The 144,179-nt window shown below is 47.3% G+C and overlaps 1 protein-coding gene and 2 long non-coding RNA genes across 3 annotated transcripts; all 3 read left to right on the top strand.

Moving 5' to 3' along the window:
- The first annotated feature begins 16,004 nt into the window (after window positions 1–16,004).
- On the top strand, window positions 16,005–107,254 carry LOC135966763 (uncharacterized). Its single transcript, XR_010580354.2, has 4 exons — window positions 16,005–16,256; window positions 17,619–17,767; window positions 105,625–105,683; window positions 106,963–107,254. It is a non-coding gene; the product is annotated as an uncharacterized lncRNA (long non-coding RNA).
- LOC135966935 (uncharacterized) lies at window positions 54,343–56,398 on the top strand. Its single transcript, XR_010580654.1, has 2 exons — window positions 54,343–54,503; window positions 54,723–56,398. It is a non-coding gene; the product is annotated as an uncharacterized lncRNA (long non-coding RNA).
- On the top strand, window positions 79,323–96,903 carry LOC135964423 (disco-interacting protein 2 homolog C-like). Its single transcript, XM_065526746.2, has 3 exons — window positions 79,323–81,504; window positions 92,321–92,557; window positions 94,978–96,903. The coding sequence occupies exons 1-3, from the start codon at window positions 81,444–81,446 to the stop codon at window positions 95,121–95,123; spliced, it is 444 nt and encodes a 147-aa protein (XP_065382818.1). The 5' UTR covers window positions 79,323–81,443; the 3' UTR covers window positions 95,124–96,903.
- Window positions 107,255–144,179: the final 36,925 nt, after the last annotated feature.

The raw sequence follows: 144,179 nt of genomic DNA on the forward strand, positions 1-144,179 counted from the left end.
TTATATGTTTGGTGCAAAGGGCGGGCGTCAGTTGATCTTATTTGTGGTGGTGCTTATGGTGGCTTTTCCGTAAGGAATTTAGACTTTATTAGCTTTGGCAAGGGAATCCTGAGTGATAAATTGGAAGAATGTTTCAGGAAATTCTGGAACCTGCAGTGAATCTGTATGAAATTGAGATTTGGATTCCCACGATTTCCTAATGCTACCCCGAAACCCAGTAGTAGACATAGTCGTAGAGCTTCAGTTGTGCTGCCCCACTTCCCCAATTTAAAAGGAACACGTTGCTTTCATCTAGAATGTTCTAAGCTCTGAGTGCTGCCGGCGGAGTGGCCAGCTCTCTGCGTCAGAGGGGAAGCCAGGGCTGCGTTTATGGCGTCGCGGCAGCTGGGAGCTGACCCTGGACCTCAGACACGTGTGATATTGACCATTTTCTGTAAACTCCAAGGGTGTAGTGGTCTCCTTGGTGCTTTACAGTCTTCGGAGGCTTTTGATGTGTCTGGACTTTATAGATTTTTCAGAAGTAGACGGCCTTTTCCCACACCCTTGGGCTGAGTTTTGTCAGAGGCTGGTGTGTGGGAAGCACCACACCCACATTCTGATAGGAAAGACTCTGGTGCCCAACTGAGGTCAGAGTGGAAATTCCTTTTTTCCTTCCCTCCAGTCTGGTCCAGCTGCTCCCTGCTTGGCCAGAAGAAAATCATGCTTATCCAAGTCATAGGCAAACCCCTAAATCAAACATTTCTCTTTTTTCTTTAATATGCCCATTTAGTTTTTATGGGACGATAGATAGAGAAATGTCTTTTAGGGAAAAATTAATTTCTTTAATTACAGAGAACTTTTTGGATAAAAACTGCAATCAGGAGGCTATTTTGTAATAAGATCTAGTTAAATACCACAGTGGAAAGCTCCTTATATTTGATCTTAAACTTGGGCCTGGTGTGTGTGGCCGCACGCTCGTACTCATGACGCCACGCTCAGCTGTGAACTACAGGCACGGTACATACTTTGTGGTTGCTTTTCTGAAAGTCTTATTGCTTGGCCTCTCCGACTCAAATGTTGAGTTACGTTGATTCTGTTCAGAATGTTCATCCCTCCATCTAGGGTCCAGTCGTCCATCTCAGAGGAGGAGACCTGAGGATGAGATAGAGGCCAGAGGGCTGTGGGGCTGAGGGCGGGTGTGGGGTGGGGGCCAGAGGGGCATGGGGCCAAGGGTGGGACAGGGGCCTGAGGGGTGCAGGGCTGAGGCCGGGGCAGTGGGAGAAGGGGTGTTGGGCTGTGAGCCAAGCTGCATGGTGGCCTCTATGAGTTGGGAGACTCCAGGCAGGAACACAACCTACTGACCCCTTGACTTCAGCCCTGGGACTCCTGACTTCCAGGGCTGAGAGGAGGTTTGCATTTGTGGTAATTTGTTGCAGCAGCAATAGGAAGTTAATGCATTGTATCTGTTCTTCACCTCCAAACCTTTGAAAAGTAACCCTGTTGTATCGGCCTTTTGTGTGCCCTAAATTCTAATGAGATGGTTTGTACGAAATAATGGACACAAACGACGGCAGAACACAAAGTTGGACAGAAGCAGTGTCTTCTGTGGTTCTGTAGTTTGGGTCTGTGAAGTTAGATTTCGGTCAGAGAGTGTGTGGTCTTGTTCAGTGTATACCTGGAGTACTTGTTCAGAGCTCCTGGGGGAGTGGTCTTTAACACTGTTAGCATTAAAACTCCAATCACATCAGGGCCAGAGTTCCTGAGTCAGTGTTAGGCGACCTTTGAATAAGAGTTGGCATGTAGAATCTGCCCACTTTACTAGTATGAAGCAGCAAAATCTTTTTTCTTTTTTTTTTTTTTTTTTTTGATGGTGTACACGGGAGACAAATGAGCTCCCTTTGCCCCACCCTGAGCAGAGACTGGGCAGGCGGTGGCAGCATTGTCCCCCATGGTGCATCCTTGGTGCATGGAGGAAAGTGTGTTCACCCTTAAAACACAGCCCATCCTCTCAAAGGCAGGGTGACAACCACATTTACATGTGGAATCTTAAAAAAGGGCCCGTCTCCCTGAGAGAAGAATGTGGATGTGTGTGTGTACCTCCTTTTTTTTTTTTTTTTTTTTTTTTTTGAGACAGTTTCCCTCTGTCACCCAGGCTGGAGTGCGGTGGTACGATCTCAGCTCACTGCAAGCTCTGCCTCCCGGGTTCATGCCATTCTCCAGCCTCAGCCTCCCGAGTAGCTGGGACTACAGGCACCCGCCACCACGCCTGGCTAATTGTATTTTTAGTAGAGATGGGGTTTCACCGTGTAAGCCAGGATAGTCTCGGTTTCCTGACCTCGTGATCTGCCCACCTCGGCCTCCCAAAGTGCTGGGATTATAGTTGTGAGCCACCGCACCGGGCCGTATGTGTGTACCTCTTTACAAGTCTTGCCTGACCTTTGCATATAAAAATTATTGAAAAACTTAAGGATGTAACTGACAAGTACTTTATAGGTTTCTCCAAGTAAAAATTTGGAAAAGTTAAGTGAACCCATAATGTGTTTTATTTCTATGAGTCCCACACTTGGATTTTTAAATGTGGGCAAAACATCTGTATGTTCTTCAGCCTGATTTCCATGGAATCGTGAATGAAACGTGCTGAAGTTGCCGTGTGGATTTTGTTATGTGGCGGTGACATGTGGGGGCTGGTCATTAAACAACTGGAGGGACCCCTGTCCTTTCTGTGCTCCTGTTGGACATTAGGCACGTGCTTGGGTGTTTTCTGTGTGTGAGGACAAGATGACAGAATTTCCAGATTCACACGGTGGTATCTTCTCCCTTTTCTGTTAAAACGTATCTTCTGCTGCTTCTACATAGACAAAATGTTTCTTTCTCTTGCCTGTCTACATAAACGCTGTTTAACAAAAACTGTATTGTAGACATGTGAAGCTGAATTCCACATGATCAAGCAGATAGAGATGACTGAGTATACTGTTTTGTGGAAGGAAGGTTTAAAATGATTTTTAGCTTTTTCCCTGAAACAGGGAATAATTTTAACTTTTTCCCTGAGATAGGAAATAATGAAATGGGAAAATAATTAAATTTCCCCATGTAATTGTTAGATTATATTTAATTATTAGATTATTCATTTATTGCAAGGGAAAAAGGAACTCGATCACCCCATGTACCCAAATGAAAATTTAAAGGGTATGGGCGAATTCATCTGAACTCCTTTAATTTGTTTTTGTTTGTTTGTTTTTGACAGTCTCACTCTGTTTCTCAGGTTGGGTGCAGTAGTACAATGACAGCTCACTGCACCCTCAACCTTCTAGGCTCAAGTGATTCTCTTGCCTCAGCCTCCCCAACTGCTGGGATCTACAGGCGTTAACCACCACACACAGCTTATCACCTCTTGGAGACTAGCTTTGAGTTTGGGCATTCACTGGAACTATATTTTGGTTAATTCTCAAAGTTTGTCACTGTTTATCTTTAATTTGCTAAAAATCTATAGGTATTGTGAAATGCATTACATTTCCTTAGCATTTATGGATTCCCTGTTAGTGGGGCAGAGATGCAGAAGGGCAGAAGGCGTTCGGGCATCATCAGGGTTGCAGTTGAGTGCTTGCCCCGAACACACTGGGGCTCTGGGCTCTGTGGCCCTACGGGGGTCCTCTGTCCACTGAGGGGCCGGGTTACCTGGAAGGTCCCTCCAGCCTCTGCCATTTTGCCCTTTTCAGGTTAATATCTCATCGTTGTCCTGGACAGCACTGCCATTCGTTCACTGACCCACGAGTGAACAGCTGGTCCATGGCCAGTGCTTCTTCCTGCAGCTTGGAGGTGGTGATGTGATAACACTTCCTTGGAACGTGGTTCTTGGTGTGTATTAATGGTTCAGTTGTATGTTTCTTTTTAATCTGCACCTCTGAATTGGTCTTTTGATTGCAAAGAGATTGCTCACTGGATTTGTTTCTGAATATTTCGTGGATAACAGGAGAACCTTGTTTATCTGTGTGTTCATTTAATGTGTTTTTGCCAGGCATTTGAATGGGTGTGTTAGCCCTTAGCCCACTTTCTGTGTGTGGTGGAGTCATTGAAATCATTTATGTGAAGTCTCTCTTCTATTAAGGCCGGAGGACGTGGGGTGGTGTCTCCCTAAACTAGGGGGAAATGACTTGTTCTGCCCTCCTCCCTGGGAATGCTGGTGTTTCCAGGTCTCTGAACTTGGCTCCCACACTGGGAGAGTGGCTGTGGCTTCTGGAGCCCGTTTTGTGCGGGACTGACTCCTTCACTTGCTTTATTCCCCACCGTCTTTGTTGCTTTATAATGCAGGGATGAGGAAGTTGGGCCCGGGGGCCTTGTCTGTGCCTGAAGGGCCCGATGCAGAAACTCCTCGCAGAAACTCCTCGTGGGAAGGATGTTCCTTGAGGGCAACTTTTGGAGTCTTTTCCTAATTTTAACTGAGAAGTAGCTATTCACATGGTTCTATTCTGCTAGGGTGTTTCAAAATAATTGGTGTAGAGTTACGAAGATGTCCGAGACACCCATGATCCACTCCGGGCCAGTGCCGGACATTGAGCTCAGATGCATTCAGACCACATTCAGATGCCAAAGATTCTTGCTTGGTTATTCTCAAACTTATGAGAATCTAAAACGCGAGCCACGGTATGGATTTTCTCTTGAGCCCCCATGACTTTGCCTTGTATTTTGGGCATGAATGACTTCATCAAGGGGAAAGAATTTGAGGAAGGAGCCTCTGAGGCTAGGAGAGGGTGGGAAGGGGCGGTGGGAAGAGAAGGGAAAAGGAGCTGTAGAGGGAAGAGCCAGGCTGGGGCTGCGGCATCTCCTCATGTTGCTCCCCCACCCCTGGCGCAAGGCCCCAGGGACTGACTGATTTTCCCACAGGAAATGTGTATGATTGCATGTCTGTTTTGTGGGCCGGCCATTTGGATTGAGGGAATGTCCGTGTTGTGATTCCTTATTGATTTGAAGGTTGAAAAGGTTTGTGCTCAATACACGGGTCTCTTGGTGCGATGAGAAATGTGACCGCAGCCGCCTTCAGGGTGGGGAGAGCCCTTGAGGCCCTCAGTGGTGGGCGGTGTCGGCCTTCGTTTCCCTGGGTGAGCTGCCCTCAGAGTAGGCAGGGAGGTCCTCGGTGGTGGCCGCTTTGGCCTTCGCCTCCGTGGGTGAGTATTGCTCCATCCCCGGCTCTCCGACTCCTTGCCTGGCATCTTCTTCGTTGGAGGCCGTGATCCATCAACCTTGTCCACGCGTGTCCTGTAGACTAGTGCTGACTGTAGGTTCAGGAGTGGTCAGAGGAGGCCCTCGTGATGCGAAGCTAAACGTTTAATGATGGCGCTGCTGAGTGCATGAGCCACGTCAGCCCAAGTGGCTGGGTAGGAGGGAACCGCGGGGTGGAGGGAAGACTGGACAGATGGGTGCTTTCCTCGGCCCCTGGGAGCATGGCCAGGTCCATGCTCAGACCTCCTGGTTTCTCCCATATTTCCATAAATAGCAAGGGAAGGACTCGGGGCACCCAGGGACCTCAGGGGGTATAAGCTGTGTCCTCGCGTGGCCCCAGCTGTGGCCAGTGATGATATTCTCTTTAACCTCAGGCTTATTTTGTATAAAAACACAAAGGGACAGAAGTAGTTCAAGGGCCTCTAAAGATTTACGTAATTGTTAATAGGCCTACTTTTATGCTTTCTTATGTATTAAGAGCAAATCATGAAACAAACTCATTTCTGTTTGAAGAAATCTTGACGATTCTCATTTTTGTGGCAAGCAACATTGATTTTTTGTTTAGTGAGCGTTAGTGCCCTCCTGCCCAGTGCTGCTGCCTGGCGTGTCCTCACACACAACTCTGTCCATTGGTCTCCGTTCACCTTTCCGCCTAGAATTGTAGGAGGGGCGCTAGGATCTTAGGGCTAGAAAGAAACTCTGAAGACCACTTTTAGGGGCGGCTTCTGGTCAGGGCTCTCCAGAGAGACAGCCAGCCAGGTGTGCATGTGTCTCCAGCGGGAGGGCTGTTGCAGGGGTACGGAGTCCAAGAAGCCCCAGGACCCACAGCCTGCAAGCTAGAGTCCTGGGAGGGTGTGGCTTGAAGACTTGAGAAGCGGAGGGTGCAGATCCCACCCGGGTCTGAGGAGCTGAGACCCAGGAGCACGGGCTGCAGAAGACAAATGTCACTGGCCCATCAGCCAGACAGGTGGAGTGAACCCAGTTTTCCCCGCCTTGCTGTTTTACTCGGGCCCTGGGTGGATGGGGTGGTGTCCCCCACATCAGCGAAGATGGGTGTCCACTCAGTCCAGAGGCAAACATGCATCTCACACAGAAATAATGCAGAACCAGCCATCTGGGCACCCCGGGCACGCTCAGGTTGATGCACAAAACCAACGCTGCGCGTGGCCCTGACGTCTGCGTGTTCGCATCACTCCACACACATTGCTCGGTCATCGTCTCGGTGAGTTTGTAAGCTCGTTGTGTGGTTCTGGGGCTCTTTGTCCGGGTGGTGGTGGTGGTGATGACAGGCTCCCCACTACCCCAGCTCAGGTATGGAAGGTGTTGGCATCAACGGCTCCTTGTTTCTCAGACACTTGAGCGGGTGCTCTGTGCAGCCAGTTCCACCTGCAGCAGCATCTGTTCCCTATGCCGATTCCATTCGGAGGGTGTGCCTCCCTTCTGTTGAGGGTGCAGCCTTCTTTCAGAGAAGAACTGTGTCCTGTTCGCCTGTATCTCCTGTGGTGTATCTCATGGTTGAATAAGTAGCTATAGTATACCTCGGTGGCTGAATGATAGGTTCATTAGAAGGAAAACTTTATACTTTTTCTTTTTCTTTTTGGGATGGAGTTTCACACTCAATGCCCAGGCTGAAGTGCAATGACATGATCTTGGCTGATTGCAAACTCTCCCTCCCGGGTTGAAGTGATTCTCCTCCCTCAGCCTCCCAAGTAACTGGGGCTATAGGCGTCTGCCACCATGCCTGGCTAATTTTCATATTTTCGTTAGAGACGGGGTTTCACCATGTTGGCCAGGTTGGTCTTAAACTCTTGACCTCAGGTGATGCACCCACCTCGGTCACCCAAACTGCTGGGATTACGGCCATGAGCCACCACACCCAAGAACTTAATACCTTTTTTTTTTTTAATCATAATGGGCTTGTTAAATGCTTACGTTAATGTTTATTTTTAAAAATGTTATCTGTGACCTTTCAGCTTTTCATAGCACTTCTCGTGTGAATATTTAAAAAAGGCCCTTTACTCGTGGGGGAGAAGCCGTTACCCCTTTCAGCAGAGGGAGATGGAGGAACACGCCCTGGTGCGTCTGAGCACAGGCAGTCACCCCAGCCTTGGTGCTTGCTTAGGTCTGTTCTCCATTCACCGTAGCACATCCACTCTCATTGTCAGCTTAAAAATAAGCTTTTTCCTCTTTCTAATCAGAACAGTTAGTTTGTTAACCATCACATTAAGCTATCGAGAATGATGGCTTTCAGGCCTCAGATATGACACAAGTAGTAAATGCAGCTGACCCTGAACAACATAGGTTTTGAGCTTCGAAGGATCACTTATGGTAATTATTTTCCAACCAACCCTTACTGAAAAAACCTGGCTTTGTGGAGGGCCGACGTTTCCTACATGCGGTTCCATAGGGTGGCCGCGGGTCCTGTGGATACATAGATTTGGGTAAACTCGGGGGGTGTTCTGGAATCCATGTCCCTGTGTATACAGAGGGACAACTGCAGCTTTTTAAAAGTTTGTGTCCTGCCTTGTCCTAAAATGGCTCCAAGGTAGATGCAAAATTATTTCATCCTTTTGGTTTTCTTGGTGGGATATTGATGTTTATTCTTCAGTGTCTAAAATCCTGAGTGAACAGAGTTAGTGCTTCAGGAACAAAGCCCGTCTGGAAACACATATTGAGATATCCACCTTTTCTTCATGGTTTCACTAAAGGCCATGATCATATTTTATTCGGTTGAACTGTAGGAAACTGCCAATATTTGCTGTTTTTGGGCTACAAAATGGCAACTTCGTACGATATTAAAAACAAAGGCTTCCTGGATGGGGAAAATAGGAATCGGTGAGAACCTGAAGTTGTGTGTCATGGCCTCTGAGTCACAGGTAAATAAACCTGTGTGAGGGGAAGTTGGCTGTACAGTATTTTCCTTCTGTTTTGAGACTGTCAGAAAAAGGACAGTTCCATTGCGTTGGGTCCCTTTTCCTCACCTTTGTTGCAGAGGGGACTTGCCATTATTCCTCTTGTTTCCAGTGCCCAGGATGCTGATGTCATATAGAAGACCTGCAGGTCGATGCATGTGAAACAGGCAACGGACACGCTGTGCACCTTGGGACGCATCTGAGAAGTACGTGCTTGCAGCAGGTCTGAGGTGAGGGCGTGTTCCATCTCCTCTCCCTTCTCTGGCTTTGCAGGCCTTTGAAGTTGGTCCTGGAAAGTGAAATTAGTTAATGCTGATTAGCTCCAGGTCAAAGCCGGGGGGCCGAAGGGACCCGCCCTTCACTCGGGGTGTGAAGCATTGGGCCCACCCATTAGGAGGCAGGAGGGACTCGAGAAAGCCGCACATGCCCTCCAGTTCCCTTATGTTGAAATTTTTTGTACTCGGCCATGCCAGGTCATTTGGGAGGTAAATGGGGGGTTCACATGGGGGTGTGCAGTATTCTTAGGTGTCAGGTGCGAGAGTTGAATTTGTAGAAGCTGTGCGGATAGGAAAGGGCCTGGCAGGGAGTGCTGTTTACATGGAGCCAATTTAACGCGAGATCTGTGCTCTGCCTGGGTCCGTGTCTGACCGGTGTCTCCCAGTCTGCAACAGGACGTTGACGTGACTCGGCGCCATCGGCCCACTCTGTGTAGACGTCTGAGGATCTGTGCGCGGCTGCTCTGTGAGAATGAGTTGTGATAATGAACTGAGAAACAGTGCACAAACCCTGAATTGGTTAGCACTGGTTCCACGGCCACTTCTGCCGTGGTTGGGGTCATTCATAATAAAGTGTGCTGGACTGCTATGCAGAACTCTGAATTTCAGAGGCCCTTTAACTCGGCAGCTAACCAGTGGCTTCCTTCAGAAGACATTTGAGTCCCCTTTACCTACCAGGGTGACCCTGGGAGTTTGAAGATGAGTGAGACAAGGCCTCCCTGTCTTGTGGATTTTACTGTCCAGAGGGGAGACAGATGTGGACGGTGAAGGGGACCCTATCAGAGGTCAGCGCACGTCAGTTTTATTTCTTCAGCACTTGTTGTGTTCAGGCGGTGCCCCGGGCCATGTGTAGAGCATCTGGGGACACTGCCCATGGCATCCCAGGCACAGCTAGCATCTGCGCCATCTTCATACTTGGCCTGAGTTTTGGGGAAGCACCGAGGATGGCTTCTACCTTTGCTGGAGAGAGTTGGAAGTCAGGGCAGCCCTCCACAAGGAGATGATCGCCAGCTGATTCCTCAAGAAAGAGAGGTGGTCCCCACATGGGCAGAGCAGGGCAGCATGCACAGACCTGGGTGTGGGGTCTGGGGCATGTGCATCTGAGTGGGGTCTGCTGGGAGACAGCAGGGGTGAGGTGTGAGGCAGTTGGAATTGACAGGATAAATTATCACTAAGGCGATGCTGGTAAAACATAAAATTGGGACACTCTGGGGTAAATGTGGACTTAGGGTGACCCTGAGCGTGGGTATTTTCAGGCTCTGAAGGCAAAGATTTAGGAAATTGGGGCAGAGCTGAGCCCCAGATGAGGATGAAGACCACCCTTGGGATGTTGAATGAGACAGGGGTGGAAACCCAGTGAATGTCGTGGGGTCAGTCCAGGAGGAAGGCAGCAGAGGAGACCGGTGTCCTCAAAGGCCCCGTGGGGCCTGCCTCTCAAAGTGCTGGGATTACAGGCATGAGCCACTGCTCCCTGCCAATACTTTTAAAATTTCTAAGCTACTCTCTCTCATACCCACTCCAGTATTTTTTTTTTTTAGACTAGGTTTATGGCTATATTTTTTCCAAGGGAACCAAACAGTTACCTGTTTGAAGTACAAATAACACCGTGTTTAAAAACCGAAAATGCCAATTTGCATAGAAGTTTCCAAATACCCAGTTGGTTTGAGCCTTGCATTGCAGTGTCACTACCTGCTCTTAAATTTCTACATGATGTATAGATAGCGAGGCAGGGACGGCTTGTGCATCTTCAGGTTTCGATTCTACTAACTTGGGCTATATTTTCATTTATTTTGGCACATCTGTGGATGTGGCAAGCAAGGCCAGGGTATTTATTTTGAAGCTTGTCCAATAACAGTTGGGAAGATTTTCACATTTTTAGAATTTTCATAGTAATAGTTATAATTTACAAAGAATTAAAAATTGTGTAGTCATTATTTTGCTTTTTTCTAGATATGCCCTGAAACAGGGTTGCTAACTATCATTCTACATCACAGGATTCAGAACAGGACCATTTTGGAGCAGACGCCTGTAATCGAGGAATTCCGCCTAGTCAGTTCACTTGAAACTTGTTTAAAATGTTTTCTTTATCCTAGTTGGCACCTGTGGCTATAGTTTGTTTTCACTGCTGAGGAATATTCCATGATGGAAACTGTAATTCATCTGTTTTTCATATCGGTGGACATTTGGATTATTTCGGGAGGGTGTGTATGTCTATTCAGCCTTCGTTTTTTCAGGATATTTTGTAGAAGATAATGTAACAGTGTAACATCCTCTGCTACGGAGCCAACACGAACCCTGATTACAGCCACACAGACTCTCACACAGACTCTCAGGCCTTGTTACAAACGCACAGAACCATTTTCTTAAGTTGAAACACAGTAGCAGAACCTGAATCCATGTGAACGGGTCCTCTGATCTTACACTTGGAATTCACTTTTTATTACTATGTCTGCTAATTAGGAAGCATATCAATTATACAGAAATCTGAGAATATAAAATTATATGTTTATGACAGAAAAAAAACTTATTTAATACTCAAGAACACATGGCTATGTTTTTCCCTCATGCCCCACCACTGTTTTCTTTGCTTGAAATGGGAAATGACATTTGAAGGCGGTTTTCTAGCCACTGTTAGCCTGGCATAGTTCTTCAGAGACAGAGGATGTAAAGCACATGGAAAATTTCTGTTTGTGGAATGTGATTTCCCGATCACCTCATTCAGGCTGCCGCCGCCTTCCCCTCTGGCCGCCTGCATCATGGGACGTCTGAGGAGGTCCCTGTTTCATCCTCTGGAAATTCGGAAAAGGAAGGAGAGGAGGGCGTACAGGGTGTGGTGCATTTGTGTTGGTCCTTCGAGGTTTTATTTGGAGTCTCGGCTGCCTTGTTGGTTCCTGCCTTTATGTCCCTAGCTCGTGGCTTTGTCCTTGTGTCTAACTCACAGGCAGACAGATGGAAAGGGAAGTTGTATTCAGCCAACAGCTTGATCTTATTCTCAAGGCTCAAATCGACTGGGTAATTGGAGACTTCTGTGCAAATGGGCATTTTTGGTTTTTAAACACGATGTCTTATTTGTACTTCAAATGGGTAACTGATTCTCTTGGAAAAAATATAGCCATAAAGCTGGTTCTTTAAAAAAAAAAAAAAAAAGGGAGTGGGTGTGAGAGAGTGGCTTAGAAATTACACCAGTAATGGTTGGGCGTGGTGGCTTACGCCTGTAATTCCAGCACTTTGAGAGGAGGAGGCAGGTGGATCCCCTGACGTTAGGAGCTTGAGACCAGCCTGGTCACCATGGTGAAACCCCGTCTGTACTGAAAATATGAAAATTAGCCGGGCATGGTGACAGGTACCTGTAATCCCAGCTACTTGGGAGGCTGAGGCAGGAGAATCACTTGTACCCGGGAGGCAGAGGTTGCAGTGAGCCGAGATCGCGCCACTGCCCTCGACCCTGGGCGACAGAGCAGAAACTCCATCTCAAAATAGAAAAAAAAAAAAAAAAACAAAAAAACCCGGTAATGGAAACCTGATTGCATCATCTGTGATGGAGATGGCAGATGGCTGTTGGACTGTTCTGTTTGTGTGATGATGATTATGGGAATATTTGTGCTGAAATTCACAGAACTGAACACTGTCCGCTCTACAGCCATTTTTAAAAAGCAGTAATATGCTCATTTTCAGTACTGTTTTTAATGGAAGATGGAGTTTGCAGATGATTCATTAGGGCAAGCCTGTCTCAGGAGTTGGTAGACGATTCGTTAGGGGCCTGTCTCAGGGCCCTTGGGTTGCGTTGGGTTGGATTGGGTTGGGTTGAGTTTTGTTGGGTTGGAAAAGCATTTCCTATTGTGGGCAGTAGCATGGGGCATGAAAAGGATATCGCCAAGGAAACATGTAGAATCCTTTGAAGAAACATGTGTTCTAACTTCCTATAAGATAGAATTGGAATTTATAACGGTTTTGTTTTCTAGAGTCTTGGTAGAATAGGGAAGACAGTGTAATAAAAGCTAATTTTGAAATGAAGAATTTGAAAGATTTTTAACAACAATAGCTCTAGAAAGTCACCCTGGAAATGTTTTTAAAGATGTTCAGTAGCAATAGCTGTAGGAAGAGTCACCCTAGAGTTACTTCTTGAGCATTGGTTTCCTGGCTGTATCTTCCGACTTTCATTTTGAAGTTTTGCTGTGAGTTGGGGATGTGTGGGAATAGCCATCCCCAGGTGTTGGGTAGGAGTGGCCCTGCAGGGGGGTGCATGTGCCCCGAGGCCTGAGGCACTGTTCCAACCTAGCTTGGAACATGGGGACTCTTGTCAGTGGCTGGAGTAAGAGTACCAGCCTGGCAGGCTGGTGAAGCCCCGGGGTGGTCTGGGCACTGTCCTCCCTGCCTGCCGGATGGCAGCTGGAGGAACTCGAAGGCTGCCTGCCTCGTGGCTGTCAGTGCAACAGCCCCTCCTGGCCCTGGAGCAAACTTTAGGTCCATGAGTCTCTGCGCGGGGACTTGCCTCCTGGGATCTCCGCCACTGTCCTGAGGGCCCTGATGCCACTTTCCTCGTGGGACCCAAGTCTCGGGCAGCTGCGACCCCAGATTCTGTTGCTTTCTCTGCCGTCTCATTCCAGCACGAGTGCTCACCTCACTCAATGCAGAGCCTCAGGTTCCCTCAAGATCCCCAGAGATGGAATCTCCCAATTTAACAAGATAGTTGGTGACAAGATTTGAGCGACACTGATTTAACTCAGCTTCCAGAGTTTAAGTTCCCAAGACACAGTCCTGCTCCTTCCCTGGCCTCATCCTGTGTGGCTGGTGTGGATGCGGGGTTTCCGGAGGGTGGGGCTGAGGCAGGTCAGCAGCAGGGGGATGGCTCATTATTGATAGCTCAATGCCTTGAGGATAACTAGGATTAATGAGCTTTATACGGTTGTAGGTTTGGGGTATATATATGTATATATATTTTTAAACGAATTGGATTTCACGTGGGGCAACCTACAGCAGTGTGGCCTCACCAGGTTCTCAGCAAGCCACCTGCTGACACTGTTACTGTGTGTGTTCCCGTCATCCCACGAGGTGGACACAGTTATCACCATATTTTTCTGTCATGAAACTTGGAGAGGAGAGGGTTTAGGAAACTCCTGAAGCCACACTGTCAGCGGGACCCAGGTGGTCTGGCCTTAGACCCTGCACTGTTTGCACTCGCCATGGATCTCGCCATGCTGTCAGCAGACCCGGGTGGTCTGGCCTTAGAACTCACGCTGGTCGCCCTTCCTTGCCACGTTGTGGCGTTTTTCCTGCTTCTGGGCAGCATTTGATACCTTGTGAAACAAGACAAAGACTTACTATGAGTGGATATGCCATTATCTGAGATCCAGAACGTTTCCTGGACCTGGCGTTGCCGATGTCATGTAAGGGGAGGTAAAAACATTTTCATTGTGGTCATTGGGGCTCCTGAAATGGTGTTTTTCCCAGTGAAAATTGACTCATAAAAATCTGTTAACTCAATACTATGTGAACAGAAGAAGTGTGTTGGGCTCCAGTTAAATGTCTGAGAGCCACAGAAGTAAATGAGGACACCTTCCGAACACAGCCTCCTGGAGGAGGCCAAGGACGTTTGCCTGGAGGGTTTGCCATGAAGCAGGACTCGGGCAGGGCTGGTCTGCCTGGAGAGGCCTCTGCCATGATGCACGTTAGTTGAAGTAGTTGAGGGGTAGTGGCGTGAGGTCAGTGGTCCCCGAGGAAGCCCCTAGCAAAGCCGGTTGCCGTGGGATGGAAAACTGCCATTCAGTGGCTGTAATCCTGGCTTCACGGGGCTGACGTACAATCCTGCACTTGGATACTTGGATTCCAGCCAGGTCAGATGGTTGTACCTTGGAGGGGCGTTTGTGTCAGTAGAGAGCAGAGTGGTGGTTCCCAGAGGCTGGGAAAGGACAGAGGTGAGGCCCCTGAAGGACGCTGGTCTTCCTGGTTTAGGGGTTTGGGGCTCAGCCACCTTCCTGTGTCTGTGTAAATTATACCCAGGATCATTTTCACTCGCCCCACTTTAGTTGAGCATTAGAGATTCAGGATGTGTGTGCCCACGTCACCTGGGCCGTGATCCTGGAGTTGGGTGAGACTGATTCCCGGGTTTATAGAATTACTCTGGGATTATTAAAAACAAAAGCACTTGAGGCATTCATAATGCTATTTCCTGAACATAATTTATGTTCAGTTCTTCAGAAACATTTGTCTGAGGAAGCATCTATAATTTTTGTTTTCTGCCACTCACTGCTAGAAAGCATTGTGCAACACTCAAGTGAGTGGCATTATTCCTCTCCTTCCACCATGCAAGTAAGATTAAAGGTACCTCTGGCTCCCCTCAGTCTTCTCACCTGCAGGACGCCTGGCGTGGCAGTGTGCTGCCTTCCATCTTGCTTCTGGGGAGAATTAGTCGTGTTTGTGTGTGCTGCTCAGCTCAGCCTGGTACGGTTGTGTGGGTGAGGAGCTTGGTTGCTAGGTGACCCTCCCAGGCCTGCCTCCCACCTCCCTAGGCCTTGTTCTAAACTGACAGATAAACAGTGTGTTTTGGAAGAGGACAGCAGCAGGGCAGGAGAGAGTTTGTTCAGACTTTCTCCTTGCACTGACATTTGAGCCCTCATCCAGCCTGGGCCCTTCTACAGAGCTGCCTTTGTGTGTTGCAAATCACTCCCTCCCAGTAACCGTGCTTTCAGAGGTTTGGAAATGTGACTTAACTCATCTTCAATTTAAAGCGTACTATTAAATTTTAATGTTGAAACTGATGTATTTTATGGCCTTTATTTGATTTCTCTTGATTTTTTTTCCCCATATGAGACATTGCATCTTAAGGGAGACAGCCTGGTGTTGGCCTCCTTTCCTAAGGATGGAGGTGAATTCTGAAAGCCCTTTATGTAGGTAGCAAAATAATCAGGGAACCATTATTATAGCTATGCCTGTCCATGTAAAGCGAGCACAAGTCATAAGCAGAAAAAAGTGCAGCCCAGGTACAAGGTGAGCCCTAATGTTGTCTGTGCCTCGCCTCCCCGCCTTGAGGAACGGAAGTGCAAGCACAGGTGGTTGAGTTAGCCTCCAAGCCCAGCCTGCGCCCCCCTCACATCTCTCTGCATCTGCAGGGGCACAGGCCGTGCTTCCATCCCTCGCTCAGTGCCAGGACTGATGCGTCAGGAACAGGGGGTGCTGTCTGCCCCTTGTTCGGTGCCAGGGATGATCTGTCAGGATCCCTCATGCTCAACTGGTCCTCACGTCTTCATCACCAGCCTCTTGCTGGTAACGGGCTTGTTATTACCTTGGTATGTGTTGTGGGGTGGTGCTCAGTCCTCCGAGGGAAGGAATCGGCCCGTAGACGATTCACATTCAACAGGACCAGGGAATGGGTTCTTGTTCCATGTCCTGGATCCCAGGAAGCCTTTGTCCTGGACCCTGTAACCCCTGGCGTCTTCCTGAGAAACGCTGGTGCCACTGGAGCACAGCCCGGCCCCCTCCAGTTTCTCCGCTTTGTAGCTGCACTTGTGTTTAGCAGGTCTTCCAGGACTTAGACGCTGCTTGGTGTGAGCCAGGTTTTGTGTAGAAAGAGGACAGGTCCGAGCTGGCAACCAACCAGCCCAGAACTATCTTTTATGCTTCCAGATTCTGTGGCCAAAAACTTACCCGTGGACATTGAGGGTGATGCACTTCTGCTCCAAGACATCTGTGGACTCAGCTAGAGGGATGGAAAGGATATGGAGCCTCTTCACTCTTGGCCTGGGCCTGGACCTGCTGTGTAGCCTCTCAGTGGCACCAGGGCCCCCTTGTGTCACAGCAGTCTCAGGTTGGTGGCACTGCCCCAGGATGTCCCAGGCTTCATGATGTCCAGGCTCCTCTGGCATGGCGGCCTCAGGTGGGTGGCACTGCCCTGATGGACGTCCCAGGCTTCATGATGGTAGGGGCTCCTTGTGCCATGGCGGCCTCCGGATGGGGGCACTGCCCCAGGGTGTCCCAGGCTCCAAGGCCAGTGTTCTGTCCAGCGATGGGAAGTTGTACTGTAAGGTCTAGTATCGGAAGATGCCTGGGGTGCTATCCTTCAGAGTGGTCCTACACTCACCACAAATCAAGCCAGGGGAGGCCCTGCCAGAATTTGCAGCTGTGTTTCAGGTCGTTCCACAAGGCCTCTTTTATTTTGGCCTAGTCAGGTATATAATTCTTTATCTCTTTGATGTTTTTGAGACAGGCAAAAAAACCCTTTTTGTTGCCCAGGCAGTGGTGTGAGCACAGCTTACTACAGCCTCAACCTCCCAGGCTCAAGCGATCCTCCTGCCTCAGTCTCCTGGGTAGCCAGGACCCACAGGCACATGTTCCACGTGTCCCCATGCCTGACTTATTTTTGTATTTTTTGTAGAGATGGAGTTTTGCAATGTTGCCCAGGCTGGACTCGAACTCCTGGACTTAAGCAGTCCAGCTGCCTCAGCCTCCCAAAGTACTGAGATCACAGGCATGAGCCACTGTGCCTGGCCAAGTGTGTTTCTAATTTCAAAATTAAGAGGACCCAGAGTCAGTTAATGGCGTCTCTACTGGAACATGCTACTTATAGTACATTAGGAAAAATCATCCAGAACTTGGAAAAGGACAGACACAGCCCTTCGAGGTTGTCTGATGAACCCCTGGGGTCTTTAACCATCTGGAGGGATGTACCGTGTCAGACTCACTGTTGTCGACAGGCTGAAGCCCAGGTTTCATGACGTTATGTGTCGGCTTGTAGTACTTTCTCTGGCAGAGATGCGAGTGACTTCGCTCAGTGAGAGGCTCATCTCAGGGACTTCATGGCCTGAGGGACGGCAGCCTGTTTGAGCTAATCGAGCAATCCCGCACTACCCATATTTTCTGAAACGCCTATGAGTGACTTCTCACACGGTCTTTGAAGCGGCTTCATGCCCGCGCTCCTTGGTAATGATCGAATGCTTTTTTTGACCCCTCGTCCCCTTTCTTTGGGGTGTTCCAGTCTCAGTTCTCATGTGTTCTGCTTCTACGGGAATTTCTGAAGCTGCTGAGTGTAGAAATCACTGAGGAGGCTGTGCTCCCACCCCTGTGAGTCTTCCAGGCATCATCCTCTCCGAGGCTTGGCGAGGTGGCGTCCATGGCACACCGAGGAGGCTGTGCTCCTGTCCCCCATGAGCTTTCCAGGCGTCCTCCTCTCCCCTCCGGGGGGACAGGAGGAACCTTTCAAACCCTTCTTAAACTTGTTTTCATGTCTTTATTTTAACAGATTTCTTTGCATCGTCTCCCTTATCCAGAAGTGAGGGTGAACGCTGAGTTATTCACGGGAGTCAAGAAACCACACGCAGCCCAAAGAGACGTTTGTTTCCCTGGAATGATTTGTGTGTGTTCACCTTAAAATGCAACTCAGTAAAACAGGTGTGTTTTGAGGAATGACTTTAAATTACCCAGGTAAAAATGTGACAGTTAAATTTCATCGTCTGTGCGGGTGTCCACAACCCCCTTCTGTGATTGCGTGTGAGTTTGTGACTTGTGGTTATTTTTGAAGAAAGAAAATCTGTTGCTGAGGACTTCAGAGGGTGTGCTGGGATTGTGTAGGGTGGACATCGGGGACTTCAGTGTGTGGCTTCCTTGAAGAGGTTCAAATTAAGGCTGAGAGTCCCTACTCCAAAATGCTCTGAAACCTGAAACATTCCGAGCTTTCCCATGACACTCGAAGGAAATACTCTTCAGAGCACTTTGGATTTCAGGCTGGGGATGCTCAACTGGAAAGTGAAATATTGCAAGACCCTTCTGCCCCAGGAGCTTGGATAAGGACATGGAGGGGGCCTGTGCCAGGTGTCCCTGGTGTGTGAGGCAGCCTGGGCTCGCTGGACTGGTTTTTGTAGGAGCCACAGAAGGGAAAGAGGGTCAAAGTGGCCACGCCTGACTCCTGAGAAGGCTGAACCAGAAGGAGGTGGGCACGGAGGGCAGCAGTTGAGTCCCCAGCGTCCGGGGCTCCTGTCCCTGGTGGAGTTGAGAGCCTCCTCTAGTTGTGGCCTCTCCCCTGTCAGCAGCCACTGAGGCCTGAAGGGAGAGGGGGCTGAGGAGAGGAGGGAAGGATAGGCCTGCTTCTGGAGAGGGCCGGCGTCGGCCTGTGCTAGCCTCATGTGCTACTCCGGCATCCAGGGTGCACGGCCGTGCCTCGTGGTGTAGTGGTTCCTGGGATGCACAGCACTCTTGTCTGCAGTAACGTCTTTGTCTCCAACCCTTGGAGGCAAGTTACCTTTTTCCCCAGTGAAAAGAGGTAGAAAATCTTATAGAAATGCATTTGCTCTAATGTCTGTTTTCCGATAAGAAGTGGTCGCTTAGGCTAAATCTTTGGGAGGTCAAGACAGGAGGATCACTTGAGGTGAAGGGGTTGAAGATCAGCCTGGACAACATAGCAAGACCCCATCTGTATAACAGAAAAATTAGCTGAGTGTGGTGGTGCGTGCCTGTGGTCCCTGCTACTCTGGAGGCTGAGGTGGGAAGATCACTTAAGGCTACAGTGAGCTGCGATTGCTCCGCTGTACTCCAATCTTGGCGACAGAGCCAAGACCCTGTCTCAGAAAGAAAAGTTTAAAAAAAAAAAATCCAGAAATGTCATTTTCTTTTTAAATCATCCCAAAAGAAAAACCTTTTTTTCTAAGAATGTGAAGGGTAACTGATACGATTCTTTCCTTGCAATGTTTCTCCTTTTCAAATACTTACAGTAGTCCGTCCACATCATCTCTCATATCTCATCTCATTACAGAGCAGCAGGTTTCTTTGAGGTTAGTGGTGTTTCTCTGTGTTGCACCTTGGAGAACAGCCAGCATGAAACCTCTTACCACGATCATGCGCATTGTTTGTAGTCTCAATTAAAATCCTCTCCAGAGACGCCTGTGCTACTTATTATAGCAGAACTTTGGTTGCGCTGACATGTGCATTCAGCTAACGGTTTTAAGTTCATATCTGAGATGATGCTGTATAATTCATGAAGCATATGGGATCAGTAATGATTGATGATAATTCTGGCTGATGTCATTTAGAGGATATTTTTCACTTCAAATTAAAACTTCCTTCGCGATAGTCATTTTGGGATTCATTTAACTATGTGCTTTATTTCATAGCTCAAATTTTCATTAGTCATTTCATAACACAGGATTTTGAAAGCAGACTTGGCAAAATCTTTCTAACAAAATGTTTGCTTCTGACGTCCCAAGGAACAGCATTCAGAATTGCTGGTAACTGTGGTACATTTTAAGGCTGATGATAGAAGTCACTTGAACGGGAAGGGCTGCTTTGTGAGGCAGATGGGGTTTGAACCCCGACCCTCCTGATACACCAGGCCTGATCCTGGCCTTCTCTCCTCTCCACTGGGAGATGAGAAGGGTGCCAGCATCCACCTCACAGGCCGTCCTGAGAACCTGGGACTAAGGGCTTGTGTTCCTCTTGCAGGTGGCGCAGATGTGGGAGCTTGACGATATACACACTGCAGGCTGCCAGTGTCGGGGTAATCCAGTTTTAGTCATAAAGGTGGGATTTGCTTTGCTCCCCTGCAGACCAGGTGCAGTGCTGCTGTTGTAGCAAGTGTGTGGATCCTCTTGGGTGGTCCTCAGGTGGACAAGGAGTCACCGATTCGGATTCCCAGTGTTAGATATGAGGGGACCAAGGACCTCATGTGTTCAGAGGGGAGGAGTAAAAAGCTTCCCTTGTAATTCCAGGACTGTCTATCCCAGGAATGCCAAACCACTGGCTTTCACCTGATGCTGTCGTAGGTGACACTGTATGGAAATGAGGACTCATATTTCGCATACCTGAGCACTCAGTGCCCATCTCCCTCCAGGGCCGTGGCCGAGCCCTCTTGATTTCTCTGGGTTTCCAGCCTGGGGATCTGTAAGCCCAGTGTCATCTCTGGTCTCGGCCCCCGCTCCCCACAGGGACAGGAGATGGCTTCAGGAGGCTGGTGATGAATGCCTGAATGAAGTCGACTTGTGACTGCAGTTCTGTCTAAGGGCCTCCCCGGGTGTTAGATGTCAGTAAATGACACCTGTGTGTGGATCTCATGTGATGAGAGAAACAGTGGGGGAAACCAAAGCTTGTGGAGTCTGCAGGTTCTGGACTTGGGGTTGTGTGCACCTGTGTACTTGGTGAGGGGTGTGATGTCTGGAATGAGTGTGCAGGTGTGTCACGTTTGTGCGTGTGTGGTGAGTGTATTTAGCAGGTGTGGGTGGAGTGAGCATGTTCATGTGTGTCGTATGTATTTGAGGGTGTGTGTGGAGTGTGTACATGCATCATATTTGGTGAGTGTATTTGAGGGTGTGTATGGAGTGCATACATGCGTTTCCACGTCTAGTATTGGGTGAAGGGGTGGCATGTGTGGAGTAAGCATGCATATGTGTGTGCTGTGTGTGGGGTTTCTACGTGGTCCTCCCCTGAGCCTGCTCCTGGGCCCTGCTGTCCTGGCAGCTTTACAGTTTGGTGTGTCTTTGATTCCGGAAGATTCTGGAACCAAATTCTGAAGCTGTGATCACAAACTTGCAGCCCTGGAGGATGCTGGTTCATGGAGCCGGCACGAGAGTCTCTGTGCTGGCCTCACCCTGGGCTCTGTCCACAGAAGAGCATGTCTGATGATTGAGCTGTGTGGGTCTGTGGCTCCCCAGCCTCAAGTCAGCCCTCAGTTCTGTCCCGCCTCTGTTTTTCTTGCTGAGGGGCTCCGGGAAGTGGTGCCTGGGATGCCGTTTTCACCCTGGGGTTGCTTCACCAGCTGCCCAGGTGCTGGCTGCCTGAGGCCTGCTGCCATCCTGGGTGGACGGGGCTGTCACGGGGCCATGCCTGAGCACCTGTGGGAAGGCAAGGTTAGGAAGTGCCAGAGGTGAGTGGCTTCATCCCACACTTGATTTTTTGGAAAGTTCTGGATCTCATATTTTTCCCTAAGGGAAGTTAGAAACTGAGTTTCTCTTTAGGGGAACGTCTTTGCAGCGTCTGTTTGAATGTTCTCCAGGTGTGGAATACTCGGGGCCGTGTGTGTTTGGGAACATCCGTGTCCTGAGCGAATTCAGTAGGGAATGGAGAGAGGCCTCCTGTCAGCTTGGCCTCTGTTTCCAGCTTGTTGAGAGTTGATGGCTGCTGGTATTCCGGGGAGAGTAAAACAGTGGGCGGTGTGGGGTGGGAACGTTCCCTCTGACAAGGTCAGTGGGAAAGCATCTAAACAAACGTCGCTGTTCTCCGGGCTCCTCGGGGTCGAGCTTGTTTTGTGGTGTTGAGGGAAAGCTACCCTTGTTCCTGTTCCTCACCATTTGAAAGGTGTCCAGGGCTCGTTCCTCTGGGGAGGTGATGTGCGTGAGTGGGGGTCAGGTCGCAGGCTCCGAGGTTATTTGGGACCTGTCAACTGATTTCCTGAACACACAGGTGCTTGGTAAAGATGTTCCTGATTAGCTAAAACATGTCAACAGGACGTGATAGCTGGTGGTGGTTTAAAGCCTATCACAATTTTCCTGATACTTTTTAAATGCCTGTTGAATAAGGGAGGATTCACGTATTTTTGTTTTCCTGTCTGCATACTTGATATTTTGTTTTTTGTTTTTTATGTGGATGTGCAGTTAACAGGATTTAGAAGCAGTCTCAGCCCTGGGGAGACTTCAGGGCCACCTCAGTCAGTGCTGAAGGGAAGCAGGGATTTGGGGGCTACCTCCTCCATAGGACAGACACCAAGGGCTAGAGGTCAGCAATCTCAGTGAGGTCACAAAGACGGGCACAACCAGCACCCTGGCCTATATGCCTCTCCTTCACATTTGTCTCTGCTCAAACTGCTCTCCTGGGTCATCACGGGTGATCTCTAGGCGCGTGCTTGCTTCTTGTAGAAGTGGTGTCTGGCTGTGGTCAGTGTGGGCCCTCAGGACTTCCATGTTTTTGACTCACATCAATATTGGACAGTGGTGTTTGTTTTGAAGTGGTAGATCCGGTGGATTTTGGCTTTACCAATTCATTTCATACCTGTTCTCCTAGATATAATACCTGTTCGTAAGACACATGTTTTCCTAGGTGCTGGGGCCCTATCATAATCCGCGTGTTCTCCTAGGCGCTGGGACCCTCTTGTAAGCCGCATGTTCTCCTAGGCGCTGGGACCCTATTGTAAACTGTATGTGAGGGATCTCGGAGGTGCTCCTTATGAGGATCCAATACCTGACCTGAGATGGAACAGTTGCAATTCAAAACCAGCCCCCAGAAAAATTGTCTTCCATGAAACCCATCCCTGGTGCCAAAAAGGCTGGGGGACAGCTGGTCTAACGCGGGCTAAGATTTCAGTAGATTTTTGGACTTGGGCCTCAGTTGAGGATTAGATTTTGAAAGGTGGGGATTGAAGGCTTCTACAGGGCAGGTTTTCATCTCCAGTGGGGCCTGGGCAGAACTGGGTAGAACTGACCCAGAACATGACTAGTCAGGCTGGCTCACTGCCTGCGTCCTGTGTGTGCAGCCTTGCTGTTTATTCAGTTGTCTCGTGGTGTGGATTCCATCCACAGCCTCAGAGTAGTGGAACCCATTACTTCAAGGCTGATCTTATTTAACTTTATCAAAAAGACATGAAAATCATTTAGTATAAATCTTCCAGATAGCTGTATCCTTTCTTTTCCCAGAGGCTTTTAACTATTGCAACTTAAAAATCTTCAAAAATAACTTTAAAGGAAAACCTCTAAGTACATTTTTGATGAGCACCCTTGACAGCTTTAATATGTGGAGTAAATTCCCTTGACTTTTGTATTCCTAGAAACTCGTTCATGTTTGCAGAAGACTTTGCATTTTGTCAACAGTGGCCACTGTTCGGTGACCATCATACCTGCCGTGTCTCATTTAGAAAGTTGGATGTGGATGTATTAACTTTTCAGACACAAAAACACATGGGCTGTTCGTTTCTGGTTTTGATTTTTTTGTTTTTTTTTTTCCCCTCAGCTGAATTCAAGAAAAGGAAACAAGCAGACAGAGTAAGTACCAGAAAGCGTCTAAGTTCTTGGGTGGGGGATCCTACTATGGTGTTGGATTGTGTTCTGCCAGACATCACTCCTCAAAAAGTTGACCCTGAAAGGGCTGGCATTGCTCTCACCCTGCGACATTCGTCTATCTCACCAGAAAATGAAGAATCTGCCAGAGTACTGTGAGTCAAAGTCAGTCAGAACTCGATTAAATAAGAGGCTTTGTCTCAAAGGCCAAAACATGAGGACACATTTTTAATTTTATTTATTTTTATTTTTACTTTTATTTATTTTTATTTTTATATTTATTTATTTATTTATTTATTTATTTTTGAGACAGAGTCTTGCTCTGTCGCCCAGGCTGGAGTGCAGTGGCATGATCTTGGCTCACTGCAAACTCTGCCTCCCAGCTTCACTCCTCTCTTCTGCCTCAGCCTCCCGAGTAGCTGGGACTACAGGTGCCCGCTACCACGCCTGGCTAATTTTTTGTATTTTTGGTAGAGACGGGGATTTCACCGTCTTAGCCGGGATGGTCTCGATCGCCTGACCTTGTGATCCGCCTGCCTCCTCCTCCCAAAGTGCTGGGATTACAAGCGTGAGCTGCCGCACCCGGCCGAAAACATATTTCTTTACTGCCTCAGTCCTCAGTTGGGTAGTATGTTCTTTGTCTTGAAAGGCATGCTCTGCGAGACGGGAATCTTCCGGTTGCTGACTTAGGGAATCCTGCCAGCTGTCATTGACTGGAGAGCGCAGTTTCCTGGCTGCCCTGGTCTTTGAGGGGAGGGAGACTGAAGGATCATTTTCCTACCTGGACCAACGTGTTTATTAAACCTGGCTTGGGGATCATTTGGATCTTTTTATGAAGGAAAAGCCACTTCTGTGACTTTCAGATGAGTGGAAGTCATGTTAACATAAATAAATAAATAAATAAATAAATAAATAAATAAATAAATAAATAAATGTATATATTTTGGCTACTATGGAGAAGTTTTGTCCTTGTGACCTTTGAATATAGTCACGGGAGAGCAGAATGTTCACGGTGTGGGTGCTTACAGTGTACATGTAGAGTCACATTCTTCACTAGTATTACGTTAAAAAGTGACAAATAAGAGAAAAATATTTTGCTCATCACAACCTCGGTAAGAAGCTGGCAGTACTCTTGTTTTTGGAAGGGTGTGAAGGGAATATTGAGAAAGTATCAACGTTAGACTCACCCACTCTGCAAATCCTGGGCCGGGTCGCGTGAAGACCCCGTGATGGAAAGATGCACCCCTCTGCCCGGAAGGAGGTGAATCTTTGTAGCACTCAGGATGCATGGTTCATCTCTATATAAAGGCAGAGTGTGAAACGCCATGGAGGCTGGGAGAAGAGATGTAGTTAGCAAGTATGAGTGAGAAGTTTGGGGCTTGTTAGCACCTGGCGTGTGTGCAGCAAGCTTTGCTATCTGCACACGTGTGATCCTTAGAACCCTGGCGTGTGGAGCCATGAGGCTATCGAGGGCCCCAGCTCCCAGCAGGCTGAGGAGTTCCCTGTTACCACCAGGAGAACCGTGATTGAAGGCTGTCACTCAATCCCAAGTCCCGGAAGGGGCTCCTTTCAGAGAGGAAAACACCCCTAGAGCCTCGGACAGAATTCAGTGATTTTTCTTATGATGTTGCTTAGATTTTGCAAACATGAAACCAAGAACATATTTCAGAATGCTTATGGTTCTTTTGTAACCATGGAAACAAAGTAATTTGCAGTCAATGGACAGTTTGCAGAAGCTGAACTGCCTACAGCATGAGCGCAGCGCTCTCCCTACCGCCCTGGGCCTTGCTCCGGTTTGCTGGGGAGGCTTTGCAGGGCCTCTTGGCTGGGATACGTCTCCCGTGTCCCATGTTGCTACCCCTGGTCACAGCCATACTACTGGGCACCTGTGCCGTGAGGACACTGAGTGGACACGGAGCCGCGGGGCAGCAGTTGGTCATGAGGTGGTATCCACATGGTCGGAAATAGGTTTCTGTTCATTTCTGTTCATTAAGAATGATCGTTGCAATAAAAACATAGAGTGAAAGAAAACCCTCTACTGACCTGAGAATGCGTCGGCTGAGTTGGATGGGGAAGTGCAGTGAGGAAGGTGAGGACTGAAAGGAAACGAAGGAGGGAGAGGAAAGGAGAGAAGGGAAGTGAAAGTGGGAGGGAGGATGGGAGTGAAGAGGGAGATGGAGGAGGATGAAGAAGAGAGAGGGCAGTGGGCAGGAGCCTGGGAAATGAGTCCCAGAGTCGGTTCCTGACCGTCGTGGGTGCGTCAGAACTGGTCTTCCAGGAGAGGTGGCCTGGGAGGGCTGACCCTTAGGAAGTTAGGGCTGGGGGGAGCTGATTTTTTGGCCCTCAGCGGGGCTGTTTGCTGACCTGAGATGCAGTCGATGGTTATCCCGAAGAGGTCCTCTGCACAGCCACCGTTTGCTGCCAGGTTGGAGAGAGAAGTGCTCCCCATGGGTTCTTTCTATTTTGTGGAGTTTTCCCAGTTTAGCTGAGCAGCCGGTCAGCGGAACTGTCAGTGATTACTAACATGTCTGCATTCTACAGAGCAGTCGGCCAGCTTCCGATCCTGTAGTTGTTGGGGGCACCACTCCCATCGTGTCAGTGCTGGCCTAGCATGGAAGCCACAGCCGGAGGCACTGGGAAACCTGCGTGGCTCTTGCTGCCGGGGTTCTGATGGGAGTCGTGCGCTGGAAGAATGATGTCCTTTAGGCAGAGCCTGGCGAGGAGGGGTGCTGCTGTTGCAGCAGTACATGGAATTTCAAACAACGAACGAAACAAGCTTTTAATTATGACCAGAGTTCTATGCCCTGCTTTTCTTCAAATGGAAATGTTGTGCTGAAATGAATTTGCTGTTAATCGGTTGCCTCATGCAAGACGGAATGCTGGGAGCAAAGTAGAATGTGGACTTCTCTACGAAGCTTCCTCCTCTCAGACTATAATCAGCTAGATGGTGCTACACAGGAATATGTGAGAATTCGTGTGAGAAAGGCGATGGGTGCAGACCTGTGTGACCGGCAGGTGTTGGGGGAGGTTTGAGAGAAGCTTTTGGCTGAAGTGGTGTCAGGTGCAGGTGCTGAAGCGTGATGTCTGGCTGGATGGAAGAGCACACGCCTCTGGGCTGGGGGAAACAGATAAAGGAGGAGGTGGGCAGACATGAGTCGTGTCTTAGGAATGGTAGCAATTCGGGCAGATTCAGGATCAGGCTCCCACGGGGGAGGAGTGGACATCAGGACCCAGGGAGCGTGGGGCGGGGGTCATGCCCAGGCCTCTGCGGAGCTTGCTGCTGTGTCAGCAGAGCCCTGTGCTTGCCCTCCTTAAAGCTTTCCCGATCCATAAAACGGGCACAACAAAATCCACCTTGTGACACTGAAGCTTAAATGAGATGATCTACATGGTGTCTTCCTTCCCTTCCTGACACATCCTAGACTCACAGCTATGGTAGCAGTGACAGACTGGATGGAATGCTGGAGCCGCTTTGCGCCTGGTGAAGCCACATGGATTTGTGCAGTGCTGGCGACTGTCTCTGAAAGCCTTTGGTCATGGCAGTGGCAGCCTCGAGTGGCTCTTGGCATACTTCAGTCTGTGGAGTGCAAGGTTGACTGGATCTCCGTGGCCATTGATACTATTCAGGGGTGAGCTGATGGGACCCTAAAACATGGGGGAAGGCCGAGAGGACTTGGCGGCCAAGAAGCATTGTAGATTTCTGGCTTCGAGAACTTGCTGACTTATGGACATAGGAAGGTAAACCCAGATGGCTCCAAAATTCTAAGTCCACAAGAAAGGTGGGAGGGTACAATTGCTGAGTAGGTCATGGTTGCCCTGTCCCTTTCTTTCTGGCCATCGTTTCTGCTCCCTCCCCCTGCCTTTGTGGGCTGGAGGGCCTGAGCCTGCACAGTGATCTATTTCATGGTGACGATGGCTGATTATTACCCTGCACTAAGAAGTCTCTCCACTTTATTTTGCAGCAGTAGGTAAATAAATTTAAGGAGTGATGGTTTAGTGGTATTTGTTTTGTTTTTGCTTTTTGTTTTTTAAAGTATCATTTAACTGAATGTTATTCCCAATTTCACTGATCACTTTGAGATGCCAAAACATGCTTTGATTTGTTATTTTTTGTTTCAGCTAGTTTATTGTGTCACGGGAATGCCAATTATTCTGTTGTCACACATCATTAAGTATCTCAAATTGTGTTACTATAATACTTAGCTGAATTACCTCCCTTATTTTGGCTTTTAAAAAACTAAAATCTGTGTGAAACACACAGGATGGTGCATGTCCATTGAGGGTTGTTGAGAAGTGTGACTTTTCCTGGCATGCTTGAGAATCAGTGACATTATTTTATAGAAACACTTTGTAACTGACACCAAAACTAGAAGTTCCTGTAAAGGGAAGGGTAGGCAACGTGTTACGTTTTGTGTGTCACAGAAGTCTCTGCATATATTTCTTTTGTTAAAACTTCAAAGTGTAAAAACCACTTCTGGTTCCCTGGCCAAGGCTCAGTTGGGGATCATGGTTTGCAGACCCTTGACAGCAGCTGAGCTGAAAGTTGGTCTCCCATGCGGTGAGCAGGAGCCCACCTCATTGCTTCAGCCAGGAAGATGCTGCCCTCATGCTGGAATTTACTTCAAACAAACTTGAAAGCTCTGGCACCGCTGCTCATTTCCATACTGTTGCAGGCTATCTAAAATATGGAGCATGCCTTGGCGTTTTGATTTTGTTACTCCTCTTGAACGGCTCTGAGATGGCTCATCACAAGTTAGACACTTGCAGAAATGATCAAGCAGAGCTGCAGTCATCTTGCAGATCAAGTGAAGTTTTTTCTGAAAGCTTGTTACAGGCTTAAATTTCTGATCCCTTTCCATCCACTGATCTTGTATGATTGGTTTCTTTTTGCACCCATTTGGGCTGTGAAGCGTCTCCCCACTGTGGTAGAACTTTAGCTCTGATTTCATGCATAAGCCTGTATCCTCACTCCTCTTCTGCGAGGAGAAAGCGCTGCAGGTCCTGCGTGGTTTCCGTCCCCTCCCTGCACGCAGATGGATTGGGAGGTATTTGTGGTGTGTGAACTTGCTACCCCTAGAGGCTCCTTGTTCACTCCCCTGGATCATACTCCTCCCTACTCCCATAGACTGTACTCCTCCCTCGTGGTTCATTTCCCGGACCTCATTCCTCCCTCCTCCTTCCTGGCTCACTCCCCTGGACCACACACCTCTCTCCTGGTTCACTCCTTAGACCACATTCCTCCCTCCTGGTTCAATCCCTGGGTCGAACTCCACCCTCCTCCCTCCTGATTCACTGCCCTGGGCCCCCATGCCTCCCTCCTGGTTCACTGCCCTGGGCCCCCACGCCTCCCTCCTGGTTCACTGCCCTGGCCCCCACGCCTCCCTACTCTCCTGAGCCGCATTCCTCCTTCCTGGTTCACTCCCCTGACTCCCCACTCCTCCCTCTTTTGGGGGCTTGGTAGTTTCTTCTGTGCTTGTGCCAGCACGATAAGGCTGAGTGGCAGCTCCAGGGCTGTGGCTGCTCACGCAACTGTGGCATTAGTGTAGAGAACTGCGGGGATGCAGCTGCCCTTGCTGTGATGCTTCGAGTGTCATAGTCGATATGGGAAACTGGGTGGGATGTGGATGTCCCAGGAAGGGACAGGAGCCTCCCCTCAGCCTCTGTCAAACACTTCTCAGCCAGGCGTGGTGGCTCATGCCTGTAATCCCAGCGCTTTGGGAGGCCGGGGCGGGCGGATCACCTGAGATCAGGAGTTGGAGACCAGCTTGGCCAATGTGGTAATTTTTGACGCATTAAGGATTAAGGAAAATGACTCACACTCGTTTGCCTTGCTTTATAATTGACGATTGGTGTAGCCCAGTAGAGTGAACTTGTTAAGCAACCATTCTTACCGCAAGACTAATCTTTAAAACTCTCTTCCTCTGGACACTTCTTTGGCTGCTGTAATCAAATGCAATATAATCAGCACTGGTTAATGGCTTTCCTTGCTGGGCTAACAAATGCTCCTCAGAAACATTGGTTTCTTGTTATTTTCATTTATAAGTATGTTTTAAGCCTTCTAATTTTTCTAGCTTTCCTGCGAGTTGGGAATAACTGTGATGGGTGCTTCGTTTGGGATGTTGACGTACACTCTATGCCCAGCTACTATGCCATTGTGTGAACACTGATTTGTCACTTTCTCATGAAGACTGATTTCACCTAGTTTGGTAAATTCTATTAATTTTAAGGAAGGGAGTGAAATGCAACTCCTGTTAGGAGGCTTTTTTAAGGATCAAGGAAATGTTACCATGATTATTACCATTACAGAAGGTACATAAAAACACGTGCTGCCTTCAGTCATGATGAATATGTAAGTCCGCATCTGTGACTGCAGAACACGGCAGCCCTAAATCTTAAAATCGTGTGGATGCACCAAGCCCATCTGCAGGGCACTGTGGAGCAGCCTGCGTTAGCCGAAGTTGGCCCACAAGCCCTGAGGGATGGTGTCTGAGTTATGATAAGGCTCTGACTTGGGATTAAACAGGCCTCCAAATACTGTGATATTCTAAACAAAGACACGATACTGCCCAGGGAGCTCAGTGGACACCTGTAGGCAGTGTAGGTGAGAAAAGGCTCCAAGGAAGATTCCTGCAGCTCAGCTAGGAGGATTCTGTAAGGCAGTAGACACATCAATGTTCACATAGGAGTGTTGAGCTATATTCATTCCTTTTAAGCAGCCAGGCTTGTGTGTGTTTTTAGGGGCACTCACATGGCGCCCCTTCCACCCTCACTGCTGGTCAGGTGAGGTGTTCAAGACTAGCCTGACCAACAAGGTGATATCCCATCTGTACTTAAAAATATAAAAAATTAGTTGGGCGTGGTGACAGGTGCCTTGTAATCCCAGGTACTTGGGAGGCCGAGGCAGAAGAATCACTTGAACTCGAGAGGCAGAGGTTGCAGCAAGCCGAGATCGAGCCACTGCACTTCAGCCTGGGTGACAAAGGGAGACTCTGTCTTAAGAAAAGATTTTACAAAACCCTACATGCCCCTAGTTGCTTCTGTAGGAGACGGCATGTTCCCGAAGGTAGACTTTGTGTTGAGGACTCTGCAGTGTCAGGCTGGAGACAGTCTCCCTTCCTAGCAGCGTGGGCCCCTGGGCTGCTCTTCTACCAGAAGGGATGGTGGCATCTCTGGGAGGTATCTGTGGACTCAGATCTGTGTGGATTAGTGACTTGTGTTACTCGCAGATACATAATTTTATGGGTAAATGAATACCTGGACTGGCTGCAACTTCAGGACGAGATTCGAAAGTAGGGAGTGAAAAGTGACGACGGAACCCTGGGCTTGTCTTGCCGCCCCCAGGACCCGATCGGGGCGCCTTCTCATCTGAAGTCCCAGCACGAGGTCACGGTGGCCCTCCCCTCTGAAGCCCCCAGCAAGTGATCGGGACATCACTCCCCTCTGATGCCCCAGAACCTGGTCGGGACGCCCCTCCCTTCTGAATCCCCCAGTACCTGGTCGGGGCGCCCCTCCCTTCTAAAGCCCCCAGACCCTCCTGGCCTGCGGTGCTGCTTCTCCAAATGCTGCCCTTGGCTGTTTTCCAGGAGTCACGTGCACCCGAGCAGGCTGCCTGTTTCACTTCTCGGATCTGTGGTGTCGGTGAAGCTCATTTATCTTGTCTTCCTCCTCATGTGCCATATCTCACCTATTGTCTGTCAGAGTTCGTGTGAGTACGTGTTGTGCGTTCTCAGGCTGTAATCGGTGCTTAGGTGACAAGAACGTCTTAGAGCAACGGACTGTCTGCTCTAAAGGATGCTGTGGATGAATCGAGACACGGTTTACTTGTGGGGTTTAAATTTCCTGGGTGTTGGAGGCAATTGGGGAAAAAAGGTCTAAAAAAGCCCCTGGGGATGAGGAAGGCAATAATGAAAAAGAATTACTCTATACACACTTAGCAGTTGATTTAATTTGTAGGTGAATTTTGCATTTTGGGAACTACTAAATCTACTGTTTGTAGGGATTCCTTGATGAGCTTCTTGTTTTCTGTCAAGTGGAAGGTAAATTGGATCGGTTTTGTCTTTAATTCTGACTGACTAGGATCTACTTTCTTTTTCCCCCCATTCACGTTAGGGTGGGGATTGGACTAGAAGAGCTGTAGGATCTCTTTATTTCTGATCTTAAATAATTTTTTTTTTACTCACCTTTTTTTTTTTTTTTTGGTGAGCTGCTATTTTTTCCTTTAATGCACTGTTCTTCGGTTTGGGAAATGTGGTCTATTTGTATCGTGCTTTAAATGTACACAATGGTTCTAAATTGCTATTTTTCGTTAAAGTTAGATATAACATCTTAATTAAAATGTCATCTAAAAATGAGGCACAATCTGAGGCATGGAGACCCCTCTTGTCACTTCCAGCTGTGTCTCCTTCCCTGGCCACGTTGCCTCTGGCCACATCTCCTCCCAACATCACACCGTGTTATCCCCACAGCACGTCACCTCTGGCGACATCAACTCCCTCCTGGCCACATCACTTCTGGCCTCACTGCCTGCCTCCCTCCCTCCTGGTGGCCTCCGTGGCTCCTGCTGTCTACCCTCCCGTGGGTGTGTTCGAGGCTCTTTCCCCATTTTCTGCTCCTGAGTGGGTCTCGGGGCCTGGATGTTTCACAGGATGCAAGTTTCTTCCCTTCCAGCCACGGGTCTCTGAGCGACAAGTCCAGAGAGGGCACTAAGTTCTCCTTACCCACCTGGGGGCCCCGAGCCCTGACCGCCGACCACCAGGGCTTTTCTGTAGGGTGTGGGGCAGACTCATGCGTGAATTGGGCTAAAAAGGTACTTCCAGGAATCCTTGTTTTAAGTGCACTGGAGCAGAGCTGGGGAGCGGGGACCACCTGGTTTGCTCAGAATTTGGTCCTGATCACAGCCGATGAGTCAACATAAGTACCTCCTGAATGAAGCATTCCACAGACTGATTTTACACATGACGGTTGTGATGGCTGGAAAAGGCTTCACACAATGAGAGAGTTTGAGCTGCCTTTGAAGGAAGAACAGGTCCCTGTAGGTGGAAATGAAAGATAAGGGTGATCCAAGCACTCAGCAGCAGCGGGGTTGGGGTGGTGCGGACTCCCCATGGATGGTGGGCATGGCTGAAATGCAGGAGAGGGCAGGGGTGCGAAGCAACAGCAGGGCGGCATTAAAATTCCCCTGCAGAGAGGGGACGTGACTGAGATACTATCACATGTATACAACTGAGAGATGATTTGAGAATGATTTCTGGGAGCCTGTGGGAAGAGCACGTGGTCATCATCAGTTCTCGGGATCTCTTTATGAAGTGAAAGAGCCGTGCCTCTGCCTATCTTGTGAGCTGTTAAGATCAAATCGGATAATCTTCAGTGAGCCTTGTAAATGCTAAAGCTTATGACAGGCTGTTCCATCCCCCTTGTCTTCACCCTCCTTTCCTCCTCGGAAACGTGAACCCTGCTGGGTACCTCATTATCTGCCTGGCTTCCTCATCCATAACGTGAGCCCTGAGTACTTGCTGGGTATCTCGCTGTTCACCTTCCTTCCTCAGTAACATGAACCCTGAGTATTTGCTGGGTACCTCGCTGCCTGCTGTACAGCTGGTTGTATCCGTCTCAAACGCACTTAGCTGGCACATAAGCAGAAGTGCTCGCCGGGCTTTGGGAGGGCTTTCTGACATGTGGGTGCCTGCTTTCCCCTGTTAGGCTGGAGCTGCAGGAGCCCTCCTAGACCAGACAGAGGACCAAGGCTGTGGCCTCAGGGTGGGGGCTGGGGGAGTTCGCTGGGTTTATTGTGTGGGTGAGAGCAAACTTCAGTCCCACTGCGGCATCGGGATTCAGGGTTCCTTCTGGAATGTTCTGAGTGAGAAACAGGAAGTGTGCACAGGTGCGTCTTCTGCGGATTTTATGGTTATCTTGAGAGAGCACTGGTGCCTCTGAGCTATGAACCTGCAGAACCACTTCTTCCACTAACGGTCGCCTTTATAGAAAGAATGACTTGCAAACGATGCCACTTCAGATGGAGGTATTTGCAGGTGTGGCCTGAAAAATGAACAAAATGACTTTCATCTCAAGGAAAGTACCTTACATTATTCCCAATGATAGACATTTGAGCTTTCCAATGAGTATTAAAATATAAAAATTTTGTGTCCACCACTTTCTCATGTGATCAATGGTGATATTGATGTGTTTTTGTTTGTTTTTTGATATAGAACGAAATGTGGAAGTTGCTCATAATTCTGAACCAGTGTTTTCTAACCAATGTGTGATTACAAAATCGTGTGCTGGTAAAAGCCATTCAAGTGCAGGACGGACCAGTTGACTCAGAAGGAATTGGGGCGGAAAGGCCCGTCGACCAGAGCGCAGTCTCTGCGTTGCAGACAGCCTGTACGGAAGTGCCACTTGTTACATTTGGCAACAGAGAATACCTAAAATGATCTGAAAACACAATGAAAATACTGCTTCCTACTTGTATATCAGCGTGGGGTCGGACTTCTTTCATAAACTTCAGCCACGGCTCTCTAGCCCACTGAACGCAGATGCAGGCATGAGAACCCTGCTGTCTGAGGTGCAGAGATGTTAGGTGTTTTCACAGCAGTACAAACTGTTGCCACGCTGCTACTTAGTTTGGAAAATGGTTTCTTCTTGAAGACTGTCTTAAGATGTAATGACTTTATCGTTGTAAAATAAACTAAACTAAATTGTTACCTTTTTTTTTTTTTTTTTTTTTTTTTTTTTTGAGACAGATTCTTACTCTGCCACCCAGGCTGGAGTGTAGTGGTGTGACCTTAGCTCACTTCAACCTCTGTCTCCTGAGTTCAAGTGATTCTTGTGCCTCAGCCTCCCTAGTAGCTGGTACTACAGGTGTTCGCCACCATGCCAGGCTAATTTTTGTATTTTAGTAGAGATGGGGTTTCGCCATGTTGGCCAGCCCAGTCTTGAACTCCTGACCTCAAGTGATCCACTTGCCTCTGCCTCCCAAAGTGCTGGGATTACAGGCGTGAGCAGCCACCACTCCCGGCCTGATGAGAAAGCTTTTTTGTGATCTTGAATAAAGTGCAAAGGGTTCCTGAGACCCAAAAATTTGAAAACTACTGGCTTAAACTGAGAAAATTGTCCACGATTTTTCAGTGTATCTTCTAATCTGTTGATGGAGAAAGGACGGTAAGGGTTGCTTTACTTTTTTCCTTTCACAACTCAATGGTGCTGGGACAACTAGGGTATCCACATGGAAAAGGATGGACTGGACCCTTCCTCACCCTACACGCAAAGCTCAAAATGGATCCAGCGTAAGGAGTCGACTGTGAGACCCATTCTGTCAGTCTGCTGGGTACCATAATGGACACCACAGACCGTGCGGCTTAAACAACAGCATCTTATTTCCTTTTATCTGGAGACTGGAAGCCTGGGATCAAGGTGCGGCCAGTGTTGGATTCTCTGGGGCCTCACCCCGTGCTGTGTAGACGGCATCCTCTCTGTGTCCTCACAGGTTTCTCTTATGTGCATGTAGCACTGAGGACTGTGTCTAAATTCTCTCAAAAGAATACCAGTCATACTGGATCAGGGCCTACTCTCAAGATCTTATGTGACCTAAATTTCCAAGTTAAAGGCCCTGTACACTTAGGTACAGTGACATTTTGAGTTTCCGGGGTTGTGACTTTAACATGGGAATCTTGAGAAGGGGGGACAGTTCAGCCCATGACACCTTTAGGGAAGAATCCTGGTGAAACTGCTAACGTTGGATTAGGCAATGTTTCCTTGGCTGAGACGTCTAAAGCTGTAACAAGCAACTGAAGGGAAAAAGACGGGATCAAAATTAAAAATGTTCATTTCAGAGGATACTCTTAAAGTAAAAAGACAACCCACAGAACAGGATACATTATCATGATAAGGACCTGATATCATGAATATATTTAAAAGCTCTTAGTAAAAATCCAATTTAAAAATGGACAAGGGATTTGAATAGACATTCTCCAAAGAAAGACATATAAATGCCTTAAAAAGCACATGAGATGTTTAGCAGAATTCATCATCTTAGAAATGGAAATCAAAACTACCGTGAGACACCACGATGGGTAAAACCCCAGTATTGGACAGTGACATGGTGGTGAATTTGGGAAAACTGAAATCTTGATATATTGCTAGTGGGAGGGGAAGTAAAATGGTACAGTTGATTTGGAAAAGTCTGGCAGTTTCTCAGAAAAGTGAAGCATGAAATCACCGTACAACCCAGCAATTTCACTCCTAGGCATACACCCAAGAAAATTGAAAATATTTTTGCCAAAAAAATCTTATGCAAGAGTCTTCATAGCTGCATTATTCGTAGTAGTAGAAAGAGTCCACGTATCTGTCAACAGGTCACTCACTGTGAGATTCCACTCTCCTTGGACGTGAAAGATGTCAGCACCGAAGGTCACGCACTGTACGATTCTCCTCACAACAGGTGTCCAGAATGGGCAAATCCAGAGAAACGGAAGTCGGCTGCCGATTGCCAGGGGCTGGTGGAAGGAAGGAGCAGGTGCTGACTCTTAATGGGTTCAAGGTTTCTTCGGCCCGTGGTGAAAAAGTCCCGAAATTACATACTAGTGGTTGATGTACAGCTTTGAGAATATGCTAAAAAGACTGAATTGTATCCTTTCATATTGGGGGCTTTTATGGTTTGTAAATTCCTTTCAATTTCAAAAGGAACTCAAGAACTTCTTTGGTGTTGATATTTGGATTGTGAAAGAGACAGTATCCAAAACAAGTTACTATGTAACTCACGTCCCCAGAGTTAAACTTCATTTTCTGAGGATCTTAAAGGAAGTGTGTGAGCCTAGGAGACACAACGATCCTATACTAGATGTTACACCCCATCTTACTGATTTCTATCTCACATAACCATGTTCAGGGAAAAACGACATGTAAACGTGAGCTGAAGGCTATGCAGAGACACATTCCTGTTACCCGGATGATCTTTAGTGGTGCAGTAAGAGATGAGGCCATAGAAACGTTAGTTTAGTTAGTTTAATTTCCATGGCAACAGGAATTTGGCACATCTGATGAGTTAGATGTCCCTGCACAGCTCCTAACGGGGTCGCCCATTTCTGTGTGGTGTCTGTGTATATTCTCGCTGTAGAAATAAGTGATAGCACCTGCACAAACACTTGCCCGGAAACGCGCATGAAGCTGGTGAAGGCAGAGGACAGGCGAGAGGGAAGCATGGCTCAGCCCTGGCAAAGAAGATCGTTATTCCGAACGCAGTCAGGTGGAGAGTCTTGCTGCTGGTATCTGGGAAATGTGTTGTGTTTGCTTCTATCTGAACAGCTGGACCTGAGCGTGTCTGTGCTTTGACATTTAATCTGTACAGTATCCTTGGCAGGGTGTGTATCTCTGTGGCAGAGGACACCCCAGCCACAGTGGATGTCAGCGGCGGTGGCTGGACTCAGGGTCCGTGAATGTTGCGTGATCGAACGTGTTTGGTTCATTCTCAGCTCCTGCCCAGGTGCCTCCCGAGCATCGGGTGCTCTGGCTCCCCAAACCCTTCCCATCTGTGTGTAGCATGACCACCACCTTCCTACCATGTGTTTGTCCTACCACGGCTGCCGTGTCTAACGGGCGCTTTGCTTTCCAGCTACTTTCCTATAATCAAAACCCTTGAACGACTTTGCCTGCGTTTCAGAGATGACAGGGTACTAGTTTTTCATGATTGCTCTGAGGATTTCCAAAAGCAAATGAAACTTACAGGATGTAAGATATTAGAAGTGACAGTAATTATAGATGGCTTTTCTCAGTTAGTCTTTTGATTGTGGTAAAATTACATAGCACTCTATTTTTAAGTGTATGGTTTGGTGGCATTAAGTGTGTTCACACTGTCGTGCCGCGATCACCGCCATCCATCTCCAGAACTTCCTGGTCTCCTCACGCTTGAAACTCTATCTACCAAACACTAGCTCTCCTTCCTCCCCAGCTCTGGTAAGCACTACAGATTGCTTACAAAATAAGCTTTTTCAGTAAGAGAAAGGGCAAGGAAAAGAGCTCTAAAGACTGTCTTGAGATTTGAGGAAGTGTTTTATTTTTTGCTGTCTGGTTCCCAGTGTGAAGGACGTATTGAAGACATGGGAGGGCGAAGGTCTGTGACCTCAGGAAGTGCTGGGCTGGGCAGCTTTCCTGCTGTGCCGGGGGCACTTGCTCTCAAACCCGCCTGAGATAATTGCATGAGGATGGTGCTGCCTTGTGACAGCTCTGAACTTGGTCTCCTTGAACGTTGTCAAGTACATAAGCTTTGGCGGTTACCGTCTAGTGTCTGCGGGAGACCTAGAATTTGAACATTGTTGACTTTAGAACACACTTATTTGTATAACACTCTACCTGTTCTCATCAATGTGTTCTCCTTTTTTGCCTTAATATTCTGTGTTGCGGTAGCAGTAGTTGCAGCGGACGCTACTTCTGGTTCATGGTCATTGCCAAACACAAGCTTCTGGAAACCGTGTGAAAAATGAAGGGGAAAGTGCTTTTCTGCAAAGGCCTTTTTTGAATATCTTGTTTTTTTCTGGAATATCTGTTGTGGTGTGAAACGTTTTCATATTGAGGGGTTTGTAACGTGTTTTATACTGGTTAGATTTGAAACCTTATGTTTTGGCATGTCATGGGGCTGCTTTGTCCTGTTATTCTATGATATAGCTGGTTTGCAAAACTATTGGTTATTTCCCTTTAAAAACCAAAGCAACTTACAGATTGAGTGTGATTCCTGTAAGAATTTAATTGTAAAATTGATTTGTGTTCAATAAGCTTACTGAAATGATCAGTGGACAAAAAGATAAGAACATGTCAAGTCTCTGGGCCATGAAGGACTTCCAAATAATACACACGATACATAGTAATTTCTTAACAAAAGATTAGATTTAGTGCATAACTATTTAAAACCTCCACATTTTCTATTATAGGCATTCCACAGTGCCCATGGGGGTGGACTGCAGGACTGCCTATGGAATCCGAGGTCTGTGGGTGTTGAGGTCCCTGCTCTAAAATGGCATCGTGTTTGCATATGACATACGCACATCCTCCTGCAGACAGTCAAGTCAGGGTTGCTCATAACAGCTATACCATGGACATGCCATGGGAGTAGTTGTTTAATGAATAATAAATTCTGAATGCTTAGTACAAACACATTAAAAAATATTCTTGATCTATGATTGGTTGAATCCACAGGCCTGGAACCCCGGGAGAGAGTACAAACTCTAGAAGCAAAACGAACAAAGAACTTGAGGTCAGCAGTGACGGGTGTGGGATCACACTGAATCTCATGTGTTTTGCTGTCTGTGTCACTGTGTCCCGTGTAAACGGGAATCATTTGTCGCTTAAGGTAAAATAGGTAACGGGAAACATTACAGAATGGGCACGAAGGCGCGCCACTCATTACCCCGTGTTACAGCCAAGTGTCTGCCTCCTGGGGAAGGATCTGTTCTGTGGGGAGACTAGACGTTGATGATTTCCGGATGTGTGAAGGGAAATGCCCTCCGAGAAGCGTGGCTTTGGCCGGAGCACGTCAAACGAGAGTTAGCGTGGCATGGAGTTTCCACAGTGCCCCTCAGGCCTGCTACTTCTCTCCTCTCCCCACCCCTGGCCCTGACTCTTACCAAGGGAGGAAAGTTCAGCTCCAGTTAAGCCCCGCGCAGGGCTGTGGATCTCTAGGGCAGGTGCCACCTTCGCCTGAATAGGCTGTGTCAGAGGAGGGTCTGGCCGTACTTGAGCTGTGAGAGATGCTCTCAGACATCCAGCATCCTGAAAACCCAGGTGCTGAAGGTTCCTCCTCCACCGTCCTGCGGGGAAGGGGGTCTTATCCTGCTTCCCCTCAACCCGAGCTGACTTTTGTCTGTTCTGTACACCTAGTTTTTAAAACCAATTATTGTTAATCATCTAGCAGACAAACACCATAAGGTGAGAGCCTGGGAGGGTAGATGGGGCTGTGGAGGATAGTTTCCTGAATAACACTGTTCAGATTCCTATTTTGCCGTCATTTGACCCAAGGCCTCCAGATAATTGAAATATTGTCAGGAAGACACCCATTTTGTATCTGAGGTTTTTTTCATGTTTGTTTTTGTTTTTGTTTTTGTTTTGTTTTAAAGGAATGGGTGCAAACTTCTAACCAGGGACCTGACAAAAGAGAAGGATTTCTTTTCAAAGTGAAGGTCGGGAATGGTTGGCATTTGCCATCTGTGACTAGCAGGGACCCAGGCTGCTTCCCTCCTGCCGCCCGACTCCTGCCCCTCCAGCTCCTGCCCCTCCAGCTCCTGCCCCTCCAGCTCCTGCTCCTCCAGCTCCTGCTCCTCCAGCTCTTGCCCCTGTTCCCACCAGCAGGAAGAGGAGCGGGAAGGTGCCTTTTCCCCTTTAAGGGGATGAGGTGAGAGTTGCACCTGCCATTTCGCTAGTCCCTGGGGGTGATTCTCCAGCATGGGTGGGAGTTGGGTTTGGAGGCCCGAGCCCCGTGAAGCTAGGTTTGCTTTTCCCTGAGCAGTGGGAACCTAGACTCTGAGAAGTGGGGTCAGAGGGTAGCCTTTGCTGCATCCGCAGGAGGGGCTTCTCGTCCCAGTTGACATCTTCACTGCAAAAGGGGGTGTGGCCGTCATGGTCCATTGACAGAACGTTACTTGTTTTTGTTTGTTTTTTAAGCACACTGAACCCTAATTCCTTTGGCCTTTACTAAAGTGGCACTTTGTAATTCCACATGATTTCATCGTTATACTCGCAGGAGAGAATGCTTCCTGTAAACCAGAAGGATCTCTGAGAGGGTTCTCGGCCCATAGAGAGTTCCTTTTCCCAAGGTTAAAGACACAGCCTCACGAGGGGTTGAGGACACACTGCGACAGCCTCAGGAGGTCCTGGACACGTGCCCAAGGTGTTTGGGGCACAACTTGGTCTTACACATTTTAGGGAGATGTGAGACAACAATATATGTGAGATGTACGTTGGTTTGGTCCAGGAAGGGAGGGACGGCTCGAAGCGGGGAGGGGTTTCCAGGTCACAGGTAGATCAGACAAAAGCGTTTCTGGTGAACCTTTCCAGAGGAAGCAGTCAGATCCGCATTTATCTCCGTGTGCAGATGGTGACTTTGGGTTCTCTCCTCTGTCATGAGGAATTTCCTTGTGGATCGGTTGTGAGGGAGGTACATGGCTTTTTTTCTTCTCCCCCAGTAGCTGTCTCTGTTCGGAAGAGCATGGGAGGTAGGTTTGCCCTAAGCTGTTCCTCACGTTGACGTCCCTTTAGCTTAGTGATTTTGGGGTCCTGAGATGTATTTTCAACCGCATGTTTCTGAACACACTGGCACTCTAAACAGTGTTGTAGGAGGCATCTAACTTACTTAGAAGAAGAATCTATTTGGAAGGACTTGAGCACCTTCATCCTTGAGAGAACCAAGCCTTTGTTTAGTTTGCTTTGCCCCGAGGCTGTTACTCTGCCCTGGGCTGTGCGGCCTTAGAAAGCTGTGCCCCTCTGAGCTCCTGCCTGTGGAATCTGGTGACATTGGAGTTAATCCAGCAACTACATGTTTTGGAAAGCAGATTACCTCTTAAAGTGTTGGTGATTATGATTCTAACACTAGAATTTCAGTGTGTATTTTCCACCCTTCTTACTTTGTCTCCTCATACACTGAGATGCTGCTGCATTTGCCCTTAGGCTTCACTGAGGGAGGGTCAGTTCTGACCCTATCTTAGATATTGACCTTTGAACGGACAGAATCAGGATTCAGAAAAACCCTCGAGCTGTGAGAGTGTGCTGATATCTATGTAAGTGGGGTTCATGTGTCAAACTCAGGTTTAAGAAAAACCAATTCTAGGCTGGGCATAGTGGCTCACACCTGTCATCCCAGCACCTTGGGAGGCTGAGGTGGGCAGTTCACTTTTGAGCCCAGGAATTCGAGACCAGCCTGAGCAACATAGCGAGACCCTGACTCTACAAAAAATTAAATAGGAGTGGTGATGTGCACCTGTGGTCCCAGCTACTCGGGAAGCTGAGGCTGGAGGATCACCCAAGCCTGGCAGGTTGAGGCTGCAGTGAACCCTGATAGCACCACTATACTTATGGTTCACTGTGCCTGAGTGACAGAACAAGAACCACCACCCCCCCCCAACACACACACACACACACACACACACACACACACAAAGTATCAATACATGCAGAGGCCAGTTCTGCTGGGACCACCTGTTAAGGCTCCTCTGGGCCTCACGGTTTTAGATGGGTCGGTCCGGGGGCGAGAGGGAGTGGCTTGAGGGCCTAGAAGCCAGTTCTTGTGGTTCAGCGTGACTGCGGATGTGGAGATGGGGGCAGGGCTCTCCAGGGCATGAGTGGGTAAACGGACGGGCTTCCAGGATGAGTCCCTGTGACTTGGCCTGGTTTACATCTGTCCAATACAAATCCACAGTTTCTTACTCTAGAAGCTTCTGCCGGGGCTGATGGACTGGCCTGGGGAGAGAGGGTGCCCTCAGAGTCTCAGGGTGCCATCTGGTCTAGGCAGAGCACTTAGTCACCTAGATCTAGGATTTATGGCACTACAGGGGACTCATCACACTCGGAGCAGCAGCCATCTGCATTCTAGACTTGGTTCTAGGCGAAGTACTTTGGAGTCTGTTGGTACCCTGTGTTCTGTTTATCTGTAAAACAAGTTAGAGTTATAACTACTTACAACCTATGATTAAAATTTTGCTACAGAATATGGCAGTTGTGGTGGAGCCTGGCCAGAGACCCCCCTCTCGTACGCTGCCGCGTGCTGGGGTTGCAGGCGTTGCCTGCATCAGCTGCCCCTCCTGGCGTGTCTGTGTTCTTGACACTGGTGCCCATCGAGGCTCGGCCTGTGGGACTCGTGCAGCCATTTGTCTCTGTGTTCCTCTGAGGTTTCTCAGACTTCACGGTCCCGTGGCAGAGCGTACAGTATCTGCTTGCATCCTGATCTCCCCAAACCCCAGGACAGGCCAAGAGTTCCTTACACACAACTGCAGAGGGCCCCGTGGTGTGGATTTGCGGTGACACAGCCTTTCCCCAGTTCGGCCTTCATCTCCAGAGATGGCTTTAGGGTGATAGAAACTTCACCTGAACCCTGAAGCTTTGGTGCTAGGAATTCGGTGACCGGCACAGATGATACCTCGTTTCTCTGCATTTGTAGCAATAGTTGTTAACATGACCACGAGATGTACAGAGGAAGGAAAAAGGAGATTTTCTTTTCCGAGTAACACTCTGTGCTTTGGGAAATGTGATCTCGGGGGAGCTGTAAGCACGTGCCCCTCAGGAGGGGAGGAGGCCGCGGCGTTACACGTTCCGGGGTTTGTTGGCTGTGTGTGTTCATCGGGCTCATGGAATGTCGGAACGTTTACAGGGAAAGTGGGATTTGTTCATCTGGTTCGTGCAATGTCTGAACACTTATAGGGAAAGTCTAGCACACATGCAGTGAGTTAACCTGTAACATCCATGTTCGCCTTGGGGCAAGCGTAACATTTGAAATGAGGTGGACTGGGCGTGTCATGTACAAAGGTGAGCTGTTGGGCGCAGACGTTTATGCGCAGCCTCAGTCACAGCCAGGACTGGCTCAGGATCTGCAGCTTGTGGCGGGAAGGGACATTCACGAGGCCATTCTGTCCAGTTGGGGCTGCCGGCAGGGTCCCAGCGTGGGGCTTCTGATTGTGGAGGAGACTTCATGCTGGTTAACAGACTGTATAGGAGTAGTGCCATGGAGCTTTGGGGTCCACGTTCCCTATGATGCCGGTTACATTTCTCTCCAGACCTCATAGTAGCCACAGAGAGTGCACCTCGTCTGACAGCAGGGGGGTGCCATGTTGATACAGTAATTTATTGTATTAACCTTTTTATTACTATTTTAATAACATTTTTTTCTTTTCAAAGAGATAGAGTGTTGCTGTGTTACTCAAGCTAGTCTTGAACTCGTGGCCTCAAGCAATCCTCCCATCTCGGCCTCCCAAAGTGCTGGGCTTAGATACGTGAGGCAGTGCACCCAGCCTACAGCCATGTTTTTAAAACTCAGCACTTTAAAAATCCTACTCCTTTCACCCCTGAAGCACGCTGGTTAGCCTTGTGCAAACTGGGGTGTCAAGATCTTGGCCCCCCTTTTATTTTACCCTTCGACCTCAAGTTCTGATGAGAACAGCAGTTACAAAATGGGCATTAGGTGATTCTTCCGTTACTAAAGCCAGGATTCTCACCAGTTAGAGATGTTTGTCCCCAGGATCCCAGAAAGCTGTTTTGAATCAAGCTCGGAGCAAGTAAGTAAGGAACTAAACTCTTGGTCCTCTGCTTAGCACCTGGGGAATGGGTTAGTTGCTGATACCCTTTCATCTGTGCTCACGTGCTGCATCTCGTCACGGGAAGCAGAGTCGCCCTGTGGAATAAAGCCCAGCTCACGGTGGCACGTCGAGACGCTCAGGGCTGTCAGTCCCTTATACAGCGGTAGACTTGGAGACTCAGCATCGCGTGCAGAGCCCGGGCAACCGGAGTGCATCCACCTTAGAGACCACAGGGCCGGTCGGCAAGGTGGATGTCCGGGCATATGGCCCTGACAGGCCCGCTGCAAGGTGAATTAGGAATTCGTTAGCAAAGAAATCAAACTCGCCTGTGGGTCCCAGCTACTTGGAAGGCTGAGGCGGGAGGATTGCTTGAGCCAGAAGGTCAAGGCCGCGATAAGCCATGATTGTAATACTGCACTCTGGCCTGGGTGACACAGGAGACTCCGACTCAAAAAAAAAAAAAAAAAAAATGCCAAACCTTACTTTTCATAGCAGGAGGGATAATTTATCAAAGTAACTGCCACAAAATCTTAGATGATGTAATTTCAGTGGCTAAGTAAGCTGTCCAGGCCACGTGGCTGGCTCACAACTCATGAATGTGAACAGCAGGTGGTCTGCATTCTGGGTGAGTGTGACTGTGCTACTGCAGTTTTGTTCTCATGTCTTGATGAGCATAAACGGTTCCTTACGAGGGTAGGTAAGGATGCTGTGACCTGAGACTCTGTAATATTGTTGCTTGAGGAACCAAGGAGTTTTTCTCTCTTGCAAACCCGTCAGGGAGGATGTTCCAGGCTAGTGACTGCTCCATGAGGTATTTAGGGATCCAGGTTCCTTACCGACCCCTGCTCTGCATTCCCAGGGACACGGCTGTCCTTGTTGTGGTTGGGAATGGGTGATTGCCATGCTGGCGGGGGAGGCTTAAGGTGAGAGTGGCCATGGTTTACCTAATCTACATAATGGCAGGGAGCCTGGGAGTAAAGGGTAAAGGATGTTGGTGAAGCACTGGCTGCACTCACCGCAGCTGGCCCAGGGATGGGGAAGCATGGCTGAGTGTGCCGTTCAACGGTACCTGGTTCTTTCAGATTTGACTTCCTTATGGATTTTCTGCTGTAAAGAGGAGAGAGCCTGTGGTTCTAGGCCAAGCATCTCACTCATCTCATAACATCTTGTATCTCTTAGCCAACACTTTTGTCAAGTTTTAGAAGTCCTATCAAACTGGCAAGCATTTCTCAATTTGGTTTAACTATTGGATTTGTTATCTGTGTCTGCATGTCTATTTTACATCTATGTGGTTATTTGACGCTCTGTAGTACATTTGGAATAGGTTCTATTTGGTGGAAGTTACTTTCAACAAACCCTTGCTGCTACTTGAATTTTCAAGGTTGCAAGTAGAAAGGAGAGAATAAAAACCACATCTTCTCTAGTTTTAAAATGTGTTGTTCCTCAAATCACACCAGAAGTACAAATATTACAAATTACAAAAGCAGCCAGAATCAAGGTTAAGAGATTTCTGGGTGATTCTGGCTAATCAGCAGTGTTTGCTGAGGTGTGTGCAGCAGAGCTACACGCTAAGAAGCCCGGCAGCGGGGAGAGTTGGGAGGCCAGACTGTGACTTCAGAGGTGCCGTTGCCTCAGGAAGAGAAGCTAGATGCAGGGAGGATAAATGGCCACAGGTGTGACCACCGCCGTCCTTGCGGCGGTACAGAGGCCTTGGTACAGGGGCCTTTGTGAGCTGAGTTCAAAGTAGAGATTGAGAGAGTGCAATGCATTCTTAGCTTTTAAAATAAAATGCTAATAGAGAATGTTTTGTTTGTAAGTATGTAAAACGTTACGTCTTTGTTTAGAATTTAAGGATAATAATTTGCTTCTGAGATCTTTGTGACTGAGATTTGAAATATTAACTATGGTTTTTTCATCCATGTTTTATACATATGCACGTGTATACATATACGTAAGGTATATATAAAAAAATAAGCGTGTCTGTATTCACATTTACATACACTTGCATAATGTGTATACTTCTAGTCACACATAGGTCTAAGTGACTATGACTTGACTTGATAACCATGAGAGGGTAATTAAATAAGTTACCTGCCCTTAGCCTTGCTTTTGTATGTGAGCGGGGACCCTGCGAAATGAGCCTCCCGCGTTCCAGGCCTCACACAGCCCGTGCCAGATTTTGGAAGCAGGAGTTTGTCTGCAGCCACTTCGGGAAGCACGTGGGTGCCAGGATTGCCTAGAGCTCCAGGTTATCTCCAGTCCCAGCCTCCCTGGGGTAGAAGCTGCCCTACCAGGGGCCTGGACATGGACGTTAGGGCCTGGAGCCAGGGACTGCTCCTGAAGCAGGGGGCTCCCCTCACGGCTGGGCATGAGAACAGAGGATAGGAGGCGGAACTAGCCTCGGGCCAGTGCATGGCCTCCCGGAAGTGCTTGTGGGAAGCCCCAGTCGCCCTTTGCTGATCCCACAGCCAGCACCAAACTCTGTGAGATACCCTTGGCCCACCTCTCAGGTTCCTAAAATGATTAGGGTTTCCTGAGCTGCGAATTTTTAGGTGTAGGCTAAAAAGCCCTGGGACAGACTCACAGGGTTCTTTATGTAGAAATGATGAGTGTGCTGGTGACTCAGAGCAGGCACTGCACCCTCACTCCAGGGTCCTTTGCGCCAGGTGCGAACGAGTGTGTCGGTCACCCAGAGTCCCTGCATCCTCACTCCAGGCACTGCTCTTTGGTTTCTTAATTAAAAACCTAAAAGCCTTCATAATGAAAATGCATTCTCCCCAGAGAATAGAGTTTCTGGTTACAGAGGCTCACCTGTAAATGCCGTGCCAGGTCAAATATACTGAGATCTGGGCCAGGTCCTGCTTCCGCTCACAGCCAAAGCAGGTACTTCATTTGGGAGGTGACCCAGGGGGACATCTGAGAGGCCTGCCAGTCCCCGAGGGATGAATCTACTGGCCTTCACACTCGTCTCCGGCCTCCATCAGCTCCTTCCTACCTGCAAACTGCCTGCTTGGACGTTGTCATCATTGGAGATATGTTAGGGACTTAGTATGGATTGACACCCATAGGACCAGCAGATCGTGGAAAGGTGGGAACCAGGGCTGGGAGGGTGGTGACCACAGCCAAAATAAGAACCGTGGTGGGCTGGGAGGTCCATCTTCTGTCTAAAGTGTTTTTAATAATAAAAAACATAGTGTCTCAGGAGCATGAGAGGGCAGGCCACAGACGCGGAGAACATATCTGTAAAACACTCATCTGATAAAGGCTGTTATCCAAACCGTGCGAGGAACTCTCAAAACTCAACAAGAAAATGAATAACCTGATTAAAAATGGACCAAAGACCTGGACAGATACCCCAACAAAGAAGATACACAGATGACAAATCTACACGTGAACAGATGGCCCACGTCTTATGTCATAGGGTGAGGCGTCAGAGTACACCCATTAGCCTGACCAAAATGCAAACTCCGACACCACCACGTGCTGGTGGGTGTGTGAGCATCAGGACCCTCACTCATCACTGGGGGAAGTGGGACAGCGGCTGTGGGAGGCAGCGTGGTGGTTTTCCTTGGAACTAAGCTCTCTGACCACAGGAGCAATCACAGTCCTGGACGTTTACTCGGAGGAGCTGAAAGTTTACTTCCATGCAGAAATGTGTACACAGATGTTGACAGCAGCTTTGTAATTGCCAAAACTAGAAAGCAACCAAGATGCCCTTCAGTAGGTGAATGGATAAACTGTGGTATGTCAGATACTGGGATATTACTCACCACTAAAAAGAACTGGACCCCTAAGCCATGAAAAGACACGGAAGGATCTTAAACACATGTTGCTAAGTGAGTCTCCAATCTGGACAGGCTGCCTGCTGTCTGAGTCCAACCACAGCACAGTCTGTAAAAGGCAAAGCTGTGGAGACAGTCAGCGGCTGCCAGGAGTTGGGGAAGGGAGAGATGAATGGGAGGAGCATAGGGGATGTGTAGGGTGGGAAACAACTCCAGGTGGGGCTTTCATGGGGGATCCATGCCGTTCCACGTCTGTGAAACCTACAGAGTGAGCAGCAGCAGGCCGAGTCCTCGTGTGAGCTGTGGACTGTGGGTGGTGGTACCATGTTGATGCGGGTCTGTCGGTCGTACAGACATGCTGGTCCGGCGAGGGCAGGAGAATGATGGAGGCTGTGCCTGTGCTGGGAAAGGAGATACGTGAGGACTCTCTGTACTTTCCTCTTGATTTTGCTATGAACCGAAAATTGCTTTTAAAAACGTCTATTGAAAAGGCAAACAAAAGAGTACTGGCCAGACAGTATCTGTGTGAGGGTGTGGCCTGTGTTCTACGTTCAGAATTTCCCTGTTAGAATACACATATCTAAATTATTCAAAGTTAAAACTTTGCATTAAGTAACTCACTACAAAGTGACAGTATCAGCTTGAGCGCTGCCAGGATGGCCAGGATCCTGTATCCTGACCAGCTTCTCCCCTTACAGGTGCAGTTGACGTCCATGGCCACATCCCAGAAAGCAGTAGGGGTGGAATCAGGAGTCAGGCTTTGCGGGACAGAGAGGAAGTGAGATCTGTAAGCACGTGGCTGAGGGCAGGCAAGGAGGAGCCCATGGCAGGGAGCCGGAAGGGATGACTTTTTGATCAGTTGTCCTTATCGCTGAGGCCTTCTTAGACTTGGGGAGTTGGGAGTCCCCACTCTTGGGCACCTCAGAAACCAAAGGCTGCTCGTAATCCTCAAGTTCCAGATGCCTCAGGGGAGGTACCTGGGTTGTTGGGTGCAGTTCCGTTATTTGCTGCTCGGTGGGATTTGCCCGCAGCATTTCTGGTTGTTTTTAAGAGCTGATGTTTGAGCTGCTTAAAATCACATATGGATGTCGATTTACCAATAAAAGTTAAGAATAGAATTTGAGTTCAGAGAGTTGTGAAAATGCTCAAAGTCGTGTACTAATGTATACATTACATTTGTGGAAATATCTAAAAGTCCAGGATTTATATTAAACACTTCTTGATTTTTGTAGTATCTACCTGTCATTTTTCCATTTGATTAATAGATGTCAGAGGGCTTAAATTTTGAGTGCCTGAATTCACTGAAATTAAATCTTCTTACATCAAATATAATTAAACTGAATGTAGCCAACAGTGCATGCTTTTATAAATATTGAGTAAAATATATATAAAAACACATATCCATCGACATGCAGATGGCGGCAACACATTAAACCATAAAAGTAGAATTAGTATTCTTTGTTTTCTGAGAAGACAAATTTTTAAACAGTCAAGGGGTCTTATAACTTTCTAGTCTCCAACTTATTTGCCCTAAAATGGAAGATTGACAGCAGTAGAAGAGGAGATCCTGGGCCAGTGCAGGCTCTGGGAGCAGCAGGGTGAGTGCTGGGAGGAGCTGGCTGGAGGCAGAGTAGGGAGGTGATCAGGGAGGCCAGGGTGGCCTCAGGGTACGCGGCTCAGTGATTGAGAAAAGGTTCACATTTCTTGGAGAGCCCTTGTCTCTGCCCACGGAAAACCCAAACTCCTTCCAACTGGGATGTGCATCTCATGTAAAAGTTGTTACTCCCAGAAAGAAAGCCAGTCGATGTAGAAATTTTTTGTATGCAGAAATTACTTCAAATTTGTTTCTAACCTTATCCTTTTCTTCCCCCGTCTTAATGTGTAGTGACTTTCTGCAGGTAACGCACACATCTTAGGAGAGCGCTGTATTTCAGTTGCTGTTGGCTCTGTTGTGACTTTGTGCTGTCCGACGTTCTGGTTCTGAGGTTCTGCGCAGAACGTGGCTCCTCCCTGCTGAGCGTTGGTTGTTGAAGGCCCATGTGGAAACTTTCCCTGTAAGCTTGTTGACCACAGCAGTCTTGGTTCAGAAATCTTTGGACCTCCTGAGACTTCACACAGACTTCTAACCTTTCTAGCGTGACCTTTTCATTTTAGTGTTCCCCATTCATTCAGATGTTTTCCAGAATGTAAGTAATCTGCTGAATGCAGGGTGGGGGGTGCCCTCCGTTGGCTCTGGGGAGAAGTATCGCTGTTTCTCCGGGTGGAGCTTCCCGTCCACCATGGTGTGCTCCAAGATGCAGCAGGGTTCTTTGGCAGAAGTAACCGTCGAAGGCCCGCGTCTCCGTGGCAGGGTGACTGTGGGTGTGTGGCCTCGCGGCCATACCGGCCCCTCCCCATCAATGGCACCACGGAGAGGAGCAGGGGGAGGCCTGGGATCTGTCTCCAGAATCATAACTGTGCTTCCGAGACTGTGTCATCCGTGTGTAAGTAGACATGCAGAGAAAGTGTTGGAGATAAGCAAGAGACGGTGTCTGTCCCTAATGAGCTCAGGCGTGCCCTTGAGAGGGTCAGGTTTCTGTGCGGCTGATCCGGACTCAGCCTGGCTGTGGCAGTGCAGGTGACTGCTGGGCTTTGGCAAGGCTGCACCCACTGTCCATCTGAATCGGCCCCCTTCCCAGGCTCACGGTGCCAGCTGGGCGCCCAGGCCTGATTTCCCATAAGGACGGAGGCCCTGTGTATGTGTCGGGGAAGGGGGAAGTGGGGTTCCTACTTTATTGCCATATCCAATGCCATGCGGGGTCAGCACTCAGGAAACACGTGCTGTGTGGGTCAGTGATTGAGTTCAGAAACCTAGAAAATTCAGCATTGCAGGCTTTGGGCATGACCCATCCAACCTTGGGGCTCTTTCTTTCTCTGAATTTCCTTCCATGGCATCCTCCTCATCCCAGGGGCCCCTGTTCCCGTATGACTGTTGGAAGTTTCACAGCTTCCTCTGCTTCCCCTCCCGGGCCCTGATGTGGCTGGGGCAGCTAGTGACTGTGCAGACCCCACAGCCAGTAGATCGTTGGTGCCAACGCCTTTGGCCTGGGTTACCTGAGTCGAGGACTCCAGTACATGGCTGAGCTCACCCCGAATGCCAGGATCGGAAGGCCTTGGGTTGCAGAAAGGTTGGGGGTTGCATATCGAAGGACAACCTGCAAAGGAGAAGGGGAAATGGCTGTGCTAGATGGCAGCTAGAGGAGTCTGTGTAGAGCCTGTTACACAGTGCACACACAGAGCTGGCATGGGGAATGCGGTGACATAGCCGCCATGGAAGTGGGCAAAGTTACAGACTTCGGACCGACATGGATGGTCTGGTCTAAAACGATCCTCTGTTTCCTTTAATCCTAGCAACTGCTGGCTTACGGGGTGGGGGAGTGAGATCTGTGGTGGCCGCGAGGAGAGACAGGGATTTTAATTAAGCCCCTCTTTCTGGGAGAGGGGAGTAGCCGTTTCTGTAGGACGGTGAGCATCGTCATCTCAGGTAGCTCAGGCTGCTGTAACGAAACACCATTGCCTGAGTGGCTTGTTCTATCATAGCGGGGGTGTCATGTTAACTAGAAGTGTGCTTTTCTACTGGGCAGTAAGTAAATTAATGGTACATTTGCCAAGGACAGTAAGTTGTGATTTGATGAATCCAGTGGGGAAAAGGAGAAGGGGCTTGGCTGGGTGGGGACGTGTGTGTGGGAGCAGAATGGAGCAGCTAGGAGTGCTGTTGGGATGGAGGGGCTGCGCCCGCATTTCCATGGGATCCGTCGATGTTTGTGGCATTAGACCTGAACCTCTGTCTCTACTTCTAACACCCGCGTAGTGAGGAAGCCCCTGATGGGCCTGAGTTGTTACTTCCCATTGCCATCGCTGGGAAGTGACCCGGACGCCTCTCCTGGCTGGTGACGGCCCCAGGCTTGGACACTGGGTTCGTCCTGAGCTCTGGGAGGGGCTTGGGCTCCACGCGCAGCAGGCACCTGCGCATCCCTTTGGACGTGAGATGTTGGCGCTCCGCTTGGAGGCTAGCGCGATCTGGGTGTGGTCAGGATCCGGCTCATCCTTTGGAGAGAGAGCACCTGCCCGGGGGCCCCTCTGAGGTGCATAGTCGTGCAGTGCCCTCACAGGATGCCCGGTCCTCCGAGAACTTCCTGCCATTCCCCTGGACCCTCAGGTAAGGGAGTCAAGTGTGGTGTGTGTGTCATGGGCGGGGTTGCTGAGGACACCACGTGCCGACTTGTGTGAAGACCCGAGGCGCTGCGTGAGCTCGTTCCCAGGGGGCCGTTGGCATCTGGGGGCCTGTGGGTGTCTTTCCACTGGCAGGAAATAATGGGTGTCCCATGTTACATTTTGTGTCTTCTTTTTTTTTTTTTTTTTGTCAAAAAGCCCTAATGCCAACGTCACTGTCCCGCTATTGGAATCACCCACCTCAGGCTCACTGGTCCTCTTGTTTCTGGGCTGCTGCAGCGTTGTGTTGGGATAACTATGTTAACTTCGTTTGAATTTTCTTCCTATTCTTTTGGAATAAGTGTTGATAGTTTGTGCCGCTTGTTCACCCGAGGTGAGGGTGTCCTTTAGGCCTGGAGGAGCACAGCCCGTGCAGGGAGGTGCCGGGCCTCTGCCTCTCATGTCGTCCGTAGCCCTCACCACACGTCTGCTCTTCTCTCCTCGTGCCCACGGCCGGGGTCACGGGCTGCTCGCTCTGCCGTTTGAGATCCTCGGAAAACGTGGTGTTTACACTGAAGGGAGATTGGGGGTGTGCAGCTGATTTTAAATAGGAGGAAATGATGGTAACAGAATGAGCAATTCCTAGCACTTAGTCTCAGGCTTGAGAAATTGTGTTTTAGAAGCAAGGTATCCCCAACTCCAGTTTTCTTCAAATTAAATCTTTTAAAGAGTCCACAAATATAAATAGTTAAAGCCTAAAACTATGCAAGAGAGGGCCTAGAGCCCAAGCCACTGCCAACTCTGACTCCAAGACACCTCAGAAACTTGGTCCTCCTCCTCAGAGAACCCCCCTTCTACTCCTCCCTGCACACTGCTCCCTCCACACTCCTCTTCCGCCCCCTCCCCTTCCGCCCCTTCCACTTCCACCCCTTCCACTTCTTCCTTCCCCTTCCCTTCTTCCTTCCCCTTCCCTTCTTCCTTCCTCCCCTTCCTCCTCCCTCTTCTTCCTCTTCCCTTCTCTTCCTCTTCCCTTCTCTTCGTCTTCTTCCCCCTCCTCTTCCTCTTCTTCCCCCTCCTCTTCCTCCTCTTCCCCCTCCCTCCTCTTCCCCCTCCTTCCTCTTCCCCCTCTTCCCCCTCTTCCCCCTCCCTCCTCTTCCTCCTCTTCCCCCTCCCTCCTCTTCCTCCTCTTCCTCCTCCCTCCTCTTCCTCCTCTTCCCCCTCCCTCCTCTTCCTCCTCTTCCCCCTCCCTCCTCTTCCTCCTCTTCCCCCTCCCTCCTCTTCCTCCTCTTCCCCCTCCCTCCTCTTCCTCCTCTTCCCCCTCCCTCCACTTCCTCCTCTTCCCCCTCCCTCCACTTCCCCCTCTTCCCCCTCCCTCCACTTCCTCCTCTTCCCCCTCTTCCCCTTCTTCCCCCCGCCTCCCTCCTCTTCCCCCTCCCTGTCCTTGGGCAACCTCCATGGAACTCTGGTTGAAAGTCACTGGGTCTGTGGGGCCACGCATTTGATAGACGAGCACGCTGAGGATCAGACACAAGTGACTGACTCAGAACAGCACAGAGGCTGACCCAGCTTGCATGCTGTCTCCTGCCTCCCGTAACACCGGGTTGTCCCTAATGGAAGAGAATCAATGATGCTGCTTCACTGATCTCCAGGGAAAACAGGTTGATAACAGGTTATAAACATGAGAATGTTTTGGAAAAGCCATCGTCCACTTGTCAGCTCCATCTCTCCTGCCCGGAAGATGTAGGGAGAACCTGCCTTCAGCCCACCCTCATCCCATAATAAGACAGAGGACAAAGGGGCAGAGACCCAAGTCCTGTCAGTGCCCTCAGGAAACCCTCTGTTTCCTCCTCTCGGTGGAAGTGGAAACCATCCCGCTGGACTAGATCTTCCTGGGAAGCCCCTCCACCCCGAAAGCAAGGAATCTGGTTTGAGCACACACCATTCTTGGTGTCTTCACTTTCTGCAGCTGAACCCTGCATACGTGGCCCATTAATCTTGATAGTCCAGTGTTACTGGGTCCTGGCAGTTTCTGTGGACTGATGGCAGGTGTTTACCATTGTGTTTAAAGAGGAGAATAGAACTTTATTGTGTCAAAATCAGATGATAACGATTGCCATGTGTTTCCTTGGGTTGGTTGGAGTGGGTGGTGCTCAATGCTTTTCCTGAGGGCTAAGTTCTTGTTTGAGACCATCTCACTTTGTTGCCCAAGCTGGAGTGCAGTGGTGCGATCTTGGCTCACTTGCAACCTCTGCCTCCTGAGTTCAAGCAGTTCTCCCTGCCTCAGCCTCCCAAGTAGCTGGGATTATAGGTGTGAGTCACCACGCTTGGCTAATTACAAAAATGTTTAATACAGGCTGGGTTTTGCCATATTGTCCAGGGTGGTCTCAAACTCCTTGCCTCAAGTGATCGGCCCACCTTGGCCTCCTAAAATGCTGGGATTACAGGCTTGAGCCACTGTGCCCGGCCTGATCCTGACGTCTTTTAAAGCTGCCTTCATGTACCAAAAGCCAGTCTATATTTGAAAATCAGTCTTGAAGAGCCTAGGAGGAGAGGGATAAGCTTCAGCTAGGTAAATAACTATGCATATGTTAAAAATATGGGCCAAAATCTACCCCAAATGTTAACCCTTCTGCTTTGTGTTTTATATCCGTTTATGGTTATTCTTTCAGTATTAAGATTTTAAAAGATTCTTTTGATAATTATGGACAAATTACTATTAAAACTCAGCTGTATTTGTAACACTTCAAAGAACTAATTGGATGACATTATTTTTCCCGGAGACATTTTGGATTATGACATAATTAGTGTTTATCTCTTTGCCAGAAATCTTTTTTTTTTCTTTTCCAGAACAGAAACCTGAAAAGAAAATTCCTTTGCATTAAGTGCTATTTCACTGTGTGACAATCAATTTTTGAAGGTGAGAACAAGATCTTCGTGTATTTTGGGGATAATTCTTGCTTAATAGTGAAAATGCTAAGTGTTAAATTTATGGAACAATTTGTTTCTTTGAAAATTACTATTTGCCTGCTCACCAGGTGGGAGCTGATGAGAACGTGGATGTAAAAATTAAATTGTATTTAGCTTATATAAAAGAAGTTTTTAAAAAAGCTTTTTTTTTGTTTGTTTTGTGCTACAGAAGTGGCTTCGTTGTGGAAATGATGTTATTGCAGGCACCTAGAATTTTATCTCCTTCATTTCTACAATGGGAAGCAATTCTCCAACAAGCACAGGAATCTGACTTTCTGATATTGAGACTCCTAGGCATCAAGCCCCGTGGAAGGGTTGGTGATTACGTGAGCGTTGGCGGCGTTGATGTGGGCACCCTCCAAGCCATACGCAGGGAGCAGAGAAGAGCAGAACAGGCCCCTCAGGAGCCATGAGAAAATCAAGTGTTGGCAGCAGTGGTGAGGGTTGATGTCAGGGGCCAGGAGGAGGTGGCGAAGGGAGCATGTGCCTCAAGGCAGCCCTGGAACCCGCAGTCCCTGTAGTGAGGTCTGGTCTGCAGGGGATGTGGACGGCCACGTGGCGAGGCCCACAGACAGCCTGGACTTGGCTGCCTCAGAACTCTGGTGGACGTTGCAAACGGCCCCACAGGGTTGCAGTGCATATTCCTCGGACAGAGAAAAGACGCTTGAAACTGTTCCCGGCACGAAGCCAGCGCCCTGTGAACAGTGGCTCCTGCTGTCGTGACTGAGTGCCGTCCAACTGGGGGCAGTTGCTCTGCTCAGTTCACTTAATTGGGCCAGGAATGGGGTTGCCCTGCCTTCTACAAGCTTGACGCATTGAACGAGGACTCAGTTGATAAAGTACTCTGTAAATATGCTCTCCCGGCTAGAGTGAGCAAAACCCAGGGAGCGAGTGGTTCTTCAGTATTAGCCAGGTGTTTGTGGTGGGGCCAGCTGTGCGGCTGCCAGAGCGAATGTGACCAGGAAGCCTCTGTCCCCCCGGTGGTGGCCAGTGTTCCTGTTACACGTGCCATAGGCAGAAGGTGGGCACTGCTGGGAAACTTGTTCATATTGTTGTTTTCTGATTGAAAATTCAAGGTTTCTGAGCATCCTACATCGAATCTGTACATTGCTGAGACTGTACACATTTCAACACTTGTTTTTCTCTGCTTTTGGCCGTGGCTTCCAGGACAGGCTGGATGCAGAGTGAAGCCCTCTCCTCACTGTCAATGTTTGCAGATGTCTTTTTGTATAAACTGTATTTATTGAGAGTCTCAATTAGGTTTTTATTTAACTAGACTTTTCAAATTGCCATGTACATAACTCTCCCAGTTACAATCGTGAGCTAACGTGGGTTTTTGGTTTTACTTTGATGAACTTTTAACATTTGCATGCTAAATGTGGGGGTGGAGGTCATTTATCTGCTTTTCATTTCCTTCTTGGTTATACTTAGTGACTTTCAGGTAAGGTGTGGAAAGCGTGGTACAGGGTGAATTGCAGGCTGCAGTGTGGCGCGGTGGACGAGAGGCGGGGCTGCAGTGTGCACAGTGGATGAGAGTAAAGAGATTTCCATCCTCGAGGGAAACACACAACAAACAATTTAAAAAACTGATCATCTAGCTTGCATGAGGTCCAACAAATTCAGTTTGCAAAGTTTAACTTCCAAGTTAACTTAGTAACTTTTCCCCTAAGTCATTAATTTAGTAGCTTATGTTTAAACATATTTTTCACCTAAAGCAAGTCATAAATTCTAAAATGAATGACTAAACATGTAATAATTTAGGCATACAGCACCTGAAGGGAAAACTGCCAGTATGCTAAAATATTGGATACAGATGCTTAAAAAATATAATGTAGCATTCTTACAATGCATGTGCTTTTAGCATGTAACTTGGTGAGTAGTTTTGAGCTATATTTGTAGGAGTGTGTATATTGAATACTTTAGGACACCACTGCAGATGTGTGCGTGAGAGGTATAAATACTGAATGTTCTTTTCCCTTCCCTTAAATGAAAAACATTAGCTCCCTTCATTTTTATTTTTATTTCTTGAAGTGGACTCTCGCTCTTGTTGCCCATGCTGGAGTGCAGTGGCGCAATCTCGGCCCACTGCAAGTTCCGCCTCCTGGGTTGAAGTGATTCTCCTGCCTCAGCCTCCCCAGTAGCTGGGATTACAGGCACCCACCACCATGCCCCGCTAATTTTTGTATTTTTATTAGAGATGGGGTTTTCCCATATTGGCCAGGCTGGTCTCAAACTCCTGACCTGAGGTGATCTGCCCACCTCGACCTCCCAAAGTGTTGGGATTACAGGCGTGAGCCACCTCGCCCGGCCAGCTCCCTTCTATAATGATTTATACAGTTGTTCTTGCTTTTTGTTTTTTTGAGACGGTGTCTTACTCTGTCGCCCAAGCTGCAGTGCAGTGATGGAAATCTTGGCTGACTGCAGCCTTCACCTCCTGGGCTCAGGTGATCCTCCCACCTCAGCTTCCTGAGTAGCTGGGACTAGACACATGTCACCACGCCCAGCTATTTTTTTTTTTTTTTTTTTGGATATTTTTAGTAGAGACAAGGTTTTGCCATGTTTTCCAGGCTGGTCTCGAGCTCCTGGGCTCAAGCAATCTCCTGGCCTCAACCTACAAAACTGCTGGGATTACAGGCGTGAGCACCACATCTGGCCCATTTTTTTTTTCCTTCCAGGAGTCGACTTTCAGAAAACCCTTCAACTTTGCAAGCTTAATTTTCCATAAAAATATTCCTCTACGATAAAAGCAAGACACAAACAAAGAAGTATGTGTGGACTGCGGTTAAAAATTTTCAACACAACATAGCTTAGGAAGGTTGACATTGACAAAGAGCAGGAGGCCCGTTCAGTGCCTTCTAGGCAGTGGGAATGGCGGTCTGTGGGCGACCCTAACGTGTGCGGCGTCCTGAGACGTGATCGTGGTGGTCACGCTTTTACGGAGGGTTTCCTGGGAGTACCAGAGGCTGTTCTTCTGCAGTCGGCCAGCCAGGCAGCAGCTGCCGGAGAAGGAACAAGCAGTAAAAGACAGGTGTACACGGTGTTATTGTGGCTGAGACGTTAAAACCAGGCTCACTTTGTTCTTACCGTTTTAAAAAACTTATAATGAAGTTCTTAAATATGTTCAGGATTTCAAAGCAGTTGTGGGTGTGTCTGTGTCTCTAGCTCGTGTTTGGGTGCTTCCTGCGAAGAGAGCTCAGAGACGCTACCTTTCCTTCATGAGGTGACAGGGCCTGGAGAGGTGTGAACCCCATGGTGGGGGGATGACTGACCTGGGGTGAGGCTGGGTCAGCGTGGGGATCCACCCTCACTCCGCGTTCCTGTAGGCAATCCACAGTTCTAAGTCTTTATGATATGGGTAAAATGAACCTGGAAGAGGGGTTATTTTTTAAGAAGTAAGTGCCATGTTCTTTTTTCCTCATACTTTTCCGTGTTTAAGCAGCATTGAAGGATAAGACACTAGTAGCATGTTGTTTTGGAAGCAATGTTGTTGGTTATATTTCGTTGAATCTGACCCTAAGGTTGCCTGGTAACACAAGTTTTCCTTTAACAACATGGAACTCTGTTGAATCTGTTGCCCCATTGGCTGAGCCCTCTGAAATCAGTGCAGTAGCAGCTGAAGAGGCCTCTTCCCCTTGGAGGAAGCCGCTGGATTGGCAGGAGGCACCGCCCTCGATTGAGGGAGTGAGAGGGGTTTGCAGAGACCCCACGCGGCCCCTGTGGCTCTCTCCTGCCCCCTGCTGGTTGGCCAAGCAGCCTTGCGACAGTGTGCTCATTGTGAATGTTCACTGGGGCAGGCCAAGGCTTTTGTTCCAGAAACACTGACTTCAGAAACAGCCGGCTGTGTGTGTTGAGCATGGCAAGAAAGACTTATGTGTGTCTTAAACCTCTTGAAGAACGCAAGTTGATGTTTCAAATGCATCTCGAAGGCTAATGACTTTGCTATGGTCAAATACCGGGTCAATCTAGATATCCCTGATCTCTGCAGAGGTTTGATCAGGTAGCCCAGGAGCAGTTAAACACAAACGCTGACTGGAAACCCTGGCACAGGGAGGCACTGGAAACAGCAAGCTGCTATTAACATCATAGTGAGATGCAGTCGCCTGATCTCTTAGGGGTGTCAGCTTCTTTTGCTTCTAGACCTACATCTGCGTTACAATACAGTTTTGTTCAGTTTATCCCCATTACTCCGCTGTCTTCGCTGTTAAAGTCTCAGCCAGCACTTAGCTCTGACACTGCAGGAATTTGACTGTGCAGCTGACCAGGGCTACCTGGCATGGCTGTAAAGCAGGCGAGAGCTTTCCGGAAGGCAGTGACGAGAACCCGAAGCAGAAAAGAGCGTTGCTGGTCCACATACAGCAGTGCACCTGCTGCAGAGCATGTACCTGTGCGTACAGGCTAAACAAGTGTAGGAGAGAAGAAAACCACCTATGATTAGTCACTTAAAATGCCGCACACCCAACCTTGAGACCGTAGGACATACAGTAGTAGGGGGCTTTGAGATGGCAGGTGTGCTGAAGTCTGATTTTCTCCCTTAACTTTTCCAGCAGCGTTTTTCTCATCTCTAAGCTGGGGCTAAAAACTGCCCCACATAGATTTGTGAATGGAACCGTGCATGTAAAGTGGGGTAGCCCCCAGGATCTAGGAAGTACTCGTGGTCAGTGTTGGTGGTCATGCATGCTGTACGGGTCCCCCAGGAGGATCATTGCTACAGATAACTCGCTCCATTCAATGTCACTGAATGTAAAAGGTGGGAGTTTCGCTTCTGATGTGTCTGGTTTGCTGCAGGCCGCGCTGCACCCCGTGGTTCCTGAGCCCTGGGCTGAAGTACGCCCTGCTGCATCGCCTGTGCCGCTTTTGCTGTGCAACGAGAGCTCCTGCCCTGGGAAACTTCCTCGCGCCTGACGAGAACCACAGTCTGCAGCAAGACCTGTCCGAAGCGTGGGCAGCGACTTTGTGGGGTTTGTCGGCCCTTCTCTCAGGTGTCTTGTGTCTCATGGATCAGCCGACGAGCCCTGTCAGATGCCTCTCTCCTGTCTAGAGGTGCACTCTCCAAAACGCTGCCTGCCACCTGGATCTCCTGGCGCAGAGTGAGGCCACATCTGCAGACCTTAGCGCATAGAGTCCCCAGGAATTCGGCAAGAAGGGGAGTGGGCTGCATGTGAGTTCCCCCTGCGGAAGCCGACTCTGCTCCCTACTCTGCTTTTGGGGTGCCGGATGTTCAGACCTGCTGTGTCTATCGAGGGCCATGGCGGGATGGTGGGAGTAGGGGCCGGGAGCAGCATGGATGGATCCAGGGAAGGACTTAGTTGAATGCCAGCTGTCCACATACTTTTTGCAGGTCTTGGACAAGCTCCCTAGTTTCTGTGGGCTTCGATTTGATTGTAAGACTAGGACGCCGCCCGAGTCTGAAGATGTCGTTGTGTGCAGGAATGCCTGGCGCAGTCACAATGGGTTTTCTGTCAGCCTCCTTGCCCATCCCTGGGTCAATCAGAAGCCATGCGTGCCACAAGTAAATTCCAGTCTGTCCGAAAAACCAGCTGACCCTGAGTTTTATGGTCAAGCATCGTGAGTGTCCTTGCCAGGAAATGCCACTAGATGTCTTGGGCCTGCTCCTCTATGTCCACAGCAATCCCCGGGACAGGCTGGTTCAGGACGTGGGAGGTGGGAGTCGGTATTGTACCTAGGACAGGCTGAAGTCAAAGGCTCATTTGCTCTGTGAGGGGTGATCAGGATGACACATCAAGAGGAGCCCCGTGGCTGACCCTGGAGGTGGACGGTCGGGTCGGATTGGCCGCCCTCCAGCAGGTATTTCGAGTGATGCCTTCCCTGGGTCACGCAGCCCTGATCTGTAGCGCACAACTTCCCAGCTCCAGCCAATCTGGTCTTGCCGTCTCCTTCCAAGAAGGTAGATGTGGCGCAGTTGCCTTTAAGCGTCTCCTACTGGATACCGCAGGGCGACAGCAAACAAGCACGGGTGGCGTTTTCCTTATGTTGACCAAAATACGCGGGGCCAGCTTTGAACGATCATTCAGCATCACAGGTGTGCATCGGCCACTCGCCTGTCCATCTGCCACAGACAGGCTTGGACAGGACCATTGAGTGGTCTTTACGGCAAAGAGCCTAAAGGGCTCACAGGAAAACCGGAAGCTGCACAGTGGTAACAGCGCAGCAATACCTGTCATTGATCAAAGGGTGTTCTGGGCCGGACGTGGTGTTAAGTGATCCAATTCGGTAGGCAAAATTAACCCCCTTTTGCCTATCAGGAAATTGAGGATGGAGGGCATTAATGCCAGGGAGCAGGGAGTAAGGGGACTCACAGAGGGGCTGAGGGGCTGGGCACTCTGAACCCACGGATCTGCCCCCAGGCCCCGGCTGCACGGGCACCAGAGTTGCTGCTCTGCAGAGGGGGAGCAGCTCTAGGGAAAAGATGGAGCCTGACGTGGGTAAGATTTGGATATTTTCAGAAGAGACCTTCAGCCTGGAATGAGGGTGTAAGTGATTGAATTGGAGTGATGAGCCAGAAAGCCCGGCTGCAGCAGCTCCCCTGTGAGGTGAGGGAGGAAGGCCTTGGGGGCGCCTGGCTGAGCAGAGGCCCTGGGTCGCCAGGAGCTGCCGCGGGCTTGGAAAGGGGGAGAAACGCAGCGCCCTGCACTTCAAGGGCACCGAGACGTGGTTGTGGTTCCTCCTGACAGTGACAGGCACAAATGGTGCTGATAGTGGAATGCACGGAGTCTGCCTTCAGAGAACTCCTTGTGTCTTTTAAAACCTGGGCCTCTCATTTAAACTTGGTGGCCTCAGGTGAATGGTCAGAAACAGTTTCTGATGAGGTTGCAGAGATTGTGCGTGGCCTCTGATTATGCACAGCCTCTGATTGTGTTGTCTGTGCAGCCTCTGATTTTGTGTGGTCTCTGATTGTGGCCTCTGGCCTCTGCGTGGCCTCTGTGTGTGGTCTCTGATTGTGTGTGGTCTCTGTGCAGCCTCTGATTGTGTGTGATCTCCGATTGTACTCAGTCTCTGATTGTGGCCTCTGATTGTGCGCGGCCTCTGATTGTGCACGGCCTCTGTGGGTTGTGTGAGTTTCTCGGGAGTAAGTAGATGAGCCTCGTGCTGGGGCAGGTGTGCCTTTTGTTGGGCATGTGGAGGAGGAAGAAGTTTAACCCACTCCCTCTTTGGGAATGGCAGGGCAGTAACAAAGGCGGTTGATTTATACATGGCCATCCTCGTGAGGTGAGGACCTGAAAGGTTTACTGCTTTCCTGGAAAGCTGCTCTGGGTGTCACCATCACTGGTCATGGACAGCAGCTCAGAAGCCCACTTAAGGTGCAGGGATGGACCGGAGCTGGTCCTGTCTGTGCCCAGGCTGCTGGTCACACCGACGGCCAGGCGATGGCTGTCTTTGCACGAAGCTGGGGTCAGAGTTAATTTGGGCAGTGTCGGCTTTGATTTAGATCAAGACTGGTCCGTCTTCCTAAAATACTAGCCATGAAAGCTTTCATAGATTGTAGTTCTTTGGGAGGTTTCTATGTGGTTTTTAGACGTTTAAAGCATAGGGCACATGGCCAGTGTTGAATTACATTTTGTTCAGTGTAACTGACAGGACACTGGACCTGAGTCCCAGGCCTGCCACGGGGTTCAGGGAGCTTCAGAGAGGGGGATGTTTATGCTCAAGTTTTCGCAGATGGAATGGGACATGGGCAGAGGGTTGGAATGCTCTAACCTTCAATCTTCAGTCAACGGTATCACCTGTGCACACGCATATCATTTTCAAAGATGGATGAGCTTTTGGGAAATATCTAAAGACTTTTCAAGTTTTGAAGGAAGCCGGGATGACCCTGGAAATGTCAAGTGTCTTGGCTGGTGACCAGGTCCATCACCACGCACATGGACCCTAACTTCGCACACCTCTGTTCCCGCACAGTGGGTGACCAGGTTCGGAACCTCGAAAACTTCTGATTGGGCGCCGCTGGTGACTAGGTCTGTAACCTTGCCTGGCTCTGATTGGACACAGCAGGTGACAAGGTCCCTAACCTCGCACACCTCTGATCATGCACAGCAGATGACCAGGTCTATAACCTCACACTTCTGTGCACAGCAGGTGAACAGGTCCCTAACCTCAAAAGCTTCTGATTGGGTGTAGCTGGTGACCAGGTCTGTAACCTCGCATGGCTCTGATTGTGTAGAGCTGGTGACCAGGTCGCTAATCACACACACCTCTATTCGTACACAGTGGGTGGCCAGGTCCATCACCTCACACCTCTGATTGTGCATAGCGGGTGACCAGGTCTGGAACCTTACACACCTCTGATCGTGCACAGCGGGTGACCAGGTCCATGACCTCACACCTCTGATCATGCACAGCTGGCGGGTACAGGACCCACTTCAGTGAGGGGCTGACTTCCCAGGTGTGAAGGGGGAATGTTGTGTGGCTCGCTCAACCCCTCCATGCTTTGGGGGCTCCAGGCTGTGGCCGGCAAGTAGGATGTTGTCCCAGGAGGCTGCTGTGTGTGGGGGCGGGAGGAGGCAGCTGCAGGGTGGTGAGGGCGTGTGTATTGCTGGGAGTGGTCTGATCCATGCCTTCTGCACGTGAGTTCTGGCGATTCTCTTCCGGTATGTTGGTGGATCATTCAGCACCCCCATCATATTTGAGATGAACTGTGTTCTGTGAGTGGCCCTGCCCTGGGTCATGACCACACGCTGGACTTGAGCTGTGGGAGCCACATGGACAGTTGGAGGCCTCAGACCCCAGGGCTACACACACCGAGATTTCCTGGCTGCGTCTCCCCAGTACTCATGCTGATCTCCTTTGCTGCTGCTGTCTCAACCCCTGACATGGCACAGCTTCCCTCTCAGAAGATGTCATGGAGCTTGTCTGCTGTTCGTAAATCTTACGCATATTTGGAGGCGTTAGCTTCATGCAGAAGTGCTGCAAGCAGGAGATAATGGAGGCTTGGCTCCACCTGGTGGTCTCCAGGAGTCTCTCTCCACCTGCAACCTAGCAAGTCAAGGTTACCTGAATGTGTCGTCCGAAGGTAACAAGCATGGGAAACATGTCAATGCCATGCAGTGTGAGGTGGTTCTGGGAATACCAGTACACTCTCGTGTTGCCAAATGTCATGTCGTGTAGATGTCACAGCCTCCTTTTCTCTGTCACTTGTGTTGCTAATCCCCTGGATTTCTCAAATCTCTGGATTTCTCAGGTTCTTTACTTCTCCAGGAAAAAAACCTGCCCCATTGTCCTGTTACCTCTGAAAGGGGGCTTTTACAGCAGGAGGTGATGCAGCAGCTGTCAGTATAGGCACATGCTGCAGGATCCTACTAGTCTCAGGTGCACCCAGAGGGAATATAGCTGGGCAGGTGGTCCCCATCTCCTGTGTCGTCAGGGGCACCCACAGGAAGCACAGCTGGGCAGGTGGCTCCATCTCCACTGGTGCCAGGTGCACACAGGAATCACAGTTGGGCAGGTTGTTTATTGCCAGGAAGTGCAGCTGGGGTTCAGCCCAGAGCCTCAGGCAGGGGGTTAATAGATTGGAAAGGTTGAGAACCTTGGCTTGATCACTGAAACACAAATTGTGGCAGTAGAAGGTGGACGTTCCCCCCACCGTTCCTCAAACGTTTTGCTTTCTCCTGTTTCCCTGAACAGCGTCTTTTTAACTCCTAAGATAGCTCCTGCATATATATCTGTATATCCTTGTAGAGGGACTAGAGACACTGCTGGAAAGTTAGTAACTCTGTATTGATGAGGTGCCAGTTATCAGTCTGTTGCCTTAAAACATCAGCGATTGAAATTGCTCCTCCGAGCATGACTGGACGTGTTGCCGTTCTCTGTACAGTTTTCTTTTGGGGAGGTGTGCACGGTTCCGGGAAGGGTGCTGGGCTGCAATTATGTGGGTGTGGACACAGGTCCCAGCAGGACAGTATCCCTCGGAGGGCAGGGTGGGGATCCCGCGGGTTCACGGCAGTTTTGCTAAATGAATGAATGAACGAACGAACCTAGCACTGAGAGTCACATGAGCTCATACAGAAAAGGCTTTGAGTGTTGAGAAATGGAGATTGAAGAGCTCACCTGTTCTCTTTGAGTCCAATTTGGGGTCAGTGCCGCTTGGAGCTGAGGGGTTTGACATGCAATAAAAACTGTGATGTAGCCATAAAGTGTGATGTTCTAGTGATTTGGTTTATGCAGCTGTTGCCTTCTGTTGAGGCTAAAAAGAACCAGATTAATGGTCACTTGTTACTCAGGCCTTGTGCTTTCTTAGGAAAAAGGAAGGGGCACTAAATTTTTAGTGATAAAGTGACACAACATGGGAACACAGGAAGCGTCTCATCTTTTTACTTGTGACTTGGTCACGGAGCCCGTGGGTACTTCTCAACACGGTCACCCTGCAGCTTCCGAGTCCCGTCCTCACTCTCCCAGGCTAATGTGGCCATGCCAGGGATCCTACTCACAGGTCTGATGGCAACATTGCATGCTGGCTTTGTCCCCCAGGACTTGCAGGTGGTTCGTGCCTGGAATAGTTCCGTGGTAGCCAGGGTATCAGCGGGTGGCCGGCCTCAGCTTCCAGCATGGCCTTTATTCTCCATGGGGCGTTGGAACTGATTTTTGCACAATAGTGATTTGACAGTGATTGATATGCTGTGGGTCTCCGGCCCAAGGAGATGGGGATAAATATTCTTTGCTGCTCTTTCATGCTCTGGGTGGCAGGGAGTTGGATTGAAGACTGCAAGTGACACCCGCACGTGTCGTGAGATGAAGAGAGAGTATTTCCATGAAATCCTGTGTTTACAGAATTAGATCAGTTGTATTTCTAACCCAGAAGTTGAAAGCAGTTGATTTTAAGTGTGATGAGGAAGCTGGAATTTAATTTCTGAGTCAAATAATTACTGTGGAAATGAGTCTTTGGACTTGGAATTGAAATGAACGGTTGTAAATTTAGGGTAAGTCACAGTAACGTGGTTAGACAAAACATCTGATGTAGGTGGCAGAGTTTTTCAGGTATGTATAGAAACGTGATGAAAACGGTAGGGGATAAAGGAGGATTGTCCTGTCCTGAAAGATTTAAAAAGTGGATTATAAATGCGGACCTCGGTGTTGGTATAGAGGCCATCAAACTTAACTCGGTAGTTCGCACAGCAGAATGGTAAGAGCCGAAGGAATGTTTCTGGATGTTCTTCAAATGACTCCTTCCTCTCAGCGTGGAAGCTGTGGTTAGTGTCCACCGGTTCTGGGTCTGCCAGCGATGTCTCCTGGGTGGTCAGGTGGCGCTCTCAGAGAAAGATGCAAGGAACGCTTCCATGGTTTTCTGCCAACTATAAGATAATCTTTGTAGCCCCTGGTTCCATTTGTTTCTCCCTTGCAGTTTTATTTTGTTTTTTAAATTTATGTATAGTAGCACTGCCACTCTTTTGTGGGCAGTTCTGTTAGTTTCCTAGTGCTTACGTCCATCCACTTCGTTGAAGTGTCTGTCTGACCTTTGCCAATTTTTTAAATTGGAATGTTTATTGTCCTCTGTTTCTTTCCCTTTCATGTAACTTTTAGCTTGCCTTATCTACAGAAAGTCCTGGCGGGATTTATGTTGGAATTTTACGTCTGCAGGTCAGTGTCCTGCCGGGATTTATGCTGGAATTACGTTAAGTTTATTGGTCAATGTGGAGAGAATTGGCGTCTTGACCATGTTGCCGATTCTCCTTGGACTTGTGGCTCAGGTGATGTAGCTCTTTTCTTTCTTTAGCGTTTTGTGGTTTTCTTCATACACATCCTCTGTGTGCTTTGTTAGATTTATACCTACGCGATTTTTATATAGCTACTGTGAGTGTGTGGTTTTTAAATTTAGGTCCCAAATACTAATTTGCCCGTATATAGAGTAAGATTTGATTGTGTGCTGTGACTTGGCTGAACTCAGTTATTAGATCTAGGACTGACTGTTGTAGATTCCTTGGGAATTTTTATACGTAGGCTTTTGGTGTGACTAGAGTTTTCTCCTTTCTGTTTTCAGTTTCTTTTATTTGTGCTCATTGTGATGTACTTTTACTGGTTTTGAGTTGAAGATGGCAGCTAAATTATGGGCCTGAGACCTTACTTTTTTCAAATATGAGCCTTTCGTGCTATAAGCTTAGTTCCCATCATGATTTTGGCTGCAATTCATAAATTTTAATTTTTGTGTCAGTTCAGTTGACAATTACTTTCCTTTGAACACTCATGGTGGTTTTATTTAGTTCACTCAAATCTCATTTTAGCAAAAGATAAAAATTCATGCAGGTTTAGTTCCTGCGTGTGCCTCATAATATCTTCACATTTTGTGCCTTGACCAGTAAATAATTGAGCTTATCAGGGAGATGGTTGCATGGTATATTGGTGTTGTAAAAATTATGTGGGAATTTGAAAGTTTCTGAGACAGGGTCTCCATCGCCCAGGCTGGAGTATAGTGGTACAATCAGAGCTCAGTGCAACCTCGAACTCCCAGGCTCAAGCAATCCTCCCACCTCAGCCTCCTGAGTCGCTAAGACTACAGGTGCATGCTGTCACACCCAATTAATTAATTTTGTTTTTTGTAGAAATGGAGTTTCACTCTGTTGCCCAGGCTGGTCTTAATCTCCCGGCCTCAAGTGGTCCTCCCACCTCCGCCTCCCAAAGTGCTGGGATTACAGGCGTGAGCCAGCGTACCTGGCTGGGAATTGAAGTGCCACGAGGGTACAGAGGTTTTATGTTTTGTGTTCTGATATTGCCACATACCTGACATTGCCTGGCCCGCAGTTGGTGTGTAACGCATATTCCTGAGTGAAAGGATACCGCGGTGCCTATGTATTGAATTAAATTTAATTTCACTCACTCGTGTTTCTCTTTGTCAGTCCTTTTGCCTCTCTGGACTGCTTTGTTCTACAAGTTACCTTGTAATAGGATCACGTTCTTCAAGTGGTTTTGCACTTTGATTATTGACCTTTTTTTTTTTTTTCATTTTAAATGAAAGAAATCCCCCTTCCCCCCCATTCGCTCTAAGATATTCTCATCTTCCCTCGGTCATTGGGATGTATGGTACCAACACATGTCTCTTCATAAACATGTTATAATAAAAATCCTTGAATACGCAGGTGCTTACATAGACAGACGTTTCTTTTATTAAGAATTGGTGTTGCAAAGCAGAGATCTTGACAAGTTCTACTTCTCATAATATATCAGTGAGTATAGGATTGCATACATTCTACTTTATTTGACTTCTAAATAAAGAATATTCTTAATCATTGCCACTTAATAAACGTTGGGCAAGATCTTTTAGAAAGGATGTTTCCACAAATCAAAGTTTGTACTATCAACATTGTTATTTAAATAGCTAGTGAAACCTTCAAAATCTTATCACATTTACATGTTGCACCAGGAATCATCTCTGCTTTCCTCACTGCAACTCGGTATTTTTGACGCGATCTGAGTTAGTGCACAGGAAGCCTCAGTGTTTCCTGGAGGGATGCCCGCAGCTCACTGGCCTCAGAGAAAGTCGTAACGTGTGCACGAACTTCTCTGGAATAACTTAAGCTTATTACATACATCTTCTGGTAGGTCATTTGCCCCCTCCACTCTCCAAAAGAAAACCTCAGACGTCTTAAATTAACCGTAAGTCTTTTCGGGACTGAGCCATTATTTCAGAAAGCAAGATTGTCAGAGAAAAAATACAGCTTTAAGGATGATAGAAAGATCTTAGCATCTTCTGAAGCCTGAAATCTGTGGCAGGAGACAGCGCAATCATTCCTGTCCTGAAGGTACCTAGCCTGTCCCGTTTTGTTTTCCATTGCTTACCCAGATATGGTGATTAAAGAAAATCACTGGAGTCATTGAATTAAGCATCCCTTTATTTCCAGCTTTTAAAAGGTTTTAAGTTAAAATATAACTTTGTAAATCTTTTATGCAGCAAACGTTTGGCGATATTATGTCTGTGTTCTCTGTGCGCTTTCTCTGTTTTGTGTAGGATTTCTGTTTTATGTACTCTGTGCGTTGCATGGCACACAGTAGGTATTAAATATTTGGGGGATGAATGAATGAACTGGGAAACAAAGTTCAGGATAATTTCTACGGCATTTGGAGATTCTCACGTACAGCCTAGGCACATACGGTGTTACCAAACAAGGCCCAAGTGAAAGCTACAGTATTTATGTGATTGCTAAGCAGCAGTCACTTTCTCTTCATCCATCCTGGATTTGTGGGGTCACGGGACCTGCTGTGAAGTAGTACCGTATAATGTCTGACGGAGCAGCCAAGGGCTGGTGGCCACAGGTCTCAGGACGAGAACACAGAAGCAGTCGTTGGCCCTGCTCCTGAGATGGGCAGGTGTTGGCTGTGAGCCCACCTTTGCCCCAGATGTTCATGAGCAGGGAGGCGGTTGTCAGGGAAGCAGGTGCATGTTGCCTGCAGGGGTCCCCGGCATGTACAGATGGAGGGAGTGCCTGGCTGAACCCACATCTCCTGTGAAGGCTAGCAGGAGTCCACACTTGCTTGAGGGGTCCCTAGTTTTATTCCCTGAGTCTGAACTTGCTCTCAATGGCCCTGTCTGCCTTCGGAATCCACCTGAGTGAGAGCTGGGTGGCTTAGGGTTGGGGCCACTTCCCCGGTCCCAGTGTGGCAGGGCCAGGTTACTGGAGATAAGTCCTAGTCAGCACCTCGACTACTCACAGGTTCGAGGGGCTTAGTATATCCATGCTCGCTCTATGATAAAGTCAGCAATTTGGCAGATGATAACTGGACATTTCAGAGTTCCTTTAAAAGGTGTCAGTAAAGCCCATGATATGGTTTGGCTCTGTGTCCCCACCACAATCTCATCTCGAATTGTAATTTCCATAACCCCACATGCCAAGGGCAAAACCTTGGGAGGTGATTGGATCCTGGGAGCGGATTCCCCTTTGCCGTCCTCGCGATTGTGAGGAGTTCTCACGAGATCTGGTTTTTCGTTAAGTGTAGGACTCCTCCCCCTTGCACACTTCCCTCTCGCCTGCCACCGTGTAAGACGTGCCTTTGCTTCCCCTTCACCTTCTGCCATGATCATAAGTTTCCTGAGGTCTCCCCAGCCATGTGGAACTGTGACTGAAACCTCTGCCTTTATAAATTAGAGTCTTGGGCAGTTCTTTATATCAGCGTGAAAACACTGATGCAGCCCAGCAATCCACAGAGAGAGGAGGTGACAGTGTGAATGCTGCTGTCAGGCCTGTGATGCCAACACGTGTCACGTGTGGTGAACCTCAGCCATGCGGCCATCGAGGGGTCGCACCTGCGATGCTGACAGGGAGTCAATGAGCATCGTGTGTGGTGAACCTCAGCCGTGTGGCCGTCGAGGGGTTTAGCCGTGCTGTTCTCATTAAGCAGCCCATTTTCAAAGTCTGAAAAAGGGTAAAAAATATTAACAGGGCTAAAGTTTTCAGAGTCAGTGCCTTGCATGAAAACTGGTGGTTGAGAATTCCTCAAGGAAAGCAGAAGTTGTTCGCAGAAGTCAGCAGTGCTCTGCGGCACAGAGGGACATTGGTGAGAAATGCCAGCATTGCAGATAAGTAACATTCACAGCTCTCAAAAAGCGTGTTTTATCTATAATTAGCTGGCAGGACTCAACAAATGCACATTGCCTCCTTAATTTGCCCACACTGCAGATGCTTTTTTCAGGCCGGGGGTGTTACTGGGGAGCAGTGAGTGGGGTCCTGGCTCTTTCCAAGGTACCCTGGAGGTGAGAGGAGATTTTGTACTCAGAGATGGAGGTCGGGACATGCTTGAGCCCAGAGTCTTGGGGTGAGCTGACTTCTTCATTGAAAAATTGTATTTGCTGAGAAGGAACGGGCAGAAACTTCATTTCAGACAAATGAAAGGGAAGTCAGTCATCCCTTGACAGAGGTGCATCTCTGACGTGCCCTCTGAGAGAGACCCTAGGGCAGCAGGGAGAAAGAAGAAAGCGTGACTCTCCACTGTTCTACACGTCCTGGTGTGGGGTCTCTCAGCCGGGACCCCAGAGGAGAGGCAAGCGTCTCTACTGGCGCCTGCTTCTGTGGCACGAACTGCTGACTGTGAGTGAGATCGGTTCTCTCAGGTGTGGAGATTCGAGGGGCTCTGAGGACTTCCTTCAGCTGAGGCATCTCCTGTTGGAGCCGAGTCGTTCCCTGGGTACGGCGTGTGCCTGTCATCTGCTGCCCCGCCCTTCGTGAAGACACAACAGCAGTAACATCACCCTCGCCACAGCCGGGGAAGCTGGCTGGATAGCAAGAGGTTGGAAAAAATTCAAGTACTGTGTTTATAACTCTCATGACAGGGGCTGGATTTGGTGGCTCATGCCTGTAATCCCAGCACTTTGGGAAGCCCAGGAGGGAGGATCACTTGGGCCCAGGAGGTTGAGGCCAGCCTGGGCAACACAGCGAGACCCCATGTCTGCAAAAACTACATAGTCGGCCGGGTGCCATAGTGCCTGCCTGTGTTCCCAGCTACCTAGAAGGCTGAGGTGGGAGGATCACTTGGCCCCAGGGAGGTCAAGGCTGCGGTGAGCTATGATCACACCACTGCACTCCAGCACAGGTGACAGAGGCAGGCTTGTCTCAAGAAAAATTTGTTTTCAATCTCATGACAGATGTTTTCCCTGTCCCAACCTATTCCAAAATAGCTAGTGTTTTTGGCGCTTGCGTTTCAACTCCAAACGTATGAATGTTGCTTCAAGAAATTCTTGCTCTGCGTCCCATCTTCATGGTGGAACCAGCCAGGTGCCGTAACGTTACCGGACGCTTCTCCACATGGCCTCGTGTGCGTCAGAGGAGACCTGGCCACTTGTTCAGCTTCACTGCGTCCAAGAGATTTCTGTGTGTGGCAGGACTGATCCTCACTACATACGGTTCGGATTCCTCGGGTGAGTGTCTGGAAGAAGACACGGTCTTGAGCTCACTGGCACGGCAAACACAGTTTGCAAGTGAAGGATGTCTGCTTCTCCATGTCCAGAGCTGCCCCGTTGCTGATGAAGATTGTGAAGTTGGTCAAAAGAGAAGCAGCTGAGACAGCAGAAGGACCAGGAAGTACTGAGGGATGTGGGAGGGGAGAGCCTGTATTCCTTCCCCCACCTGCTGAATGTTAAAAATTTCCGAGATGCAGAGTTGGCCTTCCATGTTCATGGATTCTATAGCCCTGGATTCAGCCAAACTCAAAGTGAAAATATTCAGAAGGAAAAGAATGGCCTAACCTGTTCTGAACATATGTAGAGTTTGCAATTTTCATTATTTTCTAAACAAGATAGTACAACACAGCACTCACGTTGTTTGCGTTATTACGAGTAATGTAGAGATTGTAAGTACACGGGAGAGCACACGTGGATTCTATGCAAATGCTGCGCCATTTTCTATCGCGGACTTGAGCATCGCAGACTTTGGGATTCTGACCCTTGGAACCCGCTCCCACAGACACTGAGGGTGACTGTACTTTAACACGCTTTATTTATTTTTCTTTAAGAGACTCACTGGAAGAAAAACAGAATTTTTTCCACACAGACCAATGTTCAAAATCTTCAAATAGTTTTTAGGAGGAGGGAAAGGGTTTCAGGGTTTTCTTTTCATCTCCCAGTTCAAGCTATTGATAACACATTCCCTCACCTTGTAGTTAATTTGTGTGTGTGGTGAGAATACAGAAGATCCACTCTCTTACCCAGTTTCAGGCAGATGATACATTGTTAACTGAATTTCAGGCAGATGATACGTTGTGACTAATTGTAGTTACCACGCTGTACATTCGGTCTCCAGAATTGACTAGCATTTCCCCATTTCCCCAATCCCAGTTCCTGCTAATCCCTATTCCACTCTTTCTACAAATGCTACTTTTTAAAGGAAAAGTTTGGCACATATAAGTGGATCATGCAGTATTTGTATTTCTGTGCCTGGTTTATTTCACTTAGCAAAATATCTTCCAGGTTGATCCATGTTTTTGCAAATGACAGAATTTCATTCTTTAAGGTGAATTGTACGCCTTGTGTCCATACACCACAATGTCTCTATCTGTTCATCCACTGACAGGTGTGTAGGTCAATTTCACGTCTAAGTGACTGTCAATAGCGCTGTGGTGGACGTGAGCATGCAGGCATCTCTCCATTAATGGTTCAATATTCCTTTGGATATTTACCCAGACGTGGGACTGATGGATCACAGAGTCCTGTTTCTAGTTTTGGAAGATGCTCCATACTATTTCACAGCTGTGCTGCTTTGCACTCCCACCAACGGCGTGCAAGGGTTTCCTTTGCTCCACATCTGCCAACACTGCAGAATTTACATTCCTATATCCCTTGGGTTTCCTGGCGTGGGCACAGGTGGCCTGACCGCTCACTGCCACCTCTGAGTTTTGCTTTCTCACGCTGCAGACAGACTGGCTGAGGAGCCTCTTGGATTACTTTGACTCTTGGGAGTTTTGACGTAAAAAGGCAACTGAGCAGAAAGCTGTAGCTACTACGCAGCTGCTTAAATGATTCTGTAAAGACTTAAAGTCAGACTCTGGGTGAGGGAGTGTGTGCTTCTAAAACAGGAAGACAATGCTTGATGTGTTGTGGAAAGTGGAGGCTCTGTTGGCCCCCGTTCACTGCACGCCTCTGGCTCTGGCATGAACACGCAGTGACCGTGAAGCTCTGATTACAGAGATGGGCTCCTCCTGGGGTTTAGGACTCTGGACTGCATGAGCTTTTGTGTTGACTGAGATTAGCCCACTTCTTTCTGCTGTCAAAGCGATTCCATCTTCAATGCCTTAGCAGTTTTGTTTCCTTTCTGATGCCGAAGGGCACGTGGCACGTGGTACGTGGTACGTGGTTGTAACCACTCCCTGTGGCCTGGCATCCGAGATAGACCGTCCACTTCTCACCTAGGGGTGGTCCAGTGTGACTGTTCAGATCCTGGAAGTGACGTGGACGTTGGTTTCTTCTAGTTGTCGTCCTCCCCCTTCAGCAGGGCTGTGACATTCTCCCTGCTGGGGAGTCTGAAGCGTCTCCCGTAGTCAGGGGTGGGCTGGCACCGCTGGGCCAGGTGGTTATGCATTATGACTTTGTTGCCAGCAGTCTAGCCCTTTGGCAGGCGTCTGGGACTTGCTGAGGCTGTCATCTGTGAAACGAGGATGACAGTGCTTGTGGAATGCTTAAATGACATGGTTGTCTATAAAGTTTGCAGTAAGACCCCGACTTTGTAGGTGGATGATCGTCCTCCATCCTTTCCCCTGTCCCTCTGTCCTCATGCTCGTGTTCCTTCCCAATCTGAAGAAAAATCTCCGAGGGGACCTCTCCCTCTGTCTGTCAGGGAGCAGGGGGTGGAGAGTGAGAGGCTTGCTCTCAAGCCATGAGGCCCACAGCAGGCGCCAGGCCATACCAGGTCCTCTTCTACATGTCAATCTCAATGTCTAGCTGGGAATAACGGTAGCTGGGTTTCATTGTCCCTACCTTGCCCCTTCTCCCTCCCCACAACACCAAAAAATGTAAATACAGCATCCAGTAAAACCAACTTACTGCTGAGGCCTGAGATCTGCAACATTGAGAATGTCATGAGAAAGGAAAGTAGCTGTGTTTAATAAGGCATAGTCTTCTCAGAGCTGTCTTTTTACAGGGTGGGACTTCTTTCCTTTTTGTGTGAAGGAGTAATTTCTAGCTCCCAGGACACACTGGATAAATTATGCTTGCCCAAAGAGATTTTAGCAAGTTATGACAGCAGTTTTGTGTGAAATGGGTGTGTTTAAATCCCAGGCGGCTGCAGGACATGTGTGCTCCGTGGTCCTGCCGCTCTAGGAATCTGTGTCGTCCGCACCGGAGGATGAGGTGGGATGTGTCAACAGTCTAATCCTTTCGGGCTTTTTAGGTTTGGAAATTGGCAACAAATCCGTTGCTTCAAGGTATTTATAAAAGCAGCCATCACTGAGTATGGCTGTGTGCCCAGGACCTAGTAGTTTGCTTTGTATATTTCGTCGTATGTGACTCTCAGGGCAGCTCTCCAGTATTGCTCCCATTTTACGGACGATGCAAGGGGGAGGCTTCGAGGGATTTGAGAACTTACTCAGTGTGAGTAAGTGGCAGAGCTGGGATTCTGATGCCAAAGCCTGGACTCTTAATCCAGTTATTCTTCTGTTTCCCTGGAATGCAGGAACGTGGGGTGTTGCCAGTCCCTCGAAGCCTCCTGTCAGCGAGACGGAATCGCAGCTTGCAGAATTAAACGGAAAGAAAAACGAATGTTTCATTTTCATTATTTTAGGAAGGGGTGCTTGCAGAAGATGGAAACATATGGAATGGCTACGTAATGTGTGTACTGTGATGTTGAACTTTTAATAAACTCTTTCCAGAGACGGTATTTTTTATTTCTCCAACATCATGTGACATACTACGTAGTTTATTGCCATTTTTAGTACTTTAAGAAATGTCGTTAAATAAATGTATTTTAGTTAACCAATTTACCTAACGCTATAAATGTAAGAAGTACCAACAAATTCTTTACTCACAATAGTGATCTATTCAATGCTGCATGAAGCTGATCCTGAATAATCCCTTCTCTTAATAGATGGATGCTTTTGGGTTCTTAAAGGCCTAAAGGAAATGAGCCATAAACAGCCACAGCAGAGAGAAAAGAGGAGAAAGATCTGCCTCTTTTGGGGTCACCAAATGCGCCTCTATCAACTTATTGCCTCTCAGCTCCACATTCACCCTTTATTACCTTCTTCAGAAACCATGGATCTGAGTCCTGCAAATTCTGTTCAGTTGTGTTGGTGAAGTGTGGCAGAGGCATGTCGGGACAGTGGTTTCACTTCTTAGTCCCAGGGCCGTGCACACACGCTCTAGCAGGTCTTGCTTCTGCTGGAGTTTCTGGCCCCTGTGTTGCATGGCAGCAGCAGCTCACCCCCAGCCCTGACTGCTTTGTAGGAGCTTCTCCAGCAAGAGCCCTCCCTGCCTGAGACAGCTGCAGGCCACTGGTCTCCATGGAGCCCCCTTGCTGTGTCTGCCCCAAAAGCCCCGAGTCCAGCAGTACCCATTTCGTTCCCTCATCCCCTTCTCACTCAGTATTTATGCACCTGCTTTTTGTCTCTGTTGTGATAAGACATTATTGCTGCTTTAGGATCCCAAGCTAAAATCAGTATCTTTATTTTTTTGAGGTGGAGTCTGGCTGTGTCACCCAGGCTGGAGTGCAGTGGCCTGATCTCGGCTCACTACAAGCTCCGCCTCCTGGGTTGACACCATTCTCCTGCCTCAGCCTCCTGAGTAGCTGGGACTACAGGCACCCGCCACCATGCCTGACTAATTTTTGGCATTTTTAGTAGAGACCGGGTTTCACCATGTTAGCCAGGTTGGTCTCGATCTCCTGACATTGTGATCCGCCTCCCTCAGCCTCCCAAAGTGCTGGGATTACAGGCTTGAGGCACCGCACCAGGGCTAAAATCATTTTCTCTTTATGTGAAATTGCAGGCCTTTACTTCTCGGCCTCTCCGTAGCTAGAAACATCCTTGACCATTTTCGATGCTTATCCTCAAAGATACTTAGAAATACTAGAAAGTCACTGCTCTCTGTCTTAACTGCTGAGCTTCCAGATGATTTTCTCCTATCTTTTTAAGCATTTGCATTTCAGGCATTTGCTGGAGTCCGTGACACTGTCTGTGTGTCCAGCATGACCAGCGAATCTTGTCACTCTCGTGCTGTCCGCGTACATGTCTGTTGACTCCTCTGCAATCCTGCTTGGTACCTTTACCCCGGATGTTTCCGTTTCTCATGGTTTCCAGTCCATGACCTCTCATCTGATGTCTCGTTGACGTGGCTGGGTAAAACTGTATTCAGGGCATTTGTAATTAAGGCTTTGGAGGGCACTTGGTCAGATGCTTTCATGGATTTCTGATGCTGCACAGGTGCTGGCTTTCATCTATTGGCTCATTTTGTGAAAAGGATGTTGTGTTTTCAAGGGAATATTTGTTTTATAGCAACCTGTTTACCCATGTTATATTTTCCTAAAAGTTCTTCATCTTCTGAGCTCTTCTCAGAATGATCTGGATTTTATGCAGAGCTTTGTAAACGTCTTTGTTCTCAGCTCATACCCTTTCCAGCACTGTGTGCTCATCCAACACTGCCCCCTTCCTCGCACCCAGGCCTCAGACTGGCCAGGACTCCCTGTGACCCGCTGGCATTGGCTCTCATGGGAGATGGGTCCATCCTGCTCCCTGTGTCCGGTGTTCAGATCTCTCCCCTCACGTGTGGGATTTGGGCCACTGGTCAGTGGACATGCTGCCTTTTAAGCTTTTAAGCTGGATGACATAAGAGAAGCCCTCCCCAGTAGCTGCATTGGGGTGTTTTCTCTGCAGCAGGGCACTAGCAAAGCACCTGGCTGTGCTGAGGATGCAGGAGGAACAGCGAGTGGAACAGGGGGGCCATCGTGGCATGCGTTGCCTCCTTGTCCCCTCTAGGTGTCACGTTGGGAAAAGTCTGTCCACAAAGTGCTGCCCACTTAATCGCTCTTTTAGGTGTTCGTGGTTGGATGCTGCTTTCTGCCTTGGATATTTTGAGTTGGATGGGAATTATTAAACACAGCAACAACTTAGCACATGGAGGGGTTAGCATGCTCTAAGGGTCTGTGCTGAGAAGACTCCACCATACAATGTGGGGAGGCTATCCTGTTATTGTTCCTCGTCTTAACATTGTTCAGTGTAGAGTCTGACAGAATCTTCAGGGGTGCTGTTTATAGATGTTTTGAAGTGTCACCGTGCCACTGATTTCAGGTTAAAATAGAATGTGGACATCTTTTCACAATAGTTTTTAATTACTCTGCTAGTTTGTGTTGCTGTCTTTTGCTGTGCAGTCCACAGTCTGACGTCTTTGTGGTCCCCACGTTTCCCTCCTGCTCGTATTACCTGATCCTACGGGTCAGCTGTGAGGAAACCACTCTCCGTCCTCATCTGGAGTGGCTTCGAGCTGGGTGTGCTGGTCTCCTTCTGGGCTAAAGTGTTCTTCTGTTACTGTTTTCTCTGTTTTTTGACCAAATTTAGCAGACTTGTGTATGGTGCAAAGACTTTTAAAAATGTCTTTTGCCTTTATGAAAAAACCACCTGCATTGCTTTAAGATGAACCTTCCCTGTGTCTCCAACCTTCCCCATAGATTGCTCTGTGTCAGAAACTCGGTGGTGTGTGTGCTTCCTGGCCTCATTCCATCAAGCACTGTAACCTCTGATTGCAAAAGTGACTACATTCAAGGCAAAAAACTTTGCAAATGTTGAAAAGAATGAATAAAAACAATATATTGTTCTCTTGTCATCCTGAAATGGCTACTCCTAATATTTTGATGTAGTTCTTTCAATTCTTTTTAAGTAAAGTTACTTCTAACACAAGCACTTTAATTGTATTGATCAAATTATATTCAGGAAATAAGGAGAAATTAAAAAGAATATTCAGTTTGGGGCAAAAAGGAAGACGACATAGAAAGAGGCTGTAAAACCCCCTGCAACGTGAAAAGCTGGGTTGTGGTGGATGTGGTTTTGCTTTTACCGCGAGAGACCACATGATTCTACTTGGCACTGAAGGGCAATAAAATAATACCCTGTGTGTGTACCGGTGGCCATATAAACCGAGCCGCATGTCCTCTTTCCAAGCAGAGAAAGCATGAGGTTTGAGGTAGTGGTTTGGTAACTTTTTGAAAGTCTGTTTGTAGGACTGCACTGCAGAGATTAGGTCAGTCTGAAGTAGATTTGAATGATGTTCAGGCCTTGGGAGCTTTCTACACCGGGTGTACGCCTGTTCTGGATGGTGTAGAAGGAACAGGACTGGGAGGGTTTCTTCCCAGTCATAGAAATGCCTGCAATTATCACTGTTTGTTGTCTCTCAGGAAGCTATTTCGGGAAGGAAGTGTCCATTCCAAGGCTGCTGGTTGGCCTGTCGTCACCCTGGGGGTCTTTGTGTGGGTCACGGGAGCTGTGACTGCTCACGCGTGGAGCTCTATCTCTCTCGCTGCTGCGCCAGTGGACAGCTGATCAGCAACAAAGTGTCTGTCCCAGTGGCCTTTGAGAAGAATTCTTTGCATTATTCTTATACAAGGTCCTTTTTCCTTTCAATGTCAACATCGTGTCTTCTAGCCAAGCGATATGTTCTTGCAGAAACAGGAAGTGTGGCCCAAGTGAGAAATGAGGGAATTGATCCATTACTGCTATCAGTTTTCATATAGTTGAGCCATTGTAATTTATACATAAACATGTTAAATCTGTAGAAGTGAGTCACGGTGCCAGATCCTCACAAATGCCGAATGTCTATGTGGGACCTTATACCAGTATAAGCTGGCGGCTCCTGACAGATGTAGACAGGGACAGAAGTGCCTGTGGATGGGTGTGGGTGTACATGCGTGTACATGCGTGTTGTGTGTTCTGCTTGCCGGCAACGTCCAGCGGCACCCGGTGCCCGGTCTTAGCTTCCAAACACCGTTCTTCACTAGAAGGAGCCCTGGTCCAAGGGCTGGGGAATCAGGTATCAGATCTGGAACCAGTTGAGCCACAAAACAAACCATTTTAACTGTGAATTATAACCTACCAAGCCAGACTCCATGAGTACATATGAACATATATAAATGAATGCTGAAAGATAAAATAATTATTTTTCAGTGAATATGGAAGATCTAATGATTTAGAAGGAATGACAGGAAATCAGTGGATGATCAAACTAGTAGTGAAGAATTCATGGAAAAGAGAATATATATGCACATAAGGTCGTGGTGCCTCCTCCCAAATCTTAATTTCAACGTGAGAAGTAGCGTCTTTGCTTTAAAGGAACTTAAGCACCACCTTCACTGAGTTGCTGATGTTAACATTGTCATACAGGACAGACTTGCGGTGTCCCTGCTAAAATGCATACTCTTGAGTCTAGTCTGGAAGATACATAACTGACCTGTATTCTTTCACATTTCCAATTTCAAGAAACACAAAACCTGAGAAACTTGGATGCTGGACGGGTAAAAATCACATGACAAATCAATTCATGATCCTGGATTGGATCGAAAAAGAGGAAGACAAAGTAAGAAAATTATGGAGACAGTTGACAGCATTTGAAAGTGAACTTTGTATATGACATTTAAATTTCCCGATCTTGAGGAAAATGAATGTGAGAGCATATCCTTGTGTTTAGGAAATACATTGTAACATTTAGGTATGGAGGGACATAGTATCTGAAATTTATTTTCATTTGACTTAGAAAATTCATGGGGGAGGGAGGAAAGCAGTGTGATGTAAGATAGGAGCAGCTGGGCCTAAGTTGAGCCTGGTAAGTTATGTGGGAATTCACTACGCTGGTCTTGCAGATTTTCTGTGTCTTTGAAATTACATTCAAAAAGTTTAAAACGGAGAATATGCAAAACAAAAAGCGATTTGTGCAAGTGAGTGGACTGTCACCTCATTGATCCCTTTAGTTTTTGGCCATGAGCCAAGTCAGTCACACAGTGGTTTATGACCTGGGAATTAGAAATAGTGGCCAGATGACCAGGCTCTATATCTAGTTAGGGAGAGTAGTGTGTACAAAGGCTGACCAAGACCAAGCAGTGCGATGAGCTGCCTGTGGGTGTGATGTTGTGGGTCTGGGTCCTGTCTCAGGTGGCAGCGTCTGGGGGGTTTAAGCCAGAAAGCCACGTCCGATCCCCTTTCAGTGGGATCATTCTCACAGCTTCAGAGAAAACTGCCCCAACCCGTCTTCACTCACGCTGGCCATTTTTGGTGGTGATGGTGTTTTTATTCTGCTAACACCGTTCTCACTGACAGTTTAGGGCCTTTGAGCGGGCTTTTCCCTGTGTCTCAAAGATTCTCGTCTTGACAGCCAGTATGGTTCATTCCTGTTGTTCTGATTTTGTGTTAAGAAGGTTCTTCCCTAGCTTCACAGTTTGGAGTTGCCACTGCATCTGTCTCTGCTTTAATTCCCTACCCCATCTATCACCTGTCTCCTCCCTTAAGAAGTGGCCAGCGTGAGATGCCATGAGACTGTCTGCCTGATCACCGCTGCGACCCCAGCCCATAGGGACTTACAGAGAAGGCATTCAGTGAATGTGTGGAATTAATGTAATGGGTTAATAGCCACAAAATGTCTTAATGGTTGTTTTAGTCCAATTCCATGCTGCTGATAAAGACATACCCGAAACTGGGAAGAAAAAGATTTAGTTGGCCTTGCAGTTCCGCATGTCTGCGGAGGCCTCAGAATCATGGTGGGAGGCGAAAGGCACTTCTTACATGTCAGCAGCAAGAGAAAACGAGGTAGAAGCAAAAGCGGAAACCCCTGATAAACCATCAGATCTCATGAGACTTATTCACTATCACAAGAATAGCACAGGAAAGATGGGCCCCAGTGATTCAATTACCTCTCCCTAGGTCCCTCCCACAATACATGGGGATTCTAGGATGTAGAATTCAAGTTGAGATTTGGGTGGGGACACAGCCAAACCATATCCATAGCCAACACAGTCCTGGCCCATGGCTGGTGTCGAGCTGAGCTGCGACCGTGGCTGTGTGAGTTTTGGGTGCGAGGCGTGCACACGCCTCTCAGCGGTACAGTGAAAAGATTTGGAGGCTCAAACGTGTGACCTAAAAGAATCTCCAAAGATCAAGGTCCATTCACCCTAAAAAGAAAAATCTCAGCGCAGTTTAGAGCCAGTGTTTGCTTTTGGATATGGATTCTACAGTCATAAAATGAATAAATAAAAGTCTGTAAATAAATTTTAATGTCTTTACTGGAATTGTAAACACTGATTTTCTTTCCTCACCCACCCATCTGTTGGTGAGTATCAGATGGATGAACCGTGCTGCGGGGACAGAGAGGAGGGTGCAGCTTGGCCTCTGGGACCTCAGCTGAGCACTGAGTGAGCTGTCTCCGTTTCAGACATCCACACGGAAGTTGTCCAGGCGGCTCTGGCCAAACCCAAAGAGCAGAAGATGGCCGGTGCCTATGCCTTCCAAACGCAGGTCTCTGGTCGTGCAGACCTCCATGGACGCCTACACCCCTCCAGGTAAGGGACACGCTCCCCGACGCTGCCTCCTGAACATGCTGGGTGCCTCAGAATTGACCACTAGCCCAGTAGTCGAGTTTTTGCCTTCAAAAGTGGGTGCAGGATGGGAGCTCTCCACAGATCCACACCAGCAGCGAATCAATCCAAGCCTGCCCATGTCACGATGACCCAGCAGTGCCTGTGCTACTTGCTAAAACAAGAGCTGGAAAGCTTCAGAGGAAGGTTAGGGATCCTGAGTGTGCTCAACATGTTACCTACAATGTGTAATACTCAGCAAATAATCAATGCATACACAGACAAACAGGAGGTAGAATCTGTGGTCAAGAAAAAGGCAGTAAAAAGTGCGCACACATGCAGGGTGGTCTCTGTCACTCACCACATGAGGCGGCTGAGCACATAAAGTGCGCCCGGTCTGAAGTGGACTTGCTGCGTGAAAGACATGCCAGTTAATATAAAAAACAGAAAATATTGTATTTGTATTTTTTTTTTTTTTTTTTTTTTGAGACGGAGTTTCGTTCTGTTGCCCAGGCTAGAGTGCAGTGGCGCGATCTCGGCTCACTGCAATCTCCGCCTCCCAGGTTCATGCCGTTCTCCTGCCTCAGCCTCCCAAGTAGCTGCCCTCTGCCACGCCTGGCTAATTTTTTGTATTTTTAGTAGAGACGGGGTTTCACCGTGTTAGCCAGGATGGTCTCGATCTCCTGATCTCGTGATCCACCCGCCTCGGCCTCCCAAAGTGCTGGGATTACAGATGTGAGCGACCTCACCTGGCCTATTTGTATTTCTTATTGAAAGTATAGTATGAGCATTTCAAGTTAAAAATATACTAGTAAAATTAATTGTACCTGTTTATATGAGGCTACAAGGAAGGTTTCAAGTTCTATAACAGGACTCTCATAATTCTGTTGGAAAGTGCCCGTCTAGATGTCTGATACAACAGAAGACCGAGTTTTTAAATCTATAATTATAAATATTTAGGGAATCAAATTACAACGTGTCAAAGAATGAAAATATTTTAATTCTTGAGCCAGAGGAAGGGAAGACACTTTTTACTATAATGGAGTTGGGGAATTTCAGGTTCCATACTTGATAATCTTGAGAATTGTCACTCCCTCCTCACAGGTAAAAAGCTGAGCAAACTGAAAAATCAGCAGTTCTTCTTAAACCTGCACGAGACCTGAGGTCACAGGCAAGCCACTGTCCGTAGATTGGCTGGACAGGTAAAGCAGATGAATCACCATACACTGGAGCACAATGCTCCAAGGAACCCACACTGGGATTGGAAAACCTGAACTGGAATTGACAAATTGCTGCAGTGAGGTGCGGCCACGTCTGAGAGTTAAAACCTCCAGGAGGCCTGTGCATATGGGTCTCATGCTTTTGTGAGTTGTATCATCAGAAGTTCAACCAGGTTCGCGAAGTAAACATCACAGAAAAATCCCTTCATACTTACTACAGGGGAAAGAGAATAGGAATCATTTTTCAATATGCAGGTGCACTCTTCACTAGGTCTACCTTCCAGAGAAGCTAGTTAACTAGAGACTCACCTGGTGGGATTTTATCAGAGCCTTCTGACCTGGGGGAAAGGGAAATACCCAATTCCAACCTCTAGAACTGAAAAGCAAAAAAGAACACAGTATCCAAGCACTATGGGACTTCCACAGAGGCAGAAAATATGCATAACGGTAATACAAGGGGGAAGAAAGAGGAACAGAAGAAATATTTGTAACAGTAATAGCTGAATTTCCTCAGATTAATGCCAGACACCAAACCATAGATCCAGGGAGCTCAAGAAACACCAAGAAGGATAAATGTAAAAACGAGGACCACAAAAACAAAACAAAAATAAACTCTACTTGGGCATAAAATATTCAAACTATGGTGAATCAAAGATTAAAAAGCAAAGAAACTAGAGTAATCTCCTTCCCTATGGAGGATCAAAGATAAGAATTATATTCAACTTCCCCTCAAAAACCATGAAAGCAAGAAATGGAGTGAAGTATTTAAACTATTGAGAGGAAAAAAATTCCATTAACCTAGAAGCCTATACTCTGTGAAATTATCTTTCAAAAGTGAAGAAAAAGTAAAGACCTTCTCCGGCAAAAATTGCAAAATGTGTTGCCGGTAGACCTGCCGTGCAAAAAATGTTCAAAGTTCTTTAGAGAAAATAGTAGAGGTCAGTAACTCAGCTGTACATAAGGAAAGGAAGAGCACAGTCTGTTTACAGGGGCTCACACCTGTCATCCTAACACTCTGGGAGGCAAAGATGGGAGAACAGCTGGAGGCCGCTTAGTTTAGACCAGCCTGGGCATCGTAGTGAGACTCTGTCTCATTTAAAAAAAAAAACCAAACGTAGTGGCCGACACCTATAGTGCCAGCTACTTTTGAGAGGCTGAGACGGGTCACTTCTTGAACCCAGGATCCCGTTCAAGGCTGCGGTGAGTTATAATGATGCTACTCCACTCCAGTCTGGGCAACAGAGCAAGACCTTGTCTGTTTAAAAAAATAAATAGAAAAACAAAAAGCATCAAAGAAGAAATAGTGAAGGTAGTAGAAAATCTTTCATTTTTATTAATAGATCTAACATAACAGTTCATTCATAATAGCGACAGTATATTACATGCTTATGTATATGTCATATACACACACTTAAATATAAGTGAAATGAAGGAGAGCAGTGATGCCCAAGGGATGGAGGGATGGGAGAGAGCAATTAGGAATTAGGATTATTTTGTTATTATAGTGTGCTTGCATTATCAAGAAACCAGTGTAGTGTCGTTTGAAAGTGGACTTGGGTTACTTGTAAATTTATATTGCAAATTCCAAGGCAGCCACTTTAAAAAAAAAAAAAAAAAAGAGTAACTGATATGCTAAAAAAGGAAAGAAAATAAATCATAGAAAATGCCCAATTAAGACCACAAGGAAAAAAAAAAGAGTGAAAGACAAAAACAAAAAACAAGGGCAACAAATAGAAAATAGTAACAAATATGGTAGATGTTAATTCAACTGTATATCATTACTTTCAGTGTCAGTCCAAATGCACCAAACTATATATTGTCTATAAGAAATCCACTTTAGATATAAAGACATACATATAGATCAACAGTAAAGGGATGGAAAAAGATACAAATGTTAACGCTAATTTTTTTGTGTGCAATGGCCTGATCTCATCTCACTGCAACCTCTGCCTCCTAGGTTCAAGTGATTCTCCCTCAGCCTCCTGAGTAGCTGGGATTACAGGCATTTGTCATCATGCCTGGGTAATTGGGTTTTTTTTTTTCCTATTTTTGTACAGATGGGATTTCACCATGTTGGCCAGGCCGGTGTTGAACTCCTGACCTCAGGTGATCATCCCGCCTTGGCCTCCTAAAGTGCTGAGATTACAGGCATGAGCCACCGCACCCGGCCAACACTCATTTTGGATAATGGAAGTGGTGATATTAATTTCAGACAGAGTCGGCTTTACATCAAGGAAAGTTACCAGAGATGACTATTATGAAATAAAGGGATCAATTCTCCAAGAAGATATAACAATCCTGAAATGTATTTTTGCTAACAAAGCATCAGAATGCCAAAACAAAAAGTGATACACTTCCAGGAGAAGTAATTAACCCACTATTATAGTTGGAGACGTTAACACCCCTTTATCAGAAATGGACCAATTCGGTAGCCAGAAAATCAGTAAGGACAAAATTGAAATCGGCATCCTCAGTCAACTGTATATAACTGACGTTTATAGACTATTTCCTCCAACAACAACAGAATACACAACATTCACCAAGACAATACCATGTTGTGGTCCATAAAACACACCTTAACAAATTTAAAAAAATAGGAATCAAACAAGTATGTTCTCAACCACAGTAAAGTAGAAATCAATAATAGATGACGAGAAAATATATTAGGATATTAAAAAATACACTTATACATAATACATTGCTCAAGGAAGAAATCTGAAGATTTCTTCGAATTTTTGAAGTAAATGAAAACGAAAACTTGTTAAAAATTTGTGAGCTGCAATGACAGTAATGTTTTTAGGGAAATTTATAGATTTTAAATGCATACGTTAAAAAAAACAAGATCTAAAATCAATCAGCTTCCACCTTCGAAAACTAGAAAAAGAACATCCAATTAAATTCTGAGCAGGAGACAAATAATGAAAGAGCAGAAATCAATACATTGAAAACAGAATATCAGTAGAGAAAAATCAATGAAACCAAAAGCTGGTTCTTTGAGAGAAAATCTGTAAGCCTCTAACAAGAAAAAAAAAAAAATACAGCAGATAAATTACCAATATCAGAAATGAAATAAGGGACATAACTACAGATCCCATGGACATTAAAAGGATAATAAAAATTATGAACAACTCTATGGCCACAAATTTGATAACGTGGATGAAATGAACCAATTTCTTTAAAGACAGAATCTGCCAAAATTTGAACAGGAAGAAACGATCTGTACAGGCCTTTATCTGTTAAATTGAATCAGTGGTTAATAACCTTTCAAAACAGGAAGTGCCAGGCCCAGATGGGTTCACTGCTGAATTCTACCAAATATCTAAGAAGAAATTATACCAATTATCTACAATCTCTTTCAGAACATAGAAGCTGAGGAATGCTTCTTAACTCATTCTATAGAGCCAGCATCATTTTAATATCAAATACCATTTTAATAACAAAATATTACAAGAAAACTACAGAACATCTCTCATGAACATAGATGCAGTAATCTTCAATAAAATATTAGCAAATTAAATCTAACAAAAATTGTGCACTAAAACCACATGGAATGTCACATATCCAAAGCTGGTTTAACATTGAAAAGCCAATTAACGTAATTCATCACATTAATGGGTCAAAGACTAACAGATGCCTCATCTAAGAAGATATAGAGATGGCAAATCGACGTATGAAAACATGCTTCACATCATGTGTCATAGAGAAATGCAGATTAAAGCAACAGTAAGATATCACTACGCCAGAATCCAGAACACTATCAACACCAAAGCCTGTGAAGACGTGGAGCTGTGGGAATTGTCTCTCAATCATTGCTGGTCTTAATGCAAAATAGAACGGCCTTTAGGAAGACAGATCCGTGGTTTCTTACAAAACTAAATATACTCTCACCATATGATAAAGCAATTAGATTCCTTGGCATTTGCTCAAAGCAGTTGAAAACTTATGTCTACACACAAAGCCTGCACGTAGATATTTAGAGCGGCCTTATTCATAGTTGCCAAAACTTGGAAGCAACCAAAATGCCCCTCAGTAGGTGAATGTATAAGTGAGCTGTGGTACATCCAGACAATGGGATATTATTTGAGGCTGAAAATAAATGAGCTATCCATAAAAAGACACGGAGGAAACTTAAAGGGCATATTGCTAAGTGAAAGAAGCAATCTGAAAAGGTTGTTGTATGATTCCAGCTTTACAACATCCTGGAAAAGGCAAGACTATGGAGACTGTAAGAAGATCAGTGGTTGCCAGGGGGAGGCAGGGATGAATAGGCAGAGCAGGAGAATTTTTAATATCATGTGATCTCTGTATGATACTGTAATGGTGGATACATATTATGCATTTGTCCAGACCCATATATTGTACAACACGAAGAATGAACCCTGATGTGAACGATGGAGTTGGAGTGGTAATGATGTTTCGCCATAGAAGTATCAGTTGTGACAAAGGTACCAGTCTGGTAGGCAATGTCGATGATAGGAGATGGTGTACATATATAGGGTATACATGAGACATCACTGTAAAGCTGGAAAATATGACACTGAGATGAAATGGCGCTGATGGGCTTAACAGGTTGGAGAAGGAAGATGAAAAGGAATTAACCAAAGTGAAGCCCAGAGAAACAAAATGAAAGAAAAGCCAACAGAACCTCAAGCTCCTGTGATACGTCAATATACTTGTAATACAAGAAGGAAAAGAGAGAGAAGAGCAGGAACCTTTGAAAAAAGGAGTCCAAATTTTCTCAGATTGATGTCAAACCACCTGTGTCCGGCCCTGAGAAGTTCAGTGAATTCCAAGCAGAACAAGTATAACAAGAATCACATCCACGTTCATGATAGCCAAAGTACTGAAATCCCAAGATGAAGAGGAGATCCCGAAAGGACTCAGAAGAAAAAGACACGTGACACACCAGAGAAGCATTTGAACAACGCGTGACTTCTGTGAAGACACAGTGGAGACCAGAAGACCATGGAAAGACATTTTTTAAAGCACTAAAAGCAGGAGAAAGGCCTGTCAACTCATATCCAGGGAAAATCTCCTTTATAAACGGGTGAAACAACACATTCCCAAACATGAAAGCTGAGAGAATGTGTTATCAGCAGAACTACACTATAAACGTGCTAAAGAATGTACTTGGCTGATTGCAAACGATATCAGATGAAAGGTTAGCTCTATGAAAAAGAACCCTAGAAATCATAACAGTGCGCTCTACATTTTGTAGAATATAAAATCATAGAATATTTTACTCTATGATTTTATGGCTTTTGTTTTTTAATGATCTTACAATTTTATGATATAAAATCATAAATTGTACATGCTTCTCTATGCCTCCTTTACCTGTTTTGAAGTCCTTGCTGTACCATGCATCGGTAGTTTATTCCTTAATATTTATTCATATTCTATTTGATAGATATGATACATCCTGTTTATTCATTTACCAGTTGGTTATTCATTGTTTCCAGTATTCAGCTGCTGTCGACATTTAGGTACATATCTTTGTGTATGCATATAATTTCCTTTATCTGAAGTGGATGCCAAGTAGCATGATTGAGTCTTATTGTAAGTTTAGGTTTAGCTTTTTAAAAACTGCCAAATTATTTACAAAATAACTGCACCATTTCACACTTCCACCAGCAGCATATGCGCATCCCAGTTTCTCCACATCATCACCACCGATAGTTATTGTTGATGTTTTGATTTTTACCATTCTAATTGATGTGAAATGGTATATCATTGTGTATTTACTTTGCAACAATGAATGATGCTAAGCATTTTTAATGTGCTTATTAGCTTTTAATGTGCTAATTCCTATCCATAGCCATTTGTATATATTGGTAAAATGTTCAGGTTTTTTGCTCACGTTTTAAATGGGTTGGTTGTCATCTTATGGGTTATAGGTGCCTTATACAATCTGAATATAAGACTTTTACAGATGTAACGTTTCTCAGTGAAAGAACAAACTATTATGTAGCAGACAGAACAAAGCCTTTCCCCCAAGATACCCAGGTCCTATTCCACGGAACTTATGAACCTGTTGCCTGAAGTGGCAAAAGGGATTTTGCAGCTGATTAATTTAAGATCTTGAGATGGGACCATTATCCTGGTTTAAGTCGGTAGACCCACTGTAATCAAGAAGGTTCTGACAAGAGAAAAGAACTGAAGACTGGAGTGATGCCCTTTAAAGATGAAGAGGGGCCAGGAGTCAGGGACACAGGTGGCCTCTAGAAGTTGGGAAAGGTAAAGAAATGGATTTTCCTTTGATGCCTCCAGAAGGAACGTAGTTCTGCTGACACTTAGATTTTACACTTCTGACTTCTCCATCAGTAGGATAATAGATTCGTGTCTTGTTATAAGCCCCTAAGATCAAGGTAATTTGTTACATTAGCTATAGGGAGATAATCATCTTTTAAAACTTTAGTTTTCTATTTTAATGAAGTCCATTTTACTATTTTTTATGGATTGTGTTATTGGAAGTTTTAGAAGTCTCATGGTCTTACTGTTCTTTCCTTTAGGTCTGTGATCCATTTGGAGTTAATTTTTGTGTGTGCAGTAGGGATCTAAGTGGGATTTTTATTTGTTTTGGTTTGGTTTGGGGGATTTTTTTTCCTACGCTTTTTCTTTTTGGTGTGTGGGTACCCAGTTGCCCCTGCAACATTTGTTGAAAAAACAAACTACCTTTCTCTTACTGAATTGTCTTGAGACCTTTGTCAAAAATAAATTAACCATAAATATAAGGCTTTATTTCTGAGTTTAATTCTGTTCCTTTGATGTACGTGTCTATTTTTGTGCTAATACCACTGCCTTGATAACCATGACTTTATGTTAAGTTTTGCAATCAGATAGTGAAGTCCTCCAACTTTGTTTTCCTTTTTCAAAATGATTTTGGCTATTGTAGGTCCTTTGTATTTCCAGATAAAATTGAGAATAAGTTTTCCATTTCACACACAGCCTTCTGGGATTTTATTAGGCAGTGCCTTGAATTAATGGAACAGTTTGGGAAGAATTGTCTTGATAATGCTGAGTTTTCCAATTCACGATCATGAATCTGCCTCCATTTATTTAGTTTCCATTTATTTGGATCTTTAATTTCTCTCAGTAATGTTTTATAGTTGTCATTGTGCACCTTTTTGTTAGAAGTTCAGCTGAGTATTTCATGCTTTTGATGCTATTGTGAATGGAACGATTTTCTTAATTTTATTTTCAGGTTGTTTATTGCTAGTGTATGTATATCTTTATCTTCTGTGACCTCATCAAACTTTGTTTTAGTAATGCAAACATTTTTGGTGTATTTCTTGCCATTTTCTACATCTCAAGGTCTTGTCATCTATGAATAAAGACACTTTTATTCCTTTCTAATCGGAATGTCTTTACTACTAAATTTGTTAAATTGTTTCTCCAGCTAGAACCTACCAGATAATGTTGAATAATAGTGGCAAGAGGGGACATCTTTGTCTTGTTCGCCATCTTAGGGAACATGCATTCTATTGTTTACCATTGAATACAACGTTAGCTGTGGCTTCTCACGAATGTACTTTAACAGGTTGAGGAAATTGCCTTCTATTCCTGGTTTGTTGAGTTTCATTCTCTTGAATTTGTCAGTACTTTTCTATGTCTCTTAAGGCCAACTTGCGGTTCTACTCCGTAATTCTATATTGTGTATGACATTAATTCACTTTTGAATGTTAAATCAACTTGACTTCCTGTCCCCATGCTGTGTAATTCTAGTCATCACTGGTCATGCTGCTTGCATTTCATATGCTGCTTGCTTGGTTTGCTGCTATTCTGTCGAGTGTCTATATCACATTATTCTGCAGGTTTCTTGGAAAAGGTAGGTGGGAGTGAGGAATGAAAGATTGGAAAGGGTTGTGAGAAGACGTTCTGGGGAGATGGTTGTGCGCCATATGGACACCTGGTTGTGTACCTTTCTCAAAAGTCTCAAGGCTGTGTCAGTTTTACTTTTACTTTGATATAAATTGTGTAAGTTTTCTTAAAAGGCAGGGTGGGCCAGGCGCAGTGGCTCACGCCTGTAATCCCAGCGGTTTGGGAGGCCGAGGCAGGCGGGTCACGAGGTCAGGAGATTGAGATCAGCCTGGCCAACATGGTGAAACCCTGTTTCTGCTACAAATACAAAAATGAGCCAGGCATGGTGGCATGTGCCTGTAATCTCAGTTACTTGGGAGGCTGAGGCAGGAGAATCGCTTGAGCCTGGGAGTGAGAGGTTACTGTGAGCTGAGATCATGCCACTGCACTCCACCCTGGGCAACAGAGCAAGACTCTGTCTCAAAAGAAAAAAAAGCAAGGTGATAGAGAATTTTCAGGCTCCTAATATCATTGCTTGTCTAACAAGTAAACTTTAAAAAATAATTCCCAGACAGCATAAGTCATGTGACAGTGGTAATAAGTGTGAATATTGTTTGCTATTAGTGTCTTTTAAGAAGCAAACCTGTGTTTTAAGCTTATTTGCTGTGACTCCTCCTCTCCCCCAATGATCTGGAGCTGCTCACGTGAGCCAGCACCTCCCATCACTCACCTGTAAGTAGGATTCTGAGTGTCATTCTTAGATTGAAGTTTAACAAATACACCAGCAATTTATTCCCAAAAACCTTGGTACTGCATGAAAAGTTATTAAATGAAAAATGTTCTCCTGAATTAGAGTGAAAAAATGGATGTATTTTATCATAATCCAAGATACTCAATTTGTAGATAGAAAAATCAATAATGAGAATGTATAAGAGACGAATTCTGTAAAAGTGAGTAGATGAGAGTGTAAAATGTGACATGAGGGTTTGTCGTGTGCCCCGGAGGAAAATGGGGAGGTGGAGGGGCCGCTCCATGTGAGGCATATTCTGCTTTCTCTCCTGTTACCATCATCAGCGTCTTGATCCTTAGAGAGCTGCATTCGTATTGAACACACAGACGTAGAAAATCCATCACCCTCATGGGTATTGAACACAGTGACGCAGAAATCACTTGCATGGGTATCTAACACACTGATGTAGAAATAAATCAGCTGCATGGGCATCTAACACACCGATGTGGAAATAAATCAGCTGCATGGGCATCTAACACACGGACATACAAATAAATCAGCTGTATGGTAACTAACACACAGACGGAGAAATCACCTGCATGAGTGTGTAACACATACACCAATGTAGAAATAAATCAGAGCCCAGAAGAGCATCTCAGGACTAACAAGGGGTAAACATAGTCACACTGAGACTCCTGAGAGCCACACAGGCCCTCCGCCTCCCCTTGCCCTCTCACTTTCTGACTGACACAAGAAAACACTTGGTTTCTTCCCAAACTACTGTGTAGAGGAAATGTGTCAGTGCACCTTTGAGATGACAGTATCAATCATCTTATAGCATGTTTGTTTAAGGTGTTTTGGAAGCAAAATTCATCATGCTAAAGTTAAATGGTTCATTGTCTGAAAAGTGGTTTAAATTCTCAACAGTGTCTACAGCAAAAAGTCATTGAACAACTGTTCAGACTTGCGTGAAGTAAATCTGTGTTTGAGGGACTGAGATTGTGGTGCATGTTTCTGCTGCAATACATAGCAAATCGTTTTTCTTCTTACAAAGATACCTCTCCTGGCTCAGAAGACGAACACTCAGTGCAGGGGGACTCCCAAGGCACCCCGACCTCCAGCCAGGGTTGCATCAACATGGAGCACTGGATCAGTCAAGCCATCCATGGCTCCACCACGTCCACCACCTCCTCCACCTCCTCCACCTCCTCCACCTCCTCGTCCTCCATGCAGAGCAGGGGCAGCGGGGCTGCCCACAGGCTGGTGGAGGTCATGGCCCAAACCCACATAGGTGAGCACGCTTCACAGTGTCTTTCTGTGCCTGTTGTCTAAATGCCTTTGTGGGTGCAGGTTTTCCTCTGTTTGCATCATGGCTATGGAATCCCTTGGTGGAAAGAGCGCAGAGCCCCTCTGGCCCCTGGGGTGCTTTGGTTGGATTGTTTCTGGAAGCTCCTTTACTGCTTCTCATGCCCAGGTCCCTCCCACAGCTGGAATTCCAGGGGCCTTTCTACTGGGGAATCCTGCAGCCATATCCACTCCCATCTTTTCTTCTCACTTATGCTCCTTTGTGAAACCTTAACAGTCCCAGTCAATAGGACAGGGTTTTAAAGTGTGCTCCTCCTGACCACGGGAGTCATTGATGGAAACAAGGGCTTTAACCACGGCTGCTTTACGCTGCTGTCTGCCACAGGTGTTCAGATTTCTTGGGCGTGGCGCACTGTTTTGTGTAGGTTCTATGACAAGGGAGATCCTCTGTGTTAGAAAAAGAACGAAGTTAGGATCACTGCCCTACAACGTTTGAAGATGCCGTGGAAAAGGAGTGAAGTGAGAATTACTAGAGGTAGAGCCCACGCGTAGGGGAGCCATGATGAGCCTCGCGTCGCTCTGCCTTTGAATGGTTTAGGAGAAAATGTTTTCCATCAAGTATGGGACTTGGGTTGAATAGGATTTGGTGTGTGTCTCTATTAAAGCAGTAACCGGAGACGACTGTGAACCAAGTCTCCGATAACAGAGCACGAGCCACAGGCTCAGACCCTCCCGGCACCAGCTACCACAGGAAAGCCTGATCTCTGCAAAACCGTCAGTGGGAAGCAGGTGGACGTGACGTGTGATCAGACAGCCGACAGACACCCCAGAACCCCAGAATGTTCACTTCTAGATCACTGACTCCTTGACACCCAGAGGCGTTTCGGATTGACTTGGGTCCCAGCCCCTTCGGTGCTCACTGACACTGAAAGCGTCAGCTGTTTTCTGTCTGGAACAGGAGTTTGCTGTCAGGAGAGCTGGGTCTGTCTCACTTTTCCCAATAACTGCTGCTGGGATCTTGAAGTCCCTTGTCCTGCTTTAGGCTTTGAGTGAGGGAAAAAAAATTGAAAAAAATAATTTTTCTCTCTCAACTGTTGTGAGTATAAAGGAGAAAACAGAAATACTCTCTAAAAGTTTGCAAAGTAGTACTCAAATGCACAGCAGTATTAAACTTCAGTTTGACAGTTTCAGGAACATATACACTCGTTTATGTGAATTAATAACCCTACCTGAAATCACAGTAGGCTAAACATTGAACAGAAATGTGTGACTGCTACATATTTTTCCATAATAAAATTCCATGTGTATATTGGATCGCAGGATAGTGGCTCTGCCAGATGTGAACGGGGAGGCCAGACACCACCTCTGCCTCTTGGTGGAAGCATTTGTATCCTCGGATTTCATTCAATTTTAAGAAAATACACAGAATCTTACCAAGGAAAACACGTACTTTTGAATAAATGAATCACTGCACTTGGGCCTCCCTTTGTGGGTTTACCCTTTCAATACTGGAGGAAGTTTTAGTACAAAGAATTAATTTATCCAAACTATGAGGGGCTCCTAACTCATGTACCTCAGGGCTCAGTGTGACCCAAATGTAACTCTCGGGTGATCGCGTTCCGGTAATTTCTAATTGGGCACAAAGATGATAATCCTAGACTATCTAGAAATTTTCTATAAGTTTGGGAGTCTTTTGGAAAAGCCATGACAAAATAATGAAACTTGAAGAGGAGAAATATTTTGTGTGGCAAAACAAGAGAATTAAAAAGTCAGATATGCATTTGACCTTCTGAGATAATCAGAAGCCTGTGAACGAGAACTAAGCATCTGTGATCGTGCGTGTGCGTGAGTGTTCTAAGGAGTCCAGTCACAACACAGTTACACTGGCCAACCCCCACCCCGGACCCTACATGGTCATAGCCATTACTGTTCCCATTTGATGAAGAAACTGAGGCACGGAGAGCTTAAGGGACATCCCCAAATCCCCAGAAGTTTCCCGAGCTGGGTTTCCAATTCCAGGCCCTGGGCTCCAAAGCGCGAGTAAAGCTCTGGGCTGTGTGGACGGTGGCCGACAGGAAACGGGACCCTTCCATGAACACACACACGCTTCCTGGCGCCCTGCCATTGCCGGTCTAACGTTATTCTAGTTAAAATGCCGCTGACGTGGCTCCTGTTAGGAAATTGAGGTTTCACCGAACTCTGCTCCATTTTCGGCAACATGAGTTATGCTGGGGTCCCCCTTTGTGCCGGATGTGTGTGGCAGACATGGCTGAGATCGGCTTTGGCTTCTCACGGCACCCCCAGGGTGAGCGCCCGCGCTCCGGTCTCTTCCTAAGTTATGGCTTGCTCAACCTGCAGAGCAAATGCCACAACCACCAGAAACACTCATGATGTGCTTCTTTACAGAAAATCATTCTGCACCTCCTGACGTAACCACGTACACCTCAGAGCACTCCATACAGATGGAGCGACCACAGGGTTCCACGGGGTCCCGGACAGCGCACAAGTATGGCAACGCGGAGCTCATGGAGACCGGGGATGGTACGTCCTAAAGCAGAGATGCGTTTTTTTCTGGGAAACGGTTTGTGTTGATGTCCCGTTCTGCGCCCGTGACTGGGTGTGTTTCTTCCTGGGGTACAATCTGCTGCCATTTTATCTGCTGAATAACTAACAGTGGTTCAGCAACTGAGAAATTCTTGTACAGGTGTTAAGACCGTGAACAGTCACTTAGAAGAGCAAGATGAAGTTAAATGTACAACAGAATTACTGTCAGATGGGGGGATATGTTGCTTTAGACTTCGGAGGAAAGAAGGTCTTTTTATCCATGTTGGACAGAGATGTCAGCGACTTGTGTAACAGGCTGTGGCCGAGGGCTGCTTCTTCCTTCCTGTGGCCTGGTCTTGTTATGTGCTGATTACATCGGCGGTTTGTATCACCTAGCCCCTGTTCTATTTAAGTCTTAGTCCTTCCCTGGGGTCATAAAAGTCAGTGTAGAACCTAGCAGTGAATGAAATACAATGTCCCTGTGTGAAGCCTCATCGAGCAGCCTTGGAATGGTGTAATCTTGCAGTGCACGGGCCTCGCAGGCGGACAAGGAGGCCTATCCAAGCCCCAACACGTAGACAGGGAGGACTATTGGAGCCGCGATAAGCACAGAGGACAGGGAGGCCTGTGTGGACACAGTGGAGAGGCACAGTGGCCAGGGAGGACAGCGCGGTTGTGTGGATCCACAGGACACTGTGGCGTCTAAGCACGTTCTCCCAGAGGAGAGGACTCTGCGGGCACTGATAGTGGGAGCTGGCTGAGAGTCCAGCGAGTGAGACTCCCTGTGACGTGCACAGCTGCCATCTGCGCAGCAGCTCCTGATGCCAAGATGGTCATGCGATAAATGCACAAAGCGCATCTCCAGCAAAAAGCCGCCGAGTGTCCACATCCAGGATATCCACCACGGTGGCTTTTTGGTGTTAATACGATGAATGTGAGCAGCAGGTGGTCTGCATTCTGGGTGTGTGTGACTGTGCCACTCCAGTTTTGTTCTCATATCTTGATGAGCATGAACGGTTCCTGACAAGGGTAGGTAAGGATGCTGTGAACTGAGACTCGGCAGTATTGTAGCTTGAGGAACCAAGGAGTTTTTCTCTCTTGCAAACCTGTCAGGGAGGATGTTCCAGGCTGGTGACTGCTCCATGAGGTATTCAGAGATCCAGGTTCCTTTCAGACCCCTGCTCTGTGTTCCCACGGACACGGCTGTCCTTGCTGTGGTTGGGACTGAGTGATTGCCACGCTGGCGGGGGTAGGATTAAGGTGAGAGTGGCCATGATTTACCTAATCCACATAATGACAGGGAGCCTGGGAGTAAAGTGTAGCCATGGCCTGGAGGATGGATGATGGATGTTGGTGAACGACTGGCTGTACTCACCGCAGCTGGCCCAGGGATGGGAAGGACGACTGATTATGCCGTTCAATGGTACCTGGTTCTTTTAGATTTGACTTCCTTATGGATTTTCTGCTGTAAAGAGGAGAGAGCCTGTGGTTCTAGGCCAAACATTTCACTCATCTCATAGCATCTTGTATCCCTTAGCCAACATTTTTGTCAAGTTTCAGAAGTCCTATCAAACTGGCAAGCATTTCTCAGTTTGGTTTAACCATTGGATTTGATATCTGTCTGCATGTCTATTTTACATCTATGTGGTTATTTGACACTCTGTAGTACATTTGTAATAGGTTCTATTTGGTGGAAGTTACTTTCAACAAACCCTTGCTGCTACTTGAATTTTCAAGGTTGCAAGTAGAAAGGAGAGAATAAAAACCACATCTTCTCTAATTTTAAAATTTGTTGTTCCTCAAATCACACCAGAAGTACAAATATTACAAATTATAAAAGCAGTCAGAATCGAGGTTAAGAGATTTCTGGGTGATTCTGGCTAATCAGCAGTATTTGCTGAGGTGTGTGCAGCAGAGCAACATGCCAAGAAGCCCTGGACGGGGGAGAGTTGGGAGGCCAGACTGTGACTTCAGAGGTGCTGTTGCCTCAGGAAGAGGAGCTAGATGCAGAGAGGATAAACGGCCACAGGCATAACTACCGCCATCCTTGCCGCGGTACGGGGGCCTTTGTATGGGGCCCTTTGTGAGCTGAGTTATGAACCAGATGAAGGCTGTACAGGCATGTGAGAATCCAGGCCAGACTCGATGGGTGGAGGCTTGGCAGAGGTGAGAGGCCAGACAGCCTCGCTAAATGTACAGTGGCTCACTGCCGACAGTGCCCATCAGTCGCCAGACAGACCGGCTTGATCTTCAGCCCCCATGGCAGCTGCCTTTACCTCTCTGCCTCCACCTTCTGAGGCCTATAGGCGTCGCAAATGTGTGGTTTTTAAACAGATTTGGATGAGTTGTTTTCTGCACAACACACTTTGACAGACGGAGACTGGTTCTCCACAATGGCACCAGGGACTTGGCAGGGACTGGTGGGACAGAGCCTCAGAGCACAGCACCAGCTCCCTGGGAGAAGACGGTGCCTGTGGGACGGAAGAAAGAGGAGGCACACAGTGCTGAGGCGTGAACTCTAGTTTGCTCTTAGACATGACACACATGCCTTCTGGAAGTTTGCATGAAGCACTGCTAAAGCCACCAGTGTGGACAGGTCCTTAGATCAGGAGACCCAGAACATAGTTGTATTTGAAATTCTTCACATGCTGCAATCTCTTCAAAGACGACCACAAGTCATCTCTAATAATGTTGTAAAATTAGTTTTTAATTACGTGCCATGGCTTTTTTTTTCCTTTTTTTTTTGTGGGGTAGGGCCGGTGTGTGACAGTAAAACAACAGATGCAGTGACACAGCTGGTGGGTGTTGGTTCTGGGCCCCAGTTGGGCAGTTGTATGAAAAGAAACCGAAAAGTCTCTACAGTGGTATGAACCGAAACACCTGGATTATGTGTTTTCATGTATTTGACATAAATGCACACATTTGTACGCTAAACACACATTTTTCTATATGTAAAAAAATTCACACCTTTAAATAGTTAACATGTATTTTATTTTAGGACCGCCCCCACGATGTGAGGACTAACAGCCACCCCCTCTCCCCCCCGGATATTAAGAGCCACATCGCAGGGCAGTGAGGCACCCCCCGCGAGATGGGGACTAATCACCACCCCCTCTCCCCCTCTGGCTATTAGGAGTCACCTCGCAGGGGGGTGAGGCACCCCCCACAAGGTGGGGACTAATAGCCACCCCTTCTCCTCCCGCTGGCTGTTAGGGGCCATGGTGGACTCACAGCCTGTTTATGATATTGTGAGTAATATCATCTCCCCCTCTGGAAATTATGAACTCTTTCACAGATGGTTGTATACCCTCAGTGTGTACACCGTCAGAGGGTGTACACCCGTCTGTATTGGGAGTAATATCATCCTCTTCCTCCCTGAACGTTAAGAAGAATATCCCAGGATTGTTTCTACTCCCTGCATTATTGGGTGTCATATCTTCCTCTCCCACGTGGAAATTAGAAACAATATCACTGGGGGCGTGTACACCTTCTGTAATATTTAAAGTAATATCATCCCCTTCCCTCCAGGATCATGGGAACAATATCCCTGGGGAGTGTACGCTTTCTGCCATATATGTCATAATATCATCCCTCCCGCCTTGAAACATGAAGGACCATCTCACACGGGGTGTATAACCCTTGGTGCGATATTGAGAATGCAATTATCCTCTTTCCCCCCGGCATATTTGGAAAAATATCAGAGTGAGTGTACCCCTCCTGCCATATGAGGATTACTATCCTCTTCTTCCTTTCTGGATATTAGAAAGAATATCATACGTGGGTTTGCACTTTCTTCGATATCTGGGGTCATGTCATTCTCTCTCGTTTTGAATGGCAAGAACAATGCCTTGGGGGGGATGTACACACCCTGCCATATTGGGAGTAATATTACACTCTCCCCTCCTTGATAATTAGGAACAACATCCCATGCTCTCTGTCCCTGGATATTAGGAACAACATCACAGGTAGTTGTACACCCCCTGCAATATTAGGAGTAATATGATTAATTATTAAACATCTATGATCGATATTAACAATTATCAATGATACTATTGATAGGATACCACTATTATGGATAATTATTTTAAATATACGATTATGCATGCTTAAAATAATTGTTAATGTTAATTCTTATTACCAGCATCACTTAGTATTGATTTAAGTAACATTAATTGCTGATATCATCATTTTATTAATAGTGATATTACTATTGATTAATGCTAATCATTAACATTTTTAACTAGTATTTTACTATCTTTACTGTGATTATTAATATCGATGATTACTCTTAATTTTTCTTATATTTATTAATATTAATAATTAATAGACTTGTTCCTGATATCCTGCGGGGAGAGGATGATATCACTCCCAATATCGAAGAAAGTGTACACCCCTCTATGATGTGATTCCTAACAGCCAGGGGGTAGAGGATGACATTATTGAAACTATGGCAGTGGGTGTACATCACTTCGGTCGTCTTGTTCCTTATATCCTGGGTGGGAGAGGATGATACGACTCCCAATATCACAGGGGGCATAGACCTCCCCCGTGATATTGTCCCTAACATCCAAAGGTGGAGAGGATATTTCTTCTGATTTCACAGGGGGTGTACACCACCCCTATGATATGGTTCCTAATATCCAGGGGGCGAGAGGATGATATTAGTCTCCATATTGCAGGACGTGTACACTCCCTAGTGATATTGTTCCTAATATCCAGGGAGGGAGAGGACGATATCACTCCCAATATCGCAGGGGGTGTACACCTCCTTGTGATATGGTTCCCTATATCCTGGGAGGGAGACGATGATACTAGTGGCAAAATCGCAGAGGGTGTACACACCCACTGTGATATTGTTCCGAATATCCAGAGGGAGAGAAAATGATATGACTCCCAATATCACAGGGGGTGTACATCCTCCTGTGATATTGTTTCTTATATTCAGGGGGAGAGGATGATATTACTCTCAATATCGCAGGGGTTGTACACACCTCCTGCGATATTGTTCCTAATATCCCGAAGGGGAGAGCATAATACTCTCAATATGGCCGTGGGTGTACACCTCCATTGTAATATTGTTCTTAATATCCATGATGGGAGAGGATGATATGACTCCCAATATCGCAAGAAATGTACGGCCGCCTGTGATAGAGTTCCTAACATCTAGGTGGGGAGAGGATGATATTGCTGCCCATATCACACGAGTTGTAAAACCCCTTCGATATTTTGCATACAGTCCTGAGGGGAGAGGATATTATTCCCGATAGCGAAGAAGGTATACACCCCCTGTGACACTATACTTAATATCCGCATTGGGAGACGATGACATTACGCCCAATATCACAGGGGATGTACCCCCACCCTGGGATATTGTTCCTTATATTGAGAGGGGGAGAAGATGCTATTGCTCCCATTAACGCAGGGGCTGTGGCTGTACACCCCTCCTGTGATATTGTTCTTAATATCCTAGGGAAGAGAGGATGATACTACACCCAATATCTCATGGGCTGTACGGTGTCCGCTCAGAGATGTGTGGGGCTCTCTTACACAGGTAACTCCTTCTCTAACTTTAGCCACATGCTGGTCATCCAGGGGCCTCCTAAAATCCAGGAGTATAAAAACAAGTGGAATTTCTGAGAACCAAAGATGGTGCATGGCTCTGGTTGGGCTGCCACAGGCAGTTTTGTGAAAAGACAGAGATGTATTTCTCATAGTCCTGGAGTCTGGAGGTCCAAGGTCAAGGTGAGTTCAGGACTGGCTCCTCCTAAGGTATCTCTCCGTGACTGTCAGATGGCATCTTCTCTTGTGTCCTCGTGCGGTTGTCCCTCTATAGATGTCTGTGTCCTGATCTCTTCTTCTTACAAGGGCATCAGTTCTAATGACTTCGTTACCTTAATCACCTCTTTAAAAGGCCTATCTCCACATACAGACACATTCTGAGGTCCTTGGTTAGGACTACAACCTGGGAATCTTGGGGTATGCAATTAAACCTGAAGCAGATGGGGTCTTATAACCTGTGTCACCCAAGCTCATGCCAGAGCCCCATGAGGGGCCCCCCCCCTTTGATATGGTTTAGCTGTGTCCCCACCAAAATCCTGTCTTAAATTCTCATGTGTTGTGGGAGGATGGAAGTGGTAATTTGACAGCAGAGAAGACAATTGCTGCCAGGGAGGGGAGAGGGGACTCCAGACCTCTGAAGGTTGGAGGGTCCCGAGCCCTGGGCAGAGCAGGCAGCCCCACCCCTGTGACATCCCTGCAGATGGCTCAGGAGTTGGAAAAGGTGGAATCATATGTAGAGGCTGGTTGGGGAGATAGGAAGTTGTTGAATGAGTTTTTAAATATTTCCATCAAAATTCTTACTGCATCCTTGGTGTTGGTGGGGACCAGTGGCTTCTCTATGTGCCTGGCTTCTTCCTGGCTCTGACTCTGGGAGCCTGGCCTGGCCTAGGGCTGCTGGTTGGATTCATTGCTGGCAGCAGGTAGAAGGTGGAGGAGGGAGAGGAACTGTCCTCAGTCCTCTCTTACTCATGCCTGTCCACGTTAGCAGCCCCTCCCCAGGCATCCCTTGCCCATGATCTGGGGAGAGCTATTCTCACTTCCCTTGGGCCCTGCCCACCGATCTCCAAAGAATCCCGTCAGTGACTCCTTTTAATCACCTCTTTGCCTGTGACAAAGTCTTCTGGGACCTCCTGACTGATACAAGGGGAAGCCTGGCTATCTGTGCAACTTGTAAAAATGAAGTGAGTCATTCGCACTGGCATGTATCTACAAGTCACACAGCTTTGCAACTGGAGTGACTTTAAGCTCATTTAACCAAACCTTCCATGACAGATGAGGACACCCAGAATCATAGGATAGAAGTGAGTTGCTCCCATCTGGGTCGGCCAAGCTGAGACTCAGTGTAGAGTCTAGCAAAGCACACTTCATCCTCACTTAGAAGGAAGATCCTACCCGCACGGCTCACCTCCACCTACCCTAGGTCTCCCCCCCCCCCCCTTAGAGGGAAGCTCCTGCCAGCATGGCTCACCTCCACCTATTCTAGGTCTCCCCCACCCTCCCTTAGAAGGAAGGTCCTGCCAGTATGGCTCACCTTCACCTATCCTAGGTCTCCCCACCTTCCCTTAGCAGGAAGGTCTTGCTGGCATGGCTCACCTCCATGTACCCTAGGTCTCCCCACCCTCCCTTAGAAGGAAGGTCCTGCCAGTATGGCTCACCTCCACCTACCCTAGGTCTCCCCACCTTCCCTTAGCAGGAAGGTCTTGCTGGCATGGCTCACCTCCACGTACCCTAGGTCTCCCCACCCTCCCTTAGAAGGAAGGTCCTGCCAGCATGGCTCACCTCCACCTACCCTAGGTCTGCCCCACCCTCCCTTAGAGGGAAGCTCCTGCCAGTATGGTTCACCTCCACCTACCCTAGGTCTGCCCCACCCTCCCTTAGAGGGAAGCTCCTGCCAGTATGGCTCACCTCCACGTACCCTAGGTCTCCCCACCCTCCCTTAGAAGGAAGGTCTTAGAAGGCAGCACGGTTCACCCTCCCCTAACCTAGGTCTCCCCCACCCTCAGAGGGGAGTCTTTGGGTCAGTCACAAGACTACTCCGGACATCTGTAAGAACAAATGGTTTCCAGCACAGTCCTTTCCTGGGGTCTGCATTTTCCCTCTGGGATGCTTGGAAGTTGAAGGGGTCAGGCAATTCAAGTTCTCCCTGGTATCTCAGGGGCCACTGACACACAGGAAAATGTGCTGCTCTGCTCGCGGTTTGACTTTGATGGATGCAAATTTGTTCTAAATGAGCCTGACAATCATTAGCATGTAAACATATGTTACTGGTGGCGGCTCGCAGGGCCACATGCTGATGGATTTTGTGGGCTGCCCCCGCCAGACATTACCAGGCTGCCTGGGTCCGTGCTGCTTCTGGCTAAGGCTCTAGATGTTTTCGTGCACTGTGAAGTAGACATTTTAGCTACAGGGTTATGTTTTTTTCCACAAAAGAAACACAGACAAATCTGTGAAAAGAACTTGAGTTTCTGTGCCGATCTACTGGAAGGAGACTCTTAGAATGTCAGCTGTTCAGTGTCTGCTTTGACTCCCGGGCAGTTCACTCTGTCCTGTGGCTCAGAGACTCTGTGGGGCTGAATTATACATTTGATTCCAGTTCTGCTCAATATTTCCCCACAAGTAGTGCTGTGGATGCGACTGATGCCTTTGGAGATATCTGCAGCAGGAACAGTGCAGAGAATACAACACGCCATGCTAAAATATTTTGAGCTGAAGGCAATTAAGAAGCACTCTGGCCTTCCCTCTATTTTCTGAAAAGCATACAACATAATCATATTATACAAAGACAAAGGTGCCCTTTCTCCCCTCTCTGCCAGAAAGGACGCAGGTCAATCTCTGTACACAACTTCAGACTCTTATCATTCAGGAAACAGCACCAGAGGAGTTGACACAAAAATCTATCATTTATTGGCCTTCCCACAATTTGTTGCCCCCAATGACCCAAAGTCCTTTTACTTTGTCTTGGCACTTCTATAAACATTATTATCCTTGTTGAAGATGTTATATAAAAGAAAGGTCTGAGCTGTCTCTTTGAGATTCCCTCATTCCCTGTGTATCTCCCATGTATATATGAAATACACATGCTAATAAGCCTCCGTTTGCTTTTTTGGGGGTTCATCTGTCTTTTGTTATAGGAACCCCAGCCAATGAAGCTAACATGGGTGGAAGAAAAGATTACATTTTTCTCCCCTGTAGTAGCATTATTCTAGCAATAGCATTTTTTTTTTTGTAGATTTCTGTTGAATACACACACACACACACACACACACACACACACACACACACACACAGAGCAATGTAAAAAAAAAGAAGTGTGGGGAGTCCTGATGACATTTTAGGTCCCAGAGATACCTAAATATGTTGAGAAGTTGTCTTTCAACATTGATTTTGTTTTCCCACATTGATTCTCATATTTTTGATATTTTTTTCTTCCGAGATATCATTTCTACATTTTTTTCTCTACATTTTCTTGCAAGTCCGAGAGAGTATGCTGGTTAGTAGTGTGTCCAATGCACCACCTCTGTCCCTGTCAGTAAAGAAATGTAGAAATTGAGAGGGATATGAGAGTCACGCTACACAGAGATGGAAACACAGATAGGAGGTAAATAAAAACACGTGAAAACCCAGCATTTCTGGAACTCTCACCTACTCCTGTGCCGATATTCATCCTTCAGCTCTGCCTCCATTCTTCCCTTCTTCCCTTCTTTTCTCATGCTATGGGGTCTGCTTTGGAGATGTTATCTACTTTCATTCTTCCAAAGTCAAGCTTCTAGCTTTGGTTGGAACTGCAGACCCATTTACTCATTCAGCAAATACTTTCTAAGCACATGGATAGTCACTGAGAATACCGTGGTTCACCAACATGACCGTGGCCCCTGCCCTCACGAACTTGCGGCCTGATGGGGAGAATGGGCACTAATGTGACAATCACTCTAATGGGTTTCTGATGAAGAATTGAGAGAAGCGCACCAAAGAAAGGGAAGCGGGATTCTCTAAATTTATGCTGTAAAAGAATCTGGCGTATCTTGGGATGAGAGGTAGAAAACCGATGCATTCTGGAAGGTATGATCCCCTTGCAGTCTGGAGAGAAGTAGAGGTTGATTGTTGAGGGGGGTGGAGTGTAGGGACAGCACGGTCTAAACAGAGATGGGGGTGCGTGCAGAATGCCTCTTGCAGCAGGAAACAGGCACGTTCAAGGAAGTAAACACCGGAGAAAGTGGCACAAGACAAGAATGAAGGAAGGCAGGCAGGGGCTGGGAGATGATGGTAGATGCTTTATTCTCTTAATAACAGCAATAGGATGCTGTTGAAAGCACTTGAGGGAGGTGGGGAAGTGGGTATGACATGTTTTGTGTTTGTAAAATTATCACATTGTCTTACCAAACTCTACTCCCTATTTTTTATTTTTAAATTTTACTTTAAGTTCTTGGATACATGTGCAGGTCTGTTACATAGGTATACATGTGCCATGGTGGTTTTCTGCACCTGTCCACCCATCATCTAGGGTTTAAGCCCTGCTTGCATGAAGTATTTGTCCTAATGCTGTCCCTCCTCTTGTCCCCACCCCCCAACAGGCCCCCGTGTGTGTCGTTCCCCTCCCCGTGTCCATGTGATCTCATTGTTCAACTCCCACTTATGAGTGAGAACATGTGGTGTTTGGTTTTCTGTTCCTCTTTTAGTTTGCTGAGAATGATGGCTTCCAGCTTCATCCATGTCCCTGTAAAGGACAGGAACCCATTCTTCTTTATGGTTGCATAGTATTCCGTGGTATATACATGCCACATTTTGTGTATCCAGTGTATCATTGATGGGCACGAGATATCCTCTTAATATGTGATCCAGCAATTGCACTCTTCGGTATTTATCCAAAGGAGTTGAAAACTTGTGTTCACAGAAAAACCTGCACATGGACATTTATAGAAGCTTTAATCATAATTGCTCATTTTATTCCAGCTTTATTCATAATTGCTCAAACTTGGAGGCAACGAAGAAACCAAAATGTTCTTCACTAGGTGAGTGGATAAATAAGCTGTGATACATCCAAACAATGGAATATTCTTTAGCACTGAAAGGAAGTGAACTGTCAAGCCATGAAAAGACACGTAGGAACTTAAAAAATGCACGGCTACACAAAAGAGGCCCATCGGAAAAGACTAAATACTGTAAGCTTCCAACTAAAGGACATTCTGAAATACTGTAAGCTTCCAACTAAAGGACGTTCCGAAAAAGGCCAGACTAGGGAGTGAAAATATCCGTGGTTCCCAGGTGTTGGGAAGAGGGAGAGATGATGAGGTGAAACACGGAGATTTTTAGGATTTTAGTGCAACTGCTCTGTACGATGCTATCACGGTGGATACATGTCATGACATATTTGTTCAAACCCATAGAACCAGCACCAAGACGGAGCCCTCATGTAACCTGTGGACTCTGGGTGACAATATGTCAACGTAGGTTCTTCAATTATTGCAAATACTCCTTCTGGGCAGGAGTGTTGTTAGTGGGGGAGGCTGTGCACGTAGGGGAAGGGAAGGCGGCATATAGAAGGACTCTCTGCACCTTTCCCTCAATTTTTCTGTGAACCTGAAACTGCCTAAAAGATAAAGTGTATTTTTTAAAAATAAAGTAAAAAAAGGAAACAAAAAGTCCTCACAAAAATCAAATGAGAAAATGCTCACACTGGGTGCTTCAGGTCAAAATGGAAGAACAAGGGCTGTATTTACCATCCCACCTGATGACTTTTTTCTCACTGCTTTTCAGCATTTTTTTGGAGTCTAGTCAGTGCAATAAGGCAAGTTGAAATATATAAAATGCACGCTTATTAGAAAATAAGATTTAAAACTATCTGTATCTGCAGGTGACGTGATCACCTGTGTGGAAAATCTCCTGAAATCACAAAAAGCCACTAAAACTAATAATAATAAATTACTTATAAGTGAGTTTGGAAAGTTTGCAAGACACAAGCTAAACACATAAGCAATATTTATTTCTTTACACACTGGCAAAGAAATAATTGGAAATGGAAATTTACCAAGCAATATTTTTTATAGCACATCAAAACATGAAATCCTTCAGACTAAATCTGAGAAAAGATGTGTAAGATCTATACACTGAAAAGCAGGCCGTGATGCTGAGATAAATTAAAGAGCTAAATAAATGAAGTGATATACTGTGTTCATGGATCAGCAGGCTCAATACTGTTAAGATATTGGTTCTGCCCTTGAGGATCAGAGGTTTAATGCAATTCCAATCAAAATCCCAGCATGATTTTATTTATTTATTTTTTTTCAGTAGAAATGAACTAGCGGATTCCAAAATGTGTCCGGAAATTTAAAGAACCCAAAAGAGCTAAGACAACTTGGAAAAAAACGGTGGAGGACTTACCTGAACTATCAAGATAGTGTGGTATTGCTATAATAAGAGAAAACCGGGTTAATGAAACCTCCTAGAGGGTCTAGTAATAATCTCACAAACATGTTACACATACATAGTGGATTTTTGAATAAAGGTTCAGAGACATTAAATTAGAGAAAGGACGATAATGATGATAGAAGGATTAAATACCATAGGCCAAAAAGAGAAAAAAGAGCTCCTGCTAAAGATCTTCACATTGTTGGTGTCACTCATGCAATTCAATTCACATTTTGTGTGTCTAAAAGTTGAACAGACCTCTTCATTCTCTTTCCCCAATTCACTCCACAGAGATGCTGATGTCTTTCAGTGGAACTTGGAAGTTTGCTCTTCTTTTTAAAATGACTCTCTTAGATCCTGTTTATGCGAGAAGTTGTGGGACTATAACTTACAAATACTGTTCTAAACCTTGGAATCACACGTTCCCCTTTTTCTCTACTTATCGTTTCTAATCAGTTTCCCATTTCCTCTTTCTTCTTCATGTTTACACTGCATTCCTTTTAGTTCAGGCTCTTGTTACCCCACTCGATCTCTTGATGTGGTCACCTGAATGTCCTTCGTGTTCCAGCCTCCTGGAATCCTTCCTTCATGACCCTGCAGAACTTCCCTCCAGACCCGCAGGTGTGACCCGGAATCAAGGATCTCAAAGCCGAGTGGGATCCGAGAGGCTATCTAGACCAATCCTCCATTACAGACGTAAACCTTTTGATGATTTCACTTCAGAGCCCAAAATATTTGCACTGCAGGCAGAATCACCTAAATCACTTAATATGATGTTCAGTCTTCCCGTGGTATTTTCCTCTCTGCATCTCCCTACTTTCGGTCAGCCATTTCTCACTCATGACACCGAACCCTTCATTCACATCACATTATTGTTCTTCTCCACACACACTTATTTGTTTTCTGCCTGAGTTTTTTGTTACATTATTCCCTCTACTGGAAATATCATTTTCCAAGATCTGACTACAGAATTTTAACGTATTCCTCAGAATGACTCACATATCACATATTCTACCAAATGGCTGCAGATTCTGTCACCTCCTCTCTTATCCTACGGCAACCTGGAGAACGTTCCTCTCTTAGCCAATAGGATTTATCATGGTTCTTCTTTATCTCAACAATAGTTTAGCGGGACTGAGAACTGGGAAGTAGATTTTTCTCCCAGGGGTGAGAACTGTCTTAGTTTAGCAGCTCTCCCTGGGTCTCCATTCTGGTTGTAGAAAAGCAGCCCATAGGGCACGGTGGGGAGGAGAAGAAGGGGAACTAAGCTGTGTTACATGAAGATGGACAGTTGTGACCCTTACCTCCGGGGTTGGGAGTTGAGGCCCCTAGGAAGGAGAAGCTGTAAGGATGAAGACGAGGCATAAAAAGTGATGCAGGCCGGGTGCGGTGACTCACGCCTGTAATCCCAGCACATTGGGAAGCCAACGTGGATGAATCACGAGGTCAAGAGTTCAAGACCAGTCTGACCAATATTGTGAAACCCTGTCTCTACCAAAAATACAAAAATTAGCTGGGTGTGGTGGCACATACCTGTAGTCCAGCTACTCGGGAGGCTGAGGCAGGAGAATCTCTTGAACCTGGGAGATGGAGGTTGCAGTGAGCCAAGATCATGACACTGCACTCCAGCCTGAGTGACAGAGCGAGACTTCATCTCAAAAAAAAAAAAAAAAAAAAAAAAGTGATGCATAGTAACAAGACTGACTGAGGAGAAGAGACAATCAGCAACCTTCTCCAGGGTGGGATGGCTGAAGACCCTTTAAGAACAAAGGTGTCTACTTTCCTTCTTAAGGATGCTCTATCATGATTTAATGAACCCTCCCAATCTACTGTATTCAGTATTTGGCATGAGTCAATTTAGGGGAATTCTAGAAAACATAGCTGGCTGTTACCATCAGGTTAATGTAGATTGGGAGGTAGGGAAAAACCCCAGGAGACACGTAGGAAGGACAATACGTGAAAACAGAAGAAACTTGGAGTCAGTTCACCCTTCAAACAAAATCCAGTTTCCAGAAGACATTGTGAGGGCTGCTAGGTCTTCCTCACCTGAAGATGGGGGATTCCAGATAATTATACTTGAATCTCACAGGATGGGGTGATCACCACCAGCTCTCAAATGGGATGAGTTACAATATTTTCTATCGGGAGGTGGTAAATAAGAGGTTAGCTACATGTCTGTAGTCATCACAATTTTGTCAAGATTGCTCTTTTTACTTCCATGTCATAGATGGAGTGCCTGATGCTTGTGGAAGTGATTGGCTCAGGGTCTCACCATCAAAAGTGGCAGAGGAAAGATTCCAACATGTTTTAAAAGCTGCAAACTGACCTGACTCCCATCCATGCTGTCATACCGACTTTGAGATTTCAATCCTCCTGAAGGCAGGAAACTTATTCCATTTGCTTTTATACCCTCCATAACACTAGTGAGCAAGTTTTGCTCAAAGTAACATGGAATATTTTGCTGACTCAAGGTGAAAAAGAAGTAAGAGACTTATATGACACCATCACAAGTCAACATTCAAGGAACAGAGACATATGTAGCATTAGCTGTCTCAGTCAAATCAACATAAACATGCACGTTTATCCTTTACATGGGGGTAAGACAGCAAACACAATTGAAAAAATGAGCCAAGTGTAAAAAATTTGTCACAAAGGGATGGATTTAGACAGGAGAGCAGTGAAGTAGGTTATAAAATGGTCAGCATAATCCATTTTAATGAATTATTAGCTGAAACATGCAAAGCATTTAGGATTTCTGGGAGAAGTGTACAAACACACCAAATGTTTGTCCGACATTTTCTTCACTGCTTCTGTCTTTCCACAGGGCTGGAGATGTTGACCAACAGCCTTGGGAGGAGAGGTTGCAGCTGAGCCCACACCCTCTCAAATTCCTTCAGACTGTTTCTGTTTTTGTAGACTACTTTACCATTAACAACAAATCCTAAGATTTACTCAATCAGTACAGCAGTCGTTGGCCAGAGTTCAAATTTCTGATTCGAAGGAATCTGTCCTCTGCCTGCCAGGATCGACTATTAATGGCTTCGTCAGTAAAGGAGCTGTGTCTTTGCTCACTACGGAACAGTATTGAGGCTTCGAAAGGGGTATTTTGCTGGTCACCTCCTGGTCATCCTTCTGCTCACCAAGAACAGATACTGTTCTCAGCCCCTTACATTTACAAGGTCGTTTAATTCTCACATAGCCCTTTCAGATAGATGCGACTATTACCCCCATTTTACAGAGGAGGAAATCGAGAGGCGGAGGACATAGGTGAATTGTCCCAGATCACAGAGCTGGCCATGGAGCTGGGACTTGCACCCAGCCAGCCTGGCTCCAGAGTTCACTGCCCTCCTCCTGTACAGCACCTGTGACCTGCAGTAATCACCACCCAAACAGGCAGGCACTGCGGATAGCCAAGTACACCTCTTCCGACTTCAGCACGGAGGACGGTTCGTTTTCATTCTGGTGTTCAGCTCAGGACTGTGTTTATCACCACAAGGACGCACAACCCAGAAAGCTCAGTCACGTGCCATTGCCTTCTACGGTCATGGTTTTCTACTTTTTGGCCCCATTTTCCTGCGCACTTGGCCTGCTGGGACGTGAATGATGCGTTACTACGTCTACAGAATGCAGGTGAGCAGGTAGCATGGCAAGGTGGGTGATTGGATAAGATTTCCCGACAGCTGGAAGCTTGGGGGAGACCCACGGTGGCCCCTTGTTATTCTTCCTGGACGAGCCTCCTCTGGGGTCGAGCGTGAGTCCCTCATCGCTGGTGCCAGGCAGTGTCACAGTTTTCAGCACCCAACAGCCAGGGCAGCTTCTCTCTGTCCAGCTCGCCCCGCCCCGCCCCTCTCCTTTAGTGAGAGAAGTTCTCTGACTCTTGGGATTTTGCAGTCAGAAGAGTGATCATTACAATTTTCATTCTGAATATTGTGGCCCTGCTGGACTGCGGTGCAACAGTCTCTTTCATGAAGATTGGCAGAGATGCTGACGGCTAGGGCATCGGGACCGAGGGGAGCGAGCAGGACTCATGGGATACAGCTCATAGAGAGAGGGAGCCATAGAAATGTGAGGCTGCTCTTCACATGGCCGCACTCTCTCCTGTGTCCTCCGTGGAACCTGTGGAGGCGGCGTTAGGCGCTGGCGCTCTCCGGGGTGTGAGCTCAGTCAGCAAGAGAACATCTGCCTTCCCACCCCCATCGCTGCAGCTGGTTCCTCTTGCAGTTTTGATTTTTAGAATGAACGCAGTAACCTGCCCCATTCTGCTGATGCTGCAGAAAGGAGCTGGAAAAGAACGTGCACAGCTTCTCCAGTCTTAGCATTTGTTACCTTGTAGTTTGGGAAACTTTGCTGCCCCAGTACAAGAGTGTGCTGAGGATTCTATGATCCTGCTAGATTCTCCCGGGAGGTCAAGTTGAAAACGAGCTAGGTGCGCTCTCTCTCTCTGTTTCTCTTTCTCTTGTCTGTCTCGTCTGCCTGTTTCTCTGTTCCCCTTTTCCTCTCTTCTCTCTCCCTCCCTTCCTCCCTGGCTATTGCTGCAAAGAATATTCTTGTTGAATTTGTTTCTCCATATCTTCTGCCTTTCCTTAGAATACATTCCTAAGAGTCTACTCATTGTGAAAAGCAAACGGCCTTTAGATGTTTTCCAAATCTAACAGATGGGGGTCCTTTCAGACAGAGTTTCATTTTACACTTTTATCAAGAAGCCCGTGGCTCCCTGCTCGCCATGCTGCAGTCGCCCTCAGGAGGTTCATGGAGAGCAGAGGACTTGGGGCTACATCGAGGGCTGTCTTTTTTCCAATGTCCGGAAGGTATACTTTGGGGGGGGGGCAGTTGAAGTACGAAAGTGACATCAGCACTTCATGTATGGGATGGGTCGATCAAGTACAGTGTGCACCAGACTCCCAGACTGGCGCTGGGTGGGGACAAAGGACTCCAGTTATTACAGGGTGGGTTGGGCAGGCGGCTGCCCAGCTCTGGGGACAGATGCGTCGGCTCTCAAAGCCCAGGTATCACCTGTCAGACTGCACAGCCCTCCTCACCCCTTCAGTTCCTGAAGGGAAAGGCCCCAGGAGACTCTGAGGTGAAGAATGCTCTCCCATTTTCAACTCACCCACCGTTAGGGTTCTGCCCCCTCTACCCTCCAGCCCCCCAACTGTGAAGTTCCCGGGGTCCCTGGCCAGTGACTTGCTGAAGCCTCACTCTCCAGGACCTCTGTAGAGAGGCACCCTACTCGAATGCATGCTTCTCCAGGAATATTTGCTCTGGTAACAGCTGAGAAGAAAAACCCATCTCTAACAGTTTGATTGCAGGTGGGTGGCCCCGGGGCAAGTGATTTTGGGAAGGTGGGGCTGGCTGGCGCCCTGTGTCCTGACTTTTCTTCTGAGCCTTTGCAAAACCACTTTTGAGAAAATTAATCGGGGTGGGTACTCCTGGGTGGCATTTTCTTCTAAGTGAAAATCTGTAGAATTCCTGTCGTTGCGGGAGCTGTGGTTTTCTGTCAAGACCCTGTGGGGTCCTGGCAGTGTGGGGCCTGTTTCTTATCCAGACTCTTCTTATCCAGAAGAGTCAGGTGCCTGGCAAGTGAACTGGCCAACTCAAATTTGTATGTCACTCGTATCGACCTAAAATGAAATACAAATAAAACGTCTCATTTCTGGCATGAAAGAGACCTAGGAAGGGCAGGCCTAGGGCTGGCTGCTTCACAATCCAACTGGAAGTAGGGTAGCCGGATCCTGGCATCCATCTCTCCTGCTGGGTGAGGGCCACAGGATCTCAGCACCCAGGTGAGGCAACGATGTTGAAAGAGGCTTCAGAAGAACTGGGCCAGAACAGTGGAATCAAACGGAAAAGACTGTAAATTCAGCCAGCTTGGGGAATGACCAGAAAGCGTCTGTTGCCCCAGCAAGGATTGAAAACAAAGATTCCCAGCAACAGGGCCACAGCAAAGCTCTCTCAGCACACCTGTCCCGGACCGTCAGCTGATGAGAGCTTGTGATTGTACCATCCAAGGAGACGTAGCTATTTGGTCTTCGGCTGGTTCTGGGCACAGAGGGTCTAAGACCCTTGGAATCTTTAGAGTGTCAGTGCGCCTTTGTTTACTCAGGACAGGCCTGGGAGCTGGGGACCCTTAGGCAGCCTCAGGGTGGGTCTGGGGTTCAGAAAGACCAAGGCGGGACTAGAGGGCTGGAGCTGTCAGTCTCCAACCCAATCTCTCACCTGGAGGGAGAGGGCTGGAGCTGAGTCAATCCCCAATAGCCAAAGATGTCATCAACTATGTCTATAGTGACCCCTCTAGAAAACCCTAAATGGTGGGGGTTGGAGAGCTTGCAGGTTGGGGAAAACCTTGATGTTCTGGAAGGGCAGCATTCCCACTCCCCAGGGACAGAAGCACTTGCACTTGGAACCCGCCCCCGCCCCCCAGGCCTGGAGCAATGCACCTCTTCATCTGGCTGTTCACAGGTCCTTCATAGTGAACTGGTGACAGTAGGTAAAGGTGTTGCCCTGGGTGCCATGAGCCAGTCTGGCAAGTTATTGACCTTAAGTAGGAGGACATGGCAAGCCTGATTTTTAGGTGATCGGTCAGAAGCAAGGGAGACTTGAAACTTGCCGTTGGTGAAGCGGGGGCCGTCTCATGGGTCTGAGACCTTGAGCTGTGCGGTCTGCCCTAATTTCAGACCTGAATTCAGTTGTAGAATACACAGTTGGTGTCCAGAGAGGGTGAGAGAAACCGTACACTTGGTGCTAGAAGAGGTGGAATAGGTCATAGGACCTTCCGTGTCACAGAGGGTGGCCTCATTTGTATTTGTTTCACCTGCTGTAGTTTATTAATGTGTGAGTACTTTATTCTTTGAAAGGCTTAGAATTAATAGAATAAAAGAAATCAGCTTCCTAGAATCCACACGTCTTGGTTTTTAGAAACCATTTGTTTCTAGTTTGCATTTTAAGTAATTGTAATATTTAATATCACAAATGTACTATTACATTGTAATTATAACTATTTTAAATATTATATATTACAATTACAATATTAATATTTTAGAGAATCTAGGTGTTTGAGCTTCCTGGATCTATGGTTTGGTGTCTGGCATTAATCTGAGGAAATTCAGCTATTACTGTTATAAATATTTCTTCTGTTCCTCTTTCTTCCCCCTTGTATTACCGTTATGCATATTTTCTGCCTCTGTGGAAGTCCCATAGTGCTTGGATACTCTGTTCTTTTTTGCTTTTCAGTTCTGGAGGTTGGAGTTGGGTATTTCCCTTTCCCCCAGGTCAGAAGGCTCTGATAAAATCCCACCAGGTGAGTCTCTCTGGAAGGTAGACCTAGTGAAGAGTGCACCCACCTATTGAAAAATGATTCTTCTTCTCTTTCCCCTGTAGTAAGTATGAGGGGATTTTTCTCTGATATTTACACTTCGAGAACCTGGTTGAGCTTCTGATGATACAATTCACAAAAAGCATGAGACCCATAGGCACAGGCCTCCTGGAGGTTTTAACTCTCAGACGTGGCCACAGCTCACTGCAGCAATTTGTCAATTCCAGTTCAGGCTTTCCAATCCCAGCGTTGGTTCCTTGGAGCATTGTGCTCCAGTGTATGGTGATTCATCTGCTTTACCTGTCCAGCCAATCTGGGGACAGTGGCTTGCCGGTGACCTCACGTCTCTTGCAGGTTTAAGAACTGCTGATTTTTCAGTTTGCTCAGATTTTTACCTGTGAGGAAGGAGTGACAATTCTCAAGATTATCGTGTACGGAACCTGAAATTCCCCAACTCCATTATAGTGAAAAGTGTTTGCCCTTCCTCGGGCTCAAGAATTAAAACGTTTTCATTCTCTGACACGTTGTACTTTGATTCCCTAAATATTTATAATTATAGATTTAAAAACTCAGTTTTCTGCTGTATCAGCCATGTAGACTGGCACTTTCCAACAGAATTGAGAGTCCTGTTATAGAACTTGAAACCTTCCTTGTAGCCTCATATAAATATATAAACTAGTATATTTTTAACTCAAAATGCTCATACTATACTTTCGATAAGAAATACAAATAGGCCGGATGCGGTGGCTCAAGTCTGTAATCCCAGCACTTTGGGAGGCCGAGGCGGGTGGACCACGAGATCAGGAGATCGAGACCATCCTGGCTAACACGGTGAAACCCCATCTCTACTAAAAATACAAAAAGTTAGCCAGACGTTGTGGCGGGTGCATGTAATCCCAGCTACTTGGGAAGCTGAGGCAGGAGAATGACATGAACGCGGGAGGCGGAGCTTGCAGTGAGCCAAGATCACGCCACTGCACTCCAGCCTGGGCGAAAGAGCAAGACTCCGTCTCAAAAAAAAAAAAAAAAAAATCTATCTATATATATATATAATATACATATATACACAAATACAGTATTTTCTATTTTTTATAGTAACTGGCATGTCTTTCCACTTCATGTGCTCAGCCGCCACATGTGGTGAGTGACAGAGACCACCCTGCATGGGTGTGCGCTATTTTACTGCCTTTCTTGACCACAGATTCTACCTCCTGTTTGTCTGTGTATGCAGTGATGATTTGCTGAATATTACACATTGTGGGTAACTTGTTGAGCACACTCAGGATCCCTAACCTTCCTCTGAAGCTTTGCAGCTCCTGTTCTAGCAGCTAGCACAGGCACTGCTGGGTCATCGTGACATGGGCAGGCTTGGTTGGATTCGCTGTTGGTGTGAATCTGTGGAGAGCTCCAATCCTGCACCCACTCCAATCTCCCCCTCCTGGACCTGGTAGGATGGCCATGCTCCGCCCACACCTGAGCTCTCGGTGCCACGATCTGCAGGTGTACTCCAGAGGACAAGTGTACTGTGGGTGCGTCTCATTCATTCATTCTGCCCTTGCCCTCAGGTTCTGGCTGGCACAGCTGTGGTCACAGACTAAAAACAGCCACCTCATTCGTTTTATGCAGCTTTACAGTTGTTTATGGCAGATGTGTGACTTCGGTCCCTGTTCCCTCATCATGGCTAGAACAAGTTTTGGCAAATTATTCCTATATCTTTACATTTGAAAACTAAAGGAAAGTTTCACCCATAGAATATTAGTGTTGCCACAATCCTAATGAGTGTTTCTCCAGAAACTACGAGCCAGGTCAGCAGCCAGTCATTTCATAGAAGATAAACTTCAAGAACATTCTCTGAAGGGCAATGAAACTGAGTAAGATCTAACCACTGTTACCAGCAACCAAGAAAACTAGGTAAGAAAATGCAGCTAAGATTTGGACCTAGTAACTATGGTAATAAACATGCAAACTATCGCTAAGCACAAAATAGGCTGGGAGTAAAAAAATTTTATGATATTGACATTTATGATTTTACAAAACTGCCCCATGTGATATCAAGAGGACTCCTGATGAAAATTTACAAAGGATGCTTTATGGTTTATATTAAAATGTTAGTCAAATAAATCCAAACATTTCACAAAAGTAACAATTCAAATATTCTTTTATATTTTGCAGACAATTAAGTTATTCATCATGCATGACCCAGTAACATTTCTCAGCGGTTGGATTCAATACGAGAAATAAGCAAATAACCGCAATGCTTCTTCCATTTCAAAGTCATTTCTCTTATAAAAAGTGGTCAAGAAAAATGCCTGTTGCCTTACATACTGGTTAGTGCCAAAAATTTGGTTTAAAATATTTCAAGTGGGTTATCCTTTTACGTCCATGTTGTTAGTTACACAAAGAACACATACAAATGCAATTTTTTTTCCATAAGTTTTTGCAAATTATAAACTAAAGAAACAGGATTAAGCATTTTATTTTTTGAGATAGGGTCTAGCTCTGTTGCCCAGGCTGGAGTGCAGTGGCACGATCATGGCTCCCTGCAGCCTCAACCTCCCCCAGCCCAGGTGATTCTCCCATCCCAGCCTCCCGAGCAGCTGGGACCACAGGCACACACCACCATGCCTGGCTGATTTCTGTATGTTTTGTAGGGATGGGCTTTGGAATGTTGCCCAGGCTAGTCTCAAATGCTGGGACACAAACAATCTGCCTGCCTTGGCTTCCCAAACTGCTGAGGTTAGAGGCATGAGCCACCATGCCTGGCCTAATCATTTCTAAAGAGTCTGTATTTATTATCGTTATTTTTTTCTAATCGAGATGGGGGTCTTGCTCTGTTGCCCCGGCTGGAGTGCAGTGGTGCCATCTCAGCTGACAGCAACCTCTGCCTCCCGGGCTCAAGTGATTCTCCCACCTCAGCCTCCCAAGTAGCTGGGACTACAGGTGCACACCACCAGGCTCGGCTGATTTTTTGTACTTTTGGTGAAGACAAGATGTACAAAAGGCATTTCTGTACAGTTTGCCATGTTGTCCAGGTTGGCCTTGAACCCTTGGGCTTAAGCCATACACCTGCCCTGGACTCTCAAATTACTGGAGCTATAGGCATGAGCTATCGTGCCCAGCCCTTAATTATGTGCTGTGGCTTCATATTAAAATAAGGAAATGGAGGAGCCCAAGGGAGCACGTTGGCAGAAAGGGCTCCCTTGTCAACAACTTGCTAGCACGGCATTCACTCCCTTGCCTGGCTGGCACTGCTTTCTTTAGATGAAGAACACGTCATGTGTCAATGAAAAACAAAAACAACATAGGAACACCCTGTCTCTACAAACACTTAAAAATTAGTTGGGTGTGGTGGCGAGCACCTGTGGTCCCAGCTGCCTGAGGTTGAAGTGGAAGGACCGCATGAGCCCAGGTGGCCGCAGCTGCAGTGAGCCAAGAGCTGCCATCATGATGCTGAATTCCAACCTTGGTGACAGAGCAAGACCTTGTCTCAAAACAAAAAGCAACGAAAACCCAAAGTGATGCACTCTAAGTTCTGCCCTTTAAATTCCAGTACCTTCATTTGTAAAGGTGAAACTCAGGAGCTGCTTGCAGTCATGTGGACATACACTTGACCTAAGCTCTGATCTGAAGCACGTCCTTCTGTCTCACTGCTTGCCGAGACTAAGCTAAACTTCAGAAGTAAAAATACTCCCCCAAATATTGTATATGTAGCTTCAACGTGGGATGTAAGGTGATTCAGGTCCTTTGAAAGACAAGCTTGCAACAACGGCATGAATAATGTTGGAATCAAAATCACAGAAACTAAACACCAAATGGCATAGGTTCAATCCGTGTCTCTAACAAGTATCTGGATAACTAAACTTTCTGCTTTACTTGGGTGTGAAGATCATGAAATGTAGTTTATAATTATTTGGGCAGAGAAAAGAGAGAATTGGGGTAGTTACATAAAATTCAAGATTAAAGAAAAGCAGTATTATATAGCAGAAATATAAATTGGCTATTACCTTCAGTAATTTAGATCAGGGGTTGGCAGGTCCGTGCACCAAATCTGGTCCGTTGTTCTTGTAAATAAAGTTTTCTGGGTACACAGCCGTACGCATTTGCTATCACCCATGGCTGAGGGCACAGTTGAGTGGTTGTGAGAGACTTTATGGCCTGCAGGAACTAAAATACTAGCTGGCACCTTGCAGGCAAAGCTTATGACCTGATTCGGGTAGCTGCCGAAACTGTCCAATTCACTTGTTCTAAAACAATCCAACAATATAGCACACTTATCTGAAGATATGAGAACACGCATGCACCAGCCTAATCAGAAGAAAAGTCCAATTCCACCCAGAGGGTTACGAACTCTTCCCTTTTCCCTACAAGGAATTAAATGAATAAAACTGTGTGAGATTTTACTGGTATGTATCGTATGTATGAATCTTGATGAAAACTTAAAAATGTGTATGTATACAGATACATAATGTTACTTTTCATACACTGTTTTCGGACTTCTGGTTCACAAAATCTGCATTTCTGCACCATGACTTTGAAGGCAGAAACCCGACTACTGGGCTAGTGGTCAATTCTGAGGCACCCAGCATGTTCAGGAGGCAGCGTCGGGGAGCATGTCCCTTACCTGGAGGGGTGTAGGCGTCCATGGAGGTCTGCACGACCAGGGACCTGCGTTTGGAAGGCATAGGCACCGCCATCTTCTGCTCTTTGTGTCTGGAGCCGCCTGGACAGCTTCCGTGTGGACGTCTGAAACGGAGAGAGCTCAGTCAGTGCTCAGCTGAGATCCCAGAGGCCAAGCTGCAGCCTCCTCTCTGTCCCCGCAGCACGGTTCATCCACCTTCTGAAACTCACCAACAGATGGGTGGGTGAGGAAAGAAAATCAGTGGTTACAGTTCCAGTAAAGACATTAAAATTTATTCACAGACTTTTTCATTTTAATACTTTAGAATCCATATCCGCAAGCAAACACTGGGTGTAAACTGCACTGAGATTTTTCTTTTTAGGGTGAATGAACCTTGATCTTTGGGGATTCTTTGTAGGTCACACGTTTGAGCCTCCAAATCCTTTCACTGTACCGCTGAGAGGCGTGTGCACGCCTTGCACCCCAACTCACACAGCCACGGTCGCAGCTCAGCTTGACACCAGCCATGGGCCAGGACTGTGTTGGCTATGGATATGGCTTGGCTGTGTCCCCACCCAAATCTCAACTTGAATTCTACATCCCAGAATCCCCATGTGTTGTGGGAGGGACTTAGGGAGAGGTAACTGAATCATTGGGTCCCGTCTTTCCTGTGCTATTCTCGTGATAGTGAATAAGTCTCATGAGATCTGATGGCTTATCGGGGTTTCCGCTTTTGCTTCTACCTCGTTTTCTCTTGCTGCTGACATGTAAGAAGTGCCTTTTGCCTCCCACCATGATTCTGAGGCCTCCCCAGCCATGCGGAACTGCAAGGCCAACTAAATCTTTTTCTTCCCAGTTTCGGGTATGTCTTTATCAGCAGCATGGAAATGGACTAAAACAACCATTAAGACATTTTGTGGCTATTAACCCATTACATTAATTCCACACATTCACTGAATGCCTTCTCTGTAAGTCCCTATGGGCTGGGGTCGCAGTGGTGATAAGGCAGACAGTCTCATGGCATCTCACGCAGGCCACTTGTTAAGGGATGAGACAAGTGATAGATGGGGTAGAGAATTAAAGCAGAGACAGATGCAGCAGCAACTCCAAACTGTGAAGCCAGGGAAGAACCCTCTTAACACAGAATCAGAACAACAGGAATGAAACATACCGGCTGTCAAGACGAGAATCTTCGAGACACAGGCAAAAATCCGCTCAAAGGCCCTAAACTGTCAGTGAGAACGGTGTTAGCAGAATAAAACCACCACCACCAAAAATGGCCAGCGTGAGTGAAGACGGGTTGGGGCAGTTTTCTCTGAAGCTGCGAGAATGATCCCACTGAAAGGGAATCGGACGTGGCTTTCTGGCTTAAACCCCCCAAGCTGCCACCTGAGACAGGACCCAGACCCTCAGCATCACGCCCACAAGCAGCTCATCACACTGCTTGGTCTTGGTCAGCCTTTGTGCACACTTCTTTCCCTAACTAGATAAAGAGCCTGGTCATCTGGCCACTATTTCTAATTCCCAGGTCATAAACCACTGTGTGACTGATTTGGCTCATGGCCAAAAACTGAAGGGATCAATGAGGTGACAGTCCACTCACTTGCACAAATCGCTTTTTGTTTTGCGTATTCTCCGTTTTAAACTTTTTGAATGTAATTTCAAAGACACAGAAAATCTGCAAGACCAGCGTAGTGAATTCCCACATAACTTACCAGGCTCCACTTAGGCCCAACTGCTCCTATCTTACATCACTGCTTTCCCCCCTCCCCCATGAATTTTCTAAGTCAAATGAAAATAAGTATCAGATACTATGTCCCCTCCATACCTAAATGTTTCAATGTATTTCCTAAACACAAGGATATGCTCTCACATTCATTTTCCTCAAGATCGGGAAATTTAACTGTCATATACGAAGTTCACTTTCAAATGCTGTCAACTGTCTCCATAATTTTCTTACTTTGTCTTCCTCTTTTACGATCCAATCCAGGATCATGAATTGTCATGTGATTTTTACCCGTCCAGCATCCAAGTTTCTCAGCTTTTGTGTTTCTTGAAATTGGAAATGTGAAAGAATACAGGTCAGTTATTTTACAGTTTGTCCTTTATTTTGCTATCTTCCGGACTAGACTCAAGAGTATGCATTTTACCCGGGACACCGCAGAAGTCTGTCCTGTGTGACAATGTTAACATCGGCAACTCAGTGAAAGTGCTTAAGTGCCTCCAAAGCAAAGATGCTACTTCTCGCGTTGAAATTAAGATTTGGGAGGAGACACCCTGACACTATGTGCATATTCTGTTGTCCATGAATTCTTCACTACTAGTTTTAGCAACCACTGATTTCCTGTCATTCCTTCTAAATCATTAGATCTTCCATATTCACTGAAAAATAATTATTTTATCTTTCAGCATTCATTTACATATGTCCATATGTACTCACGGAGTCTGGCTTGGTGGGTTATGATTCATAGTTACAATGGTTTGTTCTGTTGCTCAACTGGTCCCAGATTTGACACCAGATTCCCCAGCCCTTAGGCCAGGGCTCCTTCTAGTGAAGAATGGTGTTTGGAAGCTAAGAGTGGGCACCGGGTGCTGCTGGGCATTGCCGGCAAGTAGAACACACACACGCATGTACACGCATGTGCACCCACACCCATCCACAGGCACTTCTATCCCTGTCTACATCTGTCGGGAGCCACCAGCTTATACTTGTACCTCCTGCTGCAACCTAATCCCACGTGATCCATTCCAGGCTTTGGCCTTTTCTTATTTCTACCTCTTACCAAGAAAGAAACCTGGCACCTGTAGCACTCAATATATTCACTGATTTATTAAGCTTATTTGCTTAAGCCTGGAGATAAAGAAATGCTTTCAGAATTGCTATCTAATACCACTGTGAAAAATCGATCGACTTCAGTGCTCATTTGTAATTATTTTTTTCATTGTTTTTTTGGAAGGTAGGGAGTACAAAGTATACACAGAGAAATGTTCAGATCTTGAGTACACTTGGCACATTTCGATAAATGGAAATCTATTACCCTAATCAAATCTTTTGCATCCAAGTTCCCACAAGTCCCCTCCCAGTCAATCCCAGCCCTCAAGAGACAGCCACTGTTCATTCTCGAGGAGTGTTCTTGGCGCTCTTCCGTCACCCGAGACTCGCATAGATTCTCCATTGTCACATGGACTCCACGGCGTGGTGTTCACTCTCTGCTCAGTTCAAGGCACCTGGAACTCATCCCCGTTGTCTGTTTTGGTTTCAGTATTTTGTACGTTTTTCCTGCTGGGAACTAGGACAATGTATGAACATATCAGAATTTGCTCATGTTTCTCCAGATGAGAGAGAATTATGTTGTTTCCAGTTCTTGGCTATGACAATTTACTCTGGAGATAATGTGCATTCTTTTACAAGGACACACATTTTCAGCTCTCCTTGGTGAACGTCTACAGCATACCTGCTGGGCCATATGGTAAGTGTACACATTTTAAAGAAACTGCCATAGTTTGCTGAAGTGGCTGTGCCATTTTAAGTCTCCTTCAGTCTGAGATCCAGTCTGTCATATCTTCACCAACACCTGCTACTGTCCTCCCTTCTCCACTCTTGTGAAGGGGAACCTCGTGGGTTTAAGTTGTACTTACTCAATGACTCCCTGGTGAGCACCTCTCATGGGCCACCGGGCATCTGTATACATCTGTTGCGAAGAGTCCATCTTGCATGCTTGCAAAATTCACATCATTTCTGGTTGTTTGTACATTTCCTAAAATGTTCTAAATAAGGCCCTGTGTCTTCTGTACATCAAGCATCTCCCTGCTTCCAAGTCTTTATGCCTCTTAGTTCTCCTGACTCACTTCACAGACGAGGGCCCCAGTGCCCACCATGCGAACCTGAAGCACGGAGAATGGCCATGCTCCCGACACCCCTGACTGTGGGCAGAGCTCCCCGGCTGCCACCACCAAGGAGGGGGGTCAGCTCTTGTTTCTCAAGAGTGGCCTTTATCAAACGGAGAAAGTTCCCTTCTGTTCCTGATGTGATAGGAAATTCGTATAAGGACTATTAAATTTCAACAGATGTTTTCCAGTGTCTACCGAGAGGATAAAATAAATGGGTTTTCTGCTTTATTTTTTGTTAATGTGGTGAATTACATTGATTTTTGAATGATGAGCCAAATGTGCAATGCAAAACTACACATCATGAGAACAAACTCTAAGTGTTCATGGTATTCTTATCCCTTTTACATATTTCTGGGTTTGATTTAGTAAGAATTTGTTCAAAGCTTTGGCATCTGTATGTCAACAAGAGTGAAAGGCGTGAGATTTTGCCTCGCATGCAAACTAACAAAGGGAGCCAACACCAGCCCAATGCACTGACTGAGCCGGCACATTTCCGGGCCAGAAACAAAGGGCTTGTCACACACAGTGGGGGCAGCAGGACCCACTCACCCCTGTCGATATTCAGGATCACACAGTGGGGCAGCGGGACCCACTCGCCCCCGTCAATACTCAGCAACGTCCTGTATCCCTGTACAAAGACAAGATGTTATTTAGGCAAAACAAAATTAACGATCATGTAAAGAACTGCTTACATTTTTCCTTTCTGAGAAAATTTGTTTTTAGCAACCACGGCTCTCAAGGCACTCACTTGCACATTATACATAATACTGCTCGTGGCCAAAGTCATGCTACCTTCCTATTCTTAAATAATTTACCAAGAGTTCTGAAAGGTGAGTATTTTAAAGAGAAAAGCGATATGTGGCTTACCCCAGGCTAAGGAGTGAGTTAGTTGGACAATTCTTGTGAAATATGTGCTTTTTCTAATTAGAAAATCTGAGAACAAGGTATCAGTGTGAGTCTGTTATCTCCATGAAGGAGTGAAATGGATGCTGGGAAATTGAAGGAGCTTCAGAACGGGAATCTCACAACCTCAAATGGGGAGACCGGCAATTGGGAAAGCAGTGGCTCTGATTCATGGAGTTTTCGGAGATTCACGTCCACTCCGTGCTGCATTTGAGCGACTTTTTTTCTTGTGATGTGGACCCGATAGAAGAGAGGTCCCACGTAGACATTCGGCATTTGTGAGGGTCTGGCACCGTGACTCACTTCTACAGATTTAACATGTTTATGTATAAATTACAATGGCTCAACTATATAAAAACTGATAGCAGTTATGGATCAATTCCCTCATTTCTCACTTGGGCCACACTTCCTGTTTCTGCAAGAACATATCGCTTGGCTAGAAGACACGATGTTGACATTGAAAGGAAAAAGGAACTTGTATACAAATGATGCAGAGAATTCTTCTCAAAGGCCACTGGGACACACACTGTGTTGGTGACTAGCTGTCTAGCAGCGCGGCAGCGAGAGAGACAGAGCTCCACTCGTGAGCAGTCACGGCTCCCGTGACCCACACCAAGACCCCCAGGGTGATGACAGGCCAACCAGCAGCCTTGGAACGGACACCTCCTTCCTGAAATAGCTTCCCGAAACACAACAAACAGTGATAATTGCAGGCATTTCTATGACTGAAAAGCAAGAAACCCTCCCAGTCTTGTTCCTTCTACACCATCCAGAACAGGCGTACACCCGGTGTAGAAAGCTCCCAAGGCCTGAACAGATCATTTGAATCTACCTCAGACTGACCTAATCTCTGCAGTGCAGTCCTACAAACAGACTTTCAAAAAGTTACCGAACCACTACCTCAGACCTCATGCTTTCTCTGTTTGGAAAGAGGACATGTGGCTCGGTTTATACGGCCACCAGAACACACACAGGGTATTATGTTATTGTCCTTCAGTGCCAAGAAGAATCCTGTGGTCTCTCACGGTAAAAACAAAACCACAACCACCACAACCCAGCTTTTCAAGTTGCAGGGAGTTTTACAGCCTCTTTCTATGTCGTCTTCCTTTTTGCCCCAAACTGGATATTCTTTTTACTTTCTCCTTATTTCCTGAATATAATTTGATCAATATAATCAAAGTGCTTGTGTTAGAAGCAACTTTACTTAAAAAGAATGGAAAGAACTACATGAAAATATTAAGAGTAGCCATTCCAGGATGACAAGAGAACAATATATTGTTTTTGCTCATTCTTTTCAACATTTGCAAAGTTTTTTGCCTTGAGTGCAGTCACTTTTGCAATCAGAGGTTACAGTGCTTGATGGAATGAGGCCATGAAGCACACACACCACCGAGTTTCTAACACAGAGCAATCTATGAGGAAGGATAGAGACACAGGAAAGGTTCATTTTAAAGCAATGCAGGTGTTTTTTCCATAAAGGCAAAAGACATTCTTAAAAATGTTTGCACCATACACAAGTCTGCTAAATTTGGTCAAAAAACAGAGAAAACAGTAACAGAAGAACACTTTAGCCCACAAGGAGACCAGCACACCCAGCACGAGGCCACTCCAGATGAGTAGAGAGTGGTTTCCTCACAGCTGACCCACAGGATTGGGTAACACGAGCAGGAGGGAAACATGGGGACCACAGAGATGTCAGACTGTGGACTGCACAGCAAGAGACAGCAACACAAACTAGCGGAGTAATTAACAATTATTGTAAAAAGAGGTCCACATTCTATTTTAACCTGAAATCAGTGGCACGGTGACCACCACACCACCCTGCAGTTGCCTCCTCCCTCCCCGACACACAGCAGCCTCCTGTAGGACAACATCCTACTTCCAACTTGCAGTTGCCTCCCGTCCCACCCCCCCCACAGTGGCCCCCTACAACATCATCCTACTTCCACCCTGCAGCTGCCTCCCATCCCCAACACACAGCATCCTCCTGGGACAACCTCCTACTTGCTGCCCACAGCCTGGAGCCCCCAAAGCATGGAGGGGCTTAGCGAGCCACACAGCATTCCTGCTTCACACCTGGGAAGTCAGCCCCTCACTGAAGTGGGTCCTGCGCCCGCCAGCTGTGCACGATCAGAGGTGTGAGGTTATGGACCTGGTCCCCCACTGTGCAGAGAGGCGTCAGGTCATGGACCTGGTCACCCGTTGTGCACGATCAGAGGTGTGCAAGGTTCCAGACCTGGTCACCCGCTATGCACCATCAGAGGTGTGAGGTGATGGACCCGGTCACCCGCTGTGTACGAATAGAGGTGTGTGTGGTTAGTGACCTGGTCACCAGCTCTGCACAATCAGAGCCACGCGAGGTTACAGACCTAGTCACCAGCTGCACCCAATCAGAAGCTTTTGAGATTAGGGACCTGTTCACCTGCTGTGCACAGAAGTGTGAGGTTATGGACTTGGTCACCCCGCTGTGCATGATCAGAGGTGTGCGAGGGTTAGGGACCTGGTTACCTGCTGTGTCCAATCAGAGCCAGGCAAGGTTACAGACCTAGTCACCAGCTGCGCCCAATCAGAAGCTTTTGAGGTTATGGACCTGGTCACCCACTGTGCGGGATCAGAGGTGTGCCAGGTTAGGGACCATGTGCGTAGTGATGGACCTGATCAGCAGCCAAGACACCTGACGTTTCCAGTGTCATCCCGGCTTCTTTCAAAACTTGAAAAGTCTTCAGATATTTCCCAAAAGCTCGTCCATCTTTGAAAACGATATGCGTGTGCACAGGTGTTACCGATGACTGAAGATTGAAGGTTAGAGCATTCCAGCCCCATGCCCATGTCCCATCCCATCGGTGAAAACTTGAGCACAAACATCTCCCTCTCTGAAGCTCCCTGAACCCGGTGGCAGGCCTGGGACTCAAGGTCCGGTGTCCTGTCAGTTACACTGAACAAAATGTAATTCAACACTGGCCATGGGCCCTATGCTTTAAAAACCACATAGAAACCTCCCAAAGAACTACAATCTATGAAAGTTTTCATGGCTAGTATTTTAGGACGACTGACCAATCTTGACCTAAATCAAAGCCGACACTGCCCAAATTAACTCTGACCCCAGCTTCGTGCAAAGGCAGCCATCCCCTGGCCGTCGGTGTGACCAGCAGCCTGGGCACAGACAGGACCAGCGCCGGTCCCTCCCTGCACCTTAAACGGGCTTCTGAGCTGCTGTTCATGATCAGCGATGGTGATGCCCAGAGCAGCTTTCCAGGAAAGCAGTAAACCTTTCAGGTCCTCACCTCACAAGGATGGCCATGTATAAATCAACCACCTTTGTTACTGTCCTGCCATTCTCAAAGAGGGGATGGGTTAAACTTCTTCCTCCTCCACATGCCCAACACAAGGAACACCTGCCCCAGCGCGAGGCTCATCTACTTAATCCCGGGAAACACACAACCCACAATCAGAGGCCGTGCACAATCAGAGGTCGCGCACAATCAGAGACCACATACAACAAGAGGCTGCACAGAGACCACACACAATCAGAGGCCACACACAGAGACCCACACAATCAGAGGCCACAAAGAGGCCAGAGGCCACAATCAGAGACTATACACAGTCAGAGGCTGTGCACAAGCAGACGCCACGCACAATCTCTGCAACCTCAACAGAAACTGTTTCTGATCATTCACCTGAGGCCACCAAGTTTAAATGAGAGGCCCAGGTTTTAAAAGACACAAGGAGTTCTCTGAAGGCAGACTCCGTGCATTCCACTATCAGCACCATTTGTGCCTGTCACAGTCAGGAAGAACCACAACCAAGTGTCGGTGCCCTTGCAGTGCAGGGCGCTGCGTTTCTCCCCCTTTCCAAACCCGCGGCGGCTCCTGGCGACCCAGCGTCTCTGCTCAGCCAGGCGCCCCCAAGACCTTCCTCCCTCACCTCACAGGGGAGCTTCTGCAGCCGGGCTATCTGGCTCATCACTTTGATGCAGTCACTTACACCCTCATTCCAGGCTGAAAATCTCTCCTGAAAATATCCAAATCTTACCCACGTCAGGCTCCATCTTTTCCCCAGAGCTCCTCACCACCTCCAGAGCAGCAGCTCTGGTGCCCGTGCAGCCGGGGCCTGGGGGCGGATCCCTGGGCTCAGAGCACCCAGCCCCTCAGCCCCTCTATGTGTCCCCTTACTCCCTGCTCCCTGGCGTTAATGCCCTCCATCCTCTATTTCCTGATAGGCAAAAGAGGGTTAATTCTAAGAGTGCTAACCGAATTGGATCACTTAACACCGCGACTGGCCCAGAATACCCCTTGATCAATGACAGGTATTGCTGCGCTGTTACCATTGCGCTGGGTCCAGGTTTCCTGTGAGCCCTTTAGGCTCTTTGCCGTAAAGGCCACTCAATGGTCCTGTCCAAGCCTGTCTGTGGCAGATGGACAGGCGAGTGGCCGATGCACACGTGTGATGCTGAATGGGATCGTGCAAAGCTGGCCCCGCGTATTTTGGTCAACCTAATAAAAAAGGCGCCCATGCTTGCTTGTTGCCGCCCTGCGGTGTCCAGAAGGAGCCGCTTAAAGGCAACTGCGCCACACCTACCTTCTTGGAAGGAGACGGCAAGACCAGATTGGCTGGAGCTGGGAAGTTGTGCGCTACAGATCAGGCCTGCGTGACCCAAGGAAGGCATCACTCGAAATACCTGCTGGAGGGCGGCCAATCCGACCCGACCGTCCACCTCCAGGGTCAGCCACGGGGCTCCTCTTGATGTGTCATCCTGATCACCCCTCACAGAGCAAATGAGCCTTTGACTTCAGCCTGTCCTAGGTGCAACACCGACTCCCACCTCCCACGTCCTGAACCAGCCTGTCCCGGGGATTGCTGTGGACATAGAGGAGCAGGCCAGAGACATCTAGTGGCATTTCCTGGCAAGGACACTCACCATGCTTGACTATAAAACTCGGGTCAACTGGTTTTTCGGAGGGGCTGTAATTTACTTGTGGCACGCATGGATACTGATTGACCCAGGGAGGGGCATGGAGGAGGCTGAAGGAAAACCCATCGTGACTGCGCCAGGCATTCCCGCACACACCGACATCTTCAGACTTGGGCGGCGTCCTAGTGTTACAATCAAACGGAAGCCCAGAGAAACGAGGGAGCTTGTCCAAGACCAGCAAGAAGTATGTGAGCAGCTGGCATTCAACTAAGTCCTTCCCTGGATCCATCCGCGCTTCTCCCCCCCCCCCCACTCCCACCACCCTGCCATGGTGCCCGAAAGACACAGCAGGTCTGAACATCTGGCACCCCAAAAGCAGAGTAGGGAGCAGAGCCGGTTTCTCCAGTGAGAACTCACATGCAGCCCACTCCCCTTCTTGCCGAATGCCTTCGGACTCTGTGCGGTAAGGTCTGCAGATGTGGCCTCACTCTGCGCCAGGAGATCCGGGTGGCAGGCAGCGTTTTGGAGAGTGCACCTCCAGACAGGAGAGAGGCATCTGACAGGGCTCGCCAGCTAATCCATGAGATACAGGACACCTGAGAGAAGGGCCGACAAACCCCACAAAGTCGCTCCTAGCCTGGAGACGACAGGGCCATGGCGGGCTCCTCCCAGCCCACGCTTCCCACAGGTCTTGCTGCAGCCTGTGGTGCTTGTCAGGCGCGAGGAAGTTTCCCAGGGCAGGAGCTCTCCTTGCACAGCAAAAGCGGCACAGGCGATGCAGCAGGGCGTACTTCAGCCCAGGGCTCAGGAACCACGGGGTGCAGCGCGGCCTGCAGCAAACCAGACACATCAGAAGCCAAGCTCCCACCTTTTACATTCAGTGACATTAAACGGAGGGAGTTATCTGTAGCAATGGTCCTCCTGGGGGACCCGTACAGCACGCATGACCACCGACACTGACCACGAGTCCTTCCTAGGTCCTGGGGGCTACCCCACTTTACACGCACGGTTCCATGCACAAATCTATGCAGGGCAGTTGTTAGCCCCAGCTTAGAGATGAGGAAAACGCTGCTGGAAAAGTTAAGTGAGAAAATCAGACTTAAGCACACCTCAAGTCTCCAATACCACTACTACTCTATGTGCTAGGGTCTCAAGGGTTGGGTGTGTGGCGTTTTAAGTGACTAATCATAGGTGGTTTTCTTCTCTCCTACACTTGTTTAGCCTGAACGTGCACGTACATGCTCTGCTGCAGGTGCACTGCCGTATGTGGACCAGCAACGCTCTTTCCTGCCTCGGGTTCTCGTCACTGCCTTCCGGAAAGCTCTCGCCTGCTTTACAGCCAAGCCAGGTAGGCCTGGTCAGCCGCACAGTCAAATTCCTGCAGTGTCAGAGCTAAGTGCTGGCTGAGTCTTTAACAGCGAAGACAGCGGAGTAATGGGGATAAACTGAGCAAAACTGTATTGTAACGCAGATGAACGTCTAGAAGCAAAAGAAGCTGACACCCCTAAGAGAGCAGGCGATTGCCTCTCACTATGATGTTAATAGCAGCTTGCTGTTTCCAGTGCCTCCGTGTGCCAGGGTTTCCAGTCAGCGTTTGTGTCTATCTGCTCCTGGGCTACCTGATCAAAGCTCTGCAGAGATCAGGGATATCTAAATTGACCCACTATCTGCAGGCTGGCTGCTCAGAGGCCGTGGTGTGGAACGGCCAGGACATCGCTTAGTCATACGGGGCACAAGCACGTCACTTGCCACTCCTGTCTTTCTATTTCATCAAACCCTCTTTTCTCCTGAATATTGACCATAGCAAAGTCATTAGCCTTCGAGATGCATTTGAAACATCAACTTGCTTTGTTCAAGAGGTTTAAGCCACACTTAAGTCTTTCTTGCCATACTCAACACACATGGCCGGCCGTTTCTGAAGTCAGTGTTTCTGGAACAAAAGCCTTGGCCTGCCCCAGTGAACATTCACAATGAGCACACTGTCGCGAGGCTGCTTGGCCAGCCAGCAGGGGGCAGGAAAGAGCCGCAGGGGCCGCGTGGGGTCCCTGCAAACCCGCCTCACTCCCTCAATCAAGGGCGGTGCCTCCTGCCAATCCAGCGGCTTCCTCCAAGGGGAAGAGGCCTCTTCAGCTGCCACCGCATTGATTTCAGACGGCTCAGCCAATGGGGCAACAGATTCAACAGAGTCCCATGTTGTTAAAGAAAAACTTCTGTTACCAGGCAACCTTAATGTCAGATTCAACGTCAAATAACCAACAACATTGTTTCCAAAACAACATGCTACTAGTGCCTTATCCTTAAATGCTGCTTAAACACAGAAAAGTATGAGGAAAAAAGAGCATGGCACTCACTCCTTAAAAAATAACCCCTCTTCCAGGTTCATTTTACCCATATCATAAAAACTTAGAACTGTGGATTTCTTACAGGAACGTGGAGTGGGGGTGGATCCCCACGCTGACCCAGCCTCCCCCCTGGTCAGTCACCACCCCCCCCCACCACAGGGTTCACACCTCTCCAGGCCCTGTCACCTCATTAAGAAAGGTGGTGTCTCTGAGCTCTCTTCGCAGGAAGCACCGGAACAGGAGCTACAGACACAGACACACCCACAGCTGCTTTGAAATCTTGAATATATTTAAGGATTTCATTATTAGTTTTTTAAAACTGTAAGAACAAACTGAGCCTGGTTTTAACCTCTCTGCCACAATAACTCCGTGTACATCTGTCTTTTACTGTTTGTTCCTTCTCCAGCAGCTGCTGCCTGGCTGGCCGACTGCAGAACAAGAGCCCCTGGTACTCCCGGGACGCCCTTGTAAAAGCGTGACCACCACGATCACGTCTCAGGACGCGGCACATGTTAGGGTCGCCCACAGACCACCATTCCCACTGCCTAGAAGGCACTGAACGAGCCTCCTGCTCTTTGTCAATGTCAACCTTCCTAAGCTATGTTGTGTTGAAAATTTTTAACTGCAGTCCACACATACTTCTTTGTTTGTGTCTTGCTTTTATCGTAGAGGAATATTTTTATGGAAAATTAAGCTTGCAAAGTTGAAGGGTTTTCTGAAAGTCGACTCCTAATCCTGGAAGGAAAAAAAAAATGGGCCAGATGTGGTGCTCACGCCTGTAATCCCAGCAGTTTAGGAGGCTGAGGCGGGCAGATTACTTGAGCCCAGGAGGTCGAGACCAACCTGGAAAACATGGCAAGACCCTGTCTCTACTAAAAATAAAAAAATAAAAAAAAAAAAAAAAAAAAAAAAAAAAAAAAAAAGATGGGCTTGGTGACATGTGTCTAGTCCCAGCTACTCAGGAAGCTGAGGTGGGAGGATCACCTGAGCCCAGGAGGTGAAGGCTGCAGTCAGCCAAGATTTGCATCACTGCACTCCATCTTGGACGACAGAGTGAGACACCGTCTCAAAAAAACAAAAAGCAAAAACAACTGTATAAATAATCATAGAAGGGAGCTGGCCGGGCGCGGTGGCTCACACCTGTAATCCCAGCATTTTGAGAGGTCGGGGTGGGCAGATCACCTGAGGTCAAGAGTTTGAGGCCAGCCTGGCCAATATGGCAAAACCTCATCTCTAATAAAAATACAAAAATTAGCTGGGCATGGTGGTGGGTGCCTGTGATCCCAGCTACTGGGGAGGCTGAGGCAGGAGAATCACTTCAACCCGGGAGGCGGAAGTTGCAGTGGGCTGAGATTGCACCACTGCACTCCAGCCTGGGCAACAATAGCGAGAGTCCACTTCAAAAATAAAAATAGGCTAGGCGTGATGGCTCAAGCCTGAAATCCCAGCACTTTGGGAGGCCGAGAAGGGCGGATCACGAGGTCAGGAGCTCGAGACCATCCTGGCTAACATGGTGAAACCCCATCTCTACCAAAAAATATAAAAAACTAGCTGGGCGAGATGGTGGGCACCTGTAGTCCCAGCTACCGGTAGGTTGAGGCAGGAGAATGGCATAAACCCGGAAGGCAGAGCTTGTAGTGAGCTGAGATCCGGCCACTGTACTCCAGCCTGGGCAACAGAGTCAGACTCCGTCTCAAAAATAAATTAATAAATAAATAAAAAATAAAAATGAAAGTAAAAATGAAGGGAGCTAATGTTTTTCTTTTATGGGAAAGGAGAAGAACATTCAGTATCTGTACCTCTCACGCACACATCTGCAGTGGTGCCCTAAAGTATTCAAGACACACATTCCTACAAATATAGCTCAAAACTACTCACCAAGTTACATGCTAAAAGCACATGCATTGTAAGAATGCTACATTATATTTTTTAAGCATCTGTATCCAATACTTTAGCATACTGGCAGTTTTCCCTTCAGGTGCTGTATGCCTAAATTATTACATGTTTAGTCATTCATTTCAGAATTTATGACTTGCTTTAGACAAAACATATTTTTTAACATAAGCTACTAAATTAATGACTTAGGGGAAAAGTTACTAAGTTAACTTGGAAGTTAAACTTTGCAAACTGAATTTGTTGGACCTCATGCAAGCTAGACGATCAGTTTTTTAAATTGTTTGTTGTGTGTTTCCCTCGAGGATGGAAATCTCTTTACTCTCATCCACTGTGCACACTGCAGCCCCGCCTTTCCTCCACCGCGCCACACTGCAACCTGGAATTCACCCTGTACCACGCTTTCCACACCTTACCTGAAAGTCACTAAGTATAACCAAGAAGGAAATGAAAAGCAGATAAATGACCTCCACCCACACTTCCAGCATGCAAATGTTAAACATTCATCAAAGTAAAACCAAAAACCCATGTTAGCTCACGATTGTAACTGGTAGAGTTATGTTCATGGCAATTTGAAAAGTCTAGTTAAGTAAAAGCCTAATTGAGACTCTCAAGAAATACCAAGTTTATACAAAAAGACATCTGCAAACATTGACAGTGAGGAGAGGACTTCACTCTGCATCCAGCCTGTCCTGGAAGCCACAGCCAAATGCCAGGTTGTATGGATCCGAAAAGCTGGAAAAAACAAGTGTTGAAATGTGTACAGTCTCAGCAATGTACAAATTTGATGTAGGATGCTCAGAAACCTTGAATTTCCAATCAGAAAACAGCAACATGGGCAAGTTTCCCAGCAGTGTCCCCCTTCTGCCTACGGCACGTGTAACAGAAACGCTGGCCACCTCCGGGGGAACAGAGGCTTCCTGGTCACATTCGCTCTGGCAGCCCCACAGCTGGCCCCACCACAAACACCTGTCCAATACTGAAGAACCACTCGCTCCCTGGGTTTTGCTCACTCTAGCCGGGAGAGTGTATTTACAGAGTACTTTATTGACTGAGTCCTCGTTCAATGCGTCAAGCTTGTTGAAGGCAGGGCAACCCCATTCCTGGCCCAATTAAGTGAACTGAGCAGTGCAAATGCCCCGACTTGGACAGCACTCAGTCACAACAGCAGTGGCCACTGTTCACAGGGCTGTGGCTTCGTGCCGGGAACAGTTACAAGCGTCTTCTCTCTGTCCGAGGAATGTGCACTGCAACCCTGTGGGGCCGTTTGCAACGTCCACCAGAGTTCTGAGGCAGCCAAGTCCAGGCTGTCTGTGGGCCTCGCCACGTGGCCGTCCACGTCCCCTGTAGACCAGACCTCACTGCAGGGACCGGGGTTTCCAGGTTTGCCTTGAGGCACATGCTCCCTTCGCCACCTCCTCCTGGCCCCTGACATCAACCCTCACCACTGCTGCCAACACTTGATTTTCTCATGGCTCCTGAGGGGCCTGCTCTACCCTTCCCTGCTGCCTGCATCCGGCTTGGAGGGTGCCCACATCAATGCCAACGCTCACGTAATCACCAACTCTTCCACGGGGCTTGATAACTAGGAGTCTCAATGTCAGAAAGTCAGATTCCTGTGCTTGTTCGATAATTGCTTCCCATTGTAGAAGTGAAGGAGATAAAATTCCAGGTGCCTGCAATAACCTCATTTTCACAGCTAAGCAACTTCAGTAGTAGCACAAACCAAAAAAAAGCTTTATTTTTTTTTAACTTCTTTTATACAAGCTAAATACAATTTAATTTTTACACCCATGTTCTCATCAGCTCCCACCTGGTGAGCAGGCAAATAGTAATTTTCAAAGAAACGAATTTTTCCATAATTTTAACATTTAGCATTATCACTATTAAGCAAGAATTATCCCAAAAATACACGATGATCTTGTTCTCACATTCAAAAATTGATTGTCACACAGTGAAATAGCACTTAATGCAAAGAAAAATATCTTTTCAGGTTACTGTTCTGGAAAAAAAAAAAGACTTCTGACAAAGAGATAAACATTAATTATGTAACAATCCAAAATGCCTCTGGGAAAAATAATGTCATCCAATTAGTTCTTTAAAGTGTTACAACTACAGCTGAGTTTTAATTGTAATTTGTCCATAATTATCAAAAGAATCTTTAAAAATCTTAATACTGAAAGAATAACCATAAAGGGATATGAAACGCAAAGCAGAAGAGTTAACATTTGGGGCAGATTTTGGTCCGTATTTTTAACGTATGTATAGTGATTTATCTAGCTGAAGCTTATCCGTCTCCTCCTCGGCTCTCCAAGACTGATTTTCAAACATAGACTGGCTTTTGGCACATGAAGTCAGCTTTAAAAGATGTCAGGATCGGGCCGGGCATAGGGGTTCAAGCCTGTAATCCCAGCATTTTAGGAGGCCAAGGTGGGCCGATCACTTGAGACAAGGAGTTTGAGACCACCCTGGACAATATGGCAAAACCCAGCCTGTATTAAACATTTTTGTAATTAGCCAAGCGTGGTGACTCACACCTATAATCCCAGCTACTTGGGAGGCTGAGGCAGGGAGAACTGCTTGAACCCAGGAGGCAGAGGTTGCAGTGAGCCAAGATCGCACCGCTGCACTCCAGCTTGGGGAACAAAGTGAGACGGTCTCAAACTAGAACTTAGCCCTCAGGAAAAGCGTTGAGCACCCCCCACCCCAACCAACCCAAGGAATCACATGGCAATGGTTATCATCTGATTTTGACACAATAAAGTTCTATTCTCCTCTCTAAACACAACGGTAAACACCTGCCATCAGTCCACAGAAACTGCCAGGACCCAGTAACACCGGACTAGCAAGATCAAAGGGCCACGTATGCAGGATTCAGCTGCAGAAAGTGATGGCACTAAGAATGGTGTGTGCTCAAACCAGATTCCTTGCTTTCGGGGTGGAGGGGCTTCCCGGGAAGATCTAGTCCAGCGGGATGGTTTCCACTTCCACCATGAGGAGGAAACGGGGGGTTTCCTGAGGGCACTGACAGGACTTGGGTCTCTGCCTCTTTGTCCTCTGTCCTGTTATAAGATGAGGGTGGGCTCAAGGCAGGTTTTCCCTACATCTTCCGGGCAGGAGAGATGGAGCTGACAAGTGGACGATGGCTTTTCCAAAACGTTCCCATGTTTATAACCTGTTATCAACCTGTTTTCCCTGGAGATCAGTGAAGCAGCAACATTGATACTCCTCCGTTATGGACAACCCGGTGTTACGGGAGGCAGGAGACGGCATGCGAGCTGGGTCAGTCTCTGTGCGGGTCTGAGTCAGTCACTTGTGTCTGGTCCTCAGCTTGCTCGTCTATCAAATGCGCGGCCCCACAGACCCAGTGACTTTCAACCAGAGTTCCATGGAGGATGCCCAAGGACACGGAGGGGGAAGAGGAGGAAGGGGAGGAAGGAAGAAGGGAAGAGGAGGAAGGAAGAAGGGAAGAGGGGGAAGGAAGAAGGGAAGGGGAAGGAAGAAGGAAGAAGGGGAGGCGGCGGAAGAGGAGTGTGGAGGGGGGAGTGTGGAAGGGGGAGGGGGGAGTGTGGAGGGAGGAGCAGAATAATGGGGGTTCTCTGAGGAGGAAGACCAAGTTTCTGAGGTGTCTTGGAGTCAGAGTTGGCAGTGGCTTGGGCTCTAGGCCCGCTGTTGCATAGTTTTAGGCTTTATATTTGTGGACTCTTTAAAAGATTTAATTTGAAGAAAACCGGAGTTGGGGATACCTTGCTTCTAAAACACAATTTCTCAAGCCTGAGACTAAGTACTAGGCATTGCTCATTCTGTTACCGTCATTTCCTCCTATTTAAAAATCAGCCGTACACCCCCAATCTCCCTTCAGTGTAAACACCACCTTTTCCGAGAATCTCAAACAGCAGAGCGAGCGGCCCGTGACCCCGGCCATGGGCACGAGGAGTGAAGAGCAGACGTGCCATGAGGGCTGCGGATGACACGAGAGGCAGAGGCCCAGCACCTCCCTGCAGGGGCTGTGCTCCTCCAGGCCTAAAGGACATCCTCGCCTCTGGGGTGAACAAGCAACACAAGTTATCAACACTTATTCCAAAAGAACAGGAAGAAAATTCAAACGAAGTTAACACAGTTATCCCAACACAACCCTGCAGCAGCCCAGAAACAGGAGGGCCAGTGAGCCTGAGGCGGGCGGTTCCAATAGCTAGACAGCCATGCTGGCATCAGGGCTTTTTGGCCAAAAAAAGACACAAAAGGTAACGTGGGCCACCCATTATTTCCTGCCAGTGGAAAGACACCCACAGGCCCCCATGTTAACGGCCCCCTGGAAACGAGCCCACGCAGCACCTCAGGTTTTCGCACGAGCAGGCACGTGGTGTCCTCAGCAACCCCGTCCATGACACACACAACACACTTGACTCCCACACTTGAGGGTCCAGGGGAATGGCGGGAAGTCCTCCGAGGACAGGGCATCCTGTGAGGGCACTGCACGAATACGCACCTCAGAGGGGCCCCTGGGCCGGTGCTCTCTCCGCAAAGGATGAGCTGGGTCCTGACGACACCCAGATCGCGCTGGCCTCCAAGCCGAACGCCAACATCTCACGTCCAAAGGGATCCGCAGGTGCCTGCTGCGCGAGGAGCCCAAGCCCCTCCCAGAGCTCAGGACGAACCCAGTGTCCAGGCCCAGGACTGTCACCAGCCAGGAGAGGAGTCTGGGGCACTTCCCAGCGATGGCCACAAGAAGAAACAACTCAGGACAAACGCAGTGTCCAGGCCCAGGGCCTTCACCAGCCAGGAGAGGCGTCCGGGACACTTCCCAGCCATGGCCATGGGAAGTAACAACTCAGGCCCATCACGGGCTTCCTCACTATGCGGGTGTTAAAAGTAGAGACAGAGGTTCAGGTCTAGTGGCACAAACAGCGATGGACCCCATGAAAATGTGGGCACGGCCCCTCCATCTCAACAGCCTGCATGGCTACTCCATTCTGCTCCCATCACACACATCCCCACCCAGCCAAGCCCCTTCTACTTTTCCCCACTGGATTCATCAAATCAAACCTCACTGTCCTTGACAAATGTACCATTAATTTACTTGCTGCGCAGTAAAAAAGCACACTTCCAGTTAACATGACACCCCCGCTACGATACAACAACCTTAATTCAGACATGACGCAGAGGAACAGGGGGAGGAGGGGTCGAGGGCCATCCAGGAATCAGCAGCTGTTTTCTAGGAAAAGCCTCCATCCCACCCGAGCCCGACACTCGTGCCACACTGTCCCGATGGTATCTGAAAACTCCATGAAGACAGGGTCACTCTGACCCCTTCACACCCACAAAGCCAAAGAGGAGCAGGTGTTCAGGAAAAGTCTCCTGCTAGTGCTGAAGACAGGAATAATTCCTCGTGGTGCCCAGAATGTCAGGAGAAAACAAGGCACCACGTGGACACCTTCCAGGTGAATTTTGGAATGACTCTACCGAATGCCAGTCATCCTTTTTCAGAACAAAAGAAAATACCAGAAAACATGTGTCGCCAGCAGAGAGATTGTCCCTTTGATGGCTTACAAACACACCTACGTTACACTGAATTTGTCTCAAGCCACCCTCTCTGTGCTAATGTAAAAAGTCTCCTTTATTAACCAATAGCCTTTTTCATATGGTGCTTTTTAACAAGCAAGACGGTCCTGTAACACTCAGGCATTGTTGAAAACGTCAAATGGAAGCCTAGAATCCTCTTCCGTGCAGCTTCACTGCAAAGTATTTTGACGTGAGCCAAATCGTGCTATTCCTACATCTCCATAGGAAACTCAAGGCTTCATCAAGGAAACGCAGCATGATTTCTGCTAGGCACAGAAATTGGTGGGGTGAGCATGGGGTTGAGGGAACACTACATAGAAAGAACAGCCCGATAATCACCTGCATGAGAGCCACAGTGGCCGGCAAGCCCCGGTCGGCTCGGTGTCTGCACAATCACAGGCGTGAGGCCTGGAGGGCAGACACCTGGCACTGCTGACCACCCCAAGGTCGTGGCCTCTGCCCCTTCTCTGCTGCCCATCAGTTCCAAGCTTCTGGCAACACCGCCTGCTGCCCCCACTGCCTCATCGACTCTTCGTGGAAAGCAAATGTTGCCAGGATAGCTTATGAGTACATTTACCAAGAAAGCAGCTCCGATTGACGCTGAAACCCCGTTCTCACACCCCTGGCAGCTCCCTTGCCCCCGATGTGTACATGCTTGCAGCTCTGACCTTGTTCAGTGTCCACACAGGCTCTGTCTCCTGGAGAGCCGAATACAGACTCAATGTTGAGTCAGAAATACACAAAGAGGATGACGGTTACGAACTGCCTGCCCCCCAAAACACAGGTTGAAATCCTCACCCTCAATGTGATGCTGTCAGGTGGTCTTTGGGAGGTGATGAGTTCACGAGGCTGGAGACCCTTGAATGGGATTTGTGCCTCAGAAAGGGGCCCAGCAAATCCCTCACCCTCCCATTGTGTCAGGGCCAGAGAGAAGGTGTGTGCCAACCAGGAAGGAGCCCACACCAGAACCCACCCGTGTGGCACCCTGATCCTGCCTTCCAGCCGCTAGAACTGTGAGAAACAAATTCCTGTTGTTCATAAGCCTCTCAGTCAATGGTGTTTCATTACAGCAGCCTGAGCTGCCTGAGATGACGATGCTTACCACCCTACAGAAACGGCTACTCCCCTCTCCCAGAAAGAGGGGTTTAATTAAAATCCCTGTCTCTCCTTGCGGCCACCACAGTTCTCACTCTCCCCCACCCTGTAAGCCAGCAATTGTTAGGATTAAAGGAAAATGAGGATCGTTTTAGACCAGCCCCTCCATATCGGTCTGAAACCTGTAACTTTGCCCACTTCCACGGTGGCCGTGTCACTGCATTGCCCATGTCAGCTCTGTATCTGCACTGGGTCACAGGCTCTGCACAGACTCCTCTAGCTGCCCACCCAGCACAGCCAGTTCCCCTTCTGCTTTGCAAGTTGTCCTTCAATATCCAACCCCCACCCCTCTGCAACCCAAGGCCTTCCGATCCAGGCATTCGGGGTGGGCTCAGCCATGTACTGGAGTCCTTGACTCAAGTAAACCAGGCCCAAGGCGTTGGCACCAACGATCTACTGGCTGTGGGGTCTGCACAGCCACTAGCTGCCCCAGCCACACCAGGGCCCCGGAGGGGAGGCAGAGGAACCTGTGAAGCTGCCAACAGCCATATGGGAACAGGGGCCCCTGGGATGAGGAGGATGCCATGGAAGGAAATTCAGAGAAAGAAAGAGCCCCAAGGCTGGACGGGTCATGCCCAAAGCCTGCACTGCTGAATTTTCCAGGTTTCTGAACTCAATCCCTGACCCACACAGCACATGTTTCCTGAGTGCTGACCCCGCGTGGCATTGGATAGGGCAATAAAGCAAGACTCCCATCTCCCCCTTCCCCGACACATACACAGGGCCTCCGTCCTGGCGGGAAATCAGGCCTGGGGGCCCAGTTGGCACCGCGAGCCAGGGAAGGGGGCCATTTCAGACGGACAGTGGGTGCAGCCTTGCCAAAGCCCAGTAGTCACCTGCACTGCCACGGCCAGGCTGAGTCCAGATCAGCCGCACAGAAACCTGACCCTCTCAAGGGCACGCCTGAGCTCATTAGGGACAGACACCATCTCCTGCTTATCTCCAACACTTTCTCTGCATGTCTAGTTACAAACGGACGACGCAGTCTCGGAAGCACAGCTGTGACTCTGGAGACAGATCCCAGGCCTCCCCATGCTCCTCTCCGTGGTGCCATTGATGAGGAGGGGCCGCTATGGCCGCGAGGCCGCATACCCACAGCCACCCTGCCACAGAGACACGGGCCTTCGATGGTTACCTTCTGCCAAAGAACCCTACTGCGTCTTGGAGCACACCATGGTGGGCGGGAAGCCCCACCCGGAGAAAGAGCGATGCTTCTCCCCAGAGCCAACGGAGGGCACCCCCCACCCTGCATTCAGCAGATTACTTACATTCTGGAAAACATCTGAATGAATGGGGAACACTAAAATGAAAAGGTCACGCTAGAAAGTTTAGAAGGTTGTGTGGAGTCTCAGGAGGTCCAAAGATTTGTGAACCAAGACTGCTGCGGTCAACGAGCTTACAGGGAAAGTTTCCACAGGGGCCTTCAACTTGCAACGCTCAGCAGGGAGGAGCCACGTTCTGGGCAGAACCTCAGAACCAGAACATCGGACACCACAAAGTCACAACAGAGCCAACAGCAACTGAAATACAGCGCTCTCCTAAGATGTGTGCGTCACCTGCAGAAAGTCACCACACCTTAAGATGGGGGAAGAAAAGGATAAGGTTAGAAACAAATTTGAAATAATTTCTGCATACGTAAAATTTCTACATCCACTGGTTTTCTTTCTGGGAGTAACAACTTTTACATGAGATGCACATCCCAGTTGGAAGGAGTTTGGGTTTTCCGTGGGCAGAGACAAGGGCTCTCCAAGAAATGTGAACCTTTTCTCACTCACTGAGCCGCGTGCCCTGAGGCCGTCCTGGCCTCCCTGATCACCTCCCTGGCTCTGCCTCCAGCCAGCTCCTTCCAGCACTCACCCCACTGCTCCCAGAGCCTGCACTGGACCAGGATCTCCTCTTCTGCTGCTGTCAATCTTCCACTTTAGGGCAAATAAGTTGGAGACTAGAAAGTTATAAGACCCCTTGGCTTTTTAAAAATTTGTCTTCTCAGAAAACAAAGAATATTAATTCTACTTCCATGGTTTAATATGTTGCCCCCATCTGAATGTTCATGGATATGTATTTTTATATATATTCTAATCAGTACTTATAAAAGCATGCACTGTTGGCTACATTCAGTTCAATTATATTTGATGTAAGAAGATTTAATTTCAGTGAATTCAGGCACTCAAAATTTAAGCCCTCTGACATCTATTAATCAAATGGAAAAATGACAGGTAGATACTACAAAAATCAAGAGAAGTGTTTAATATAAATCCTGGACTTTTAGATATTTCCACAAATGTAATGTATACATTAGTACACGACCTTGAGCATTTTCACAACTCTCTGAACTCAAATTCTATTCTTAACTTTTATAGGTAAATCGACATCCATATGTGATTTTAAGCAGCTCAAACATCAGCTCTTAAAAACCACCAGAAATCCTGCGGGCAAATACCACCAAGCAGCAAATAACGGAACTGCACCCAACAACCCAGGTACCTCCCCTGAGGCATCTGGAACTCGAGGATTACGAGCAGCCTTTGGTTTCTGAGGCACCCGAGAGTGGTGACTCCAACTCCCCAAGTCTAAGAAGGCCTCAGCGATAAGGACAACTGATCAAAAAGTCATCCCTGCCGGCCCCCTGCCATGGGCTCCCCCATGCCGGCCCTCAGCCACGTGCTTACAGATCTCACTTCCTCTCTGTCCCGCAAAGCCTGACTCCTGATTCCACCCCTACTGCTTTCTGGGATGTGGCCATGGACGTCAACTGCACCTGTAAGGGGAGAAGCTGGTCAGGATACAGGATCCTGGCCATCCTGGCAGCGCTCAAGCTGATACTGTCACTTTTTAGTGAGTTACTTAATGCAAAGGTTTAACTTTGAATAATTTAGATATGTGTATTCTAACAGGGAAATTCTGAACGTAGAACACAGGCCACACCCTCACACAGATACTGTCTGGCCAGTACTCTTTTGTTTGCCTTTTCAACAGACGTTTTTAAAAGCAAATTTCGGTTCATAGCAAAATCAAGAGGAAAGTACAGAGAGTCCTCACGTATCTCCTTTCCCAGCACAGGCACAGCCTCCATCATTCTCCTGCCCTCGCCGGACCAGCATGTCTGTACGACCGACAGACCCGCATCAACACGGCACCACCACCCACAGTCCACAGCTCACACGAGGACTCGGCCTGCTGCTGCTCACTCTGTGGGTTTCACAGATGTGGAACGGCATGGATCCCACATGAAAGCCCCACCTGGAGTTGTTTCCCACCCTACACATCCTCTATGCTCCTCCCATTCATCTCTCCCTTCCCCAACCCCTGGCAGCCGCTGACTGTTTTACTGTCTCCACAGCTTTGCCTTTTACAGACTGTGCTGTGGTTGGACTCAGACAGCAGGCAGCCAGTCCAGATTTGAGTCTCACTTAGCAACATGTGTTTAAGATCCTTCCGTGTCTTTTCATGGCTTAGGGGTTCAGTTCTTTTCAGTGCTGAATAATATCCCAGTATCTGACATACCACAGTTTATCCATTCACCTACTGAAGGGTATCTTGGTTGCTTTCTAGTTTTGGCAATTACAAAGCTGCTGTCAACATCTGTGTGCACATTTCCGCATGGAAGTAAACTTTCAGCTCCTCTGAGTAAATGTCCAGGACTGTGATTGCTCCTGTGGTCGGAGAGCTTAGTTCCAAGGAAAACCACCACGCTGCCTCCCACAGCCGCTGCCCCACTTCCCCCAGTGATGAGTGAGGGTCCTGATGCTCACACACCCACCAGCACGTGGTGGTGTCGGAGTTCGCATTTTCGTCAGGCTCATGGGTGTACTCTGACGCCTCACCCTATGACATAAGACGTGGGCCATCTGTTTCACGTGTAGATTTGCCATCTGTATATCTTCCTTGTCGGGGTATCTGTCCAGGTCTTTGGTCCATTTTTAATCAGGTTATTCATTTTCTTGTTGAGTTTTGAGAGTTCCTCGCACGGTTTGGATAACAGCCTTTATCAGATGAGTGTTTTACAGATATGTTCTCCGCGTCTGTGGCCTGCCCTCTCATGCTCCTGGGACACTATGTTTTTTATTATTAAAAACACTTTAGACAGAAGATGGACCTCCCAGCCCACCACGGTTCTTATTTTGGCCGTGGTCACCACCCTCCCAGCCCTGGTTCCCACCTTTCCACGATCTGCTGGTCCTATGGGTGTCAATCCATACTAAGTCCCTAACATATCTCCAATGATGACAACGTCAAAGCAGGCAGTTTGCAGGTAGAAAGGAGCTGATGGAGGCCGGAGCAGAGTGTGAAGGCCAGTGGATTCATCCCTCGGGGACTGGCAGGCCTCTCAGATGTCCCCCTGGGTCACCTACCAAAAGAAGTACCTGCTTTGGCCGTGGGCAGGAAGCAGGACCTGGCCCAGATCTCAGCATATTTGACCTGGCACGGCATTTACAGGTGAGCCTCTGTAACCAGAAACTCTATTCTCTGGGGAGAATGCATTTTCATTATCAAGGCTTTTAGGCTTTTAAT

Source organism: Macaca fascicularis, chromosome 13 (genome assembly GCF_037993035.2).
Source record: "Macaca fascicularis isolate 582-1 chromosome 13, T2T-MFA8v1.1".
Taxonomy (NCBI): Eukaryota; Metazoa; Chordata; class Mammalia; order Primates; family Cercopithecidae; genus Macaca; species Macaca fascicularis.

What these genes read in the sequence shown, in the direction of transcription:
- LOC135964423 (XM_065526746.2), top strand. Translation starts at nt 81,444, where the DNA reads ATGCCTTCCAAACGCAGGTCTCTGGTCGTGCAGACCTCCATGGACGCC. An exon ending in GGACGCCTACACCCCTCCAG is followed by an intron (nt 81,505 to 92,320) that starts GTAAGGGACACG and finishes CTTCTTACAAAG; the next exon opens with ATACCTCTCCTGGCTCAGAA. An exon ending in CATGGCCCAAACCCACATAG is followed by an intron (nt 92,558 to 94,977) that starts GTGAGCACGCTT and finishes GCTTCTTTACAG; the next exon opens with AAAATCATTCTGCACCTCCT.